Here is a 125,761-nt window from a genome sequence, read left to right on the forward strand (position 1 = left end):
CGAGGTCCACGCATTGAGCACCTGGGGCACAGACAGGGCGGCAGCTCGTCACCCGGGGACATCCTGGAGCACTTGCTGCCCCTGCCACCAGGCCGCACACCAGAGCAGAGACACAGGGCGGACCAGACAGAGGCCAACACTAAGGCAGCACGCGGCTCATGCCAGCCCACGGCAGGGGTGGGCAGGGGGCGGGGTTCTGGTCAAAACCCGCAAATTACATAAAAAATACAGGCTGACACCTCCTGACATGCACCGAGCAAAGAGCTTCGCCTGCACCACTGAATTCATCCTCACAGCAAGCCAGCAGAAGACCCAGTTCACGGACGAGGAAACCAAGGCTTAAAGGGGATGGTGCCCTTGGCGTGGTTTCAGTTAGTGAAGAGCAAGAATCGAAACAGAAAGAAAGAGAAAAGAAGAAAGGCAGGGAGAGGGCTAGGGATGGGTTTTTGTCCTCCAGAGCCAAGTCTGCTAGCCCTCCCTGTTTTTCCTCCCTAAAGATGAAGCATTCAGTGCCCTATTGGTTCAATGGCTGGAAACAAACCGGAGAGCGCTTGACCCCAGGACTGCCTGTGGAGCACACGGAGAGCAAAGCAAGGTGATTCCTCTCTTGTCCACAGTCACATCCAGTGCAGAAGTGCCCAAGATGGTCTGGACTGTCGGCCCAGCTTCCCCGCCCGTGAGTTTCCGTGGGGCATCCCGCCCACTCGTGGAGACCACGCAGCCTCACCAGCCAGCTCTGCTTGGAGACTGAGCGGAGTTGGGCTGGCCCCCAAACATGCAGTGGCTGGGCCGTTGTGAGGGCGGACCCACAGACACTGGGGTCTCGAGCACCTGAGGAGCTGCAGGACCGCAAGCGAGTCCCTGCATCTCCGCCTGAGCTGGTCCTGCAGGGAAGGGACACCCCTGCCTGCCTTTCTAGCTCCCTGGGTGTTTCCAGACTCAAGGGTAAGACTTCTGTGCAGTTTCTCATTGTTCAGACAAAAGGGCTTCTGAGACTCAAGGCAGCTCACAGTGATGAACTCAGCTTGAAACTAAAGCCACACACTTCTCATTAATGTGGACCCCGGACAAAGTCTCAGGTGGCTCAGGTGGCCCTCTTACCATTGGAACAAGGCGAGGAACTGCAGGAATCCATCTTCTTCTCACAGTTAAAGCCGGAGAAGCCCCCAGGGCAGCGGCAGGTGTACCCGCCCTCGGGGTTGTCGGAGCACCGGCCCCCGTTGAAGCAGGGGCCGTCGGCACACACCATGGCACTCAGCTCGCAGATCCTGCCGTAGAAGCCGGGTGGGCAGGTGCAGGAGTAGCTGTTCTCAAGGTCCTGAGTAACGGAGAAGACGAAGAAAGCTTTCCTAGTCGCTCCCGTGACCCACACAGTCTGCCTCAGACCAGGGCTCCCGGCCCCGGTGGGAGAGCCTGCGGCAGCTGGACTCACCGTGCAGCTCCCTCCGTTCCTGCAGGGCCCCGCGCTGCACTCGTCCACCTCCGTCTCACAGTTGGCCCCCGTGTACCCAGGCCGGCACGAGCATGTGTAGCTCCCTTGGCCCGTGTTGGTGCAGGTGGCCCCGTTCCTGCAGGGCTTATGGTGCGTGCAGTAGTTGAGGTCTGCGAGGGTGGAGACAGGAGAGGAGGAGAGATGCGGGAGACGTCCTCGCCTGTGACCGAGCCCAGGGAGGCCGCGGGGGCGGAAGCTTACCCTGGTTGCAGAAAAGGCCCCCCCAGCCCTCCTGGCAGTTGCATTGCCAGGGCTGCCGGCAGGTGCCGTGGAGACAGCCTGGGTACCGAATGCACTGGTCGCAGTACCGGCCCTGCCAGCCCACTCTGCACCTTAGGAGAGAGGAAGGTCAGTGGACGCTGCTGCTGGGTTCACACAACCCCTTTCCCAAGCACAAGACGTCACCTCCGACAGCATCAGCGCTGCTGGCCCTCGCGAGGCTTGGCGGCCCTCGGGATCTCTAAACCCCAAGGACAGCTAAATCCTCCTCAAAGGGTCTGGCTCTGGGCATGAGGGTCAACCAGGGCAGCATGTCTAGGTGATTCTAACCTACTAAACACTCTCCTTTTCTCTGCCAATTCTTTTAAAATCTCATCTGTAAGTTCCACAGCCACTGAGTAGCTTAGGTGAATGACTGCTGCTGCTGCTGCTAAGTCGCTTCAGTCGTGTCCGACTCTGTGCGACCCCATAGACAGCAGCCCACCAGGCTCCCCCGTCCCTGGGATTCTCCAGGCAAGAACACTGGAGTGGGTTGCCATTTCCTTCTCCAATGCACGAAAGTGAAAAGTGAAAGTGAAGTCGCTCAGTCGTGTCCGACTCTTCGCGACCCCATGGACTGCAGCCCACCAGGCTCCTCCGTCCATGGGATTTTCCAGGCAAGAGTGCTGGAGTGGGGTGCCATCGCCTTCTCCATAGGCGAATGACTACCTTGATCCAAAAACTGTCCAGGTATGCATTAAGTAGAAGCACCAGGAAAGCAGCTCCCCACACCGCCAACAGCTAGTCTTACCTGAGTTTTTCAAAGGATCATCTAGAGACACTTCGCTAATACACTGGGTGTAAAAGGACAACAAGAAAAGGAAAGAAAAATGCACCTTTTGCAAACTTACTTGCATTCCCCTGGCTTGTCACAAAATCCGTGCTGCTCATCGCACCCTGGCAAACAGATGGCTGCAAGAGGAAAAGCCACAGGGTCAAGCCCGCCAGAGTGCTTCCAGCATGAGGGGGCTACGAGCTGTGCCCAGCGAGCCAGCGAGCCCGCCGGCCCTGGCATCGGACTTGTTGGACTTTACTCAGCGAGAGGAGCATTCTTCTTAACACAGCAGCTCAAGGACAAAAGAGCTCGGAAGCCCCCACCCCCACAGGCCCCTTTTCTTCTAAGAGAGGGTCAGAAGTCCTTCCCCCTCCTCCTCCCCCACTTCCCAATTCTATGCACAAAGCTCCACCTCTTAATACCCAGAAAGTGTGTGTGTAGATAAGGGTGGACAGCTGGTATGCAGAGTACCAGGGCAAGACAGCTGCTCTATTGTCTGTTCTCTCCCAGCAGCTGCCCCAGTGCAACAATACCAGCCTCCCCCTCACACCCCATGCCCCCACCCCTCACACACACCCCTAGCATGTACACACACACACACACACACACACACACGCACGTGCACCCTTTCCGCCAATGGGAGCAGGCGTGCGTCCCAGCCGCCTATCCCCGGAGAGATCTAATCGATGGCACGCGCGAGCTGGGGGCAGGGAGAGACTCCAGTGTTTGAATAAGAAGAAAAAAGTTTAAGTTTATGGCTACCCCACGGCGAAGGAGAGGGCGGGTAGCCAGGAGGGAGGCAGCAGGCAAGCCTGAGGTCCCGGAGAGGGGGGAGCCTGGAGGCTGAGGCTCCGGGCTGGTTTCCTTCTCCTGGCGTGGAGACTCATTAACGAGCCGTCCCACAAGTTTTCAGGACAACAGAGCCAGCTCGGGCCAAGGCGAGCTCAAAGGAGCCAAAAGCTGAGCGGGCTGAGCAACCATGACACTGGAGGCCGGACCAAATCAGAACTGAGAAAGTGCACCTCCCAGGAAGAGGTTCTACCCTACAGGACTCTGGGCAGGAGGAAGACGCCCTGGGGTTTCTGGGGGTCTCCCCTCCCGGCTCTGGGGAGACCTGGAGTGGGGGGGCAGTGAGGCACCTGGGGTCCAGCTGAACTAGGCCCAGGAGTCCCGCAGCCCTCCCACAGCCTGCACCTGTGAGGATACAGAGCTGTGGGCAGGCAGGGCCGGAGTCACTCGTGTGAAGGCATTTCCTTCCCGGGCAGTGCTCTGTGAGCACCCCACAACAGGGCAAGTGGGCCCCTCCCCAGGCAGAGCTGGCAGACTCACGTCCTCCACAAGTGAAACTGTCACAAACAGTGGGATGTTTTTAAATACACTGGCTCTGCAGAGAGGCCGAGCACACTAACTCCGGAGAGAATGAAGCACTCTTCAATGAGACGCTGTCTCGCAAAGAGAACTCCTTTGGTAGAAGCATGCCCTGCACACAGCCTCCTCTCTGTTCCTCCCTTCCTTCCTCCCTCCCTTCCCTTTGGCTTACTTCCTGACCCCTGGCCCTGTGTCCAAAATCCTCCCTGATTAAGAAAGGCAGCTTCCCATTGCGGAAGTTACAACGTCTGAGTCGACCCCAACCCGCCTCTGGCTGACTGTGAAGTATCAGCTAATCTCTCTGGCTCCCTGGCCCAGTTTCCCCTTCCCAGAACGTCTCCCTGGGGCTAAAATCGCAGGATCCCAGCAGCCCAGAGAATATGCCCCCCTGCTCAGGAGTGCAGGCCTGGGGGAGCAAGCTGAGGGCGGTGGCCTCCCTGCCCCGGACTCACGTTCTGTGCAGTACTGGCCCTTCCAGCCGGGGTTGCAGACTTTCTCCCCTCTCTCCCCGCAGGTGAAGTGTCCAAAGGCGTCATCTCGGGGGCGGCAGAAGACGGAGCAGCCTTCCCCGAAGTAGTGCTCATCACACACAAAGCGGTAGGAGTACTTGAGGTCTGTGCGGCCGCTGCTGTGCAGGTCCTGGGACCACTCCTCCCCAACCGCCAGGTGCCTCTGTGTGGCCAGGCGGCTGATAAGTCTTTCTGGGTTCTCTGCAGAAAGAGGACGCCCAGTTGGTTCTGGCCGAGAACCCCGAGGCTTGGGGAACTGGGGAGAAGGAAAGGATGCCAGGCAGGGAAGCTTAACCCTTCTCCTGGACCTCCCAGGGGAACGACAGAATGAAAGGTGTAGACACTTGTTTCCAGGAAGGTTTGAAGTCAAGTACATACTGACTAGGGAAGCAGTTCACGTAGTTTAGGAGTTTGGGGGGATTGTTTTTACCTGTTGCAAGGTCATCAGGAGAATCTGTGTGGAGAGCTTCAATGATCAGAGAGAAGGTTCCCTGGAGGAAGAACGGAAAGACAGAAGACAAACCAGAACTGTTTACAAAAGAATCAAAGGATTTCAGGCAACTCAGTGGCTGCAGATGCGTGCGCAGCGTGTCCTGGGGAGGGTCTGTGTACCTCGCTTGCCTGATTTCACTTTCCTTAAGCATATGGAACAACTTTCAAGAGTGGTTTCCTGATACGTTTTTTCAGTCTGTTAATACAGGATATCGCGTTTGAAAGAAAAAAAGAAGACCGCGGAGCAGGCGGGGCTGGAGGGGCTTGTGTGCAGTCTTCTGGGGAAGGAGCCAGGGAGAGGCGCTGGGGGCTGCCAGGCTGCGAGGGCGACTGACAACCGACCGGTCCAGGAGCTGCGGAACTGGGACTCTCCCACGTGAAGGGGTCCTTTCAGCTCCGCGGCTCGGCGCGCAGACCGGACACGGAAATGTCCCGGGTCCTCGGCCTCTCCGCCTCACTCTACCCTGGCTGTCACCCCGCGCACCACCCCCTCGCCGCTGCCACCGGCTGTAAGTCACCCGGGCGTGGAGGCTGCGCCCCAGGGCCCCGCAGAGCGTGGCGCCCACCGGCCCGGGTCCCCCCGCGCCCCCCGCCCTGCGCCCCCGCCGCGCCGGGGCCTCGCGGCCCTTCCCGCCCGCCCCGCGCCCGCAGGTGCGGCGCTCACCGGCCAGGTGAAGCCAAAGGGGAAGCGGATGGGGTTGCTGAAGGCGGGGTCCGCGCCCGCGCCGTCCGGGAGGCTGAAGGAGTCGATGCCCAGCACCGGGGTGACGGCGCTGCCGTAGGTGCAGGGCGGCTCGGGGGACACGCTGGCCTGGTAGTGCTTGAGGCACACGCGGAAGAAGGTCCTGCAGGCGCACGGCGGCGGCCCCGCGCCCCCGCGGCAGCAGTTGCGATTCCCCAGCAGCCCCTTCTTGTTGACGAACTCCTGCAGCTTCAGCTCGAACACCCCGGAGCTCCAGACCTGCGGGCGAGCCGAGGGTGTGGGGCGCCTGGCGCGGGGAGCCCGCCCGGCCGCATCCTGCCCTGGGCACTGCCCCCCGCGCGGCCAGCTCCCCGGGGTCCGCCCCCCGACGCCACAGGCCGCCGGGGCGCCCGGCTGACAGCTTACTCGACTGCGCGGCCCCGGGGGCCCCGCGTGGCACCTTACCTGGCACAGCAGGGCCGAGAGTACGGCGAGGGTCAGGGCGCACCGCCCGCCCATGGTGCACCGCCCGCGGCGCTGGCTTTCCTCGCGTCCCCCCGCCTTGTCTTCCGAAGTCGTCAGGGGACGCTGGAGGAGGAAGGTGTCCCCGGGAGCTCGGGCAGGAAAGCACTGCCGCTCTGCCTCGGGCCGAGATAATCCGGACTTCTCTCCTGAAGGGTCCGGCTCCGGCTCTTTCGGAGGCCGAGGTTCCTTAGGTCCGCCTTGCGGAGGCGACAGCGACCCCGGGGATGCGCGAGAGAAAAGGGGGGGAGGGTCTCCGGAAAGCAGCTCCTGGCGCGGCAACTTTCGGTTTTCCCCTCTTTCTTCCAAAGCCCAAGTAGGTAGGGGTCGTCTGCTTCCTGGTTTTGTCTCAAGCTTGTTGGCAGGGAAAAAAAAAAAAGAAAGAAAGAAAGAGGGGAGAGAAAGCGTCCAGATATTCAGCCCGATTCCCAACGAGCTGCAGGGCTCCTCGCGAGTCCGTTTATCGAGCTGCGGTCTGGAAATCCCACGCGCGAGGCGGTAATCCTGGGCCGTGGAGCAGGAGCGGCCCGGCCGGCTCACTCGGGGGCGGCGGTCCCGGGAGCGCCCTGGACCCGAGTCTTTCCCGGGGACCCAGCCAATGCCATCCAGGTCAACGCCCGGGGTCCCGGACCGGGTCGAGGCGGAAGCTGCGCGCCGGGCTGTGAGTCCAGTGCGGCGCCGGCCGGGGTTCCGCGGGCGCGAAGGAGCTCGGGCTCTCCCGGCGCCGCCGCCTTATATCCCGCTGGCCGCCCGCATAGCTAATGAGATGCAAATGAGCAGCCCCCCAATCTGGCGAGAGCTGTCACAAAGGAGCCACTTTTCCAAACCCTCCTCTCAATGGATCGCCAAATGGTCAGTGAGCTGTAAAATGTGCAACCCTCCTCCCCGCCCCCACCCTCCCCTCCCCTGGTCCTCCCCTGCCCCCGCCCCCAGCCCCAGCCTCCCGAAACGCACTCATTTACATTCCTGCAAAACGTTCACCGCAAGAATCCCCTCTGCGCCCGAGGCGGGTGCCGCCGCCCGGGCTCCTCGGCGCTGCCCTCCGGCCGCAGGCCCGCAGAGGCCCGGGACGAGCGGGGGCGGCGCTGCGCCCCGGCCGGGCCGAGAGCCGCCCGGCGGGTGAGGCCGCGTCCGGCCTTGGGAGCCCTCCGGTCACCGCGGCGCCCGCCTCCGTCCCCTCTCCGGCCGCGGCCGGGTCCTGCGGGGGGGCGGAGGGGGGAGTGGAAGTCGGAAGCCCAGTCCCTGGCGGGCCGCCCCTCCGCCCGGGCAGTCTCTCCCTAAGGAGGAGTCTCCGGGGCGGGGGACCCGGGCGCAGGGAGGGGAGGGTGTGAGCGGTGGGCAGAGGGTGGCCAAAGGGCAGCGGCAGTTTCGGGAAGTTTGGGAAGCTCTGACACCCAGACGCCTCCCAGACAGCGACTCTGCGTCTGGAAACGCAGAGGTGAGCGCGGCGCCCTCGGGGACCCCGTTTCCTCGAGCTCGGGGTGTCCTCGCACGGGTCGGCCGCCGCTGGGGGCGGGGTCCGGGTAGCGCCGGGGATCCTGACGTCTCCAACCGCCGCCCCCCCTCCGCCCCCAACACACACACACACACACACACACACACACACCCTTCTGGGCGCGATTCGCGGCCTCCGCCACCTTTCCTGGGTCTCCGGCCCCTCTCTCCTGGGTATTCCCCCCTCGGTCTCCCTCTGCCTGGTAAAAAGTGAGTTTGGTGTGTGTCGTTCGCGTGGCTGTCATTAAGGCAGTCTGTTATTGTGCGCGGCTGAATCAGTGGCTCTTTGTGCGCTCAGCTGTATGGTAATGCAGACCGCACCTGCTCCCCGCACAATGCAGAGAGAAAGAGCTCCCCTCCGCGCGCGCGGCGGCCTCTGCAACAATGTCCGGCACATGTTCTAAAGCCTCTCCAGCCTGGCCCCCCCAGCCCGCCACCTTCGCACAACCATCACCTTATTAGGTTTTTACACGTCCATCAGACACTAGAACTTTTGTCTTCATTTTTTTAAAAGGGAAATGAGTTTATTGGGAGGGCCGAGAACGCACGTTATCTCACAATGCGCTATCTAAGTTGCTTTCAAGCTTGCGGGCACAGTGCAGAATTAAGGTGGGGCAGGGACTCCCACTCTGGCATCCAGCCTCGCGCAGGGCTCACGTTGAGGTCTCTATCGCACCCCTATCTGCTCCTCCTTCCATCTCCCCCATCCCCAACACTCGGGGCACCGTGATCCAGGGTGAAAGGTGTGAGCGTGGAGTAAAGGTCACGTTGATGAGCAGTACAGCGCAGGGCAGTCACTGCGGCCTCGCTATAGGTGAGCTGCGGCCGGCTTATTGGTAGGGACTGCACTGTCCTGGCAAAATGTGACTTTCATTGAGGCAGATGTTGAGATCACAGTGACCACATAACGCCCAGGGAGAGGGAAAATCCTTAAAGACCAAGTAATCAGCTGAAGTCCTCCATGGTCATCCCTCCAGCTATTAGGCAACAGGCTCCCAAATACCTGTCAAGTTTCAGGACAGATTTTAGGTTTTCCACTGTTGCCAGAGAAGCAAAGAATTAATCAAAAGTAATGTAATTCAAGGCTGAGGTGAGAAAGGCAGGCTTGTACCCCGCCAGAACCACCTACAGTTTGGCTCAGAACAAATGGAGACTTCAAACCTTCTTGTGGCCCCACAACGGTGGCAACCCCAGTGTGGCTGCCCGATGGGGACTTTCTGAGGACTCACTGCATCACCACCGTGCTGGGCCAGCGCGAATCCTAATTTAATCTTGCCACCTAGTGTCAGCATCCTTTTTTCACTACATCCATGTTTCCTCTGAAAGCTAATTTCTCAGAACTCTGGTCCCTACTGCATGGAAGCTGGTGTGTATACAGTGAAGGGGAGGGGGTGTGGGGAGAGAGAGAGAGAGGAGAGGGAGAGAGGTGGGTGGGGAGAGCTGAGAGGGTTCTGGGAGCAGGAGGGGGCCAAAGAAAGGAACATGAGATCTAAGTCCTCTGTGCTTCCAGACTGAGAGTAGATTTCAGTAAGAAATGAAATATCAGGAACCTTTTAATTAGAAAATGGAAGTGAGAAACAGGCTCATTTGAATGACTGTTTAGAAAACTGGAAATAAAAAGTTCCACGCGCAAGGGCTTAAACCTTGGGGTGGGGGGAAGACTTGCCCCAAATCTTTAACAAACCCCCCTCAGTATCAAGTGTTTGTTAAATTGACATGGCACAGATTTCTCGATTACAGCGGCAAAGCGGAACTGAAAGGCATCGTAAAATCCATCAGAATCCTGCCCAAAGCGTTCATTCTTTTCCAGCTTAATTTATGCCACGCGATTCTGTATTGGGGAAATCAAGCAGAAAGCCCTTTTCTTGTCCTTTCTCTTCCTCTTGCTCTTCTTTCCTCCACTTTCTTCCTCCCGTTCTCTCTCCATCTTCTTCTCCTTCTCTGCGCCACCCCCCCCCCACGTTGGTCACTCTCCCCCTCTTCCTTTCAAAGCGGAGCTAACGGGAGACTGTTTAACTTCAGTGTTTCTATAGGAGTCTGTTGTAGTTTAACTCCTGCACACCAGTAGCTGAGATGAACAAAAGAGAGACTCGAGGTCCAACTATTCACCCTTTCTTTGCTCTTTAATTTTCATTGATTGGGAAGACAAGGGGAGCCCTTAGGGATTCAGGCTGAAGGGGGATGACACGCCTTTAGACGCCATCAGCCCCCTAGCCAGCCATCTGCTCCGAACCAAATGGCGTTTTTTCACTCCCTAACTGCATGTCTGTATACTCCCGCAACTAAGCGCTCTGAACCCCCTAAATGCAGGAGGGAGCTTAAGCTTGACTATGTTAAATAGACTTGCCCCGTGTTGGCTGTAGCAGCCAGATTCCCTCCTCCCCCACACTCCATAAATCCTCACCTAGCTCATTAGGAAAAAGCAGAAAACTTTCTTTTAAATACTTTTTGATGTCTCAGCAAATTTACTGTACAAAGTGAGGCTCATTAGGGCTTAGAAGGCACCCAATATATCAGACACAGGAGTGGAGAGAGGGATTTGCCCCCTGGTGTTGGTGTTTTCTTTTTGCCAGGCAGGCATAGCTTGTAGCCTGAATGACCCCAGTGACCAGGGTAGGCTCAGTTGTATAATCAGAACCATGGCTACAACAACTGCAACTGAGATCTCTATTTGTTGGAGACCCTGATTATTTTACCCACCGCTTTACTAGGCCTCATGGGAATGAAAGCTTATGACCATCATTTTATCAAATTAAATATGCCACTGTCAGCAGTGTGTGAGCTGACACTGTGGTCACCCAATCCTGTTTCCATCCCCTTTGCCCAAAGAAAGGTTCTGTTCCTGTAGAACACGTGTGGTGGAGGTTGAGGCTGGGGGAGGAGGGTCTGGGCAGATTGCGGTGAACAATGCCCAGAATAGGCTCCAGACTCCAAGCCAGCCCCAGGTTCAGTTTTCTGTGTAAACAAGTCTGGAGACTCGAGGGGGTTTGTGTTTTCTTAGGCCAACTGAATACTGTATACCCAACAGACAAGTTCTCTTATTCCTAAGAAGAATTAGGGTCCTTGTTCAGAACAAGAAAATGAAAAACTTCCAGGCAGCAAATCTGGTGTTGACCAAACATGCCAGCTTACTTGAAAAAGAAGAAGATGATGAAGGGAACCTAAAGCAAGTTTATTAATTGGTATTAGTATCACATCTCCACCAACACGCCCTGTGCCCAGTCTCCATCAGTCACAGGTTTGGAATCGTCCAGCCCTTGGGGAACAGAGGACTGGCCTGCTTGCTGGGCGTCCAGGGAGCTCTTACAGATATCTGTGTGTAAAACCTCACTCGTGCCGGGTAGCCGTTAGGGATATTTCCATACTTCTTAAGGACTGAACCCCAGAGGCGCTAGGACATTTACAAGACACACTGACTCGAATGTAGCACGGAGTTCGCACCTGATCACTCCGTTGCGTCTGGATCACTCTACAGAAGATACACGGTAACCCGAGCCGTCCACTGGTCCACGGTGGGAAAGAGGGTCCGATCTAGTTTATACTTAGGCTTCCAGGCTTCCCTCTCGCTGAGGATAAAAATGTGCGCGGCACACCCGGGAGGCCCCGCAGCTCGGCCTCCCCTGCCCTCGCAGGAGCATTTCCCCGGAGGAGGGGCGGCCCGCAGACACCCAGGACCACGACCTGCGGTCCAGCAGGTTGGCGCGGGACAGAGGCCACGAGGACCGGAGGACAGAGCCCTGGGAAAACCCAGTGGACGTGAGGCCTCCCCTCCGCCCTCCCTTCCACCCGCGGCGAGTGTGGAAGGACGGCCTGGCCACGTGGTCCGGAGCGGGGACCCCCATGCCCAGGGGCGCAGCGCGGGCTGGGGTTGCGGAGGCATGCGCTGGTTTGCATGAGAAAGGCGGTCGCGTGGCTCAGCTGGCGGCGCGGAGGCCGCTCCTCCGACCCCGGGATCATCTGCCCGGCGGTCCGCGCTCATCTCCATGACAAAGCGCTGTTTACCTGGCGCGGCTCCGGGCGCCTTTGTCCGGATCAGATGACCGCGCAGCTGCTCCGAGCTCCCGCCCGAACGGCCCCCGACTGAACGCGCGGGGCCAGGCGCTCCGGAGGGCTGCCTGGAGGGGGAGCGGCGCCGGTGGGCGCTCCAGAGGGCGGCTTGGAGTGGGTGGCGGCGGCGGGCACCCGCCGCAGGGGCACGCGCGCGGGCTGGGAGGGCGAGGTCGACGGGCCAGCCCTGGTCGCCGGGCGCGCGGCACGGGGGCGCACGCGGTCACCTGCACCGAGGCGCGGCCCCACCTGGGAGTCGCCGGCCCGAGGCCGCGTCAGACAATGCGGGTGGGAAAGGAAGGGCGGCGAGAACGACCCGGGCCCGCCCGAGGTCTCGCTCCGGGACACACCCCGCCCGGAGGTCGCGGGCACCTGTCGCCGGTCCCGGGGCCCGTCAATCACCGGCCCGCGGGGCGGGGCGCAGGCTGGGCCGGAACCGCCCGGACTCCACCCCGCCCGCTTGTCCCCGCCGGACCCGAGCGGCTCCGCGCGGCTGCGCCGTCCTGCCCGGCCTCCCACCTCCTCTCTGCGAGCATCTGCCCGCAGAGGAACAGATGTGGGCACCTGCGGTGACAGGCCGCATATGTTCCATCCTATTCACAGGCATTCAGACGTGGCCACAATGAGCGGCCTTTGTGCGCACAGTCACTAAATATATTAATCTGCACTCCCCAGAGCACCGGGCTGTTTAATTTTTCACTAGCAATAACATCTGATCTAATCCTTAAATCGGCTCCCAAAAGCCTGCTCTCCCGCCCTCCTTTTTTTCCTCCTTCTCCCCACCCCCTCCCGAAAAACGTGTGAAGCTATTCAACCTTCCACCTGTTGCCTGCTGAACTGGGCGTGGGTTCCTGCAATGTCTGAGGTCGGTCTGGGCTGGGGGTGGCGGTGGGGGGTGGGAGCTGGCGGGAGCGACTGTGCGGGAGACGCTGCTGGGCCACATGGGCACTGCCAGGGCACGAGTATTAGAAGGAAAATAAACACAGCGTGCGAGGGTGGCTCACGAATGTTGTGCAAACAAAGACCAATGACTGTTAAACGGCCTTCAGCGTATTCATCCTCTCTGTGGAAGCAACTTAAAAATGTACAAGTTCCCGTTTACCTTTTTGTTTATTAAACTAATGGTTATTATAAACACCGGCCAGTAGGCAACATAGCCAAAAGCGAACATAAATCTCAGATGTATGACTTAGATTCCTTTTAGCAATATTGTTGTATGACTCTTTTATTTTAGCATCTCGTGTTCTGTTTTGGTTTGTTTTCGGTCACAATGATTCCCTTAGTGCCATTGTGGGTGTCACAATGCAGAGGGACATCAGGCTGTGAATGAAGACAGAGGCAGTTTAAACAAACGGAGCTCTTTCTTTCCTTTCCCGTCCATTGTGCTGTGAATGGGCCTTCTGCACTCTGCTGCTAGGAAACGGCTTTGCAAAGCCCTACTCCAGTAAATGGTCTGGAGAGAAAGGGACCCCAATAAACAGCCTAAGTATTGGAGAAAAAAGGGGGACAAATTTAGGCAAATGTTCTTTCACCTTCACACCAGCACATTTCCTAATCTCCAAATGTAAGACATACTTTCGAGCTTTTCAACAGTTTCCTTCCTTCTTGTCATTTTAATTTTTGATCCCTCCCCTCCCCCACCTCATAGGAAACGTGGAGTGGGGACAGCACTGGCTCACCATCGAGATCTGTTTTCAAAATTCTATTTTGTCGTAGGAAAATAGAATGGGGCCCAGGGCTGTTTCTCAATAATCATCACTAATGATTGTAAACTGCTCTCAAAAGGGATACATGGAGGTGTTGCCACGTACGTAGGGGCATGGTTGGTGAGTCTCAATACTTAAGGAACAATCATAAACCATCAATTGTTCTTGCGGTAGTTGGAACTGTTCTTATTAACATAGGTAGGTTAATTGAAGCAAGAAATGTAGCTGTTTTCAGGTCAAATAACAGCTTGAGTACGTTAGGGAATGATCCACCACCACCACCACCTGCATTTCTCATGGGCTTAGACAAAGTCATAGGTCACCACTGAGCCAAAGACTGTCAAGGCACACGGGAAACCACGACTGGCTTATCTCAATCAGAGTTCACAGCTGGGGCTACTCTCAGACCCAAAGCACACGGCAATGAGAAGGCCAATTCAGTCATTTATTCATTCCCCCACTCACCGCTCAAGGGGCTGGAAGTCCAGAGTGAAATCAGACCTGCTTTCTGCCAATAGATAAACGGTACAAGGAGAGAAATGTTCCCTGGTCTTTAATTTTCAGAAAGTTTGTGTAGGATTAATGTCTTCAATGTTTGAATAGAATTCACCAGTTGAGACCACCAGGGTCTGGAATTTTTTTGTTGGAATATTTTTACTTATAAATTCAACTTAATATAGGATTTAAGAGATATAAAGTTACCCAGATTTTCTATTTCTTCTTTTGTCAGATTTGGTAATTCATTTGGTTCAAGGAATTTCTTTATCTGCTGCTGCTGCTGCTAAGTCACTTCAGTCGTGTCCGACTCTGTGCAACCCCATAGATGGCAGCCCACCAGGCTCCCCCATCCCTGGGATTCTCCAGGCAAGAATACTGGAGTGGGTTGCCATTTCCTTCTCCAATGCATGAAAGTGAAAAGTGAACGTGAAGTTGCTCAGTCATGTCCGACTCTTAGCGACCCCATGGACTGCAGCCCACTAGGCTCCTCCATCCATGGGATTTTCCAGGCAAGAGTACTAGAGTGGGGTGCCATTGCCTTCTCCATCATCTCATCTAAAGGTGTTCAAATAGCCTCCTTTTAACCTCTTCAATGTTAGTAAATCTGTGATACCATTTCTTCCATCCTTAATATGGGTAACCCAAGTCTCTTCTCTATCATGATCAATTTAGCTAAAGGTTTATCAGTTTAATTGATCTTATCAAAGATCAGTCTTCAAGAATCTTCATTCTTCACTTCCTATTGCCTAATGTCCGAAAATATTAATTTCATATATTTTTATCTAGTTTTCTAGTTGTTTAGAGTGGAAGGAACAGTTCTGTAGTAATTATTCCTTCATGGACAGAAGCTGGAACAGTTACAGTACTTTGGGCTGCAGGTAACAGAAAACTCTAATATTCTTAACTGTAAGGAAAAGACTTCATCTCACAGGGTAAGGAGGTAGAGTGGTCTGAGTTAATGTTTGGCTCAACCACATCTCAAGGCAGAGTACCCCCATCTGTCTGCCCCACCTTCCCTGTCTTGTTGGCGTCCAGCCTGGATGAGCTCTCTCTAGTGGCTGCATGAAGCCTTTAGGGATCCAAGCAGTCATAAACAGACATGAGGGTAGCGTGTAGAGGAAGGGGCGCTCTTTCAGGGCTGAAGCAATTCTATATTTCACCTCAATCACCCATGTAGAGTTGTTTTCATGGTTGTGGTCTTTTTTCTTGCCAAAAATTTTGGAAACATTTTACTCTCCCTTAACTTCTCCCTACTTTCTACCTGCAGTTTTCTTCCTTTTTCCCGTTTTCTGTTTTATGTAAATCCTTCATCCTCTGTTTTTAGATTCTCCCCAAACTGAAAAATCTGATGTGTACAATAGGGCACAGGAAAGTGTTTATAGATGATATGATGCAGAGGCAGGGAAAAGGATGAGAATAGTCACATGCAAATGTTTGTGCTCCTTTTACACTTATTTCTATGTACAATTTTTCTTTTAATGTCCCAGGAAAGAGACCTGGAAATAATCTTTGGCTTCTCTCCCCTTCACTGTAATGTATTGTAGTCATAAAATTTTTTAAGAAACTTAGAATTTAGACAGAGTTGAGTTTGAGTAATAATTGTGCAACTCAGCAGTGGCCACAGGACTGGAAAAGGTCAGTTTTCATTCCAATCCCAAAGAAAGGCAATGCCAAAGAATGCTCAAACTACCGCACAATTGCACTCATCTCACACGCTAGTAAAGTAATGCTCAAAATTCTCCAAGCAAGGCTTCAGCAATATGTGAACCGTGAACTTCCTGATGTTCAAGCTGGTTTTAGAAAAGGCAGAGGAACCAGAGATCAAACTGCCAACATCTGCTGGATCATGGAAAAAGCAAGAGAGTTCCAGAAAAACATCTATTTCTGCTTTATTGAATATGCCAAAGCCTTTGACTGTGTGGATCACAACAAACTGTGGAAAATTCTGAAAGAGATGGGAATACCAGACCACCTGACCTGCCTCTTGAGAAATGTGTATGCAGGTCAGGAAGCAACAGTTAGAACAACAGACTGGTTCCAAATAGGAAAAGGAGTACGTCCAGGCTGTATATCATCACCCTGCTTATTTAACTTATATGTAGAGTACATCATGAGAAATGCTGGACTGGAAGAAACACAAGCTGGAATCAAGATTGCCGGGAGAAATATCAATAACCTCAGATATGCAGATGACACCACCCTTATGACAGAAAGTGAAGAGGAACTAAAAAGCCTCTGGATGAAAGTGAAAGTGGAGAGTGAAAAAGTTGGCTTAAAGCTCAACATTCAGAAAATGAAGATCATGGCATCCAGTCCCATCACTTCATGGGAAATAGATGGGGAAACAGTAGAAACAGTGTCAGACTTTATTTTTGGGGGCTCCGAAATCACTGCAGATGGTGACTGCAGCCATGAAATTAAAAGAGGCTTACTCCTTGGAAGGAAAGTTATGTTCAACCTAGATAGCACATTCAAAAGCAGAGACATTACTTTGCCAACAAAGGTCCATCTAGTCAAGGCTATGGTTTTTCCTGTGGTCATGTATGGATGTGAGAGTTGGACTGTGAAGAAGGCTGAGCGAAGAATTGATGCTTTTAAACTGTGGTGTTGGAGAAGACTCTTGAGAGTCCCTTGGTCTGCAAGGAGATCCAACCAGTCCATTCTGAAGGAGATCAGCCCTGGGATTTCTTTGGAAGGAATGATGCTAAAGCTGAAACTCCAGTACTTTGGCCACCTCATGCGAAGAGTTGACTCATTGGAAAAGACTCTGATGCTGGGAGGGATTGTGGGCAGGAGGAGAAGGGGACGACAGAGGATGAGATGGCTGGATGGCATCACCAACTCGATGGAGGTGAGTCTGAGTGAACTCCGGGAGTTGGTGATGGACAGGGAGGCCTGGCGTGCTGCGATTCATGGGGTTGCAAAGACTCGGACACGACTGAGTGACTGAACTGAACTGAACTATCACTGTACGTGCAACTTACTTTTTAAAATTTAATATATTTTCCTTTTATCAATGTAATATGCCTACAGATTTTAAAATTCAAATAGTACTTCTAGGTTTACAACAAAAACGTAGATATTTCCCACACCATGCGTTCCCAATTTTTTCCTTTCTGTTTACCTCATAGCTATTTTGTTTGAAACTGACTCATATTTCTTTAAAAGAAACTTTCTAATGCTATATCTTTTCCAGTTGTGCACATTGTCTATAAACTTCCAACTCTAGAAACTCAAGGTTTAACACTTCCACAGGATTTCCTAGATACACACAGGTATGAATCCATAGACGATCACCTCTCATTTTTTGAAAAAGTTACAGCACCCTTTTCATTAGGTTACCATTACTTACCTCATTAAAATTATGGAATCATTATTCACAGCTGAAGCATATGCCATGATTACATTTTCTTCTTTGTACAATTTGTCTTTACTGGATTCAACAACTGCCTAATTTGCTTATTTACTTTTCTATGTATCTATTACATGTTGTCACCAAACTCTGTAGATCTCCTCTTAAAATACTCAAACACCCCAGGCATTCTATGGACTGACTTTTCCTGGAGATGTGTGTCTAGATTTTGTCCTGAGGTTTCCCACCTCTCTTCACTTGGATTCCCTACTGTCTGGATCCTAAATATTCCTTTTTCTTGGCCTCTTAAATTTTGGAGAGTATCCTCCAGCAGGTATCTGAGATAAAGTATTTGGTAGATAATATTTTTGAACTGTATATCTGAAAAAAATCTTTACTCCCAGACTTATAACTAATATTTTGATTTTGAGTAGAATTCCATGTTTCATTTTCTTCAGAATTTTGAAACTTAGTGCTCCACTGAATTTCAGTTTCCTGGCATTCTGTTGAGACTTTCCATGCCATCCTGGTTTCCAATCCCTAAATGTATCCTGTTTTTCCTTATGGAAACTCTTTAAGGCCCTTTATCCCTGGTGTCCTGACATTTTGTGATACTGTGCCATCCTGTGAATCTTCATAGGTTTGTTGTGCTGGGCATTGCTGGGTCTCTTCCTTATGTTTTCCTCTTTATCTCTTTTTCTTCTATTATCCAAGAGTCATCATCAAATTTATCTTCTCTTGAATCAATTTTTAACATTAAAATTGCTTTTTAAAAAAATTCTCAAGAGCTCTTATTTTCTGAATGCTCTTTGATATACCTTTTTTCTTTCACTGATATATTATCTCCAAAAGCTGCAGATAATAAACTTTTTAATATTTTTTCCTCTTCTAAGTTTGTTTTTTCCTCTTCATCCTTCCCATCTTTCTCAAATGTCTGTTGACCCTTGATCATCTGTATTAGGAGGGAGGCAGAGGTGTTTATTTGAAGTTCTGTGGGGTAGAACCAAGTGCTGCTAAGTGGTAAGGACTGACACAGGGCAACGAGAGGGAGCTTTGGTCAGCTTGCTGCCTCGGCCTCCGTAATCTGGCCCTGTGTCTGCACTGTGTGTGTTTCCTGCTCCTAAAGTCTGGGGTGCCTGCTGCTCCCTCACAACACCTGAATCCCCACCTCCATCTCTTTCCTAGCTTTGCTCTTTCTGCCTATAAGTCCTTCCTCTTCTAATCCAGCCTCAGATCCTACCCTCCCTTCCAGGTTCAACTCTCACATTGTCTCCTTGCTGCCTTCTTCATCTGCATGCTTTAAGCCCACGCTTTTGCTTGTTCCCTGATATTTGAAGTGTTCCTCTCCCCAGCTACACATGCACTCATGACTAGAAACCATTGCACATACTGTTTGTCTGACCCTATGGCACCCAACCAGTATTAGGTGCTGTTTGATTTTAGAAAAAATATCAACAAGAAATGAAAGTCTTGTAGACGGAATGGAGAGAGCCCTTCCTAAATTAATACATACCTATGGTGAATTACTTCAATTTGGTAATTTTTTTTTTTTTTTTTTGGCCATGCCACAGCATTTGGGATCTTAGTTCCCCCCTGACCAAGGATCCAACCTCTGTCCCCTGCAGTAGAAGCAGAGGAAGAACCACTGGATCACGAGGGAAGTCCCATCAATTTGTTAATGTTTTTTGACTGCTTGATCTGCAAGAGACTCAGCAGGAACAATATCTGACCATCTTACTTCCCAGATGGAAAGTAAGCTCTCTGGGGCTTGCAGCAGCCCTCCTGTGCAAAGACAGGGTTTGAGATACATCTTAAGTAACTTGATATTATTAATTGAAGTTTGCCAAGTATTTAAAAATAAATTAGATTGGTTTCAAAGTTATTCTGTCATCACACTTGGCGACCAAAATGTTCTCCTGGCTTTAAATAAAAGACTGGCGTTGTGACTAGAGAAATGGGAATGGTGTATAATCGAAAGACTGCCTATCTCCCAGCCCAGGGGAGCATGTCCTTAACATGAACCTTACTGGCCTCAAAGCAGCTGCCAAAACAAGGTCGAGATGGCAGCTTCCTTCCAATGAATATTCAGGGTTGATTTCCTTTAGGACTGACTGGTTGACTTTCATGCAGTCCAAAGGGCTCTCAAGAGTCTTTTCCAGCACCGCAATTCAAAAGCATCAGTTCTTCAACACTCAGCCTTCTTTACGGACTGATGCTGAAGCTGAAGCTCTAATACTCTGGCCACTGGCTCCGGAAGAGCCATCTCATTGGAAACGACCCTGATGCTGGAAGAGACTGCGGGCAAGAGAAAGGGGAGACAGAGGGTGAAATGGTTGGATGGGATCACTGACTCAATGGCCATGAGTTTGAGCAAACTCCCAGGACACGGTGAAGAACACGGAAGCCGGGCCTGCTGCAGTTCATGGGGTCACAAAGAGGCGGACTAAACAACAACATGGCTTCCAGAGTCCAAATTCCTTAACGTGAGACGCATCCTCGCTTCCTCCCCTGCCCTGGCGGCCGCCCTGGGCTCTCGCCCCATTCCAGACCGCAGGTCTGCCTACGAAGATCCGTAGGCTCCAGAATAGTTCGGGGGGCCGTCGCCGTCACAGTCATGTTAGCGTGGCTCCTCTCTACCTAGGGCTTGCTGTGCTCCACTGTGTCCTTGCTCAGCCCCAGCTGGGAAGCGCCGGCCTCCTCCCAATCGGACAGATGGTAAGGTGGACAGAGCGCCAAGCCTGAAAGTCCACCCGTTCAGGACCCCCCGCCGCCTGCTCCTCCAGGCCCGGGGCTCAGGTCCAGCCTCCCGTCTCGCTGCAGCTCACCCCATCATCTCAGCGCTCTCATGCCAAACTGCGCCATACTACCCCGACCTAGCGTACAACCGCTGCGCCGCCCACAGCACCAACGGGTACGCATGCGGAAGCCGAGCGAGTCGTGACCCCGACCTCGGAAGCACAGCGCGGTTTCCGAGGCAACGGGCGCTGAGCCGGAGCCGGCGCCGCCACGCGCTCTCAGGCGCCTGCGCGTGGCGCTCCCGGCGCATCCCGGCCGGCCGCGCAGGCCCCGCCCTCTCCTGGGCGGGGCGGTCTCGCGACGGGAAGCGGAAGTGCGCACCGCTGCTGAGGGCCGAGGGCGGCGTGGGCGCGTCTCCGGTGTCCTGGCGCGTCTCTAGGTAGGGCTGGGCCTGCGGGGCTATCGCCTCGGTGCTGAGGATGCACTCGCGATTCGGCGCCGTCGCGGTCCCTGAGCCGCGTCTCCCTGACCGCTCGACCCCACAGCTGTGCGCCCTGCCTGTTCCCCCTGGCGCCACCCTGGCCCGACCCCTCTCTGGAAAGAGGCGTGTGGTTTCGGGTCCCCGGTGACCCTGTCTGTTGTCTCTCGGGGAGGCGTCCTCTGACCTCTGCACGTGCGTCTCCGAACTTGAGCGCCTTCCCCCAGTCACCCATCAGTCCTGAGCTGGGGCTCCAGTACCCGGCAAGCACCATGCCCTTGGGGGAAGAATGGCGGGTGGGATGATGCGTAGGTGGCTGAGAACATGGTTTGTCCTAGACGGCCAAGGAGGGGACAGAAACCTCTGTACTGGAGGGGGGATTCTAGCTGAGTTTCGAATAAGTACAAATTGAGAGGTGCTGTGGGCAAGAGGCCATTCATTATTGCAGCAGGAACGGTGCTTACCACATGTAGGTTTGAGACAGTTGGACATATTCTGGAAAATATAGGTTGATTAGAGTTGGGGTTGGCAGGAAGCTTGAGAGAATTGTGCTCACTCAGTCCTGTCTGACTGTGATTTTATGGACTATAGCCTGCCAGGTTCCTCTGTCCATGGGATATTCCCGGCAGCCAGGCTCCTCTATCCGTGGGATTTTTTCCGCAAGAAGACTGGAGTGGGTTGCTATTTTCTCCTCCAGGGGATCAAACCCATGTCTCTTGAGTCTCCTGAATTGCAGGAGGATTGTTTATCACTAAGCCACCAGGGAAGCCCCTTTGGGAGAACTAGGAACAACGAGATGTGATCAAATAAGTGATCAGATCTTAGTATTAAAAGAGTCATCTGACAGGTGTACTGGTGGTGGTCCGGGATGACTATGTGTGATAAGATGGCATTTGCAGTCATTTAGGGAAGAGAAGTTTTAGGACTGAAAATTTGGAAATGGTAGTGGGGAGAACTTGGAAGTGAGTTTGATGTGGGGAAAAGTGAGGTGGTATTTCAAGTGACTTCCACATTTTTGACTTGAGCACTTGAGACAATTCAGAGAATGGGAGGCAGGTCTGCAGCGTCAGGCTCCTCACCTCTCACCTCCCAAATGTATTATGCTCTGTGAGTCCTCGGTGTCTAGTGTGACCCTTGTGCTTTGTGCTCTGTTGCTGTTGTTTCTGAACCATGGCCTCCCAGCATCATGTGCTGTCTGACCTGCGCATGTTTGGACCTTGCTGTTGGGAGCTACCCCCTGCCCCACCACAGCTTCACACATTCTTTGTGTATTGATTTCCCCAGCATCTGCCATCTCTCAGGTCACTGGAGTGGCTTTCTCCCAACCTGGCCATTCCTCACTCTCAGAAATCTAGCAGTGCCTTCCTTAGTATGTTGTGTTCATGTAAAGCAGTGAGACCTCCTTGGTTGTGTCACACTGCTCATTGCCACACGTACTGCTTTCTGACTACCTTACCTCCCAGTTTCTTTGTGTAACTCCTAACCACTCAGCCTTCCAGACACAGAGATATCTAATCACTTCTGGCCGATGGATTTCTCACCTGAGAAATGAGAAGACCGAAGTAGGTGATGGCTGCGGTCACCTTCAGTTGTTACTATTCTGAGGTTCTGTCTACTCCCCGAGCCTGAATCAGTGGCATTCATGGGGCAGATTTTACTGTAAAGCTAATAAAGTTCAGACTTCAGAGTCCTCACTTTCATGGGCCCCTTCCAAGGCACTAGGAAGGGCCTCAGTGGTTTTTAGTTTATAATTGTGTGTGTGTTTTAAAGAAGGGCCTCAAATTATTAAGTTTCAGCCCCCCACAGTGCTTGGATCCCTTTAGTTACCTCCTATTGTCTTGGTTTTATGTTCCTTTACTTTCCCTTCCCCACCTCCCATTCCTCCTTGTGTGTGCTTCTTACTGAGGCTTGGAGAGAAGCCACTAGTCATAGCAAACACCCTTTTCCAGCAACACAAGAGACGTGGTGATGTCCACACATGGACGATTACAAAATTGGATTATATTCTTTGCACCCAAAGATGGAGAAGCTCTATACAGTCAGCAAAAACAAGGCTGGGAGCTGACTGTGGCTCAGATCATAAGTTTCTTATTGCAAAGTTCAGGCTTAAATTGAAGAAAGTAGGGAAAACTACTAGGCCATTCAGGTATGACCTAAATCAAATCCCTTACGATTATACAGTGGAAGTAACAAGTAGATTCAAGGGATTAGACCTGATGGATAAGAATGCCTGAAGAACAATGTACGGAGTTTTGTAACATTGTACACAAGGCGGTGATCACACCATCCTCAAGAAAAAGAAATGGAAAAAGGCAAATGGTTGTCTGAGGAGGCCTTACACGTAGCTGAGAAAAGAAAAGAAGTGAAAGGCAAAGGAGAAAAGGAAAGATATATTAATCCGAATGCAGAGTTCCAAAGACTAGGGAGCACAGATAAAGTGTTCCTAAGTGATCAATGCAAAGAAATAGATGAAAACAATAGAATGGAAAAGACTAGAGATCTCTTCAAGAAACCTAGAGATATCAAGGGAGCATTTCATGCAAAGATGGTCACAATAAAGGACAGAAACGGACCAAACAAAAGCAAAAGATATTAAGAAAAGGTGGCAAGAATCCACAGAAGAACTATACAAAAAAGATCTTAATGACCCAGATAACCACAATGGTGTGATCACTCATCTAGAGCCAGACATCCTGGAGTGTGAAGTCAAGTGGGCCTTAGGAAACATCACTACAAACAAATGTAATGGAGGTGATGGAATTCCAGCTGAACTATTTCACATCCTAAAAGATGATGCTGTGAAAGGGCTGCACTCAATATGCCAGCAAATTTGGAAAACTCAGCAGTGGTCACAGGACTGAAAAAGGTCAGTTTTCATTCCAGTCCCAAAGAAGTGAATGAAAGTCACTCAATCGTGTCCAACTGTTTGTGACCCCATAGACTATACAGTCCATGGAATTCTCCAGGCCAGAATACTGGAGTGGGTAACCTTTCCCTTCTCCAGTGTATCTTCCCAACCCAGGAATTGAAACCAAGTCTCCTGCATTGCAGGTGGATTCTTTACCAGCTGAGCTTAAAGGGAAGCCCCAAAGAAAGGCAGTGTGAAAGAATATTCAGACTCCTGCACAATTGCACTCATCTCTCATGCTAGCAAAGTAATGATCAAAATTCTCCAAGCTAGGCTTCATCAGTACATGAACCAAGAACTTCCAGATGTTCAAGCTGGATTTAGAAAAGGCAGAGGAACCAGAGATCTAATCGCCAACATTTGTTGGATCATAGAAAAAGCAAGAGAATTCCAGAAAAAACATCTGCTTCATTGACTATGCTAAAACATTTGATGGTGTGGATCACAAAAAAACTGTTGAAAATTCTTAGATGGGAATACCAGACCACCTTACCTGCCTCCTAGGAAACCTGTATGCAGGTCAAGAAGCAACAGTTAGAACTGGACATGGAACAGCAGACTGGTTCCAAATTGGGCAAGGAGTATGTCAAGGCTGTAATTGTCAGCCTGCTTATTTAACTTATATGCAGAGTACATTATGGAAAATGCCAGGCTGGATGAAGCACAAGCTGGAATCAAGATTGCTGGGAGAAATACTAATAACCTCAGATATGTAGGTGACACCACCCTTATGGCAGAAAGCTAGAGGAATTAAAGAGCCTCTTGATGCAAGTGAAACAGGAGAGTGAAAAAGCTGGTTTAAAACTCAACACTCAAAAAACTAAGATCATGGCATCTGGTCCCTTCATGTCCTGGCAAATAGATAGGGAAACAATGGAAACAGTGGTAGATTTTATTTTCTTGGGCTCCCAAATCACTGCAGATGGTGACTGCAACCATGAAATTAAAAAATGCTTGCTCCTTTGAAGGAAAAGTATTACAAGCCTAGACGGTGTATTAAAAAGTGAAGACATTGCCAAAGAAATCTGTATAGTCAAAGCTATGGTTTTTCCAGAAGTCATGTATGGATATGAAAGTTGGACTGTAAAGAAAGCTGAACACCACCTTTGAAGAATTGATATTTTCAAACTGTGGTGTTTGGCAAGACTCTTGAGAGGCCTTTGGATTACATGGAGATCAAACCATTCAACCCTGAAGGAAATCAGTTCTGAATATTTATTGGAAGGACTGAAGCTGAAACTCCAGTACTTTGGCTGCTGCTGCTAAGTTGCTTCAGTTGCGTCCGACTCTGCGTGATCCCATAGATGGCAGCCCACCAGCCTCCCGTCCCTGGGATTCTCCAGGCAAGAACACCAGAGTGGGTTGCCGTTTCCTTCTCCAATGTGTGAAAGTGAAAAGTGAAAGTGAAGTCACTTAGTTGTGTCTGACTCTTCGAGACCCCATGGACTGCAGCCTACCAGGCTCTCCTATGGGACCCTCCAGGCAAGAGTACTGGAGTGGGGTGCCATTGCCTTCTCCGATACTTCGGCTACCTGATGTAAAGAGCAAACTCATTTAGAAAAGATCCTGATGCTGGGAAAGATTTAAAGCAATAAAAGGGAGAGGCAGAGGGTGAGATGAATTGATAGCATCACTGACTCAATGAACATGAATTTGAGCAAACTCCCGTAAATAGTGAAGGACAGCATGCTATAGTCCATGGGGTGGCAAAGAGTCAGACATGACTTAGCAACTGAATAATGCCAAAAAGAAAATGTGAATGAGTGGGGCTGATCACATTCCTGTTGTAACATGGCTTTAGTTTGCTCTTGCACTATCTCACATGCTAGTAAAGTAATGCTCAAAATTCTCCAAGCCAGGCTTCAGCAATACATGAACTGTGAACTTCCTGATGTTCAAGCTGGTTTTAGAAAAGGCAGAGGAACCAGAGATCAAACTGCCAACATCCGCTGGATCATGGAAAAAGCAAGAGAGTTCCAGAAAAACATCTATTTCTGCTTTATTGAATATGCCAAAGCCTTTGACTGTGTGGATCACAATAAACTGTGGAAAATTCTGAAAGAGATGGGAATACCAGACCACCTGACCTGCCTCTTGAGAAATGTGTATGCAGGTCAGGAAGCAACAGTTAGAACTGGACATGGAACAACAGACTGGTTCCAAATAGGAAAAGGAGTACGCCAAGGCTGTATATTATCACCCTGCTTATTTAACTTATATGAAGAGTACATCATGAGAAACGCTGGACTGGAAGAAACACAAGCTGGAATCAAGATTGCCAGGAGAAATATCAATAACCTCAGATATGCAGATGACACCACCCTTATGACAGAAAGTGAAGAGGAACTAAAAAGCCTCTGGATGAAAGTGAAAGTGGAGAGTGAAAAAGTTGGCTTAAAGCTCAGCATTCAGAAGACGAAGATCATGGCATCCGGTCCCATCGCTTCACGGGAAATAGATGGGGAAACAGTGTCAGACTTTATTTTTTGGGGCTCCGAAATCACTGCAGATGGTGACTGCAGCCATGAAATTAAAAGACTCTTGCTCCTTGGAAGGAAAGTTATGACCAACCTAGATAGCATATTCAAAAGCAGAGACATTACTTTGCCAACAAAGGTCCATCTAGTCAAGGCTGTGGTTTTTTCCTGTGGTCATGTATGGATGTGAGAGTTGAACAGTGAAGAAGGCTGAGCACCGTAGAATTGATGCTTTTGAACTGTGGTGTTGGAGAAGACTCTTGAGAGTCCCTTGGACTGCAGGGTGATCCAGCCAGTCCATTCTGAAGGAGATCAGGTTCCTAGGATTTCTTTGGAAGGAATGATGCTAAAGCTGAAACTCCAATACTTTGGCCACCTCATGCGAAGAGTTGACTCATTGGAAAAGACTGATGCTGGGGGGGATTGGGGGCAGGAGGAGAAGGGGACGACAGAGGATGAGATGGCTGGATGGCATCACCGACTCGATGGACGTGACTCTGGGTGAACTCCGGGAGTTGGTGATGGACAGGGAGGCCTGGCGTGCTGCGATACATGGGGTTGTGAAGAGTCGGACACGACTGAGCAACTGAACTGAACTGAACTGACGAAGAACCGAGGTCAGAGATTGACAGCTGAGCTCAGGAGGCAGAACATTTGCAACAATATGTGTATTTGATTTGCTTCATTGCTGCTGCCTTGCCACCTCCTTCAAGAAAAGGTTGAAAGTAAGGGAAGTCCACTTCAATTCAGTTCAGTTCAGTCGCTCAGTCATGTCCGACTCTGCGACCCCATGAGTCACAGCACGCCAGGCCTCCCTGTCCATCACCAACTCCCGGAGTTCACCCAGACTCACGTCCAATGAGTCGGTGATGCCATCCAGCCATCTCATCCTCTGTCGTCCCCTTCTCCTCCTGCCCCCAATCTCTCCAAGCATCAGAGTCTTTTCCAATGAGTTAACTCTTCGCATGAGGTGGCCAAAGTATTGGAGTTTCAGCTTTAGCATCATTCCTTCCAAATAACATCCAGGGCTGATCTCCTTTAGAATGGACTGGCTGGATCTCCTTGCAGTCCAAGGGACTCTCAAGAGTCTTCTCCAACACCATAGTTCAAAAGCATCAATTCTTCGGCGCTCAGCTTTCTTTACAGTCCAACTCTCACATCCGTACATGACCACAGGAAAAACCATAGCCTTGACTAGATGGACCTTTGTTGGCAAAGTAATGTCTCTGCTTTTGAATATGCTATCTAGGTTGGTCATAACTTTCCTTCCAAGGAGTAAACCTCTTTTAATTTCATGGCTGCAGTCACCATCTGCAGTGAAGTCCACTTAATGAAGATCATAAAAGGAGCTCTTACCTCCACTGAAATTAGGATCACACACTGGGAATTCACTCAGAGAAATTAATTTCATCTTAATTAGTTTGAAAGTGAGGCATCCTTATACTATCAGTTACTTTTATAGAGGAACAAGTGGGAATAACTTTTACATTTTCATTTGTTTTTATAAGTAAATTTCTATTTCTTTGTAAGGTGTTCTGTTGGAAAAGTTTTCAGAGAATTAAAACATGTTACTTAAGGTTTAAATTATGTGGATCAGATCAGATCAGATCAGTCAGTCGTGTCCGACTCTTTGAGACCCCATGAATCACAGCACGCCAGGCCTCCCTGTCCATCACCAACTCCTGGAGTTCACTCAGACTCATGTCCATCGAGTCGGTGATGCCATCCAGCCATCTCATCCTCTGTCGTCCCCTTCTCCTCCTGCCCCCAATCCCTCCCAGCATCAGAGTCTTTTCCAATGAGTCAACTCTTCGCATGAGGTGGCCAAAGTACTGGAGCTTCAGCTTTAGCATCATTCCTTCCAAAGAAATCCCAGGGCTGATCTCCTTGCAGTCCAAGGGACTCTCAAGAGTCTCCTCCAGCACCACAGTTCAAAAGCATCAATTCTTCGGCGCTCAGCCTTCTTCACTGTTCAACTCTCACATCCATACATGACCACAGGAAAAACCATAACCTTGACTAGATGAACCTTTGTTGGCAAAGTGATGTCTCTGCTTTTGAATATGCTATCTAGGTTGGTCATAACTTTCCTTCCAAGGAGTAAGCGTCTTTTAATTTCATGGCTGCAGTCACCATCTACTAAAGGATTTTATAGTACTAGTTTAAAATCCGCCAAACTGAGAGGTAAACCGTCGTCTTACTTGAGCAAATGAAGTCAGTGGTGTACAAAGAGTGATTTCTTTTCAGTCAGCCAGTAAGTCAGGGCCATTACTAGCTGAAAAGCCCAGTCCTCCACACCCTTTTCCTTATAAACAAGTTTTAGCCAAGGAGTCCGTTGATGTCAGCTCTTATTGTGGAATACCTGCTCTTAAACACACACCTGCCCAGCTGCACGCCCACGTGCACACTGGGCTCTGGAAGGTACACAGCAGTGATGGATGCTCTCCATGTCAGTACTTTAGCTCGGATAATTAGCCCAGTACAGATTCATGTAAGTTACTTTAAGTCATGAGTGGTAAAGTGGTTGGCCGTCAGGACAAGGGGATACTAGCTTGAACAGCAGAGTTTTCTGGATAATTTAATTTTGGATTTTTTCTCATTAAGGAGAAAAATCTCACATTTAGAATGGAAGTCTGTCTAAAATAAAGGATTTGTCTGCTTTCTTAAAAAAATTTTTTTTTGCCACACTATGTTCTGAAGGAGATCAGTCCTGGGATTTCTTTGGAAGGAATGATGCTAAAGCTGAAACTCCAGTACTTTGGCCACCTCATGCGAAGAGTTGACTCATTGGAAAAGACTCTGATGCTGGGAGGGATTGGGGGCAGGAGGAGAAGGGGACGACAGAGGATGAGATGGCTGGATGGCATCACCGACTCGTTGGACGTGAGTCTGAGTGAACTCCGGGAGTTGGTGATGGACAGGGAGGCCTGGCGTGCTGCGATTCATGGAGTCGCAAAGAGTTGGACACGACTGAGCGACTGATCTGATCTGATCTGATGTAGCTTATGAGATTTTAGTTCCCGAAACAGTGACTGAACCTGGGTCCCCTGCATTGGAATTGCAGTCTTCACCACTGAGCCATCATTCCCTGCTTTCTTAATAGAAGGTGCTAACTGTGATAGGAATTTTCCCTAATCCCTGTGATATGACCTCAAGTAAACATTGTAAACACACCGTGTTAATGATGAGAATAGTGTTAGGGCTTGTTAAGGCGCATGCGCCGGTTTTCCCTGCTGTGTATGTGGCGTTTTTCTGTCCCCTGGGTTTCCTGGGTCCACTGTCAGAGGTTCTGACCCTTGTCAGCATGGGCACGCCTGTCTCGTGCCCTTTCCATTACTGTGGACTTTGAGCTAATTGTTAGAATTATGCAGAAGAGTGATTCACAGATGATAATTCAGAGCCCGAGAAGTCTCTTATGAATAAATTACTTCAGTTTTACTTATGAATTTTGAAACTTACATTGGAGTCTTATTCTGAATTCTGGATCAATGAGGCATAAGTTTTTATAGGTGGCAGGCATTTCCCTTTTCTGCGTTTATTGACCTGTAAGGCGCTTTGTAAAGCTGCAGTCAGGTAGCCTCTTGGTGTCCCTACAGTCCCACTGGTCCGTTAGGCCCCCTGGGGCTGGGAGCACCTCCAGAAAGGAGCGCTGTAGCTATGCGCACCCCAGGGCTGGCTCTGCCAGTGGTGGTCTTCCCTGCGGGCCCAGCCGCCACCAGATCTCTGAAGTGTGCTGTTCGGGGTGGGCAGCCCCTCGTGAGAGGAGCTGGCTGTGCTGTTACTGTCTATGACCTCAGCAGGTTACTCAGTGCACACTGCTGACTGCCCCTGGCCGCCAGCTCTTCCTGCCTTCTTTGCTGGCATGCAGGCCTCGCTGTGGAGCCTGAACAAAACCACACAGTGCACCAGTGGGGCTGGAGGGGGCGTCCACTGTGGGCACCGGTTCAGTGTACGGCCTGGTGCGTTCGGACATGTCTGCACACACCCAGGTCTGCTTCTTTCCTGACAGACCCTGAGCCTTTGCTCCTTTCAAGGTGCACGTCTTACAAGTCTGTCTTGTTCGTTGCTGTGTCCGCAGCTGCGGGACCTCATGCCTTCGGTGTACTGGGGGGAAGGGGCTACAGAGGCTCTCTTTAGCCTCTTTGTCTTGCAATACGACACAGGGCTTTGCATCCCTCCAGAGCTGGAGTTCTTCCCGGCAAGAGAGGGCTTTGGATGTCTCGCCTGCCTCCATCCCTCTTCCACAGCACAGGCAAGGCAGTGCTTCCAAAATACACTTGCTGAAGAGCTTTACACGACACCTGCTTCCCCTCAGAACCCAGTGTGCATGCGTGTGTGGGTGTGGAAGCCGCTGTCACAGCAGCCTCCTACCACATCTGTCCATACTCTTCCCTCCAGCAGAGGCTCTGCCAGGCCCAGGGGTTTGGGTTTTTTTTGTCCCCCATTTTCTGTGTTGAAGAATACATTTATAATATGCTACATAAAGTTGCAGGTTAAAGTACGTAATAGAACAGATATTTTAAGCACCTTAGAAACATGGATTTAATATAAAAAGACACCCTAGGATCTAAATAAAGGCATCCCTGTCACTCCTGCCTCGTGCCTCCCGCCCGCCTGCCCTCACGCTCCCTCTGGCTGTGCCGCCCGCCCCGTCTGCCTTTGTCAGGACCCTTGGCACGCCCTTCGTCAGGTGGACGCCCTTCCTCAGGTGCATCCCCTTTCCTCAGGTGCATCCCCTTCCTTAGTGGCATCCCTTTCCTCAGGTGGCATCCTGTTCCTCAGGTGTATCCCCTTCCTCAGGTGCATCCCCTTCCCCAGGTGCATCCCTTCCCCAGGTGCATCCCTTCCTCAGGTGGCCCTTGCGGATCCCAGGATGGGTTGTGTCTTCCTGCTGAGCATCTCACGCTGTCTGCTTTTGTCTGTCTGGAAGTGATGCCCCGTGACGACCGCTTGCTGGGGCTTTTCCTGCCAGCGTGTAAGCTGCCGAAGGCAGGGCCCTGTCTGTCTTGGTTGGCTCACGTCTGCTGGAGTGGCGATAAGGGTGCTGGCTTGGCCCATGGTTCTGCGTCCTGTGTGGGGCCTCTGCCGCGGAGACCCGCCTGGGAGCCGCCGCCCAGGGCTGCCCTGAGGCTGCGCTCGTGAATTCTGGTGAACCCTGAGCAGCTGCCGTGTCTTGTCTGGCCTGGGACACATTTTCATCTCTGAAATTTCAGTCCTTTTTCTTAAACCCTGCTGTGTAGTAAGGGTCCCTGTAAGTTCCTCTTTTTAGCTGGGGCTCTCGGGGAGAAGAGGAGAGAGTGGACCTCAGACCCTCCACTTCAAGCTCTGGGGGCCTCATGAGGGGGCGCGGGCTCAGGCGGCAGGCTCCCGCTGAGAGCAGTTACCCAAGACTCAGACATGAAGCTAGGGCAAAGGAGGACTGTGCATTCTTCCCCGAATCCTAGGCCATTTCCAAGAGTTACATCTTAGATAATTCAGTTTTCTAAGAGAATGTCCATCTCTCTTTTAATTTGCTGTCTACTCTTGATGCAGCCCAAATATGATGATACATGTTAATTTGTAGATTTTTGTCTTGTAGAGACACTATTTTTGTCTGATACAGATCTATCAAGAGGTTATGGTTTTATTTTATTTATTTTTTGGTGGTCAAAATAAATTTTAATGTAAAAACTGACATAAAATATAGAAATATGTATGTAGAGGAGAAAACAAAATCCAGTTATATTCTATTTTTAAGGGACGTGTGACAATGAAAACACTACTATACATAAAATAGGCAACTAATGAGAACCTACTGTATAGCACAGGGAACTCTACTTAATACTCAATGCTCCTTAGCTTTGTAATTGTTTGGTATATCTATTCCAATCCCTTGGGTTTGAATCCCATTGAGAGGTTATGGTTTTATATCTGTAGAATATTAATCTAATCTGTCTCCAGCTTTAAAAAGCTCAACTTAGCCAGCCGGCTCTTCAGATATGTTCGTGACCAGCTTCCTGTCTTACAGTCTCCCTCACCGATTGGCCTTTGCACAGGTGTTGTCTCTTCACCTTTGACTGTTATGCCTTGAACCTCTGGGTGTACCTCACGCAGCCACAACTGCTGGTACTGGTTGTCCTGCAAACACTGTTCTGTGGGGTGTTTGCCCTGGGCTGTCGTGGGTCTGTGGGGGGTGTGCTGTGGGCTGTCAGTGCTCCATGGGGGTGTGCCCGGGGCTGTCCATGGTCCATGGGTGTGTGCCCGGGGCTGTCATGGGTCCATGAGGAGTGTGCCGGGGCTGTCATGAATCCATGGGGAGTGTGCCGGGGCTGTCGTGGGTCCATGGAGGTGTGCCTGGGGCTGTATGTGGTCCTTGGGTATGTGCCCAGAGCTGTCATGGGTCCGTGGGAAGTGTGCCAGGGCTGTCATGGGTCGATGGGGTGTGTGCCCGGGGCTGTAGTGGATCTGTGGGGAGTGTGCCCGGGGCTGTCTGTGGTCCATGGGATGTGTGCCCGGGGCTGTCGTGGGTCCGTGGGGTGTGTGCCCGGGGCTGTCGTGGGGCCGTGGGGTGTGTGCCTGGGGCTGTCGTGGGTCCGTGGGGAGTGTGCCCGGGGCTGTTGTGGGTCTGTGGGGAGTGTGCCCGGGGCTGTCGTGGGGCCGCGGGGTGTGTGCCTGGGGCTGTTCATGGTCCATGGGGGCGTGCCCAGGGCTGTCGTGGGCCCACTGTCCTGTGTTCTGAGTGACCTCCGTGCATCACTTTTGATCGCTCAGTGGCAGGTAGGGGTGTGTGTGTTTTTTGCTGAGGCCTGCCTCTCCGTTTCTCTGTGTTGTCAGTAGAAAGATGGTAAATAAAGGAGTTTCTGGGTTTCTCGCATCTTCTCTCCAGGCCTCAGTTACTCGTCACCCCAGACTTCGGGACTGAGCTGGATGTGACCGAGGAGGCTTCCCCGTGGTCCGCCTTTGCAGCCCCTGCCCCGCCCCGCCTGTGCACCTGTGAGGCTCCTTCCTAAACTCTCCTGCCCTGACGCCTTCTCTCCAAGTCAGACTCTGGCTTGTAGTCTTGCTTTGCCTACAGCTGAGTCTGTAAACTTGTTGGTTCCTGGTTTCTCTTTATATCCCTGCCCTGTGATGCCTTCATCTGTCTACTCCCTCACAGATGCTTGCCAGGCCTCACGTACCTGACTCTGCTGGGTGTTAGGGATCTGATGGGGTGACACCTGCCCCGAGGCCCACAGTGATGGGCGGGATCCCCAGATTCTCCTTTGGGAAGTAAGACTCCTCCCTGATGAGAATAACTTTTGTTTTATTTCCAAACAGTAGTTATCTAGGTAATGGCAGTTTCCTGTATAATTTGCAGGTAGAATAAGTAAAACTTTATATATGTGTATGTGTGTGTATATATGTAATTTTACAATGTGTGTTTTATATATTTATATATATTTGCAGTCATCTCAAAAACTACCTTTAAAGAATGTAAATCCTTAGTATATGCTTTTAGAAATAAAAAAAACAGAAGAAAGTTATTGAACAGGTAATATTGACATATTCTCTTTTTAAGCATTTCTTTTCACACCACACACTGCATTGATGGCAGGTTAACCCTGCATTCATGCTTTGGGGACCTGAAATGCCAGAAGGCATCCTCTAATGTCCCAAGTTCCCAAATCTTTACCGATCCAAAATTTTCTTTGTAAATACCATGTAAATTTCTTTGTAAATTTACCATTCTTTGTAAATTCCTGAGGTAATTTGTGATTCAAACTGTGAGAAATTGGCAGTGTAAAATACAGGAAAAACCAGTACCTGTTTAAAAAAATAGTGAGCTTTTTACTACTGAAGTAAGCAAGGAAGAAAATCATTTGAATGAAATCCAAGCAGAGGCAGAACCCAACTTCTTGCAAAATAAAGAGGAGAGTGTTTCAAGAAACTCCGTGTTGTCACTTGCAGTTTTAGTAGAAAAATGCTTGAAACAAAAATGTCTTTTTACTAGTCAGGGAAAGCAGCCAAGGCAAACGAGGCAGGGCTGCCGGACAAATGGCCGAGTCTGTGGGTGGGAGAGGCGGCCGCCTGGAGCCTGCCCACCTGCGCGCCTCCTTGCGGGCTTGGCGGCCGGGTCCTCAGGCCCCACATGGCCGAGGAAGAAGCCGGTCTCCTTTCACAGCAGAGAAAGAGTCAGACTCCCGCTGGGTGAGCTCTGCCTTGGGTCCTCTCATCATCTACAAACCTTTCCTTTTTTTTAAAAAAATTCCATTTTGGTTTTGTCCAGTCTGACAGCCCTTCTTTGTGTTCTGAAACATATCGCCTTCCCGCCAGGCCCAGCGGCCTGCCTGGGAGTGACCTTGTGGTTGAGGGGGTTGCTCTGTGAAGTCCGTCTTCTGCATCAGAAACATGCATAGCTGCCCAGGCCAGTCCAGTGCCCCAGGAGGCTGCAGTGCTTGGGCGTGTGGGCCCATCATGTCTGAGCTTCTGGGACGGCCTCACTCAGTCTCAGCTCCAGTGTGCTGTTTGTGTCCACTCGGCTTTTAGGTATTCTTTATTATGGTTGTGTAGTCACTAAGTCGTGTCCGACTCTTTGTGACCCCGTGGACTATAGTCTGCCAGTCTCCTCTGTCCATGGTATTCTCCAGACAAGAATACTGGAGTGGGTTGCCATTTCCATCTCTAGGGTGTCTTCCTGATCCAGGGATCGAACCCATGTCTCCTGCATTGGCAGGCAGATTCTTTACTGCTGAGCCACCAGTGAAAAGTTCAGTCATGGCCGACTCTTTGCGACGCTGTGGACTGTAGCCCACCATGCTGCTCTGTCCATGGATTTCTCCAGGCAAGGCAAGAATACTGGAGTGGTTAGCCATTCCCCTCTCCAGAGGATCTTCCCAACCCGAGGCTTGAACCCATGTCTTCTATATTGCAGGTGGATTCTTTACTGTCTGAGGCACCAGGGAAGCCCTATGTTTATTATTAGTAGCAATTAAGTAGATAGTTTTAAATTCTGTTAGAGGCCACTGTCCGTTAACAGGTGTACATTCTTAGAAGGGAATCCACAAGGGGGCCTTTTCCCAGCCTAGTAATTTGCTTATCATTCCTTCATTTGTGAAATAGGGCTTATAATTTTTATCTACCAGGGTGGTTTTGAAGAGTGGAGACGTGTGTTTTGAGTGCCCAGTGCTGTCTGGCAGGCGGTGGGCAGGAGCTGGTTCTGCTCTGTGGGGGCAGCTGGGGTGGCTGCCCTCAGCCCCTGGCCTGAGAGAGGGCCATTTCCTCTCTGCTGTTGTTTGCATGATAAGGATTCTTTTGTTTTGTTTTATCAGAGGACATGAAGCCTTGATGAGAAGAATAGGCTGTTGAGATAAAAGATGTCTGACCACAGATGGGTGTCTTTTACGATGTGCAGGGACATCATACTCATATAAAGGACTGTGCTTAAATATTTTTTTTTCCAGATTGTGAATTCTAACTCTTCGAACTATTTTGTGTATTTTTACGTTTTAGAACAGATGGTTTTTCATCTAAAGTCAATCAGTGATCATCTCAAATGTTGAGGATACTTGGCCTAGAGAATTTTCACATAGTCTTTTTAACACCTTTATTGAGATATATTGATGTGCGGGAATCTTCGAGCCTGTGTTCACCTGTGAAATTGCCCCACAGCCAAGGTAGTGAACATGTCTGTCACTTTGCCTCTGCAGCGTCAGCACCCCCTCCTGCCCCACCACAGACGACCCCAGGGCTCTGGGCCCTGCAGCAGCTCAGGCGGCTAGGCGTTGACAGCGGCGTGCATGCCTTGGTCCAGCTTCTTTCACTCAGCAAAATTATTTTGAGAAACATCAGTGTTGAATGTATCAGTTTTACATTTTAAGTTTTCAAAATTAACTTCTATTTGCACTCCTAGATGGGAAGCATTACTTCTTTGAAACTATTAACCTGTTGTCAAACTTTGTTGAGAGATCTCTTGAATAACAGTCATAGTGAAAATCTTGAGAGAGCCCTGCCCTGCACTGTCCTGGTCAAAGCCCGACTCAGCACCTCACTCGGGCCCAGCCCCGTGGGTGTGTGCGAGAAGGGCACTCGGGCTCCTGAGGGCATGGCATGCCCTTTGTTATGATGGGGACAGAGGGAATGTGAAACTTGGACTGTTTGCTTGGAGAGGCGCCATGTGTCTGATGGTGACACCATATTTACTCATTTCTTTTCCTTTTTAGATCCTTCCCAGGAGTTCCATTATGGGTGTGAGAGGTTTGCATGGGTTTGTGGCAAGTAGCTGCCCACATGTATGTACGGTAGTAAACTTCAAGGAGCTGGCAGAGCGCCACCGGAGCCAGCACCCCGGAGGGACGCCCACCATTGTGGTCGACGCCATGTGCTGCCTCAGGTACTGGTACACACCGGAGTCCTGGGTCTGCGGCGGACAGTGGCGGGAATACTACTCTTCTTTGCGAGAATTCGTGAGGACTTTCACCGCTGTCGGCATCAAGCTGATCTTCTTCTTCGACGGCATGGTGGAGCAGTCCAAGAGAGGCGAGTGGGTGAAGCGCAGACTCAAGAATAACAGGGAGATAGCCAAGATCTTCCACTACATCAAGTCCCGCAGGGAGCAGCCGGGCAGGAACATGTTCTTCACCCCCTCGGGGCTGGCCATATTTACGCGGTTTGCTTTGAAGGCCCTGGGTCAGGAAACTCTGTGCTCGTTACAGGAGGCCGACTATGAGGTGGCCTCCTATGGCTTCCAGAACAACTGTCTTGGGATTCTTGGAGAAGACACTGACTACTTAATCTATGACACCTGTCCCTATTTTTCCATCAGCGAGCTCTCCCTGGACAGTCTGGACACCGTCATGCTCTGCCGGGAGAAGCTCTGTCAGAGCCTCGGGCTCCACCTGGCCGACCTGCCTCTGCTGGCCTGCCTGCTTGGCAATGACGTCATCCCAGAAGGCATGTTCGAGAGCTTTCGGTACAAATGCTTGACTTCCTATGCCTCTGTGAGAGAGAGCTGTGACAGAAAAGGTAACGTTATCTTAGCTGTAGCAGACCACATATCTAAAGTTCTTCGGTTGCATCAAGGTGAGAAAAAGCTGGAAGAGATGCTACCTTTGGGACCAAACAAAGCTCTTTTTTATAAAGGAGTAGCGTCGTATCTTTTGCCAGGACAGAAATCTCCATGGTTTATCCAAAAACCTGAAGATGTAGTAACTTTGGACAAGCAGGTACTATCCATGAGTTCAGATCCTGAATCTAAGCAAGAGTTTCCCATGTGTATGGACTCTGAATCCAAGCAGAAATTACCTGTGGGTACAGACCCTGAATTTAACCTAGAAGCACCCATGTGTACAAACACTGAAGTTAAACAAGAAGACCCTGTAAATGTGGGGCCTGAAGCCAAGCATCAAGTAACTGTGGTTTTGGATCCTGAAATCTTAAAGGTAGGTGGACATGCCCACCCGAATGTAATATGTCATGATTGAAAATGTACCCAGTGAATATCTATTGACTGCCTGCAGTGGTTAAGACACAGTGGGGGCCACAGAGCCGAACCCTTGAGTTTAGCTAGGAGCTTCACAATACATGTGAAAACCTGCGTTGTGAGCTCTGTCTCGTGTTGTTCCATGGCTGTTACAGAGTGCTAGGGATTTGAAAGAGAGTCATCACTGTGGGTTAAGGACAGAGAGAAGTCCCCAGAGGAGTAGTTACAACTGGAGCCAGGCCTTCCTGGGCCCGAGGTTGCTGTGAACAGGCAAAGATGGGACCTGTGCTCTCAGCAGAGCCCTGGGACAAGTAGCTGAGGCCTGGGGTGTGAAGGGCTAAGTAAGGAGAAGATAATTGGGAAGGACAGACGCAGCCAGATGGTGGATATTCCTGCATGCCACCCTAGGGATTTGAATGTAGTCCGTAAAATGATACAGAGCCTTGATAGTTTTGAAGGAGGGCCACTGTTCATGAACTGCCTGTTCCGTGTAGGTTAGTTGCAGTGTAGCTATTATCTCATTGAAACCTCTCGTTATCCTTGGGTTACAGAGGAGTTGCGTGTGGACACTAATGCCCTGAGGCATCTCAGCAAGCACAGAGCTAATTAGGACTTTACTCACAGCTTTTCATTGTTCTTGCATTGAGTCACCATCTTTCCAAGTTAAAAACCTGGGAACATCTCTCCCATATTTCATCAACAGTCTCTCTTAAGTCTTGTTACTTTGATCTGTTCAGTGGCTCTTACCACCCTGGGCTCTCACCACCCTGTGTGGATGACTGTAGATGTCTGAGAACTCTTCCTAAACAGACTTTGGCCCCTTGCAGCCCCTTTGTCATGCTGCACGCAGAAATAAAGCCCTGATTTGCATTTGCTAGCTCTTCGGAGGGAAGCGGTGACCTGCACAGAGAGGGCCGCTGTCCCGGCTGCTGCCTGCTGCTCCAGCCGTACCTGCCCCTCCTGCCTGCCCCTCTCCCGGATGGCCCTCCGGCCCCTCCGCTGGTCGGTGCCTGCTGGGTTTCCCCATCACACCCAGAGAGGCCGCCCACCCTGTGTGAGAGACCGATGTTTGCCGCAGGTGCCTCCGGAATGTCCTCTCTGGTTCAGTCTTTCCTTCCAGACCAGGTGATCCTGTGAGGGCCTGGCCGTGTTGGTTCTTGTCCTGCCCTGCCGCGGTCTCAGGGAGCGTCCTCTACCTCTTCTGTCTCTACGCTCTCTGTCAGTGACTTCTCCCCTCCGTCCTGCACAGCTGCAAGGAGTCTTCCCTCTCTCTGTCACATGCCTTGTAGCAGAGGGGGTAGCTTCTTATTGTAGGAAATTATAGTGAGAGGTAGAATATGGTACATGTTTCAAGAGAGTTATAGGTGAAAAAGTATTAAGAAATTTATTCTACCTGGAAACATTCTTAACTGCTTTTTAGAGGGAAAAGAATGTGAGTGGACATTGGAGGAGGGTTGGAGGCGGACCTGCACGTGGAGGTCCCGACGAGCAGTGGGAGGTGGGTGGAACGTGTCAGCTTGGAGACAGGCGGGCCTCAGCGCAGCCCGAGGAGAAAGGTGAGCAGAGGCAGGACAGGGAGCCCAGTCTGCGCTTGGCTTCCATGCTCAGTGTGGTTGCGTCGCTGGCTCTTCAGTGACACGCCTCTGCGTAGTTGTTCCTGGTTCTCGGCCGTTCCTCACTGTCTCCACTAACAGCTCTTGCTGGCCGCCCTGGTCTCCCGCTCACGTGAGGCCGTGGGTGTGCAAAGGCTAAAGGACATGTCTGCAGTGGTCACACAGCTAGTTCTTGTAGACCCCGAGTTTGAGCCCAAGCCTTCCATGCTTCACAAGATCGCACCCACCTTCCCTGGGTGGGGGAAGTCTGAAAGTCCATTGGCACTGGGAGAGGGACGCGCTGTGGTCAGAAGTTGGGAAGCGGGGGAACAGAAGAGTCTGAAAGGGAGCCGCCCTGCTCGGAGTCTCATTAGAGAGTTGGGCGGTATCTGCGTTTTGTCCAGCCCAGGACTCAGAGAAGTCCCCTGCCACACCTCCAGCACCATTCCAGGCCCTCTCTGCTTGCTTCTGTTTCGCTCTGGTTCCTGCTGGTCCCCAGCTCTCACTTCCGTCTGTGTGCCTCGCACCTGTCAGTCTGGGCTCCTCCTCATGCACCCTGGCTGTGTTCGCTGTGCCTGACCCATACCCACTGGGTGTGGTGGCCTGGCATCTCACCCCGTTTATTCCAAGGGGAGTCCAGGAAAGTTAGGTCCAGCCACAGAGGGCAAGCATGTGTGTGCTGAGAGAGTTAAGGACTTAGTTCTTAGCCTCTTTTAGGAGGCATGGGATAGCAAGCGGGGGTGTGGTGAGATCAGATACTTGTTTTCTGAAACACAGCAGGGAATGGACCGGTGTGTCTATGAGCTGGAATTAGGGAAATGGAACTTGAGTACAAGAAGCAACTCAGGCAATGTTTCAGAAGAGAATCCTGCTGTGCAGGTGAAGCTCCTGTGCTCAGGCTGGTGGGATGGGGTTGGCCTGAGCCAAACAGAAGGTAGGCTTCACGGGGACCATCTGATGCTTAAAATGTGTGTTCTACATGTAGTGGAGACCCTCGAGGTAGAAGCAGTGATGCCCTGAGGGTGAAGGGCATCCGAGGGGGAGGAGGGGGAGGTAAGAGTAAGCTGACAAGGGCCCGGGAGGCAGGTTCAAGGGTAAGAAGGAAGGCGGGTCTGCCCGATGCCGCAGCGGCCATGGATGGGGCTCGGAGGTTGTCAGGATTGGCATGTGGGAGGATAGGGGAGCCTACAGAGCTGTGGTCACCCATGGGCTTGGTGGGGGTCAGATGACAGAAATTTGGTGGCAGTTTGGAAGCAAAAAAGGCAGAAGCTGGGGATGGGGTTGCTTTTTGTGGAAGTCTGGTAGAAGGAGCCCAGCAGAGTCTCCTGGGCCTGTGGGGCGGTGGGGGTGGGGGGAGGACAGAGTGTGTCCTGAGTCAGTGGCACTTGGACTTCTTGAGCTTAGAGGCCGCTTTGAAAATAATTTGGAAGTTTCTTAAATTCCCCTTAAAAAGTATTTTTCAGTATCATCTTCCAGCACTGACAATAGATAACCAGAATTCAAACGTGCATTTTGGTGACATGTAGTCACCCTAGAAGTCCTTTGGTGCCAAGTAGCTGAATGTAGCAATTGCCTGGGTGCATGCACACAACCATTGCTGTTTCCTCCAGCAATTGGATAAACTGAATTCTTGCTTTAGAATTTTCAGATTAGGTGAATATGTTAAAGTTTTTCCAAGTGTGGAATACTATATCTGCAGTAAGGGCAGAGATAAAAGATGCTGAGGTGGTGAGCTAGTTAATGAATTAATATTATAATTGTAGAAAACTTCTCTGAAAACCCTGTGTACACCCAGAAAAGAATGTTACATCTCAACTCTGTACAGTTGCCAAAATTGGAGGTTTTCTGATAGAATGAATATATAATTTGTTATAACTTTATAGATAAATTTGCCAAATTCTAACTCTTGAAATAAAAAAAGAGGAAGAAACGTAAGAAGGTATAGGAAAATACATTAGAGGGTTCAGTTCAGTTCAGTTCAGTTGCTCAGTTGTGTCTGACTCTTTGCGACCCCATGAATTACAGGCCTCCCTGTCCATCACCAACTCCTGGAGTTCACTCAGACTCATGTCCATTGAGTCAGTGATGCCATCCAGCCATCTCATCCTCTGTTGTCCCCTTCTCCTTCTGTCCCCAATCCTTCCCAGCATCAGAGTCTTTTCCAATGAGTGTATTGTACCTTAAAAGAATCATAAAATATCTAACCATATTGTTTCTGATAGATTCTGTATCAAAAGGGGCATTATAGAGAAATATGTTACTTCTAATGATCTTTCATTGGTTAGAGCATCAAGTAATAACTCTTTTGGGATCCTTGCTGACTTTAAAGCTGCTAGCTTGTCTGCCATCCCGATTTAAAGAAGCATTTAGCCATGAAATAGACCCTGGAGTATGTCCAGCCAGAGAGCAGTCGTGGCCGCCTGTTGGCCATGCACTATTTGCCAGCCTCTGTATTAGCTCATTTAATCCTCATGGATAGTTCTCTGAGGACAGCACCTTTGTTAAACCTATTCTACATGTGAAGGAAGCAGGCACTGAAGGTATTAAGACTCAAGTCACTGGAGTGAATGGGCCTGAGCGAGCGCGTCACATGCGTCAGTAGCAGGACACTGATGCACAGAGGTTCTGATGCTCCAGGCTGTAGTCAGAGCGCATTTTACATGCCATCGGGGGTCAGTTCAGTTCAGTTGAGTCAGGCCTCCCTGTCTATCACCATCTCCCGGGGTTCACCCAGACTCACGTCCATTGAGTCAGTGATGCCATCCAGCCATCTCATCCTCTGTCGTCCCCTTCTCCTCCTGCCCCCAGTCCCTCCCAGCATCAGAGTCTTTTCCAATGAGTCAACTCTTTGCATGAGGTGGCCAAAGTACTGGAGTTTCAGCTTTAGCATCATTCCTTCCAAAGAAATCCCAGGGCTGATCTCCTTCAGAATGGACTGGTTGGATCTCCTTGCAGTCCAAGGGACTCTCAAGAGTCTTCTCCAACACCACAGTTCAAGAGCATCAATTCTTTGGCATTCAGCCTTCTTCACAGTCCAACTCTCACATCCATACATGACCACAGGAAAAACCATAGCCTTGACTAGATGGACCTTTGTTGGCAAAGTAATGTCTCTGCTTTTGAATATGCTGTCTAGGTTGGTCATAACTTTCCTTCCAAGGAGTAAGCATCTTTTAATTTCATGGCTGCAGTCACCATTTCATGTTTCCACAAAGAACACTCTCACCACTGCAGGATTACTCTTCACATTAAAGCCACCCTACCACTGATGGCATGTAAAATGCGCTGTAACAACCTGCAGGATTACTCTTCACAGTGCATTTTACATGCCATCAGGGGTAGGGTGGCTTTAAATTGTGAAGAGTAATCCTGCAGTGGTGAGAGTGTTCTTTGTGGAAACATGAAACCTGTATGTTGGTTATTACAGGCCATCTGATCTCAACTCCTCATTGAGTGGGAGCGTGGCATCTGTTTACATCATCCATCTCATCACTTCCCAATGGTGACACTGCACTGCATTCAGAGCAGAAGGAAGCACGTCCTCAGGCAGTTTCTGCTCAGTAAAACAGTACTGAACAGGTGAATGAGAGTGATGCAGTTTCTAATCCCAAAGAATTTATGGTTTAATAGGAGAGATGAGGCAAGGTAACAAGTGGACGGTAAATGCGAGTTGAGCCCCTCACGTCGGGGAGGTGAGTTCTTATTCACAGAGGATGGCAGGGTTCTGGAGAGATGACAGAACCCTGAGGTTCTAGGGAGGTTCGGGGGAACCTCACGGGGCAGAGACAGAAGTGGCTTTTGGGAAGGGCTGAAAGAGGTCAGTTTCTATCATGGAAGTTGGGCTCCAGAGTGTCCACAAGGGGTGCACAGGAGGAGATGGAGGTCTTCAGGGCCTCTTCAACTCAGGCTGAAGAGTCTGGTAGTCGGCCTGAGTGCAGTGATTGGGCCTCTGTTTCTAGGAAGACAGTGTCACTGGGGTGAAGAGTGGGTTGGAGAGCCTGGAGAGGGGCGGCTGGACCCCTGGGCAGCCCCTTTCCCTGTCGGGTGGACAGGATGTTGAGTGACGGCAGAGGTAAGTCCCAAGTCTGGTTGGTGGGTGGAAATTGGAGGAGGAGCTGGAAGCACAGAGGCCAGCTTGACGTCCTGAGTTTGAGTGACATTTACTCTACCTCTGAGCCCTAGAAGGCCTTGGATTTCCTGCTGAAGGTCATGGTATTGTTTTCAAGGAGAAACAAGTTGCATTTAATTGTTGGGCAGGTCGCCAGAGCACAGCATGTCCAGGCAGAGAGCTACCTGGTGTACAGCGTGATGAGCAGCGGCGAGGTGGAGTGCAGCAACAGCTTGGAGGACGCCACGGACCAGGCCCTGCCCAGCCAGGCCTTCGTCTACCGCCCCGTGCGGCAGCGCGTCTACTCCCTTCTGCTGGGGGGCGGCGGCGGTGAGTTGTGGTCTCCAGGGGCCATGCACCTGGAGCTGGTTCTGAGAACTGGCCGGATGGAATGAGTGCATGCTTTCAGGACTCAGGATTTGCTTCTCTGTAAAGTCTGGAATGGAAAATGCCACTCGCATCTGCACAGGATTAAGGGTAAATGCATGGGATGTCTGTTTATCTGATTAGCAAGCAGTTGACCAGAGTTCATTGAAAGAGAAGTGCATTGTTTCTGTTGTAAAGCAGTTGTATTTTTATTCCTTAGAAGGATTTAAGAAATTTAAAAAATTTGGAAACTCTTTCCTCCTATAGAAGTGTAGTGTAGGGTGTGTCTGTTATTAGAAGACAGTTTTGTATGATTATGGTATGTCTTCTTTCTATTCTTTTACTTTTAAACTATTCTTAATAGTTGGAGCATTTCTCTTTTAAGCAGCATGTCAGTCTTGCAGTCTCTGTCTTTTAGCTGGATTGTCTGGGCTGTTTACGTTCGCTGTGCCGCTGGCTGGCGTGGCCAGGCTCGCTGTGCCGCTGGCTGGCGTGGCCGGGCTCGCTGTGCCGCTGGCTGGCGTGGCCGGGCTCGCTATGCCGGCTGGCGTGGCCGGGCTCGCTGTGCCGGCTGGTGTGGCCGGGCTCACTGTGCCGCTGGCTGGCGTGGCTGGGCTCGCTGTGCCAGCTGGCGTGGCGGGCTCGCTGTGCCAGCTGGTGTGGCCGGGCTCGCTGTGCCGCTGGCTGGCGTGGCCGGGTTTATGTCTTCATTGTGCTCTTTGCTCTGTCCTCTTTTCCCTATTTTCCCCTTTTCTGACTTCTTTTGTAATAGTTGAATAATTATTAGTATTTTGCTTTATATTGGCTTACTGTTGGACTTGAATTATTAGATTTACTTGTTTTTATGTGTTTGTTTTTTTAGCAGTTGCTCTAGGGTTTATAATGTATGTCTTTAACTTGTCGGAATTTGACTTCAGTATTATACCATGTAAGGCATACTGTAAAAACCTTACAACAGTGTACTTCATTTCCCCCTTCATTTTTGCTATTCAGTATATTTTAAAGATTTTATTTTGAAATAATTAAATACTCAAGGGAGTTGCAAAAAATAGCATATAGGATTTCATGTACCCTTTATAAAATGACATTGTATATAATAAAGTATAATATCAAAGCCAGGAACTTGACATTAATACAATAATACTATGAAGCAGACTATAGATGTTACTCACTTCTCAGCATTTTTTACCCCCATTTGTTTGTGTATGTGTATAATTCTGTGCAGTATTGTCCATACAAGATACAGGCGTGGATATGCTGATATCCATATACAGATACGGATGTATTCTCCATACAGGATACAGGCGTGGATATGCTGATATCCATATACAGATGTGCATGTGTTATCCATACAAGATACAGGCGTGTTCCATGGCCACAGGGGCTCTCCATCTGCTGCCTCTTCATAGCCACCTTCTGTCCCTGTCCCCTGGTGAACAGCGGTCAGTCCTCCAACTCAACCCTCTGGTCATTTGAGAATGTCACGTAAGTGGAAACATGGTGGTAGTAGCCTTTTGAGATCATGCACATGTTTTAAGCGTAAACACATGATTCTTATTTTTACTTTAAGCTGTTGGCAGACATTTTTGTGAAGGACCAGGTGATAAACATTTTAGGCTTTGAGGGCTCCACAGTCAGTAACAGCTAATGAGCTTTGTTGAGGCAGGTGCCCTAGACACAAATCCAGAAGGGCATGTTGTGCCATTGAAGCTTTGTCTAGTTTTCCCATGTCACACAGTTTGAATTGTATGTCATTGGTCTGTGTCACAGAATATTCTTCTTTCAATAATTTTCTAATCATTTAAAGCAGTATGAAAAGCATTATTAGCTTTCAGACTGAATAAAGGCAAGCCAGCCAGATTTGGCCTGTGAGCTGTGCTTTTGGTTGTTTTGGAAAGGAGTTAATTGGTGAGTCGATGTCTGCCGTGTGTGCCATTTCTGGTGCTCTTTACTGCAGAAATATAATTCTTCTGGAGGTAGAAGTTTAGATACTTCTTGTCTGGCCCTTTGAGGGTGTCATTCTCTTGTCTCTAGCTTGTGTTTCTCCTGAGATGACCGTGGTCCTTCTGACTGTTGGGTCCGCAGGTTGTGAGTGTTTCTCTGGCTGTTGAGGGTTTTCTGCTGATTGCTGGTTTTCAGCCCCTGTTTAAGCTGAACTTTGGAGTCATTTCCTCCATGTGTATTCTGCTTGCAGCTCTTGAGCTCCTTGGGTCTGTGAGTTTCTGTTCCCTGCTGACTTTGAGAGCGCCGTTTCATTGAACACTGTCTTCTGTGTCTCTCTGTCACTCTAGGCCCCTATCACATGCCTGGTTCACACCTCACAGTGCCCCTCAGGCACCAAGGCTCGATTGTTAAGCCTCTTCTCTCTGTGCTTCAACTTGGATCCCTCTTGTTGCTCTGATTTCACATTTACAGAGCCTTTCTTCGGTAGTGTCTAGTCTGCTACTAGCCCATCCAGTGAAATTGTCATTCCAGATGTTGTATTTTCAGCATTTTTAAAAATCCTCCATTTCTTTCTTCCCTGTCTTCATGTTTTCCTTTAAATCCTTAAACTTGTTTGCACTACCTGTTTTCAAGTCCTTATCTACTAATTCCATCACCCCTGTCATTGCTGGGCCTGTCTGTGGTGGGTCCACATGTTTCTGCTTATTCTCGTGTTCAGTATTTTACTGTACTCTAGAAGGTTTTGGATCTGTGAAGGGTCTTGCTTTTTGTCCTGTAAGGGGTCATTTACCTGATCCTTGCAGGGTTTGCCTGAAGCCTTGTTAGGTGGTCTGGGGAACCTCAGGAGATAGAGGGGCCCTGTTTCTGAGGCCGGGGCTTCCTGGGCTGTCACCGAGTGCCGATGTCTGACGTGGCCGCTGCACACGGTGGCCCCGTGCGGCCCCAGGGTCACATGGCTCGTGGCCATCTGCCTGGCCTCGTTGAGCCTTGCCCTGGGCGTAACACGCTCTGTTCCTCGGGACCTCGGGGTGCTCCTCTGCATGGCGCCGGCTCTGATTCTGCTCATAGCCCTGCTGTCGGGACAGCCTGTCCTCTCCGAGCCCTGCTTTGCTCTGCTTTGCTCTCCTCTCTTGCTCTTCTGGGCTCTCACTGCCTCAGCTGCCATCTGCATGGTGCCCTGGGTAGACTCTCCGCTTGAGGGTGCCAGGGCTTCTCGGGTCCTCAGTACGGGAAGGATCTTGGCTGTAGCCCTGCAGTCCCTGTCTTGGCCACACCTACCCTCCTCTCCTGCTGTAGGTGCCGACGGAGGTGAGTGCTGGTATGGTGCTTGTATCTTTTTTGTGGCTTTTCTCTGCCCTTGGAGAGTTCAGTTCTGCATGCTGGTACATTTTTCTCCCACCCATATGTCTATTGTCCATTACTGGAGCTGCTCAGAGATGATGCTGGACCTCCTGGACTGATGTTTTGTTTCTTCATCCTTCCTTCCGGTTTGTTTTTCCTGCATTTGGGGAACATTTCACCACTTCGTTCTCAGCTCTTTGAGAGGTTTCCCTCTCTCCTTCCTGTCTCATTCTCTCCGTTGAGACCTCGCTTGTCTTACTGACACTTCTCCTAGAAGTGGAATTCCTGCTGGAAGCCTTGAGCCTCACTGGTGGGGGCTGGAAGAAGTGGGTTTGCCCCCTCTTTACCCAGGCGCTTTCTTTCACTTGCATTGCTTTAAGAATCAAATCCATGTCGATGGATACAAAATGCATTTCCCAACCCAAGCCATCCTTCTGATCAGTTCTCTTTATCCCTCAGGCCCTTAAACACTAACTTCCCCAGATTCCTCCCTTCTTCCCTCATCAAAAGTGATTTCCCATCACTCACTGGGACCATCTTGCATGTGGGAGAGGGATGGTTGGGTGGGGAGGTTGGGGAGGAAGGAGGTGCCCCAGAGGGCCACTGACCCAGTGTCTCCTCTCCCTCCCTGGAAAAGAAGTAATTTCCTCTCTGAGGGCACCGTGTGCTCTTCGTTCTTCAGCAGATTATGGTTTGTACTTGCCCGTGTGCATTGTCCATGGCTGCCTCCCCACCAGGCTGAGCAGGGCCTGGTCAGGGGCATTCTGTTGCACCTGGCAGATGTCTCAGCATGACTTAGTGACCGATATATGTGTTTAAAATACTACCTCTTCAGAAGTGCTTGCATTTAGCAAGGCATTCCTTGGAAAATGATTACTCTGATGGTTGAATTTCAGACACAGAGGGAGAGCGATGGTCCCTCAAATGCCACTACACGAGCAGCTGTCTCTAAGCCCTGTCTGATGGGCAGGCGGGAGCACTTGTTTGGAGTGAGGTTTAGAATCAAAGGTGCCTTTAGCTCCACAGTCATTGACTCTCCACACCAGAGCTCCTGCAGGTGTGCAGCTGTGGACACTGGAGGTCTGAGCCAAAGCATGACACCAGATTGATGACTTCATCCCTCAAAGTTCCTCATTATGGGCAAGGTTTGGATAACAGATCTGTTGGATGCTCCCGTTCATCTGGAATGTTGGAGGGTGCCTCTTTAGGGAGTGCTTGGTCACTGTCACTCCTCCCTGTATTTATATAGTTGAGCATATGGTGTTTAGACAGCTCAGTGGCGTCATGGCCAAAACAGGGGAGAAACCCTGAAGTTACTCAGTCCTCAGCCTGTCCTTGGCTTCATGCCTGTTCTTACCACTGATTTTAACACTGTCTGTTTTTTAGTCTCCCTAGTGATAACGTTAGATAAAATCATCGGGAAGCTTGATGCATTTTAAGAAATAAAAGAAACTCAAAAAGGTGCAAGAAGGCAGACTCTGTCTGCTTTCTCCCTCCCATCTCACTGGTTCGCAGCTCAGAATGGCCCACGCCTGTGGCCCTCTTTAACAGTTAATATTAACTGTCCTTTTTCCTTGTCACTTTCCCCTCATTTTCACCATGCAGACATTCCAGGAATCCAGTGGGAATTGCAGGAGGCTGATAGACTTGTGATGGACACCTTTGCAAAGCACCTGCAGGGCATCAGCTCCTCTGAGTCCTAGAGGTTGACCTAAAAAGTAATCCTTTTTTCCAAAAGATATATACAAAAAAGAAAGTTTGGGGGAATTTTCTGTTTTTTAAGGACTAAAGCCACACATAATTATAGATTAATCCAGCAATATAAAAAATGTAGGATCATAAAGACAAATATAAACTTTTTAAAGCCTGGAGAGTTGTTATCAAACTTGAAAATCCCTGTGATTGAGAGGTTATAGTTGACATTGCTTCTGTTCATTCTCTTCCCCTCCCAGTGCTCACAGACCTGCCAGATTGTGTGAGAGGAGTGGGCACTTTTGAGAGTTTGTGTGTTGGAATAATCAAGAGTTTTTAACGGGAGAAAGGTTGGACATGTAGACAGACCCACATTTTTGCTCCCAGGGGAACATTTTTTAGTTATATACAGAAGCTTTTATAAATGGTATGATGTGTCTGTCCTTTGGAAATAGCAGGAGAACAACTTTGGTTGTTATTTTTTTGTTTTCCATATAAAATGTTATAGTGTGAATAGAGAGTAAAACTAGCAAAGAACTTTCACTTGAGTTTTACTTTGCTCTTTGAACTCGGAAACCAGCAAATCGAAAGTTCAAATGAGAAAATCAAGCTTTCCTTTTAGGAATTATCAAACTCAATCTCCTCTTCTCTTTTTCTTCGTATGTAGGCGTTTAAGAAGATTATTTTATTTTAATTCAGACAAACTAGATTATTGCAAACATTTCTGCTATTTCAAAATACATACCAGATTAAATCTTTGAAAATATGTGGTACCTCAGAGAAAACTCAGCAGTGGGTACAGGACTAGAAAAGCTCAATTTTCATTTCATTTCCAAAGAAGGGCATTGCCAAGGAATGTTCCAGCTACTGTACAGTTGCAGTCATTTCACATGCTAGCAAGTATCATGCTCAAAATCCTTCAAGTTAGGCTTCAGCAGTACATGAACTGAGAACTTCTAGATGTACAAGCTGGGTTTAGAAAAGGCAGAGGAACCAGAGATCAAATTGCGAATATTTGATGGGTCATGGAGAAAGCAAGGGAGGACTGGAAAAACATCTACTTCTGCCTCATTGTCTTTTCATACTGTTCATAGGATCCTCAAGGTAAGAATGCTGAAGTGGTTTGCCATTCCCTTCTCCGGTGGACTCTGGGAGATAGTGAGGACAGGGAACCCTGGCATGCTGTAGTCCATGAGGTCACAAAATTTAACGACTGAGTGACTGAAAAACAGCAACTGCTTCATTGACTACACTAAAGCCCTTGACTGTGTAGATCACTACAAACTGGAAAATCCATCGTTCAAAGAGAAGGGAGTGCCAGACCTCCTGACCTACCTCCTGAGAAACCTGTATGCAGGTCAAGAAGCCACAGTCAGAACCGGACATGGAACAACTGACTGGTCAAAATGGGGAAAGGAGTACAAAGTGACAAGGCTGTATACGTCTCCCTACTTGTTTAACTTCTCTGCAGAATACTTCATGCTAAATACCGGGCTGGATGAATCATAAGCTGGAATCAAAATTGCTGGAAGAAATAGCAACCACCTCAGATATGTAGATAATACCACTCTAATGGCAGAAAATGAAGAGGAACTAAAGAGCCTTTTGATGAGGGTGAAAGAGGAGAGTGAAAAAGCTAGCTTGAAACTCTACATTCAGAAAACTAAGATCGTGGCATCTGGTCCCATCCCTTCATGGCAAGTAGAAGGGGAATAAGTGGAAGCAGTGACAGGTTTTCTTTTTTGGGGCTCCCCCCGAAAATGACTGCAGCCATGAAATTAAAAGACACTTGCTCCTTGGAAAGAAAGGTATGACCAACCAAGACACCATATTAAAAAGCAGAGACATCACTTTGCTGGCAAAGGTCCAAGTCAAAGCTGTGGTTTCTCCAGCAGTCATGTACGGATGTGAGGGCTGGACCATAAAGAAAGACGAGTGCCAGAGAATTGATGCTTTTGAATTGTGGTGCTGGAGAGGACTCTCGAGAGTCCCTTGGACTGCAAGATCAAACCAGTCAGTCCCAAAGGAAATCAACTTTGAATATTCATTGGAAAGACTGATACAAAAGCTGAAACTCCAGTACTTTGGCCACTTGATCTGAAGAGCCGACTCACTGAACCCTGATGCTGGGAACATTTGAAGGCAGAAGGAGAAGGCGGCAGCAGAGGGTGAGATGGTTAGATAGCATCACCGACTCAATGGAAATGAACTTGAGCAAACTCCTGGAGATAGTGAAGGACAGAGGCGCTTGGTGTGCTGCAGTCCAAGGGGTTGCAAGAGTCAGACTTGACTTAGTGACTGAACAACAACAACCAGAGAATGGACTAATTTTCCAGCCAAAATGCATTTATTTTAAGAAGCTTTCAGGTAACACTTTGCATCTAGCTGTGGCTTTTGGAAGAAGCAGGGAGCTGTAACTGTGTCTGTGGTAGGGATAATCTGAATTAACAGAGAAAATGCTTCCAAATGAATGTCTCGGTTTGGACAGAGACCTCATTCAGACTAAAGACTTATTCTTTGCACGTTGATAGGCTGTTCTGGCCACTCTGCACTGCCTCTTCTGGCAGAAGGAGGAAACAGGCATACTGAGTGTCCCTGTCACATTCCTGCTCACCAGGGGAGTGGCAGGATGCAGAAGAGCCTGCAGACACCTGGCCTCCACTTCAGAGAAGACGCTCATTTGTGTCTCTTTTCCTGTATCCTTCCCCACCATTTCTGATAAAATTTTGTTTAGGGAATGAAAATTAAGGTTAGTGGTTCCAATTGAACTTTCATCTTCTGGCTAGCTAATTTTATTTGAAAGATAAGAGTTTCCTATTCAAGGCTCTGTAAGTAAATAGCTGTAAGTGCTACAGTGTATGCAGCAACTCATCAGGTGTTCAGTTAATCATTTTAAAAAGCAAAAGCTTTTCTTAGTTTGTTAATTAAGAAATACTTTGGAATTAATATGCACCTAACTGCCAGTTCAGTTCAGTCGCTCAGTTGTATTTGACTCTTTGCGACCCCATGGACTGCAGCACGCTAGGCCTCCCTGGCCATCACCAGCTCCCAGAGCTTTCTCAAACTCATGTCCATCAAGTTGGTGATGCCATCCAACCATTTCATCCTCTGTCATTCCTTTCTCTTCCTGCCTTCAGTCTTTCCCAGAATCAAGATCTTTTCTAATAAGTCAGCTCATCAGTGGCCAGAGTATTGGAGCTTCAGCTTCAGCATCAGTCCTTCCAAAGAATATTCAGGACTGATCTCCTTTAGGATGGACTGGTTGGATCTCCTTGCAGTCCAAGGGACTCTCAAGAGTCTTTTTCAACACCACGGTTCAAAGCATCAGTTCTTCCGTACTCAACTTCCTTTATGGTCCAACTCTCACACCCATGCATGACTACTGGAAAAACCATAGCTTTGACTAGACAGACCTTTGTTGGCAAAATAATGTCTCTGCTTTTTAATATGCTGTCTAGGTTGGTCATAACTTTCCTTCCAAGGAGCAAGTGTCTTTTAATTTTAATGGCTACAGTCACCATCTGCAGTGATTTTGGAGTCCAAGAAAATAAACCCTCTGTTGTCCAAGTTATGGAGAAAAGAGGGAATTTGGCATCAGTGCTGGTCTGCATAATGAGGAAAGAGGGGGTTGGGTTGATGTGCTGGTCTAAATTTTGAGAGAGGAGCTCCTGGTGTTGGTGCTGGTCTTAAGCCTGTTTTCTCTTAGGCCTGCTGCTCCTATTGGACTCATCTCCATGGGCAGTGCCATCCTCCTGGATTGTAGCTGGGCAGATAATGCTAAGGTGCCTTGCCTAACTCAGTGGAACTATGAGCCATGCCATGTAGGGCCACCCAAGATGGACAGGTCATAGTGGAGAGTTCTGACTAAATGTAGTCCACTGGAGAAGGGAATGGCAAACCACTTCAGTATTCTTGCCTTGAGAACCCCATGAAAAGGCAAAAAGATTTGACACTGAAAGATGAACTCCCCTGGTTAGTAGGTGCCCAAAATGCAACTGGGGAAGAGTGGAGAAATAGATCCAGAAAGAATGAAGAGGCTGAGCCAAAGCAAAAACAATGCCCAGTTGTAGATGTGACTGGTGATAGAAGTACCAGCTCCTAAACTGTAGAGAACAATACTTCATAGGAACCTGGAATGTTAGGTCCATAAATCAAGGTAAATTGAAAGTGGTCAAACAGGAGATGGCCAGAGTGAACATCAACATTTTAGGAATTGGTGAACTAAAATGGACCAGAATGGGTGAATTTCATTCAGATGACCATTATATCTACTACTGTGGGCAAGAATCCTTTAGAAGAAATGGAATAGCCCTCATAGTCAACAAGAGTCCCAAACACAGTACTTAGGGGCAGTCTCAAAAATGACAGAATGATCTCTGTTCGTTTCCAAGGCAAAGCATTCAGTAGCACAGTAATCCAAGTCTATGCCGCAACCACTAATGTCAAAGAAGCCAAAGTTGAATGGTTCTGTGAAGACCTACAAAACCTTCTAGCTGCTAAGTCACTTCAGTCATGTCCAATTCTGTGTGACCCCATAGATGGCAGTCCACCAGGCTCCGCCACCCCTGGGATTCTCCAGGCAAGAACACTGGAGTGAGTTGCCATTTCCTTCTCCAATGCATGAAAGTGAAAAGTGAAAGTGAAGTCGCTCAGTCGTGTCCGACCCTCAGTGACCCCATGGACTGCAGCCTTCCAGGCTCCTCCATCCATGGGATTTTCCAGGCAAGAGTCCTGGAGTGGGTTGCCATTGCTTTCTCCGACAAAACCTTCTAGAACTAACACCAAAAAAGAGATGTCCTTTTCATCATAGGGGACTGGAATGCAAAAGTAGGGAGTCAAGAGATACCTGGAGTAATAGGCAAGTTTGGCCTTGGAGTACAAAATGAAGCAGGGCAAAGGCTAACAGAGTTTTGCCAAGAGAACGCACTGGTCAGAGCAAACACCCTCTTCCAACAACACAGGATACAACTCTGCACATGGACATCACAAGATGGTCAATACAGAAATCTGATTGTTTATATTCTTTGCAACCGAAGATGGAGAAGCTCGATACAGTCAGCAAAAACAAGAACGGGAACTGACTGTGGCTCAGATTATGAGCTCCTTATAGTAAAATTCAGGCTTTAATTGAAGAAAGTAGGGAAAACCACTAGACCATTCAAGTATGACCTAAATTAAATCCCTTATGATTATACAGAGGAAGTAGCAAATAGATTTAAGGTATTAGGTTTGATAGATAGAGTGTCTGAAGAACTATGGACAGAGGTTTGTAACATTGTACAGGAGGTGGTGATCAAAACCATCCCCAAGAAGAAAAAATGAAAAAAGGCAAAATGGTTGTCTGTGGAGGCCTTACGGATAGCTAAGAAAAGAGAAGTGAAAGGCAAAGGAGAAAAAGGAAAGATACATCCATCTGAATGCTGAGTTCCAAAGAATAGCAAGGAGAGATAAGAAAGGCTTCCTAAGTGGTCAATGCAAAGAAATAGAGAAAAACAATAGAATGGGAAAGACTAGAGATCTCATCAGAAAATTAGAGATACCAAGGGAACACTTCATGCAAAGATGGGCACAATAAAGGACAAAAATGGCACGGACCTAACAGAAGCAGAAGATATTAAGAATAGGAGGCAAGAATACATAGAAGAACTATACAAAAACGGATCTTCATGACCCAGATAACCATGATGGTGTGGTCACTCACCTCGAGCCAGACATCCTGGAGTGTGAAGTCAAGTGGGCCTTAGGAAACATCACTACAAACCAAGGTAGTGGAGATGATGGAATTCCAACTGACCTATTTCAAATCCTACAAGATGATGCTGTGAAAGGGCTGCAGTCAATATGCCAGCAAATTTGGAAAACTCAGCAGTGGCCACAGGACTGGAAAAGGTCAGTTTTCATTCTTATCCCAAAGAAAGGCAATGCCAAAGAATGTTCAAACTACCACACAATTGCACTCATTTCACATGTTAGCAAAGTAATGGTCAAAATTCTCCAAACGAGGCTTCAATATTACGTTAACCAAGAACTTCCAAATGTTCAAGCTGGATTTAGAAATGGCAGAGGAACCAGGGATCAAATTGCCAGCATCCATTGGACCATAGAAAAAGCAAGAGAATTCCAGAAAAACATCTACCTCTCCTTCATTGACTATGTTAAAACCTTTAGCTGTTTTGGGTCATAGCAATCTGTGCAAAATTCTTAGAGAGATGGGAATATCATACCGCTTTACCTGCCTCCTGAGAAATCTGTATTCAGGTCAAGAAGCAACTGTTAGAACTGGGCATGGAACAAAGGACTGATTCAAAATTGGAAAAGGAGTACGTCATGGTTGTATATTGTCACCTTGCTTATGTAACTTATATGCAGAGTACATCATGAGAAATGCTGGACTGGATGAAGCACAGTTGGAATCAAATTGCTGGGAGAAATATCAATAACCACAGATATACAGATGACACCACCCTTGTCACAGAAAGCAAAGAGGAACTAAAGAGCCTCTTGATGAAAGTTAAAGAGGAGAGTGAAAAAGTTGGCTTAAAACTCAGCATTCAAAAAAACAAAGATCATGGCATCCAGTCCCATCACTTTCTCGCAAATAGATGGGGGAACAATAGAGACAGTGACAGACTTTATTTTCTTTTGCTCTAAAATCACTGCAGATGCTGACTGCAGCCATGAAATTAAAAATGCTTTCTCCTTGGAAGAAAAGCTATGACCAACCTAGACAGCATAATAAAAAGCAGAGACATTACTTAGCTGACAAAGGTCTGTCTAGTCAAAACTATGGTTTTTCTAGTAGTCATGTATTGATGTGAGAGTTGGACCATAAAGGCAGCTGAGCGCTGAAGAATTGATGCTTTTGAACTGTGGTGTTGGAAAAGATTCTTGAGGGTTCCTTGGACTGCAAGGAGATCAAACCAGTTAACCCTAAAGGAAATCAGTCCTGAATATTCATTGGGAGGACTGATGCTAAAGCTGAAGCTCCAATACTTTGGCCACCTGATGTGAAGAACTGACTCATTAGAAAAGACCCTGATGCTGGGAAAGATTGAAGGCAGGAGGAGAAGGGGACGACACAGGATGAGATGGTTGGATGGCATCACAGACTCAATGGACATGAGTTTGAGCAAGCTTCTGGAGTTGGTGATGGACAGGGAGGCCTGTGGTGCTGTAGTCCATGAGGTCTCAAGGCATCAGACACGACTGATCGACTGAACTGAGATGATGCTGTGTGTCTCTTGGAATGTTGGTCCAAAGACTGCTTCCCTTGGTCCTAACAGAGGGGAGCTAGGAGGACTGTCGGGTGTGTTTAGACAAGGGCACCAGTGCCCACCGTGAACCTCTCTCTCTGTCTTTTGTGTGTCACTTAAAGCTCTGAGACATTGGCTCTGAACCTCTGTGCTGTGAACAATCTTAGATAAAAGGTGGTCATTTCCATGCGGTGTCAAATGTGGTTTTGTGAATGTTTTAGTGATTCCCAAGGAGTCATTTGGCAGGATAGGTCCCTTAATAGCAGTGGTTGAGTGGGAGTACAGAACCTAGTAAGGTTTGTCTCTTGGCATGAGCAGGGCAGCATTCACTCAGTTGGCTATTTTTTAATGTAATGAAAACCTTGGCCAAGAGGATTACATAGAAATTGGGTTGTTTTATTTTTAACAACATTAAGAATACTCAGATCTTCTTTTTTAAAATTTTTTCTGTGTGTATGAAATTTAGACTAAGATGAACTTGCTCCTAAACCTGCAGTTAATGAGCATTTGCTCTGGGCCTTGTGTTTTATGGAGAATGGTTTTTGCTCTAGGGAGCTCAGTTTTCCGGGACTCCAGCCAGAGTGCTGCCTGAGTGGGGCGCAGTGGTTGGGGAGCGTGGGAGGCTCAGCTGAGAGGGAGGGAAGGGGGGCTCGCCAAGTGTGGGCACAGGAGGTGGCATCTGCGGTGGGCTGGGGGAGTGGTGGAGGGGAGTGGGGGCAGAGCAGAGCGTGGCCCAAACGCAGAGGTGAGAAAGGGCGAGGTGAGCTGCGGCTGAGTGGGGCACGGCAGCTGACTGGGCCACCTGAGCTTCCGTAGCAGTTAGTAATCTAGCAACAGACAGAAGTGCCTTTATTCTAGATTATTCCTACCAGCTTTCTGATTCGTCTGACATAACACTAGACTTAATAGTTGCGTAAAGTAGTGAATTTAAGAGCAGAAAGGACTGTCATATTTCTGCTCCCTGAATGTTCTCTGGGACGGTAGGAGGGTGATGGGGAAGGAAAGCAGGATGCTGCAGGAGCCGTCTCGGTGGTGACTGAGAGGTCACCTCTGCCCTCAGTGATCACCTATCCAGGTTGTCCTGCCACCCACCACCCAAGGTCATCATTCTGGTGGGACTGGATGGACGACCATCCGATCAGAGGGTAGGAGATCCACTGCTGGATGCCCGAGGCCCCTTGGTGACCTTGGATGTGAGAACTCACTGTGCTCACCGGCGTGGAATTGGTCCTGCCGAGGTGGCTCTCGTGCAGTGTGGTGATGGACTGGTACGCACGTCCACTGATGCAGCTGTCTTTACTCAGGTGGTTCCAGCACCGGCCCCGCTGTCAAGGAGTGGTTTGTGTACTCCGGGAACCCACTGAGGCAGCCAGACCTCGTCAGGCCGCTGCAGATGAACATTCCAGGTACAGACTGCTGCTAAATCGCTTCAGTCGTGTCCGACTCTGTGCGACCCCAGAGATGGCAGCCGACCAGGCTCCTCCGTCCCTGGGATTCTCCAGGCAAGAGCACTGGAGTGGGCTGCCGTTTCCTTCTCCAATACATGAAAGTGAAAAGTGAAAGTGAAGTCGCTCAGTCGTGTCCGACTCCTAGCGACCCCATGGACAGCAGCCCACCAGGCTCCTCCATCCATGGGATTTTCCAGGCAAGAGAACTAGAATGGGTTGCCATTGCCTTCTCCACCAGGTACAGACAGCCTTGATTAAATGTCAGAGTTGTTTACCACATGATGCAATAATGATCTCTGTGGAAACATACTTTTCCAGAACTGCACACACACTGATTTTCATTTCTACCGTGGGTCCAGGAGTGGTGTCCCTAATGAAGTTCTAATACAACAGAGGAAAGGGCATTATACAGACCTCTCCAGGCCCAGTCTTCTGAACCACCCTGCCTCACTCCCCTGCCTGCTGCCCAAGGTCCACGCCAGGGGGAGAAGGAAACCAGGACCCCCTTAGTAAGCAGCTGTGAGTTAGCACGGTTGCATTCTTGCTGCTCTGCTTGGGGCGATTCTTGTCTTGCTTCCACGATTGAAAGTGGGCTTGATGAATTGGGAAGAGGAGGTGAAGGAAGGTGTTCAACGAGGTGAAGGAAGGTGTTCAACTGTAAAAGTAAGTTTTTTTCAAGGGCCAGTAGGAGGGGAGGAGAAAACAGAGTTCTCCTAAAAATTAGTCGAAGTAAATTCTTCCTGTGGGTTCTTAGTATCTGGAGAAAGCCAAGCGTGTTCGACTGTAGGAGACAGGGTTCTACATACAGACCCTTGAAGAGAGGACAGAGTTTTGGGCTTATTTTAGTGGCCTTTCTTATTGTTTCACAAAACAAATACTTTCCAAAATTTTTATATTCCATTTTTATATGCTTTAAATTCTTTCAAGTCACTATTGTGTTCTGTCACTCAAGCCTATAATTTACCAAATAAGAAACATTGTGAAACATATTTCTTATAAGTGGAATTGTACAAGGAGAGAAGTTGAGGGAATATTTCCTAATTCTCTCAGTTGATAAGTGATATACTCAAACCTAAATATTAGTATTTTAGTATTTCAAACCTAAAGGTACTTATCACAAAAACAATTTAAGAATGACACATTTTACAGCAAGAAGTACTTTCAAAGAATACCCAAAATCATTTCCCAGAAATGTTTTAATATATATATATGTAATTTTCATTTTATAGTATCGTTCCAGAAATAATGTAGAATGGGAATATTTGGCCTTTCATTATTATATTACGAGTTAACTTTAGAGGCCCTCAATATAAGGTTTTAATAAACTCTAAAGTTTGCTTAGTTGTTGGAGAGACTGTTTCTGAGGCTTGTGGGCACGTGCTCCTTGGCACTGCTGAGCTGCAGGTGTGTGCGTGTTGCACACTGGGACTGCACACGGGGCCTGTGCTTCCAGAAGGAGCGGGAGCCCCGCCCACCCTCGGAGGGCGGGCGTGCGTCCGCCGTCTCTAGAACCCTGGAAGTGGGGCCTTGAACTCGTGTTGCAGGTGATTCAGATGAATGACTGTTCACATTTATGTTAATAACAATACAAAATGATAGGATTTTTATATATAAGTCTTCTGTATATCCATGAGGAAAAATGCCAGATGGTTTTTATTTTAGACTCATTTGGAAGCTGGATCATCCAGGTGCCTATCTCATGGTTTTCCAGCACCCTGACAACGTGTATGTTAAGAGCAGTGGACTCCTGCTGCTTGATCCTCACCTTCTGCAGGCCCTCAGAAGGGTGTACCTGGAAATTTGGCTTTCTTTCCCCCGACCTGCCCCTCACAGGGTCCCTGCGTCTGTGCATCATCCTCAGCCGCCTCCCTTACTGACACGCTGCATTTTGTGCAGCAAGTCTTGACCACACAGCAGGCAAGCATCTGACATAGCTTTTTATCTCCCAAACTGGATATTCTTCTTTAGGCAACATGTAGGTGATTTTTTCTGTCTTCACAGAGCCTCGTTTTGGTCATTTTAAGCATATCCTTATTTTATAAACCTCGGAAAGCTGATTGCACACATCTAATTGGTAGTTTGTCCATCTGGAATGATTTTTAAAGCATTCAAGAATCTGAGAGTAAGCTTAGTATTTCTTGGCTGTATAAAGACGTGACTCCCCAGCACCTTGCAGATCTTCTTTTATAAAATGAAACAAGTTGTCATTCACAGAAATTTCCTCCTTCCCAGTCCCTCTGGGCAGCACTCTTGGGACTTGCTCATTTCTGAGAAGCTCTTGAGACTTTCCTGTCCGTGAATTCACACAGAAGCCTTTGCCAAGTGAAGACATAATTTGACTTTTGAAGCTGATACGTTTCAGGAGCAATGCAAATAGGACCTATAGACAAAATCTCAGCTGCCCATGGAACTCTGGGTGAAGTGTGGGGGCCACCCTTGATCCTTTCTGGCAGAGTCACACAATTTTCTCATACTGTGAAATGTTTTCATTTTGCTGTTTTTGACTATTTAAAAATGTGAAAATCATTCATTCATTCATAATTTCTGCATATAAAACCAAGGAAAATGTATCTTGCACAATTTTGGCAGCTGTTTCTTTTGCACAGTGTACTTTGAAAACCACTAGTCCAGGAAAATAAGAGAGCCGACTACCAGAGTAGACCAGTGGTGTTCTTGCCAAGCACCCCGTCACAGTCTCGTCTGTCTCACTCCCTCGGACAGCATAGCTGAGCACAGGAAGAGAAAGCCCCCCCTTTCCTGCACAGTATAGCTGTTTAAAGAAAGAGGAATGTTTTCAATGAAATACATATATGCTGACCTTTTAGGATTTCTGCTTGTTTAAACCAGGAAGTTCTGTTAATGTTTACTTTCCAGTTGCTTTAAGTGTAAAAGCCCAAGGAAGTCAGCAAGGAAAGAGGTCAGTGCCCTTTACTTCTTTACTTTGTTTCTGAGAAGCGTCTTATAACTTGCTAGTACAAAGAATAATGGTAAATGGACTTTTTTTTTTTTTTTTTTTTAAACTAGGGGGAACGCCTAGTTTGAGACAGCTGTGGCTGAGCCAAGAGCCAGGAATCCAGGCCCAGCGCTTGGACACACTGCTGGCCTGCTTTGACCTGTCATCCTCACGAGAAGAACTGCAGGCAGTTGAGCGCCCCTTTCAGGCGCTGTGCTGCCTCCTGGTCTACCTGTTCGTGCAGGTAACCTCCCTCCTGGCCGTGGCTGCTGCAGTCACCCCTCGCTTCTGGCCCTTGACTTTTGTGGGGTATGGTGGTCTGGGGTGTTGCTGAGGGCTGGTCCCCTGCCCCGTCTCTGCCCAGTGTCTGTTTCATAAAAAGTGAGGTCTCTGTGTGGCCGTACATTTGAGGAGCCCTGTTGGCTGCCGGCATAGAAGTGGGCTCTGCACCTCCCTGTGATAGAAGCTTGAGGTGTCTGCCAGGTCCAGGCCGTGGTGCACTTTGCTCACGATGGCCTAGCTTTGTGGAGCGTGGGCTGTCCTGTGTCCCTGTTTGGATGGTGGTTGCCACAAACACGGGGCAGGTAAGCCACCCTCAGTGAGGTTTAATTTACTGCCTCTTCACTGGTTTCACACACACCAGGACGAACTTTCATTTTGAGTAGAACTTTCCTTTATTTGCACCAGACTCAGCAAAGTATAAATCAGTAAATGATCACAGGATTATTTAATGTTTAAATGAAAAATACATTTCTTTTGCTACTTTTACTAAATGTGCATGCATGTATTATCAGTTAATGCTTTCTTTCCCTTGTTTATGAATCTGCAGGTGGCTAAGGCGGACACAGTGGGGGTTGGGAGCTGGTCGATGACCAGTGGCTGAGTTTTCTCCTCCAGGAGAATAAGCGGTTTCTTCTCAGGACTGTGTGTGAATATATGGATAGTGATATTTGGATATGGATATATCCTTGGATAGCCTTGTGTTAGCACTCTTAGGACTACATTTTGCATTTCTTTTTCCAGCAGGAGAGAGAGGTCCTTGAGCCCATTCGTAGTCAGTTGACACAGCTCTGCTTTCTTGTCAGCTGTGCAAGTGACTGTTGGCTATGAAAATCCACTTCCAGAAGGAAAATATCCCAAATCACAGAATAGTCACTTTACATCCCACGTATTTATATACACCTGAGGCTAGACAAGTATCAGAAGGAAAATTTCCACTTTTACCTTCTTAGTACTAGTAATTACCTTTAAATGAAATCTTTTTAGTATAAGTCAGCATGAGATAGACTCATTGTTGGTTGACTTTAAAGGATACATTCAAATTAGAACTTTTAAAATAGAAAACAAATCAATGCATCAGTGTTATCCCTTAGATTAAAAGGTACTATACTGTGTTGCCGGAGAAGGCATTGGCAACCCACTCTAGTACTCTTGCCTGGAAAATCCCGTGGACGGAGGAGCCTGGTAGGCTGCAGTCCATGGGGTCTCTAAGAGTCAGATACGACTTAGCGACTTCACTTTGACTTTTCACTTTCATGCATTGGAGAAGGAAATGGCAACCCACTCCAGTGTTCTTGCCTGGAGAATCCCAGGGACAGGGGAGCCTCATGGGCTGCCGTCTATGGGGTCGCACAGAGTCGGACACGACTGAAGCACTTAGCAGCATACTGTGTTGTTATCCATAAGGATAACTATTCTCTCTTTAGATTAATAACTATAATCTCTTTAGATTAATAAGGCTAAAATGGTATACTTTTGTATGCTGCTGCTAAGTCACTTCAGTCATGTCCGACTCTGTGTGACCCCATAGACGGCAGCCCACCAGGCTCCACCGTCCCTCAGATTCTCCAGGCAAGAACACTGGAGTGGGGTGCCATTTCCTCCTAGTTAAGCTTAAATTAGGTGCCACACAGGATGAATGCATACTGTTTAGTGCACACAGCGTACAAAGAAACAAAGCCCTGGTTTGCTGACTGTTGGGCCCTAACTTGGTTAGCTCATTGTCACTTGGAGTCCAGCCTCCAAGTTAACATGTTATTAGAGGCTAATTTGAGAAACTTTTCCGGAAGGGTAATTTTGCATCATAGAAAGTTTGCATATTTTTTATAATCATGGTAGAGCAAATACTTTATCATAATAATCTCTACTATGTGAAGTTTTTAAAAAATTGGTATTACTAAGAATCTTGTCTCCTCTGATATGTTATCAGTTGAGTTCAGTTCAGTTGTTCAGTTGTGTCCGACTCTTTGTGACCCCCTGGACTGCAGCACACCAGGCCTCCCTGTCCATCACCAACTTCTGGAGTTCACCCAAACCCATGTCCATTGAGTCAGTGATGCCATCCAACCATCTTATTCCTCTGTTGCCCCCTTCTCCTCCTGCCCTCAATCTTTCCCAGCATCAGGGTCTTTTTAAATGAGCCAGCTCTTCACGTCAGGTGGCCAAAGTATTGGAGTTTCAGCTTCAACATCAGTCCTTCCAGTGAACACTCAGGACTGATCTCCTTTAGGATGGACTGGTTGGATCTCCTTGCAGTCCAAGGAACTCTCAAGAGTCTTCTCTAACACCACAGTTCCAAAGCATCAGTCCTTTGGCACTCAGCTTTCTTTATAGTCCAACTCTCACATCCATACATCACTACTGGAAAAACCATAGCTTTGACTAGATGGACCTTTGTTAGCAAAGTAATGTCTGCTTTTTAATAAGCTGTCTAGGTTGGTCATAACTCTCCTGCCAAGGAGTAAGCGTAGATTTGCTAATCACAAAGATGGTGGCAGAGTATGAAATCGATAAACTGAAAAAGTATGGTTTTTTTTTTTGCTACATTGTTGGCATGCGGGATCTTAGCTCCCCAACCAGGGATCAAAGCCATGTCCCCTGCAGGGGTAGCACAGAGTCTTAACCACTGGATCACCAGGGAAGTCCAAGAGTGATTCTTTTTTTGTAGGCTGGTTTTTTAAAATCAGCTTTCTGCAAAAGATGCTAATGGCAAGAAGTAGAACTAACTATATGCCAACAAACCTGTCTAAGATAGAGGTGAGGGCTTATGAGTTTAAAACAACATATTCTCTGCTTGGTCTTGCTTTTGTAGGTTGAGATCTTTTTTCTTGGTCATGAGTGCTATGCATTTGTAGATTTCTTGCTTTTTCTGCAACATAATTATAGCTTCATTTATACAAAGGCAACTTTGTATAAAGCTGGAGTAAAGGTAGAGATGGATGGTGACATTTGGTGGCTGAGCCGCTGACCCTGTGAGGAGGGTGTGGAGGTGCTGCTGTGGCCGGGCCCCACCCATCTGTGTGCTCCGCCCCCTCATTCCCAGGCTCTGTCTCTCCTGTCTCTGTCTCTCCTTGCTTCTCACTCACACTTTGGTTGGACTTTTTGATTTCACAAAGGATGGGAGGAGTTGCACATTTGGGGAATCCTGGTTTCTAATACGGAGAAGGCAGTGGCACCCCACTCCAGTAGTCTTGCCTGGAAAATCCCATGGACGGAGGAGCCTGGTGGGCTGCAGTCCATGGGGTCACTAAGAGTCAGACATGACTGAGCGACTTCACTTTCACTTTTCACTTTCATGCATTGGAGAAGGAAATGGCAATCCACTCCAGTGTTCTTGCCTGGAGAATCCCAGGGATGGGGGAGCCTGGTGGGCTGCCGTCTATGGGGTCGCACAGAGTCAGACATGACTGAAGCGACTTAGCAGCAGCAGCAGCAGCAGGTTTCTTATAAATGGGGATCCAAAGACACAGTTGACATCTGGGGCTCGCAAGCGTGGGTGTTTGTCCCAGCTCTGATCACCCTAGCTCAGGCTAGCTGTGGGTGCCTTCTGTCTGCAAACCCCACAGTTGTCAGCTCTGGAAATTTGTGTTAACCCTTGATGACCTACATGGCTCCAAGGCTCAGATTTGGCCATAGCTCAGGCTTCCCATCGGAGAAGGCAATGGCACCCCATTCCAGTACTCTTGCCTAGAAAATCCCGTGGACAGAGGAGCCTGGTAGGTTGCAGTCCATGGTGTCGCTAAGAGTCGGACACTACCGAACGACTTCACTTTCACTTTTCACTTTCATGCATTGGAGAGGGAAATGGCAACCCACTCCAGTGTTCTTGCCTGGAGAATCCCAGGGACGGGGGGAGCCTGGTGGGCTGCCGTCTATGGGGTCGCACAGAGTCAGACACGACTGAAGTGACTTAGCAGCAGCAGGCTTCCCACAGGCGTTCTGGAGTGTTCTGCCTTGCTCATGAGTACCAGGCTCTGCTGCCCAGCCTGGCTCTGGTTGACATGGAGATTTATACACCAGGGACTGTGGATAGGGGGAGAAAAGACCCCGCCCACCTCCAGGGATGTCTCTTCTGCCCTTGGTGTGAGTGTGTGTATATGAGAATGTGTGTGCTCTGCTGCCCCAGACGTGTGTGTGTGTGCTCTGTTGTCCTGGGTGTGTGCGTGTGTGTATATGCTCATGCGTGTGCTCTGCTTCCCTAGGCGTGTGTGTGTATGCTCTGCTGTCCTGGGTGTGTGCATGTGTGTATATGCTCATGTGTGTGCTCTGCTGTCCTGGGGGTGTGTGTGTGTGTGTGTATGAGAGTGTGTGTGCTCTGCTGCCCTAGGTGTGTGTGTGTGTATGCTCTACCATTCTGGGTGTGTACATGTGTGTGTATGGTCATGTGTATGTTCTGCTGCCCCAGGCATGTGTGTGTGCACACACATATGTGCACATGCACTCTGCTGTGCCTGTGTGTGTGTTTTGCTGCCCCGAGCGTGTTGCCTCCCGCATTGTGTGTGTGTGTGTGTGCACATGCGTGCTTGGCTATTCATGTAAGAGTGTGGGTGCCTTGCTGCCCCAGGGAGGTATGTTTGCTTTGCTGCTCTGAGCATGCACGCATGTATGTGTATGCACACATGTGCTGTCCAGAGCCTGTGTGTGTGCTTTGCATGTTTGTGTGTGTGTACTTGGGCACATGCTATCCTGTGTGTGTATATGTGTGCACTTTGCTGCCCTGAGCATGTGCACATGTGCATGTATCTGTGTATGTATATATACGTGTACATGTGCTATCCTGTGTAGGTGTGTATTTTGCTGCCATGACCGTGTGCACACGTGTGTGTGTACATGTGCATGTGCTGTCATCTGTGTGTGCACTTGCTGCCCTGAGCATGTATGCATGTGTGTGTATTGTGTGTGTGTGTACATGTGCATGCACCACACGTGTGTGTATTGTGTGTGAGTACATGTGCATGCACTGCCCTCTGTTGCCCTGAGTATGCACACGTGGTGTGGGTGCACATGCACGTGTGCGTGTTTGTATGTGTGCATGTGTGTGTGCGCAGTACATGCACACATGCTGTCCCATGTGTGCGTGCACTTTGCATGCATGCATGTATGTGTGTGTGTACATGTGTGTGTGTTTGTGTGTGTGCACATTGTCCTCTGCACATTGCTACCCTGAGTGTGCATGCATGTATGTGTTTGTGTGTATGTGCATGCACTTTTGCTGCCCTGGGCACGCATGCGTGTATGAGTGTATATGTGCACACATTGGTGTGTGTGCTTTGCTGCTCTGAGCGTGTATGCACGTGTGTGTGTGTGCATTTGTACATGCGCACATGCAGCCCTGTGTGTGTGTGCCCTTTGCTGCTGGGTGTGTGTGCACATGTGTGTATGTGCATGTGCTGTCCTGTGCCTGTGTTCTCCCAGGGCTGATGCTGGCTCTCTTTCCATGCAGGTGGACACTCTCTGTCTGGAGGATTTGCACGCCTTCATTGCGCAGGCCCTGTGCCTCCAAGGAAAGCCCACCATGGAGCTTGCGGACTTGCAGGTACTGATTGTCACCACCCTGAGGATGGCGCACCTGGCCACAGGGGTGACACACTTGCCGGCATTCTGTAAACTTGGTTGGTGTTTCACAGGAAAGGCTCCATGACTCCCTCACTCTGTGACTCTGTAACCCACCTGGCCACAGGGGTGACACTCTTGCCGGCATTCTGTAAACTTGGTTGGTGTTTCACAGGGAAGGCTCCATGGCTCCCTCTGTAGCTGGGAAGTTTGCCTTCTGGTCCCCTTGGCCCTTTCGGCCCTCCTCCTCCCTCCCTCTGGCAACTCTGTTCTTTGTGTCTGTGAGTTTGTGTTTTTTTGGTTTTGTTTCCAAATTCTACATAGAAGTGAAAGCGTGTCATTTGTCTTTCTCTGACTTATTTCCCATAGCATCATGCCCTCAATTCATGTAGTCACAAGTAACAAGGTTTTATTCTTTTTTTATGTTCCATCGTGTGTGTGTGTGTGTGTGCGTGCACAGTGTGTGCACGCACACACACTCATTGATGGACACTTAGGTTGGCCTGCTTGTCCTGGCTGTTGTAAATAGTGCTGCAGTGAACACGGGAGTGCATATCTCCTCAAGGTAGTATTTTCATTTTTTGCAGATAAATCCCAGGAGTGGAATTGCTGGATCATATAGTATTTCTGCTTTTAATTTTTAAGAGCCTCCATACTGTTTTCCACAATGACCTCACCAATTTATATTCCCACCAACAGTGCATAAGGCTCCCCTTTTCTTCATATCCTCTCCAGCATTTGTTATTTCTTATCATTTTGATAATGGCCATTCTGACAGATCTGAGGTGATAGCTCACTGTGGTTTTGATCTGCATTTCTCTGATGATTAGCAGTGTTGAACATCTTTTCATTTGCTTGTTGGCCATCTACATATTTTCTTTGGAACAAGGTCTATTCGGATCTTCTGCTGAATTTAAATCAGATTGTTCTGTTTTTTGGTTGTTGAGTTGTATGAGGTATTTATGTATTTTGAATATTTACCCCTTATCAGACAAATGTTTTGCAAATAATTTCTCCCATTCAGTGTGTTTTCTTCTCATTTTGTTGCTGGTTAACTTTGCTGTGCAGAAGCCCTTCTTTCCTTTTCTCCTTTTCATTTTTATGAGGTATAGTTGATGTACAATATTATATAAGTTACAGGTATACACCACAGTGATTCACAGTTTTAAAGGTTATACTCCATTTATAGTTTTTACAGTTACTGTAAAATATTGGCTTTATTTCCTGTGTTGTACAATATATCCTTGTCGCCTATTTATTTTTGTATGTAGTAGTTCGTTTTTTTTTTTTTTTTTTATCTTTTAATCTGCAGAAGTATTTTAGCTTGAGGTATCTTCACTTGTTTCTTTTACAAACCCCATCCGATAGGTTGTGGTGTGTGTCCTGGGTTGGGCGGCTGGGCATCCCAAGACACCATGCCCCACTCGCTCTCCTTGGGGGAGCCTGTTCCCCAGCCCCTGCCCTGTGGAATGCTCGCTCCCAGGCCGGCTGGGCAGCAAAGCCCACACAGCCCGTGCAGAGCCTCTTCCCAGCTCCAGGGCTGGAGGCAGAGCTCGCTGGCTGCCTGGTCCTGCTGCTCTGAGCTCAGAGCTCCATGTGCTCCTGCCCCTTCCTTCTGCTCAGAGTCGTCACACTTGGGGCAGATCTGAGGCATCTCAGGCTCTCCCAGGGGTGGGGCCTTTGAAACTCAGAGGCCAGAACTCAACAGGTTTGCCTTTCCCTGCCCCGTGTGCTTGTTGATGGCGCCAAGTCTTAGGTGACTAAAGAGAGGGGAGGAGCGTGGGATTACAGTTAGTGCTTCAGGTTTGATCTTCCTACGTCTCTTGTAAAGATTTGCCTTTTGCCATCCTTTGAGTCCTGGGTCCTTTCTGCAACTCTGTATTTATAAACTTAATGGTAGATCTCATGGTGGTCTTGGCCCTGGATCACCCTTCCTTCTGACTGGGGCACGAGTGGCTGGAAGAGCTGCCTGGGATGAGGTGATGGAGGAGGTGAGTTCCGCTCTGAAGCCCTAGGACGCTGTGTATGTTCAGGTGACTGAGTCAGAGCCGGGCTGAGGAGGTGGTCAGGACAGCGGGCTTCACGCCCCAGGATGTGCGTGGGCTCTGCTGCTCCCAGAGTCATTTCCTCTTTCATGTAATTTTTCATGAGGAAGATGCTCGGCTTCAGGCCAAGCTGCACGCTCTCTTTCCTGTGTTCCTGGGTTCTTTCTGTAAGCTGGCAGACACTCCAGTAGAAGTTGTTTTTTCTGTTTATTATCCGGGGTCCTCCATTCTGAACCTCAGACATGGGTCAGGACTAAGTTGGAAGTCGTGTGTGTTCAGAGGCTGCCTCCTCAGTGTCCTGGCTCCATGAGGCTGCAGATAAGACAGTTACGGTTGGGAGGCCTGTCAGTCCTAATAGAGCCAGCTCGCCTGAGACAGCCACTGACTTTGGCTGGGGGGAGATTTTGTTGCTGCGCATGGTGAGTTCAGAAAACTTGCAGTTGTTTCCGCTGGGACTGTGGTATTTTAGTGATCTTTTAGGGTGCAGCAGCCAGCCCAATCCTATGACAGGCAAACCTTGCCAGTGTGTCTCTTACTTCATTTTACCCTCTCCTCTTGTTCCTCATAAGTATCCATTTAAATTCTAGGAGTGTATTTCAACACAGTTTGCATTTCCCTGGCTTAAAGGTGAAGCATAAAAGTGACCTTGGATGGGAACAGACCGCGCAGAGGAGAGCTGCTTTTTGTTTTGCTCGCTGGGGGCAGGAGCCGCGTAACAAGTGCTTGCCCGCCCAGGCCTCGGAGTTCTCACCACAGCGTCGGCCCTTCATGGAGGCGCCGTGCTCGCCAGGCCCAGCCCTGCCCCGGCGCCTTGTGAGGAGGAAGAGACTTCTGGATGTGCTCCTGCTGGGCTCCTTGTTAAACCAAACCTCGATCTGATTTCTTTTTTCCTCTGAGACAGATCAGAAGATGGTAGATTTCCCCACACAGCCTTCACATGTCAATTATTTACATGTGAACCCAACAGCTATTTTTAAAGTACCCACTGTGGGGCACTCCTGCAGTGAGCTGGCTGGCACGTTTGCCCTGCCGTGTTCTCACAGGCTCGTGTGTCAGACAGACGTGGGCGAGTTACTCTCTACTCACAGTCACGTGGCTCGGTGCCCACCACGTCATGTCCAGGCCCTCGGCACAGACGCGGGCTCTGCTCCCCTGGCTCCCGTCTTCCTCCCCTACACGCTCGTCACGTGTCACACAGATGAGCCTGTCTCCTGCATGTTCACACACCTACCTGTTGGACCACAACTCTCCCTGTCCTGAGGACGCGTGCTAGGCCATGGCTGTGTGACTGGAGTTCAGATGCCTGCCACTGGCCCCACCGCTTCAGGCCGCCTCCTCCTGCTGTGGACGCCGCTTTCTTACCATGTCACATCCTGTTTCATGGCAGGGGGTGGCACCAGACAGGGATGGGAAGTTTGGAAGTCTAAGCTGGGGAGTTGCTGGGCTCCAGGAGAATACCAGTGTTTGATTCGAGCCAGCAGTATTTTCTAGCCCATGTGTCCCCTGTTGAGGACAGAGCATCTGAGGGTCTGAGTGTGACTCACACAGACAGGTGGGCATGTGCCAGACAGTGTCCTTCAGCAAATAAAAGCTTTCTTTGGAGAGTGAAAAGTATAAGGAGAAGGGACAGGTACAACATGAGAAACCTCTCGGGGAGGAGCTTGGAGGCTGGGTGGCCTCTGCCCTCGGAAGCTGTGGGACCCTGTCCAGTCCAGAGGGCTGGGAGCAGCCGCTGCTCCTCATGTGCCTGCCGGTGAGGTTCAGGCCTCCTTGGGCTTGTGTGGGATGGTCGTGCCCAGCCACAGCCACAGAGAACTTCGGTGTAGAGCCTCTAAAGTCTAGCTGGCCTTTCAGACCAGGGAATGCAAGAGCGTGCCCTTATTTTGTTTTCTGGTGGTGGTGACATGTCTGCAGTACTCTCCTCGCCCTGCCTGGGTTTCCACCTGCTTTTAAGACAGTTGCTCTGCTGAAGCAGTGCCTAAAGGGGCTGACTTACTTGCTTCAGCTTCAGTGTACGCGTAACTGCTAGTGAGCCCCAGGTGTGATAAACACCACACAGTGGCGTGTTTACTGCTCAGTATTTACCCTGAGGCTTTGCAGCAGTTCAGTTCAGTCGCTCAGTCGTGTCCGACTCTCTGCGACCCCATGAATCGCAGCATGCCAGGCCTCCCTTCCATCACCAACTCCCGGAGTTCACTCAGACTCACGTCCATTGAGTCAGTGATGCCATCCAACCATCTCATCCTCTGTCAGTAGAACTGGTTTTTCTGGTTTCTGTGGCCGTCACCTCAGCAGGAAGTGCTCAGGAATCAGCTCCTCCCTGTCTTCATTCCAAAGCATGAAGACATGCTAACTCCTATTTCCGAAACATGGGTCACATCCTCTTATCATTTTATTGCTGAAGCCTTTCCTTAGCCACATGAAATTAGCCCATGCTCACCAGTGACTCTGACTCTGGATTCAGGGCCAGCCTTCCACCACACTGACCGTCCCCACATCCTGGTTCTTTCGGGAAGAAGAGTTGCTGTGTGACTCTCCCAGTTGCCAGAAAAGGCCGTCAAGCCTCATATTTTCATTCTGCTCTTTTGACACAAACAAGTATTTATTTTTTGAATACACGCTTAGTTTAACATTTGAAAACCATTGTGATTGCCTTCATTAGCACCATGCATGTTGTACAGAAAGTATTGGTTGAATTCAGTTATTGTTTGTGGTGAACAGTCTCAGCAGACTAGGACTAGAAGAGAGTTTTCTTAATCTAAGAAAGAGTGTCTAAAACAGAAATCAGACTTTGTAGTTAAATAGTGCAAGTTTTTCCACTGTGCTGTGCGCGAGTCAGGGGTGCCTTCTTTCACCAACTTACCTTACACTGAAAGAATAGAATAAAACTATCATTATTGACAGGTGGTATGATTGTGTTTACCGGAATCCAAGTCTACAGAGCAACAATTAGACTCACTACACAAATTATCAGGGGCTAGTACAGAGTTGACACGCATAATTCAAGTATATTCTACAAAAACAAGCAAGTAAAGATGACCACCACATTTACTGTGTTTACCTTAACATCAAAGGAAAAAAGCCAAACATTTAGGAGAAGCAGCAGTTGGATAGAATCCCACTCTGAGAGCTGTAAAGCTGTGCTGACAGAATGCACTTCTGGGTGAGAACAGGCTGCTTGTTGAAAGGTGCCACTGTCTCCAGAGTGATTACATGCTAAGAGTGCCCCAGCCAGCGCTGCATGCAGCGGCATAGAACAGCGCCCAGGGTGAGCAGTGTAGAAACCCCAGCACTGCACACAATGGTGTATAACAGCCCGGAGGGTGAGCAGTGTAGAAACCCCAGCACTGCACACAATGGTGTATAACAGCCTGGAGGGTGAGGGTGACACTTGGTGTGTAGAAACCCGGAGGGTGAGCAGTGTAGAAACCCCAGCACTGCACACAATGGTGTATAACAGCCTGGAGGGTGAGCAGTGTAGAAACCCCAGCACTGCACACTTGGTGTGTAACAGCGCGGAGGGTGAACAGTGTAGAAACCCCAGCACTGCACACAATGGTGTATAACAGCCCGGAGGGTGAGGGTGAACAATGGTGTAGAAAGCCCCAGCACTGCAGTGTAGAAACCCCTTGGTGTGTAACAGCGCGGAGGGTGAACAGTGTAGAAACCCCAGCACTGCACACAACACAATGGGGTATAACAGCCCAGCACTGCACACTTGGGTGAACAGGGTGAACAGTAGAAACCCCAGCACTGCACACAATGGTGTATAACAGCCCGGAGGGTGAACAGTGTAGAAACCCCAGCACTGCACACTTGGTGTGTAACAGCGCGGAGGGTGAACAACCAGAGACGCCCCAGCTTCAGCCCCGAGAAGCCCGAGCCTGCTGTGTAGTTCGTCTGTCACTTGCTGGCGAGCGGGCCTGTCCACACCTGAGTCGTCGGGTAGCACCACCCTCGGGCCGCGGGGTGACTGGCAGCTTCCGTGGCGCTAATGCCACTTGCTTTGTGGTCCAGGTGCTTGTCGCCTGGTTTGTTTGAAAATTCAGATGGTCTGCAGAGGATCTCTGCTTTGGGAGGTGGTTTACTTCTATTAAATTTTACTTTAAAAGCAAAAGAGAAGTGTATAAGAAATGAAGAAATTGATTCTCTTACAGGAAAACCTACTTCATGAGAGAATTGGCCCCAGCCTGCCGGGGTCCAGCCCCGGCTGATCCAGGGTATTCGAAGGGGAGACGGCTTCAGCGACTATTTAAATATTCATCAAAGATATAAAGAGTAATAGAATGAGGATAGCTCAGTAGGAAAATTCAGTGGAGAAAAGAGGCTGAGTAGCTTGGTTTACGCAGGAGACCAATAAAACTTCAAGACAGGAAGCTTGCACCACTTACGTAGGCCGCAGGCGTCCTTCCGTTCTCCCGAAGAAGAGGAGGCACTGAGGCCTCCCGGTCGGATCTTAGAAGCCCAGGCATAATTAGTAAGCATGGCGGGTTCCGCGCTCCAGATGGAGACTCAGCCAGAGTGAGAGAGAGAGCGACATGGGGAGACCAGTATTTCGAGGAACTGATCCCAATTCTTTATTTTCCAGAGTCTGTTTTTATACACTGAGATGTTATACAAAAGTCACGTGGGGACAGCAGTCCTGACTTTTATTAAAGTCAGGTGCTTCATACAAATGTATACAGAGGTCTTAGGGGTGTTACATCATCTTCTGGCCAGGGGGGCCTGCTGACAATTTATGACCCTCTCCTTGTGACAGTGGTCAGTCAACCAGAACACTTTTTTCTCCAAGGGTGATTATTCTTAAAACAGACGCCACCCAAATAAAGTTACATTCCTATAGGGTGAGGGTGTAGTAGGTTTTAGTTAAGGAAAGAATTTACTTAGCTTAAGGTCTAACATGATTAATATCAAAAGTTAATACTTATTTCTTCTATATATTCATTAATGTGTGTAAGGGCAGGGGATGTGGAGACTTAGCAACAAACATTGGCTCAACAAATGAAAAACCCTTCACCAATACAATTTCTAATCAGCCCATTATACTAATAGTTTTCTAACTTTTCTAAGGAACCTGTTTTTAGAAGGTTTAAAGCATCTCGTGCCTCTCACGGTTGGGAGGCTGTGAGCAATCACATGTGGCTGGACAAGCCTGTCAGGCAGGCTAGAGAACCTTCAGAGGAGTTCGTAGGTTGAAACACTCTTGTCACGCCCAGGAATTATTATTAACTGGAGCTCTAAGTTAACTCCTTCTCCGAAAGAGGTTGTGGGAAACAGCCCCCCGTAAAGTCAGAGGTGTAGGGGAGAGCACAAAGTAGTAAAGTAGGCAGGCCTTGGTTATGGAGGTAGATGCTCGAGAATTTCCAGGGGGACTCCTGAGGCTCGATCCCGCCTTTGCGTATGTTAAGCCTCCTTCCTCATGACCTTTGCCGTGGGCGGAGTGCCTCACGCCGGCCCCCAACACCAGCCCTCAGTAAGTACGTAACATCTGCATTGGTTCAGCGGACCTTGAGCAGCCTTGGGTGTGCTCACCTGGGGCTGAGCTGCCCCCTTCACACGGCCCACAGTGCTGCCTCGGGGCCGGGCACTGCAGGGGGTGAAGGAGGTGGAGAGTAGGGCCCGAGATCATAGCCGTCCCACAGGGTCAGGCAGGCTTCTGAACACTTGAAGTGGCTGGGGCATCTGAGAAACAGAGCAATTAACCTTACTGCACTTAAATTCAAGTCCCACCTGGGGCCCCGCCGCTGGCCTGGGCAGTGCCTTTTGATACGGACAGTACCGTGTGTGGGCACACAGGGCAGGGCCCCATGGCTGGAAATAGGCAGTGGGGGCAAAATGCTGATGGCAGCGAGAGCTCAGTAGCCTGGTGAGACCCCGATCCACTGAGGGGTCGCGACCACGTTTCTTTCAGCAGGGAAATGAAACACGACTTAGAAAAGGGATGAAACTGCGGTCCTTTTCCTGGTTTATTTCAGTTTTGTGAACTATGTCAGGTGCGTAAGGATGTTGAAAATCGCTACTGTTAACTTTGAGCAATACAGATCCACCTGATGCTGACAGACTGAGTGGAACTTCCCTTAATAAAACCCTGTGGACACTTGCTTGTGGTCAGTTCACTGTTTATGGCCAGCACAGGCCACAAATGCCAAAAACGAGCGACTGAGGCAAACGATATCTCTGCCTGTTCCTACCATATGGAGCCCCCACAGTGTCCAAGGACAGGAAGGAGGTTTGACGACAAAATAAAAATTTTGTATGGGTGTGATGTTAATTTGTAAGAACTATCAGCCCATCTTTGCCAACAAAGGTCGGTCTAGTCAAAGCTTTGGTTTTTCCAGTAGTCATGTATGGATGTGAGAGTTGGATTGTAAAGAAAGCTGAGTGCGGAAGAATTGATGCTTTTGAACTGTGATGTTGGAGAAGACTCTTGAGAGTCCCTTGGCCTACAAGGAGATCCAACCAGTCCATCCTAAAGGACATCAGTCCTGAATATTCATTGGAAGGACTGATGCTGAAGCTGAAACTCCAATACTTTGGGCCACCTGATGCGAAAAACTGACTCACTAGAAAAGACCCTGATGCTGGGAAAGATGGAAGGCAGAAGGGGATGACACAGGATGAGATGGTTGGATGTCTTCACTGACTCAATGGACATGAGTTTGAGTAAACTCCGGGAGTTGGTGATGGACAGGGAGGCCTGGCGTGCTGCAGTCCATGGGGCTGCAAAGTTGGACACCACTGAGCAAGTGAACTGAACCAGCCCATCAACCCTGTGCAATAATAAGCCATTTTGTTCTTAAATGACAGACATTTATGTGGAATTTTATAGTAATGCTCATGGTTAGAACTCAGTGACTCATCAGTGTCCAGAATGACCCTGTCTTGGCCTCTCCGCCTTTCCTTTTTATTTTCTTTTTTCCCTTGCAAAGTTAGTTTTCTTTTTGTGTTTATTTTTGGCAGTGTTGGGTCTTCATTGCTATGCACAGGTCTCCTTCATTCGTGGTGAGGGGCTGCTCTTTGTTGCGTGTGCGGGCTCTTAACAGTGGTGGCTTTTCCTACTGCGGAACCTGGGCTATAGAGTGTGGGCTCAGTTTTCTGCAGTATGTGGACTCTCCCTGACCAGGAATCGAACCCGTGTTCCTGGCATTGGCAGGCAGACTCTGTACCACCAGGGAAGTTCCTGCCTTTGCTTTTAAAGAAATTTTCCTGGTGGGCCCAAGGCTGCGATCCATTCACCTTCCTGGCAGAACGGAGCTTTGCTGCCCCGAGGGCGTCTGTGTGGAGAGCTGGTCCTGGCCTTGTGGGCGCGGGGCCTGAGCCACCAGTCGTGTTGGGGGAGCTCTGGTTCCCCGTGTGAGCCACCAGCCATGTTGGGGAGCTCTGGTCCCCGTGTGAGCTGCCAGCCATGTTGGGGGAGCTCTGGTCCCCGTGTGAGCCACCAGCCATGTTGGGGGAGCTCTGGTCCCTGTGTGAGCCGCCAGCCATGTTGGGGGAGCTCTGGTTCCCCGTGTGAGGGCTGCCTCCTCACCTTCTCCCCACATTTGCCTCTGCAGCTCGACCACATCGACCCCAGAGCTGTGCAGCTGGCCACCCTCCTGGTGCGTGGTCTCACCACCCTGGTGCTGGTCAATGGTGCCTGCGGCTCCCCCTGGGAGATGGCTGACTTCATGCCCTGGCACCTGTTCGACGGGAAGCTGTTTCATCAGAAGTACCTGCAGTCTGAGAAAGGGTACACTGCAGAGGTGCTCGTGGAGCAGAACGTGAGTCCACAGTCCTCTTCACATTAGAGAAGGTAGTAGGTTTGAAGTCAGTCGTTCAAATGCATCGTGAAAATTTAGGGTCCTTGGCTGGAGGTCACGGGTCAGCAGCACTGTCCTCACAGTCACTCCTTCAGGGGTGACCCTGAAGGAGACCCCAGAAACCCACACTGAGGAGTTCTGAAACTCACCCAGAAATCAGCAAGGTTGCTGGCGGCTGCCCTGGACAGCCTGTGCCCCTGGCCTGAGGATCACATCGCGAGCTTCCCCGAGATTGTGTGGAGGCGGGTGAGCGGCATCCCACCGTCTTACACATTTTATATTTCCGAGCACCTTTTCTCCTTTTCCCCATTTGAAGAGTGTGCACTCCCTGCAGACCTCCCTGTGCAGGTGTCAGGGCGATTCAGTCGGCGTGGTGGTGATGTGTTCCTTTAAGGCCAGCAGTTTAGTGGGGCTGCTCGCCACCACCCTAGCTCTGTAAGTACAGTTGCTGCGTGGTTCCTGGAAGATTTCCAAGTCAAGCTATAGCCCGGCTCGTTTGAAACAAGTGTCAGTACCCACGGGACCCTGTGGTGGGTGAGAGCTACTGTGATGGGCGAGAGCTACTGTGATGGGCGAGAGCTGACCGGTCAGTGACGGGGTGGCATTCCACGCCTTATGCATCAGACAGAAAATGTTGATGTGTTGGCATCACTGTTTCACGCAGAGACAATTCAGGGTGTCACAGGACTGTAAGTGTTCAGAATTTACAAGCAGCCAAAATCAGGTACATCCAGCAAAAGCAGAGTACTGGCAAAAATGTCCCATGACTGCGGCTTTAGTACCGAATCAGTGAAAGTAACAGTAGGCCAGGCTCATGCCACTGCCCGCACATCACCCCCGCAGACCCATCTCACATCTGGAGCCAGTGCAGACAGTCAAGGGCTACACTTTCTGCTCCATGAAAGCTGCCTACAGACGGGTGAGCACGCAGCCGCCCAGAGGCGGCTGGGAAGGTTGCCCATCCCTGCACTGTCAGCGGAATCGCTCTGTCTGCCCGCTGTCTTGGACCCAGTGGGGACTGAAGTGATGACGTCGCCAGCAGGGGGGTCCTCAGTGCAGTCGGTGGTAGGGTGTAGACACCCCCGCAGGCCTGAGGCCCTTCTGCAGACACTTGTCTCACTGCAGACATAGGTGTGCTGCTGCTCCTAGCAGGTCGCGCGGGTGAGGACCAGCTTCTGGGACTCCTGCCGGCTGTAGCATGGCGGGCAGGCGCTGCCCTCCCCGTTGCTGTGTCTCCCGAGCGCCTGCTGTGTCTGACACTGCTCTGCCGACTCATCTGTTTGCAGAGGTCCCACGTCACCAGATTCCACACCCTGAAGTCGGTCGTGTGCAAGGCCTGTGGGAAGGAGAGCAGACCAATCGTCAGCAGGCGGCACTGGCGTCCACACCACGCAGGTGGGTCCTGGCCCCTTGGCCCTGCGTGCAGCTCAGGCTGGCGCAGTGGGACGAAGCTCACGTGCTGCTGAGTGGTTAGGTTCTGGCCCCGCAGGAGAGAGTCTGCAGAGGCCGCGTGTGCAGAGGGCTGAGGGCCCTGCCCTGGGGCTTCGCCTGCTCTCCAGGAGGCCCTAGAGTGCGCGCCACTGGGTTGATGGGTCTTTATTTGACAAAGGTTTGGGTTTATTTTTTCTCATGATATGAGAAGAACTCAGAATATAAAGAACATAACTAAAAAGGGTTGTTTTAATTACACTGAAACCGAAACAACCTTTATATCTGCCCCTGAAGATAACAGATGTTTGCTGTTGACAGTGTCTTTGTGTTTGTCTCACTGTGAGTGTGCTCGGTGTGTGGCCTCTCCTCCTGGGCACTCGCCTTCCAGCACAGTCACGGTGCTCAGGCTCCCCTCAACAGAATCCCCACCTCTGCATGTGTGGCGTTTGCCTGATAGCTTCCCTGCCTCAGGCTTCCGGTTTTCTTTTTACGCATGATGGTTTTGTGTGTGTGTGTGTTTCCTTAGGGTAGAGTTCCTTGTTCACAGAATTACAGATCCAGACATCATCAGATTTTAGATTAACGTTGCCAACTTGTTTTCTAAAAGCACATGGTCCCTGCACACCTTCACCAGCAGGATTAAGAGTTTCCGTTGAGTGCATCCTTGACATCGCTTACGTTTGCTTTTCTCAGTAATTTGATAGGTGAAAAAGCCTATCTCCTTCACTGGGTGCTTCTTTATCAGTGAAGTTGGGCATCTTGTTCAGTACCTTGTTGTGTTAATGAGTTCAGTTTAATCATGTTCCCATGTCCTCATTTGGGTAGGATCTGTAACTGTCACTGTAGCAGTCCTGGTGCTATGGTGACAGAATAAGAGAATTACCCCAAATCCCTACCCCAAGACTGTCCTGGTTCTCACACCAGCCTTGCACGTTTCGCTCCGAGAGACGTTGTGCCCTGAGGTCAGTAAGGCCCCGGGGTGGTGTCCAGCTCCTGCCCGTCAGCGCCGTGTGCAGTGGCTTCAGCCCCTCCTGGCTCCTGTGGGACAGACCCCCCTGGCCTCACCCTCTCGCCGTCCCTGACCTTTCTCCTGCTGCCTGGAGCAAAGCAGAAGTTGATTCCTTGCAAAGTAAATAGGCAACGTTCTCTCTGCATCACCTGTTCCCTGCATCTCTTGGCCGCGTCACTCAGACCATGTGTCCCGCGAGCTCTGGCCCAGGATTCCCGTCAGTGGTGCAGTTGTCCGCAGAGCAGGGGCGGGCTGGCTACAGACATGCAGACGGCAGGATGCAGCCTGCTTCAGCCACGGTGGTTGCTGGGAGGCGAACTCCTGAACCTCTTGCTGCACGTCAGAGTTGGGTGCTCGGGCCCAGGAGGCCCACGTGTGGGACAGGTTTTGTTTAAGGCCTGTGGTCGCCCACATGTCAGGTGTGTGCTTAAAGCTGCCGTCCAGTGGCTCCTAGTAGGGACAGGAAACTGTGACTGCTCTCTGGTGAAGTGTCCGTACAGATGGCAGCCTGGGGCGGGCCTGTCGTGTTATCCCAGGTTATGGAGGAAACTGTTAACAGCCTGAGGTTCTTCGGTTCAGTCCTCTGTGCCCCAGTGACCCACCAACACCACGCAGGTTCTTGGCGGCAGAACTCGGCCCCTTGAACCCAGCCCCGCATCCTCGGTTACCTGTACCAAACGCTGCCTCCTCCTGGACAGGGCTGTGCCAGGGACACTTGTCCTGGTACCTTCCAGGCAGCACCCAGGTCAGAGTGCGTTTGGAGGGCAGTGGTCACGGTGCTGGGCCAGCGAGGAGTCGCCCGCCTGTGTCCACCGAGCACTGGTTCACCTTGAGGCCAGTACTGGGCAGGCTCAGCCTCCTTTCTTTATAGAGCAGCAGGAAGTACCAAGATACTATTTAAAATCACATTTAAATTTGTACTTAGAGTTGCTAGTGCTGTGTTCCAGTAGAGACAAGCAGAGGGCAGCAGGTTTTAGGGCTTTAGGAGAGGAATTGAGGATGGGTGGCTTACGTGCTGATGAAGCTCATGAAGAGCTGGGAGAGGGCAGCCTGCTCAGGCCTGCTGTGTCCCAGAGCCCACGGGCTGGTGGCCAGCATTGCGGGCCTGGGCTTCTAGCTCCGGGCACAGCAGCGTCTGGTCCACTGCCCAGGGCAGCTGATGGAGGAAGCCCTGCCTGGAGGCACCTAACAGAGCACCCTGCTCATCACCAGCACAGACTCTCCTGGGCACCCAGGCCGGCCCCAGAGCCTGCATCTTTCATGGGCTTTCCCTCTGACGGAAGGTACGCCAGGAGTTTGAAAGCTACCAGCCCAGGGCCACCTTGCTCACTCCTAAGAACAACTGCCACGGGGGTTAGGCGCGTGTAGCTGCTGACATGCCGTCGCGTGTCCCCACAGGGCGGTGGGGCCGACAGGGATCCAGCTCCCACGGGACAAGCTCCGGGTACAGCCGGTCTGGCCACGGACAGCACTGGAGGGACCAGGGGCCAGGTAAGAGGCCCACGGGCGTTCTAGGCCTGCCTCGTGGCTGCTTGGGAGTAGGTTGTATGTTTGCAAGCGAGTGAGCAGGAAAATACACAGGCCTGGGAGCCCCGCCTGCTCAAGTGCAGAGGCAGTCGCCATGCTGGGCGCCAGCCTGCTGCCTGATTCATCTTCTGTTAATTCGTTCAGCTGCCCAAGACCCAGTTTCGTAATTTACTCGAAAGCTCCTGTGAAGGTTACATACGCACGTGCGTGCGTGCTAAATCACTCAGTTGTGTCTGACTCTCTGTGACCCCGTGGACTGTAGTCCCCCAGGCTCCTCTGTCCATGGGGCTCTCCAGCAGGAATACTGGAATGAGCTGCCGTGTCCTCCTCCTGGGGATCTTCCCGACCCAGGGATGGAACCTGAGCCTCCTGCATCGGCAGATGGGTTCTCTACCACTAGCACTACCCGGGAAGCCCCTATATACACGTACATCCTTCTAATGAAATAACGCAGAAAGTAGCATTCTGCCAGTATCAGCATTTCCTTACATCTTGTGAGGAACCCAGGAGCCTCAGAATGTGGCCTGGGAAGCAGGGTGAGTCTTTTCCTGCATGTGTGATGCAGACGCCTGGTTTAAAACAGGAGGATAAATTTCGTATATAGTAATTTACACTTTAAATACACTGAAAAACTCATATCAGTATTTAAATTCAGATTCTCTGCAGTTTTGAGAGCCAAACTGTAATAGACTTTTGAATTACCTAAGATTTCTAGTTTTACCTTTCCAAATGCAAACACCTGTAATTTTCCTGTTACTTTTGCGACCTTTGAGATGTGTGCCGTGCACCGGCCTCTCGTTGTTGTGTGTGACTGCTGCCAGTCATCACGGCAGCACGACCCTGGTCCCACGGGTGGCCTGTGAGGGCTGCGTTCCTCCTGCTGGTTCTTGAAGGATCTGCACGCTTAGCGGATATTTGGGGTCCACAGTAGGGTTCCATGAGGCCCCACCCCTGGAGGAGAGAGAAGCCCCCACAGTTAGTCACAGGTGCTGCAGCTGTTCCTTTGACCCTGCTTCCCCTTCAGCCTCTGCTCCCCAATCATGCCTCCCAGTGCCCCCTGAGGCCTCCAGGCAGGCTGGCTGAGCAGTCAGTGGTGCCCACCCCTTAGGAGCCGCCGTCCGGGGCAAGCTCAGGTTCCCTCCCCCGGTGCCAGCCAAGTAGTCTGGACAGTTACGTAGCGCAGTGTTACCGAGAGTAGGGAAATACCAGCTTTTCCACGGTTCCAAGTGTGTCTGAGAGGATTTCCAGTTGAGAAGGGGCTAAGGTTGACGACTAGACCACAGGCAGGGCTCCCACATGTAGGCAGGTCTGTGTCAACCCTGGAGTCAGAGGGGCACCCCAGTGCTGTGGACTCACAGTTGAGGGCAAGTCCCTCTGACACGGGGGTGGGGGCGGAAGGGGGTCCCCGTCTGTCCTCACACCCGGACGGTGTGTAGGGACACGGCCCCCAGTTGGGCAGTGGTGCGTGGAGAATCTCTGCTGGTAACTTTAAGAACGACGGCCCTCCTCAGAGAAGCCAGGGCAAGGTGGTTTTGGTTTTGAATTTTATTGATCTATTTTTGGCTTCATTAGGTCACCATCACTGAGCGGGGGCTTTCTCTAGTTGCGGCTCACGGGCTCAGCTGCCCTGCAGCTCGTAGGGTCTTCCCACACTAGGGGTCGAACCCACGTCCCTGGATTGGTGGGCAGATTCTTAACTGCTGGACCAGCAGGGAAGTCCGGGGAAGGGGTTTCTGAGGGAAAGAGGGACCTGGAGACGTGTAGGCCCAGAAGGAGAAAGGCAGGGCTCACCCCGGCCTCCGGCACCTTACGCAGCTCTGAGGAGAGGGTCTGTGAGGAGGAGAGGGTCTGTGAGGAGGAGAGGGGCTCTGAGGAGGAGAGGGGCTCTGAAGAGAGGGGCTGTGAGGAGAGGAACTCTGAGGAGAGGGACTCTGAGGAGAGGGCCTGTGAGGAGGAGAGGGGCTCTGAGGAGGAGAGGGGCTCTGAAGAGAGGGGCTGTGAGGAGAGGAACTCTGAGGAGATGGGCTCTGAGGAGGAGAGGGGCTCTGAGGAGGAGAGGGGCTCTGAGGAGGAGAGGGGGTCTGATGAGGAGAGGGGGTCTGACGAGGAGAGGGACTCTGAGGAGAGGGGCTGGGGCAGGGCCACGGCCTGGAGCAGGAGCCGCAGCAGCTGCTCCCACTGTGGTGCCCAGGCAAATGCGGGAGAGGCGCCGGTCAGTCATGCCTGGAGCCCGCGGCACAGCGCGGGGAGGCGATGCGGTCCTCACTGGACCTGGCCTCTGTGCTGGCCCGGGGGCCTCGGGGTGTGCCGTGGGCTGGGAGCAGTGGCGGTGCCGAGCCCCATCCCTGTACCAGTGAGATGCTGATGCCCAGAGCCAGGCCCAGCGGAGCGTGGAGGGGCCGCAGTCGTTCCGCTGCCCGACCCGACCCGGCCAGCTTGGCCCTCCTCCAGAGCCCGCGCCCCAGCTTCGCATGCGGAGGGAAAGCCACCCAGAGCGCCTGCCTGGCCATCTCCTGGTCGAGCTCCCATCGAGTAGGTGAGAACAGCCGCCTTCCTCGCTCCTTGGCTCGGGCTTCGGGAGAGCCCCGTGGGGAGGCGGCAGGCCGAGCCGGGCACAGGTGGGCAAGGCCATGACCGCAGGGGGCACACACCCTGGGACCAGCAGTGCCTGGGGGCGCATGTGGCCGACCCCAGCAGCCCACTGACAGGCCTCCCCTCAGCCCACTCCTGCGCCTCCCTGGGCCTCCTCACGGGCGTCAGCCTGGTGCCCTGGGGCCCTTCTGCTCCAAGCCCCAAGGTCTCTGCTGCTGCTGTTTTGCGGCGGGACAGCAAGCCTGCGGGGTGAGTGCAGGGGACGGGCCATGTCCTGGGGACACGCCGTCAGGAGCAGGCCTTGCACTGCCTGCGCCGGGGGACTTGGACCTGGTGGGCCTTGAATTTGAAGTCTGTAGAACAGTACACACTACAGCCTTTCTTTTCTTACTTCACTCGGGTCCAGACAAGTAGAGGCTGCCTGGAGTTCTACAAAGGCAGCACCCCCAGGGCTCTCCCTGACCTCTGACCTGGAGGGAAGAGACTGATATCCTGGGCCTCCATGGGTCACAATGGTCTCTTCTTGATCTTGCTCTTCTCCTGCATTGAATCTACAGTTTCTCTTAATGTTTTTACATTGACCTGTCCTATTAGAGTTTTTTCCTGTTAAAAAGCAAAGTCTATCATACCTCAGTTAAAGCTTTTCGCTTTTCACTTTCATGCATTGGAGAGGGAAATGGCAACCCACTCCGGTGTTCTTGCCTGGAGAGTCCCAGGGACAGGGGAGCCTGGTGGGCTGCTGTCTATGGGGTCGCACAGAGTCAGACATGACTGAAGCAACTTAGCAGCAGCAGCAGCAAAGCTGTTTTTTAATCATAAAGTAAAGCAAGGAAACAAAGCACGCTGACTGCAGGTTTGGCCTCTGTGGTTTCAGCCATCATTGAGCGTGTGCCCAGAAGCCATCGCTTAAACACCAAGCCCTTCCCAGGCCCTTGCCCTCGGCCTGGTCAGTATTTCCTCTGGTCACCGGCCAGGGAAGCAAAGGTGTGAATATTGGCTTCCTCCTTACTTCCCTGTGATGGCAGAGCTGTCAGGGGCATGTTGACATCGAAGGAGGAACTGTTTTCCTTGGACCTACAGTAAACAGGTCTTCAGATTCTGTTGGCAGGCGGTGGTGTCTAGGAATCTCTCCTCATGCAAATTAGGGAGCAGAGACTTCCTTAGGGTGGGAGAGCAGACGCTCACTCACGGCAGCCCTGGCTCCCTGGGCGGGGCCTTCTCCAGAGCCCTCGCGACTGGACGGCAGGGGCCTTCTCCAGAGCCCTCGCGACTGGACGGCAGGGGCCTTCTCCAGGAGCCCTCGCGACTGGACGGCAGGGGCCTTCTCCAGAGCCCTCGCGACTGGACGGCAGGGGCCTTCTCCAGGAGCCCTCGCGACTGGACGGCAGGGCCTTCTCCAGGAGCCCTCGCGACTGGACGGCAGGGGCCTTCTCCAGGAGCCCTCGCGACTGGACGGCAGGGGCCTTCTCCAGGAGCCCTCGCGACTGGACGGCAGGGGCCTTCTCCAGGAGCCCTCGCGACTGGACGGCAGGGGCCTTCTCCAGGAGCCCTCGAGCAGGGGCCTTCTCCAGGAGCCCTCGCGACTGGGACGGCAGGGGCCTTCTCCAGGAGGGCAGGGGCCTTCTCCAGGAGCCCTCGCGACTGGACGGCAGGGGCCTTCTCCAGGAGCCCTCGCGACTGGAGGGGCCCTCCAGGAGCCCTCGCGACTGGACGGCAGGGGCCTTCTCCAGGAGCCCTCGCGACTGGACGGCAGGGGCCTTCTCCAGGAGCCCTCGCGACTGGACGGCAGGGGCCTTCTCCAGGAGCCCTCGCGACTGGACGGCAGGGGCCTTCTCCAGGAGCCCTCGCGACTGGACGGCAGGGGTCTTCTCCTGAGAGCCTTCGTAACTGGACGGCAGGGGTCTTCTCCTGAGAGCCCTCGTAACTGGACGGCAGGGGTCTTCTCTAAGAGCCCTCGCAACTAGACCACCCGGGTCTTCTCTTGGAGCCCTCGTAACTAGACGGTAGGGGTCTTCTCCTGAGAGCCCTCGTAACTAGGAGGCAGGGGCCTTCTCCAGGAGCCCTCGTAACTGGACGGCAGCGGTCTTCTCTAGGAGCCCTCGTAACTGGACGGCAGGGGTCTTCTCTCGGTGCCCTCGTAACTGGACCGCAGGGGTCTTCTCCAGGAGCCCTCGTAACTGGACGGCAGGGGTCTTCTCCAGGAGCCCTCGTAACTGGACGGCAGGGGTCTTCTCCAGGAGCCCTCGTAACTGGACGGCAGGGGTCTTCTCTCGGTGCCCTCGTAACTGGACCGCAGGGGTCTTCTCTCGGTGCCCTCGTTAACTGGACGGCAGGCTCCTTGGAGAGCAGCTCCAGGGGCTGCCCATGTACCATGTCCTGCTTGTATGGACGGGGCCCGTGGAGGCTGAGGTCAGACTGAGTGCTGTTGATGATGCAAGTCAGAGAGTGAGCAGATCGTGCTGAGGGCCTTGTGTCCCCCTGGGCCTGGACTAGAGGACAGGCAGGCAGCTGGTGCCTGGCGATCTCCCCATCGGTCTGGCAGGGTCTGAGGTTCTGGGAAAGGGTAGGTCTGGGAGGCCAGGGAAGGAGGTGTCACCTGCCAGAGCACAAGGCCAGGGCCGCCACCACTTCGGGCTGACGAGAGGGTTCGAGGACGCATGCCAGCAAGGCCTGTGTGTCTGGTGAGTTGTCCAGCCCGCTCGCGGGCATCAAGCACATTGGTAGAGCAGAGGCCCTGGGGGGAATGTGCTGTCTCCCCAGTCCTTCTGCTCCGCTGGTGACCTGAGCTCTGGGCCCCGCGGGTCCCACTGCCGAACCTCCTGTAGATCGCAGGATCCAGGTCGACTTGTGGACCTAAGGGACCATCAGCTCTGCAAGCAAGGCCGGAGGTCAGGTGCCAGTGGTTCCCGCGCTGGCCTGCCACCCTGGGGTGCTTTCCCTTTAGGCTCAGGGCAGACAGTTGCCAGGTGGCCTCTGAGGAAACCCCTGCTCTGTGGGGGCTGCAGGAGTCCCACCAAAGTCCAGGGGTGCCAGTGCCAGAGGGTTTGGGGCTGAAACACTCCTCTGGGGGCCTCAGGGTGGAGGCAGAGGGAGGTGGTGAGTGCTGCTTTGGTATCAGACTTGGGAATTCAGGAGTTGGGATGGGGGAGAAACTGGAAGGTCTGACAAGACACATGCAAGCAAGCAGAGCATGTGTCCTTGCGTGTTGCCCGATATGGAAGGTGCTCAGAAAATGTTTGCAGTGCACGTATGTTTCCACACACAACATGTTTTATACACACACGCTTGTGTACATTAAGTCTTTTATTAGAACAGGAACATGTTTTTTCAGGTCAGGTAATCCATTTTTTCTCCTTCTTAATGTGGTTGAATGATGTCGTCTTCACTTAGCCAGCACATTTTTTGCTGTGTTCTATCTACTTTTCAGCCCCTTTTATAGTATTTTTTGGAGATACTCAAGCAGTCCAAGCAGAAAGTTGTCACTATTTTCAGGACAGAGTTAACAAGCAGGTTTCCCATGGCTGCTCCTAGGCCCCCTGACCTGATGAGAGGTGAGCCGCTCCATTTGGGCCGGGCAGAGAGGTGAGAACTGAGGGCTGGGAGCCTTTCTGGGCTGGGAGCCAATGAGACAAGGGTGGGGACCTGGGACCAGCAGAGGTGTGAACCTCTATTCACCAAGGGGTGAACATCAAAGCTTTCGGAACTTTTAAAATGCTGGCCAGGAGCTAAAGTGAGAACGTTTAACCTCTTCATGCAGTTGGTGAGAAATGATGTGTTAAATTCCACAGCTGGTAGCTACAAATTTGCCTGTGATTTCTTCAGATTTTCACTTCTCAGTGGTGATTCCTAGGAGGCCTGAGCTGTTGTAAAGCTGCCTCTGATCATCTGTGATAACAAGGACGCTGCCTGGAAACCTCATTCTGGCCACTGCTGTGACCCCTTCTTGTCACCCTCCTGGGGGTGCAGGTGACGAGGCTGCCCATCACTTTTGCTGGAAAAGTGTTACGTTTTAAATGTGGAAAGCCATCACCTGTTTTACTTGTAGAATGGTTCTTTTCTGACCCTAGGGATGCCAGAAAGTGGGCAGCAGCCTCGAGGGCAGGGATGGGGAAGCCTTGGGCTCTGCTGCAGAGGGAGCCACCCTGGCACTTTCCTGCTCTTGGCAGAACATCCCAGGCGCCATCTGCACGGGAAGGGCCATTTGCAAACATCCCTGGCAGCAGTGGCCATGTAGACGCCGTGCAGACGGTGGCCCTGGAGTTGAGGGGAGCAATTCTGACAGTGCTTCCTTCCACCAACAGGACTGCCTCTTAATTAATTGCTTCCTACTTTAATGAATAATTATGGAACAAAGTTTTAATGACAGGTGGCCACAGCTAAAAAGAGAATAAAGTTCTGGCCCAAATACAACTCAGATGTTGTTTTTGTACATATTTAGAAATGTGTCATTTTTTTCTGTTTGATTTTTAGAGAAATTTAATTCTTATTTTTTGTTTTGTTATCTGTTTGGTACAGGAAGTAGACAGTATGAGCCTGACCAGTGGAGAAGATATTAATCATCTTCTGGGTAAGTCCACCACTTAACATCTTCAGAATAAATCAGTTCTATCAAAGATTGGAGTAAAACATCTGTCTTTATACCATAAATCTTTCATAGCAAGTACCAAACTTTTAAAAGAATTCAGATGTTAAAACCTCCCAACTTGGTTTCAAGGTAAGTTTGCTTTCTCTAGAAAAAGTGTGCACAGAAGAAGCCGCAGAGTCTGGCTATCAAACCAGAGTGAAGCCTCTGGACCTCTGGACCCTCCTTCAGAGTGAAGTCATCTGAGGAGAGGCTCGCCGGGGGTTCCAGACCCAGAGTCACTTCAAGAGGAAAAGCATCTATTTCAGCCTTCTTCCTCATTCGACTTTAAAACGCCTTTGTGGGCTTACCTGTAGACGTCGTCCTGACTCCACGTCCCCAAACAGCTATGGTTAACGTCTTCATGCCGGTCTGCATCTGTTGATTCTTTTAATGAATTGAAATCTTATTATATCCCACTTTTTTTTAACTTTAATACTAGACTGTGAGGATATTTCCCAGATGATCTTATCTTTTAAGACATGATGTCTAATAAGCTGTATCATTTTCCAGAAATTATTTACTAATCATAAATTGTAACCAGAAGTAAAGTTTCCAACTGTACCTTCACAGAAAGATGTACCAGCTTCCTTCTCACCTTTTTGGTGGGAGAGGTGACTGCATGGTCTTGACACTGCCTGTGACGCATGGGTCTGTTTCAGTTGTTGTACCCTTTCATTTAGAATTTGCTCCAGCCCAGAGCCTGTGCCTGTGAAGACACCTGGATTCAGCACACATTAGGCATCAGACAGGAAGCCTGCAAACCATGTAGAGAGAAGCAGTAGTTGAGTGTCAGGAAGCCTAATTTATGATACTGCTAATAAGTAGGACATCTGTTGCTCTTTATCTGTGAGCCCTGAGGGCTCTTGTTGTTAAAAAATATTCTAAATGAATCCAAGTTCAGAGACATTCTGTTCATGAAAGAATTTTCACATAATGTAAGAATTGAAATTTTAAGCCCCAAATTGTCCTGGCCCCTGGGTATTTTGATAATTGAAAATAATCTAGATTAGGGATTAGGTTAGCAGCTGTCTCCCTTTGGCCTGGAGCTGCTGTGACTGCCAATCCACCTTCCAGGCTGCACCCGCACCCAGGAGAGCCTCTGAGTCTGTGCTTGCCGGCACTCACAAGACATGTTCTTCAGCTGATGTCATTAAAACAAAATAAACCCTAAGCAAATCACAGTGCAGTTTGTATCTTTGCACTTGATGCTTTAGCCTGACTGACAGATCTGTGTGCAGGCTCCTTGCTTTGCTTTAGAATTTCATTTGCTATTATGTACCAAAAAGACGTATGGTCTCCCATTCACTTCCTACAGGTCCTTCCTCAGGACATCTGCATGTCTAGTCACTTCTCATGCAGTCATTTGGAACCTATAGCCTTATTTCCCAGTCTTAGAAATAGAATTTTTTTATATGTAGGTTTCCTGTCTAAATTTTTAACATTCTATTCATTTTGTTTTTGCTAATTTGATACCACTACTGCTTCTAGAAATTTCATTTCTTTGTTGCTTATTTGTATAACTTTGAAGTAAATCTCTCATTCCTTAGACTAGAAGAGTAGACTTCCATGAATATCATTTCCCCCCTTCATAAGTAAATTCTAACTTGTCAGTAAAATATTTTATGTTCATTTAGCATGCTTAAGTAAAGCCATTGAGTTGATAAAATCTTTACTACATTTGGAAAACCAGTGCAGTTATTTTTTTTTCTAATTTTGGTGGTGGTATATTATCTCTGCAGTTAAGTCTTCTGATGAAGGTTCCATATATCAGTTTTAAAATGAAAATAAAAGTATTATTATTCATAATGAAATGTAATTTCACTTTTTAAAAGTTATTTAGAAGACATTTTACAATCCAACATATTGGGATCTTTGTGAAGAAAAAGGATGTTAAATTTTGTCAGATGCCTTTTCTGCATCTATTGAGATAATCATATAATTTTTCATTTTCATTTTGTTATTGTGGTATATCACATTGATTGATTTGGGAATGTTGAACCATCCTTGCATTCCTGAGATAAGTTCCAGGTGCTCAAGGTGTACAGTCTTTTTAATATACTATTGAATTCAGTTTGCTCATATTAAGTTGATGGAAAAGTTTTGGACCGTGAATTTTAAATCATTATAACTAGGCTCAAACACATCTTTATTAATCAAAATAGGAGCCATTGCAATCAATACATTTCTACCAGTGAGAAATAAGCTTATTTCTGTAGCATAAAAATCCATGCTTTGGGATTTGACGAATTCTTGGAAAGCATTTTCTGCCTCCTCCTGGCTGTGGAAGTGTTTCCCCTGCAAGGCGTGGTTGAGATGTGTGAGGAAGTGGTTGTTGGCTGGCACTCGCCTGCTGTGACCATGGTGCACCCGTAAAGCTTCATAACCTGGTCCTTCCAACTTTGAAGCGGTGGTTGTGCAATGTGCAGCCGGGTGTTGTCGTGGAGAATTGGGCCCTTGTGTTGACCAGTGTGGGCTGCAGGCGTTGCAGTTTTTGGTGCATCTCATCTATTTGCTGAGTGTGCTTCTCAGATATAATGGTTTTAGCGGGATTCAGAAAACTGTAGTGGATCAGCCCAGCAGCAGACCACCATGGTGAATGGGGACCACAGTTACCATGACCTTGTTTTGGTGCAAGTTTGGCTTTGGGAAGCACATCACCAGTTGTATAAAATCTACTCTTCGTTGCATGTCACAATCCAACCAAGAAATAGTTCGTTGTTGTGCAGAATAAGAGAAGATGACACTTCAAAGTGGTGATTTTTTTATCTTTGGTCAGCTCACGAGGCACCCATTTATCGTGTTTTTCACCATCCCAATTTGCTTAATGCCAAATGACTGTAGAATGGTCGATGTTGAGTTCTTCAGCAACTGCTTATGTAGTTGTAAGAAGGTCGTAAGAAGGTCACCTTCAGTGGTGGCTTTCAGCTGATCATGGTCAACTCCCAATGGCCGGCCCTTGCGCTCCTCATCTTCAGGGCTCCCGTCTCCTTTGCACAACTTCTTGCACCACCACTGCACTGTCCAGTCCATAGAGTTGCAAAGAGTTGGACACGATCGTGCGACTGAGCACACACACATGCTTTGTTGAGGATTTTTGCATCAGTAGTCATTAGGGATATTGGCCTGTGATTTTCTTTTCTTCTGGTATCCTTGGCTGTTTTCAGTATCAGGGTGATGCTATCCTTGTAAAATGAGATTGGAAGTATTCCTTTCCCTTCAGTTTTTTGAAAGAGTCTAAGAAGGATTAGCATTAATTCTTTCTTAAATGTTTAATAGAATTCACCAGTGAAGCCATTTGGTCCTGAGCTTTTGTTGGAATGCTTTTAGTTCCTGGCTCATTGGTCTGTTCTGATGTCTGTCTCATTGTAATTCAGTCTTGGTAAGTTCAGGCTTCCCAGGTGGTGCTAATGTTAAAGAGCCGGCCTGCCAGTGCAGGAGACATAAGAGACGTGGGTTTGATCCCTGGGTCCGGAAGATCCCCTGGAGGAGGGCATGGCAACCCACTCTGGTATTGTCCTAGAGAACCCCATGGACAGAGGAGCCTGGCGGGCTAGTCCATGGGGTTGCACAGAGTCAGACAAGACTGAAACAATGCACACACACACTCTCTGCCGTGTTTGGACTTAGTATGTTCTTTTCCTAGTTCTTTCAAGTGCAACGTTACATGGTTTGAGATCTTTCTTTTTTAATATACGGCTTTATTGCTATAAACTTCACTCTTAGAACTGCTTTTATTGCATTAAGTTTTTTTATGTTGTGTTTCCATTTTTGCTTGCCTGAAGATACATTTTGATTTTCCTTTTGATTTCTTCCTTGACTTATTGCTTGGTCAAGAATGTGTTAATTTCCACAGATTTGTGAATTTCCCAGTTTTCCTCCTCTTATTGATTTCTAGTTTCATAGCATTGTTACCCTTGGGCAAATTCCAGGAAATGGTGAGGGATAGGGAAGCCTGGTGTGCTGCAATCCATGGAATTACAAAGAGTCGGACATGACTTAGTGACTGAGCAATAACAACAGTTGTTATTGGAAAATACACTTGATGTAACATTAGCCTTAAATTTTTAAGATTTGTTTTGTGGACTAACGTATCAGTCCTAGAGAATATTATGTTGTTTTTACCTAAGAAGACTGTATATTCTGCTATTGGTTGGAAATGTTCTACATACGTCTGTTAAGCCCACTTGATATAAACCAGTTCAAGTTCAGTGTTTATTGATTCTCTTTTAGGATGATTCTACTACCCATTGTTAAAAGCAATTATTGTCAGTACTAATATTATGATATTATTACATTGCTATCTGTCTCTCTCTTTAGTTTTATTTTAGTTTTAATATTTTCCTTATATATTTACATTTGTACGTTTACATTTATTTATATATGTCCATTTTAACATCCTTTCATGATAAAAACTTTCAACAAATTAAGTATAAAAAGAATGTACCTCAACATAATAAAGGCCGTATATGACAAATCCACAGCTGACATCATACATGATGGCGAACGGTTGAAGGCTTTTCCTCTAAGACCAGCAGTGTGACAAGGGTGCCCACTGTCACTATTTCTATGCAACATAATACTTTCTAGCCAGAGTAGTTAGGCAAGAAAAAGAAATAAAAGACATCTACATTGGAAAGGAAGAAGTAAAACCTGTTTGCAGATGTCATGATCTCATATATAGAAAACCTTAAAGACTCCACCAGAGAAGTGTTAGAATAAGTAAATGATTGTAGGATATAAAGTCAGCATACAAAAAAGCAGCTGGATTTCTGTACACTGACAACAGAGTTGGACCATAAAGAACGTTGAGTGCCAGGTAGTTGATGCTTTCAAATTGTGGTGCTGGAGAAGACTCGAAAGAGTCTTTTGGACTGCATGGAGATCAAACCAGTCAATCCTAAAGGAAACCTCAATCCTAAAGGAAATCAGCCCTGAATATTCATTGGAAGGACTAATGCTGGAGCTGAAGCTCCAATACTTTGGCCACCTGATGTGAAGAACTGACTCATTGGAAAAGACCCTCACGATTGGAAAGATTGAAGACAAAAGGAGAAGGGGGCAGCAGAGAATGAAATGGTTGATGACATCAGTGACTCAATGGGCAAATTTGCCCAAACCCTGGGAGATAGTGGAGGAGGACAGAGGAGCCTGGTGTGCTGCAGTCCATGGGGTTGCAAAGAGTTGGACACAACTTATCAACTGAACAACAACAGCAGAGTATCAAAAAAAGAAGAGAACAATTCTATTTATAAGAGCATCAAAAAGAATGAAGTACTTAGAAGTAAGTTTAACTAAGAGGTAGCAGATCTGCTTACTGAAACTTACAAAACAGTGATGAAAGAAATTGAAGAGGACACAAACAAATGGAAAGATACCCCGTGTTCATGGGTTAGAAGAATTAATATTGTTAAAACGTCCATTCTTCCCTGAGTGATTTACAGACTCAATACAGTCTGTACCAAAATTCCAATGGCATTTTACAGAAGTAGAACAAACAATCCTAAAATTTGCATGGAACCACAAAATACCCCACATAGCCAAAGCAATATTGAGAAATGAGAAAAGAGCTTGGAGGGTCACATTTCCTGATTTCAAACTATATTACACAGTAAAGTAACCAAAACTACAGTTTTGGTATAAAAGCTGACATATACATCAGTAGAACAGAATAAAAAGCCCCCAAATAAACCCTTATACATTAATCAACTAGTCTTCCACAAGGTCTCTAAGAAGTCTCATCAATAAATGATGTTGGGAAAACTGGATAGTCACATAACAATGAAGTGGAACCTTTACAGCATACACAAAAATCAATTCGAAATGTGTTAAAGACTTAAATAACCTCAATTTTTGAAATTCTTAGAAGAAAATGTAGGTAATAACCTTGACATTCATCTTGGTGGTATCTTTTTTCCTTTTGGATGTGACACCGAAAAGCACAGGCAGCAAAAGTAAAGGTAAACAAGGGGAAGCACGTCCAACAAGAGCAGGAGGAGTAATGAAGGGAATGAGCAGCCGGCCTGCAGGACGGTTAGAGTGTCTGCCAACCGTACCTAAGGAGGAGGTGATATCCAAAATATATAAGGAACTCCTATAACTCAGCAAGAAAGCATAATTGGAAAAATGGACAAAGGAATAGACTATTATCAAAAGAAGACATACAAATGGACAGCAGGTATATGAAAAGATGTTCAGTATTATTGATATCAGGAAAATGCAGATCAAATCCACAAGGAGATATCACCTTACAACTGTCAGAATGGCTCTCATCAAGACGAGACAACAATCAAATCCACAAGGAGATATCACCTTACAACTGTCAGAATAGCTCTCATCAAGACGAGACAACAAATGTCAGTGAAGATGTAGAGAGAAAGGAATCCTTGTACACTGTTGTGAATGTAAAATAGTACAGCTACTATAGAAAACAGTATAGATGTTTCCTCAAAAAATTAAAAATAGCACTACCATATGATCCAGCGATCCCAATTCTGCTGGATATATCCAAAGGAAAGCAAATCAGTATCGCAGAGACACCTGCATTCCAGTGTCATTTCCACACTGTTCACAAGAGCCAAGCTATATAAATAACCTAATCATCCTTTATTCACTCATTTGATGAATGAATAAAGAAATTACGGTGTATATATATGAAAGGAATATCCAGTTTTTTGAAAAAAAAAATTTGTTATTTGTGGCAGTGTTGATAAACTTGTAGGTCATTATGCTAAGTGAAGTAAGCCAAACACAAAAAGACAAGTACTACATGATACCACTTACATGTAGAATCTAAAAAAGTTGAACTTGTAAAGAGAATAGAATAGTGTTTGCCAGGGGCTGGAAGGTTGGAGAAATGGGAAAATATGTGTCAAAATGAACAACCTTTCAGTTATGAGATGAATGAGTTCCTGGGATTTGATGTGTAGCACGGCAGCCGTGTTGGTAATAATATAATATATACTTGAAATTTGCTAATAGAATGTTCTCACTCCCCCTACACACACACACAAATGATAACTGTGTGAAGTGATGGTTCAGCACATGCACAGACACGTGCAGCACACAGACACATGCACAGCACACATGCAGATACATAGAGCACACGCAGACACATGCACAGCACACGTGCAGACACACAGACGCATGCACAGCACACGTGCAGACACGCAGATGCATGCACAGCACACATGAAGACATGCAGACACATGCACAGCACACGTGCAGACACGCAGACGCATGCACAGCACACTTGCAGACACGCAGACGCATGCACAGCACACACGAAGACATGCAGACACATGCACAGCACACGTGCAGACACGCGACGTGCGCGGCGGCGCGTGCAGACGCAGACGCGGCATGACACGCGACGTGCGGCGGCACATGCGACATGCACAGCACACGTGCAGACACAGACACATGCACAGCACACATGAAGACATGCAGACGCATGCACAGCACACATGAAGACGTGCAGACGCATGCACAGCACACGTGCAGACACGCAGACGCATGCACAGCACACGTGAAGACACGCAGACGCATGCACAGCACACGTGCAGACACGCAGACGCATGCACAGCACACGTGCAGACACGCAGACGCATGCACAGCACACGTGCAGACACGCAGACGCATGCACAGCACACGTGAAGACACGCAGACGCATGCACAGCACACGTGCAGACACGCAGACGCATGCACGGCACACATGCAGACACGCAGACGCATGCACGGCACACATGCAGACACACAGATGCATGCACGGCACACATGAAGACATGCAGACGCATGCACAACACACATGAAGACACAGATGCATGCACAGCACACATGCAGACACGCAGACACATGCACAGCACACACGAAGACATGCAGACACATGCACAGCACACATGAAGACATGCAGATGCATGCACAGCACACATGAAGACATGCAGACGCATGCACAGCACACGTACAGACACGCAGACACATGCACAGCACACGTGCAGACATGCAGACACATGCACAGCACACGTGCAGATAAATAGAGCACACGCAGACACATGCACAAGCAGGGGCTTTTTTGGGCTTCTTCCCATCATGGCAACTGGATACCAAGGTAAGTGCCCCTCAAGCTAAAGAACCAGGCAGAAGCCATGTCACCTTTTATAACCTAGTAAGTCATGCTCTTCTGCCATATTCTGTCATAAGGTAGCCAGAAAGGCGTCTAGCTTCAGGTGGAGATGAAATAGACTTTCCTCTCAGTGGGAAAGGAGTGGGGTTCTGGAAGAGCACAGGAGACAGTATTGCTGTGACCATTTGTGGAAATGCTCTCCTGAATGGAGCATTCCGCCCCGCCCCCCGTAAAAACCATGAACTTCAGCTCTTGTGTCATCTACCCCACCACCATGCTTTCTGCTGCCCTTCAGATTCTCCAGATGTGGGCTCCTGGCTCAGTCTTCCCAGCATGACTCTTGGGATGATTTGAACAGCCTTGACTCAATAGTCCCTCCAGCAGCCTGATGTTGGTCCCTCGTGCTCCCTTTCTGTAGCCTTCGCCAGCCCTGCTGTGCACTCAGTGCTCACCGGCCTCAAGGAATTTGGCCCCAGGCCCCACCAGCCGCATGGTCTCCCAGGCCTCTCTGCTTAGCTTCCCATGCTTCCTGATCCCAGGCACAGGTGACAGCTCTGCTTGCTGTACATTCTGTACACACACTCCCTCTTCGAAGGGCAAGTACATTTTTATTGAGGAAATAAAATGACTTTTAGAAATGATGAAAGTACTACATTCCACAATTCACAGGAGGAGAGTGATGTCAGGGAAGATGTGGAGTAGGAGGGTGTGGGCATGCGTCTGTCCACCTGAACACAGACACGTGCCCAGCACATGCACAGACATGTGCAGTACACACACATGCAGCACACATGGAGACGTGCACGGCACATGCATACATGCAGCACACACACAGATACACGCACGGCACACAGTGACATGTGCAGCACATGCAGACACATGCACAACACATGCACAGACACGTGAAGCACACACGCAGCACGTGCAGACACGTGCAGCAGACATGCGGCTCGCACCTTCAGGTGTGATGCTCCCCCAGGAGGAGCTGCAGCTTACTCGCTCCTGTCCTGCCCACCCCCTGCACGCCCAGGCCCTCCCACTTAGGAAGCCATCAGGTACTGGCAGGAAGGACCAGCAGCCCCAGAAGATGCAGGTGCCAGGGAGGCTCGCTTGGGACCCAGGCGGTCCAGTCAGCGCCTGCCTCTTCTGTCCCTGTTGGCGAGAATCGTAAGTCACGTGTTCTTCCTTAAGTGGGAAAGGTGATTTCCTGTGCCAGTTGATTGCTCTAACGGCATTTGAATACTTGCAGACGCACATTAGACTCCTTAAGCTCAGCAGCTCTTCCTTCATACAGCTTTCCGTCTAAGGCGTCCTGTGTGTGGAAGGAAACTACAAAGCAGACAGTGTCACAACCTCAGCAGCTCCCTGTGGCCGTGCTCAGAGGAGGGCTTTGATGGGGTGGCGTGGTCAGCCCCATGCAGGGGCAGCACTGGGGCATCAGGGCCTTGCAGGGAGCAAGGCTTGGCCATGGTGCCCGGACGGGGGCTGGGCTGACCCTGCCCAGAGGCTGCGCACCCTGCGGCTGGGGTGCGGGGCTGTCCTCACTTCGTCCCCTCACCACCCGGGCTGCGGCCTCGCCACTGCTTCCTTGAACTGGAGCGCTTGGGGCCTGGGTTTCAGAAGGGCTCCTGCCGGAGCCGTGCAGCAAAAGCCTCTGTGGCAGGTGCATGTGGAACCTGAGGGGCGGGGAGGCTGTGTCTGTCTCAGTTCAAGTGGGTATTTCTAAAGCACTCATCGTGGTGGCGTCCCTCAGTCGTGTCTATTCTTCGTGACCCTGTGTAGCCCGCTAGGCTTCCCTGTCCATGGGATTCTCCAGGCAAGAAGACTGGAGCGGGTTGCCACTTCCTCTTCCAGGGGATCTTCCTGACCCCAGAATCCAACCACATCTCTTTACCTCCTGCATTGCAGGTGGATTCTTTCACTGCTGAGCCACCAGAGAAACCCAAAGTACTCATTATTTGGGTTTAATACATCTGATTTCAGGTTTCAGAACCCAACTTGGTTATGTTCATTTTTTTCCCCATTCTTTGAATTTCTTGTTTAAAGCTCTTCCAGGCCTCTGTTGCTACTTAAGAAGAAAAATAAGTAGGAACCAATATTTCCTGGTTCACAAAAAGAAAAAAAAAGAAAACTGCAAAAGGAAAACAAAGCACATGTGAGGTGAGTCTGTGTTTTGTCTGTGATGCCGAAGCTTCAGCAGGCAACACGCAGGTGGCCAGACATCCTCACCAGGTCTTCAGGGTCAGTGTGGCTTGGTGCCCGGTGGATTCCTCACCCGACCCATCCCGCTGGCTTGGGGATGAGCAGGCTCAAGGCCGTGCAGACTGTGATGTCAGACGAGGAACTGCATCCCTGGGAAAGCTGCAGCTCCATGTGGGCAGAGGGGACCCGGCCTGCCTGCCAGGTGTGTTCGGGGGCCCGGCAGTAACCTCCTCCTGTTTGAGGCCAGCATGACCCACAGCTGAGCTGGCTGCCTCCCTGTTACTCTGGCAAAAGCTGACTCATGTTTTTTCTTCCATGGCTTCGTCTCCCAAGCGTTCCAGGAGCCCTTTGGGAAGCATTAAGGGCTGGAGGCTGGCTCTGCAAAGTTGGTCCCATCACACGAAGGTGGCGTAGCCTGCAGTTGGCACACGTTCCCTCACATGAGCCACCTGCACAGGAGGTCCTGTTAGAAAAGTGACTCTCAATCTGGTGACACTCCAGATGGTGAGTTGTGCCTTGTCCGCAGGACCCTCACTGTCCCCAGGGCCCAGGCCAGGCCAAGCAGCCTCCCCCTAAGCCTGCCTCCTGTGGAAACAGTCCTGGTCTGCAGGACATGTATAGTTCTCAGTGAGAAAGCAGATAGCGAAGACCAGCTTGATTAGAGGTTAGATGAAAAAGTTACCTTGAGCCTTCTCTGTTGGGCAAGTCATCTATTCTAAAAAGAAAGACAAGCAGCCACCTCTGCAAACCAGATTAGGCTCCATGTCCATGGTTCCTGGAAAGCTTCTCTCCTGGAGATCTAGGTCACAGGCCCACCAGACACAGGGTGGTCACGAGGGGTCCACGTGCCGGTGCTGACTACCAACCTCCACGGACAGCAGCTCAGAGCCCACCTCTGCCTAGAGATGGGAGCTGGAGGCAAGGGGGCGTGAGGGGAAGGGGTGGGCCCCAGGCTGCAGCCTCACACGCAGGCCCTGGTCTCCACTAGATCCACTGAATTTAGTAAAACTCCCACTCCAGTGTTCTTGCCTGGAGAATCCCAGGGACAGAGAAGCCTAGTGGACTGCTGTCTGTGGGGTCGCACAGAGTTGGACACGACTGAAGCGACAGCAGCAGCAGCATAGTCCAGCAAGGTTTGATGGGCTATAGGCTTTCTCACTGGCTGTTGCTACAGTCTTGTCTTCTCAGCCTGTGTCCTTTGAGGCACATCCAGCACTGAGAGTGAAACACTGTCCAAGACCTGTTTCTTGGTTTGATTCATCCTGTCAGCCCTCTGTGTTCGCAGCTGACTCAAGTGTGTAAGATGGCATGAGATACACTCTCCTACTCTGACCTGTGTAGTTGTTAAAATACAGGACGAGCAGATAATTCGATTAATTTAGGCCGCCAATCTGTCCATTGAGTCAAGCCACAGCCCTTAGCTTCAGACCCGAATGAAGATAAAAGCCTTTCCATTGTGAAGAGACACTGAGACAGTCTGAGCCACTGACCTGCGTCTGGTGTGACCCCAACCTTCCTGTCCCCAGAGCAGCGTGGTGACAGGTCACGTGTGCTCAGGCGAGGGGAGTGCACATTTGCCTCCCAAGAAGGGAATTCTTTAGAAGCTTTGGCGTTAGCCCCGAAACAAGCTGCCTCTGAGAAGACAGTGCTGAGGTGCTGAAGGGGCTGTGACTCGGCAGTATTTTTTACGTCCTAGAGGACAATCGCCAACTTAAGGTTACAGAATTTTATTTCATTCTGAAAAGTCTTCCCCAAAGAGTCATACCCTTTTTTCCCCCTCAGAAATCCTTTTCTTCTTTGCTCTTTTCTGATATTCTAGGTTTCAGCATACTTCCTTCTGAAAATTGGACCTTTCCAAATCTTAAGGCTGATTTAGAGTTGTTTTTATCCAGGCTGGTGTGTAGTGAGGTTCAGTCTTTGACTCTCATGAACGTGCTCATAGCACATTATAAAGAGCTGGCTGTCAGAATTTCTGAGCTTGTGTGGACAGGTGTCAGGAGAGTGGCCTTATGTTCGGATACTGAGAGCTTCCTCATTCACGGAGTAGCAGCTGTTGTCGTGGTGGGCTCCCAGGTTTGCTGGACTCCAGCAAGTGCATGGAGATCATGGAAAACATGCCTCTCATCCCCTTAGGGACATTTCTTCTTGCTGGTCTTAGGCCCCTTTACATCTGGGAACTGTGGAGGACTCTCAGTTACTGTATTAGAAATTTAAAATGATAAAAAGTTTAAATGCGTATTTATTAATTCATTTAAAAGTAAAAATACACCAACTACACGAGGACATTTTTTATTCCCAGTGGAACCCCTGCATTGCCCCCAGAGTTAGAAGAGCAGCAGTTGCTCTTTTGCAGACGCACTCAGTGTCCGGGTTTAGGAAAGACAGCCACCTGTCTGCAGGAGTGCGCTGCTCTCTGAGGGGTGGGCCAGCCACAGGCTTGTGGTTCAAGGGCAGGTGGCCCTCGTGGCCTCTTCAGAGATGTGTGGACAGTCTTCCTGGAAACGACCCCAAACTCTGCAGGCGGGAGTTCTCTGAAGGCAGCTGCCGTGGAACCCAAACCCCCTCAGTGACCTCGGTGAGTGCGTGTGATAGCCGCCCGTCTGCCCTGCCCTCTGGGTGCGCAGGTGTGTGACCTGCTTGGTCATGTGGGAAACACGGCTCGCTGAGGCCTGCGGCTCTGAGCACCAGCGCACTCCCTCACGAGAGACAGCGGCCACGTTGTCGGCAGCCCCATCAGAGGTCTCTTCTGTGTAGACAACCTCCGGCAGCTGTGGCTCTTACAAGGACTCTGAATTCTGATTTTTGCTTGAAGTCTCAAATTTCATCATTGGCAACAAAACTGTTTTTGTATTGCTTTCCTGAAATGACAACTTTAGCACCTCTAGAGATGAAATGTGGGAAGAGTTGTAGGGTATAAATTGTAACAAAAGGGCCAAAAGCTCACGCAGGGAAGCCTGGAGGAGGCTGGATGGAGGGGTCAGAGCCCCAGGGTGCAGGACCACGGGGTGGGGCGGGTGCCATGTGCGTGGTGCAGCCGTTCTGTGGGCAGACACGCTGACATGACACTTGTGTGGGAGACTCTGTCCCCTGGGTCCAGGTAAGACTTGACTCTCCTCCTGTCTGTGCAAAGCTGCTGCTTAGCCAGGTAGCCCAAGGGAAGGGAGTGTCCGACTTGGGGCTCAGGACATGTTCAGAGTAACTGGAACAGAGGAACGTGTGGTGTGTTCTGCTTCCAGGGCACCTTTGGGAAGGGTGGCTGCTGACACCTGCCCTTGGAGCCCTGACACTTGAGACCTGGGCTCCCCAGCTGTCTAGAGTTTCTCAGGAGAGCTGAATCTTAGAAACACTGTCTGAGAAGCAAAGGTGTCGGAGCCCCTTGAGGTGGGGCTGCTGGGGTCAGGTTTTATCTCCACTTGCCCTGCAGGTGCTGGGGCCACCAGGAGTTTCCAGGGGACTTGCCTCTGAGCCTGGCCTGGGCCGTGCATCCCCTCTGCACTCAGGGCTCGTCAGCCGCAGGGCAGACTTGTCAGGGCCTGTAGGAGTCGATGACTCTGCCAGGGGCCATGTCCCCAGAGGCCATGTGCTGTCACGGGGCCGCTGTGTGGGGTTGGCTCTTTCCCTTCGGCCCTGACATGCCCACACTGCGTGAGTCCATTCTGTGGCCTGTGGTCAGACCCCCACGGCCTGACTTCTGTGGACAGAAAGCATCAGAACTGAGGGCAAGGGAGGAGCAAGCAGTTCACTGCGGAGGAGACAGAAGGCATCCTGAAACCTTGCCAGCAGCGACCTCAACCACAGGAGCCAAGGAAGGATGTGGGACGTGAACTCTGGTCTGTTCTCAGAAGGTGACTGTCCTGTGCCTCGGTTTCCTCTGTCTCATGGTCACGTCACGTTGGAGCAAATGCAGCCCAAGCTCAGGGACCTTTGATGGGCTGTGAAATGGGTCAGGTTACATGAGAGATCCAGGGCAACTGATTCAGAACCACCTCTGACTTCAGACTTTTATGCAGGTAAGTTTGTTGCTAAAAAAGCAGATCAACCATGACTGCCAGCCCTTAGATCCGTCTGGTTTTGCTGCCCTGCATGGGCCTCGCTTCTGCTTGGAGAGCTCACCCTCGGGCAGGCATTCTGTCTGGTTGTGGAGGGCCCTGCACCCCTCCACACGGGCCCCTCCCGCCCCAGTGTGGCCACACCAAGACTGCTTCCTCCCACATGCTGCTGAGTTCAAAGCATTTTATTTGCATCATTTTTACTAGGGATGAATATTAGTAAACTTGTGTGGGTTCTTTTTATTTTTTGCAAAGCCTAATAACTATTTCGGAGCAGGCAATGGCACCCCACTCCAGTACTCTTGCCTGGAAAATCCCATGGAGGGAGGAGCCTGGTAGGCTGCAGTCCATGGGGTTGCGAAGAGTCGGACACGACTGAGCAACTTTCACTTTTCACTTTCATGCGTTGGAGAAGGAAATGGCAACCCACTCCAGTGTTCTTGCCTGGAGAATCCCAGGGACGGGGGAGCCTGGTGGGCTGCCGTCTATGGGGTTGCACAGAGTTGGACACGACTGAAGCGACTTAGCAGCAGCAGCAGCAATAACTATTTAAAACAAACCAGTAAGAAAGCAACACATGCTTTTTTTTTTTTTTTTTAATTTAAGTGTAGTTGATGTTTACAATGTTGTTAGTTTCTGGTGTACAGCAGAGTGACTTACATGTTTATATGCATTTGTTTTCACATTCTCCATTATGCTTTACCACAGGATATTGAATATAGTTCACTGTTCTATACAGTAGGGTCTTGCTGTTTATCATCCAGTATGTAGTAGCGTATAGCACGCTTCTAAAGTCAAGCTTTAGTGGATGTGGTGGAGTTTGCTGAAATCACTGACACTGGCGTACTACAAGCACGTGTTGATGGGCTCTCCCTGACTGCCTGGTGGATGTTCAGCTCCCTCCTGCCTCCTGTCTCTTGTCTCTCTGTTTGAGTCTCCCTCTCCGCGGGGACCACACAAGCCTCCTCTTTACCTGGAATAAATGTTACTGTTTATTTTTCTAGCCGGTGGCGCTCAGGCCTTCTGATGGCTGCTCTTCCCCTGCCTCTGGCCCACGCAGGGTTCCAGTCCCGGTGGGTTCACCGTGGTGGCCAGGATGCCTGAGTTATGTCTGCTTTCCAAAACTTTTACTTCAGTCACAGAATGTCTCTCAGTGATGGTCGTTTCCAATTCAGTATCATCTGCACAAATTTTACCTGAAGCTTAGCTCTAGGAACCCTGAGAGTGGTCACTTGTTCATTGACTCACAATGCCTGCCACTGTAGGAGATGTGGGTTTGATCCCTGGAGAAGGAAATGGCAGCCCGCTCCAGTGTTCTTGCTGGGAGAATCCCATGGACAAGGGACCTGACAGGCTGCAGTCCGTGGGGTCACAGGGTCAGACTTAAACAGCAACAGATGAGCAACTACTGTGTGCCCTGTGCAGGGGCTGCTGGAGACGCGACCCAGGGCAGGTGACGTGTGACGCTGCCGGGCTTGGTGACAGTGTGACTGCTACCCGGCTTGGTGGAGAGGGGCCCCCGGGGGCTGTCCGGGAGGACGTGCCCCATAACCCTAGACGCGACCCAGGCCAGGTGACAGTGTGACCGCTGCCGGGCCAGGTGACGTGTGACTGCTGCCGGGCCAGGTGACAGTGTGACCACTGCCGGGCCAGGTGACGTGTGACCGCTGCCCGGCTTGGTGACAGTGTGACCGTTGCCAGGCCAGGTGCCAGTGTGACCGCTGCCCGGCTTGGTGGAGGAGGCCCCGGGGGCTGTCCCGGAGGACGTGCCCCATAACCCTAAGCCCTGGGGCCCACATGGCCATCCCAGCTTCACCTCTGCCTCAGGTGGCCCACGGCATCTCCAGAGTCTGGGTGTGGCCAGTGCACCCTGAAGGAAGGGCAATTGCTGTAACACTGTTGGCCGTCAGCAGCCATTCTGAGGCCCCTTCTCCCCGGCACAGGGGTATTCTATAGGCCAGGGTGGAGGCTGATACTTAAACCTCCCAGAAAGGAAGTTTAATGACCAAATGCGGTGAATGTTTACAAACAGCAGGAGACACAGAATCTCAGGGTCACACACTAGCTAGTGGCCAAGTGGCTGACCACGTGCTTCCCAACCTTGAGTTTAAAACGTCCCCACAAGGACCTGTCTCTGCCCCATCACTGCCCTGGAAATGCTTCAAAAGGTGTTTAATCCATCCCCCCCACCCCATCCCGAAGGGAAGTGCGTTGCTCCTGTAAAGGTCGCAGGAACCAGCCTGGGAGGGGCAGGACTATTAACGAGGCTCTGGGCCCTGGCCGTCCTGCGGCGGGCTCTGCTAACTGAGGCCCAACTGCACACACGGCGCTAATCCCCGTGACGGGGAGCAGAGTAGGAAACGTCCGGTTACCGAGGGGCGCCCCCCCAGCCTCCATCTGTGCCGTGGCCGGGCTTGCGGAGCATATGTTGCCTGTTGCTCACTGACCATCTGCTCGAGCTGCCGAAGTGTCCCTGTTACCATGACGACAGAGGCCTTGATTGGCGGTGGCAACACAAACACTCCCGGCTCAGGTTTCACTTTTATCTGTGCTCTGGAATGGGGCTGGGAGGGGTCAGGCTGCCTCCTGGCCTTCGGCCCCCTCCCTCAGTGCTCCCCCCGCCTCTGGCCTGCCCCACCCCCCACCCCCTATCCCCTGCGGAGCAGCTACGGTTGGGAGTTAACGAACCTGAGAGCTGGATGGCGGCGAGTTTCTGTTCCCCTGGCACCTGGCAGGTGACTCCAGGGTGGACGTTCCCCAGATTTCAGGCCGTTGTCTGAGGGTGCGTCTCTGCCCGCAGGGAGAGCGCCAGCTGCCGGGACACTGCCCCTCGGCCAGGGAATGTCTGCCACCCGTGCAGTTGGGGGAGCTGGTTTAATGGAACAAATGAGTGGGCTTTGTCAGCCATTAGCAGGACCACTTCATAGACCCTGTTGTGGGGGCCACGTCCTGCCAGGGGAGGTTCCCTGGGGGCACAGCTGCGGTGCTTCCGAGAGAGTTGGTGCTTTCAGGTGGGACTGAGACCCTGCTGAAGGGAGTGCGGGGGTCCCAGCCCCCACAGGAGGCTCGGCCCTCCTCTACCCAGGTGTCAGTGCTGGGACGAGAGCCCCCAGTGGGAAGGAGGGGTCTGAGGCAAAACCAGACCTCTGTTAAGTCCCCCAAACTGGGTTCCTTTCCTGGTGAGCGTTGTGCCAGAAGAGAAGGAAGGATTTCTTACTTGCAACAACTCAGGAGAACACCAGGGACCCTTCCCAAAGCAGCAGAATCGGGGAGCTTTAAGCTAAGTGCCCATGCACCTTTGTGATGCGGCTGGAGCAGAGGAGAGTCCAGCACAGCACTGGGACGAAGGTGGACAGAGGCCGGGCTTCAGCCGACTGGAGTCGGGAGGGTCAGCATCATCCCTCAGTGCTCCAGGCTGGGGCCTCAGTCTCTGCAGAGCAGTTCAAAGCCTGCATCAGGTTGTCCCTTACATCTCGAGGGAGGAATGGACTGTTTTATCGCTGGACTGTTGCTTCTTGGCTGCTTTCCCTTCATTCCTACGTTCCCCACCGTCATGAAGATCATTAAATACTGAGACCTGTTTGAAGGCAGGCACTGTGTCCAGGCTCAGATCACAAAAGATTTGGGCCAAAAATGGCTTCTTATCTGAGAAAGCCATGCCTGGTTCTTTCTCCTGGGATCCCTGCCTTATCTGCTTGTGCGTGCATGTGTGCGTGCTAAGTCACTTCAGTCATGTCTGACTTTTAGTGACCCCATGGACTGTAGCCCACCAGGCTCCTCTGCTTCTCCAGGCAAGAATACGGAGTGGATTGCCATTTACTTCTCCAGGGAATCCTCCTGACCCATGGATTGAACCCGCATCTCCCATCTGCCTGCATTAGCAAGAGGGTTCTTTACCAGCAGTGCCACCTGGGAAGCCCCCCCGTCTGCCTACAGTTACTTTAATTTTTGAGCCCTTAGAACTGAGGAACACCGAGTCAATTGTTTTTCCCCCTGGCTGTCTTCAGGGACCAGCTCTGGCCTCCAGCTGCTCGTGTCCTCAGGGCGAGCATGTATGGCCAAGGTGTTGCCACCAGCCCTGCCCAGACCTGCACGTGGAGCCCACCCCCCAGGCTTATCAGAAAAGGGCAGAGCGTGGCAGCCCCTCCCTCATATTCTCTGTGTTGGTGGAACCACTCAGAGCCAGGACCAGGCAGAAGGGCCACACAAGGTCCACGCTGGGATTTCTGGGGCCCTTCCGTGCTTTGTGTGGCCGGATCTGGTGTGGGCAGGAGTGGATGCCCAGGCAAGACCTGGGGCGTCTCGTGAGTCACTGGGAAGTCAGGGCCCCCGAGAGAGTCCACACGGGCTAAGGAGAAGCCGCCTGTGGGATGAGTGGTCTCATGGCTGGCCTCATCCCCGAGCCCCTCCCGAGGCGCCTGCCCAGCACTGAGCCCTGGGCTGCCTTGTGTGCACCGGTAGCTGGGGGCAGGGCCCCAGAGTTGCACAGAATCTGCTGTAAAGGTTCACTTGTGGCTCTAGGACGTGGCATCCTCTGAGACCCAGGGGCTTGGTGTCACTGCGAGGTCTCAGTACCCGGTCGCTTCATCAGCCTGGCCTCCCCATCACACTGCCCAGGGCTCACTGGCCATGCTCTGACCCGGCCCCCAGCTGCCTCCCTTCAGCCTCCGGTCACCCGACTTCCCCGAAGCCTGCAGCAACTACCCAGTGTGTGACAGCAGGCAAGTCCTGCCGCTTTCTGGACACAGGAAAGCAGGTGCTTGGCTGCTTATAAATTACGTTTTCTTGGCCATTCACCATTGCAGCTTGAGAGCATAGTGTTATTTAAAAAAAATTAAAATCTGGCCTTCAGCTTCCAAATTAACTAACAAGTATTACTAGATACCAAATGGCCTTATGAGCAAGTCAAACGTGGTATTTTACCAAAAGCAAAACTGCTATTTAGACTTTATTATCTCACCTGCTTTTAAAAATAGAAGTTTCTTTGTCATAGCTTGTATACCTTCTAATGTCTAAAAGCTGCACGTAGAAGACCCACTTCCAGATCACTTGGGTACAGGGTGGGAAAGGCTAACTCCCACCGTGCCGCTTGCCCGTCGGTTCCAACTGTTTAAGCCGTCGCAGACATAGGAAGAAAGCAGACAGCATTGACACCAAGAGATCGACAAAAGGAAGGCTGTCAACTAATCTAACGTATAAGTAGCAGTGTGAAAATCCTAAATAAATAATCAGAGAACAGAATCCAGCAGTGTGTTAAGAGGATCATATACTAGTGAGTACTAAGCATTTTTTCCCAATGAAGTAGGAATGGGTCAATACTAGGCCTGTAGATATAAATCGCCATTTAGTGGAGCAAAAGATAAAAATAATGTCTCTGTAGATGCTGACAAACGAATGAAATTCACATACACTCTGCTTTTAAAATGCTCCTAATAAAATAGAGGTTGATGAGTATGCCTTTAGTGTCATCAATGCTGTCTCAGCCTGAAAGCTCGCACCCTGGGGACCCTGGAAACAGCAACCCCCCCCAATATCAGAAAGAAGATATTGTTTCTGATATCACACTGTTCTGGTGGCTCCAGCTCGTGCAGTTTAGTCAAAAGACAGAAACAAAGTACCACAATGGGAAAGGATGAGATAAAGTGATTTCTTATATATTATTTCATTGTATATTTGGAAAACCATAGAGAAGCAGCTGGGGAAAAAATGTACAAAATAAAAGAGAATTTGACAAAGTAATTAGTCAGCAGCCTTCCTGTTTGGAAACCACTAGGAGCTATGATAGGAAAAAAAAAAAAAAAGGTTGCTTTTATCACAGCATCAAAAAAAAAAAAAAAGATAAACTATCTGATGCTGTGGTTAGGAAGAGATGAGAAGCAGGGACAGAGGGAGCAGCGCCTGTGCGCGAGGGCGAGAGCACATGTCGTGGAGAGGCCAGTTGCTGCAAGTTAATCTGTACACGTCGTGCACTCCCAACTGAAGTGTTGACTCTTTTTAACTAGACAGGTTAAATATAAATTTGTATGAAAAAATAGAAGTAGGCAAGACCTAAAATAAAATAATGATGGGATTAGTCCCATCCGATGTTAAAACACATTACGAAGTTACATCTTAAACTTCTGTTACTGGCAAATGGATAATTAGGAAGTCCAGAAAACAGATCCAAATACATGTAATTTATGATAAAAGTGTTTGAATCATTGGGCAACATGATTTTCCTGTACTGATGTCATGTGGGCAAACATCATGGAAGACTAAAAAGTTAGGTCTGTACCTCATCAAAGTAAATTCCAGAAAGATCAACAGTCTAAATGCAAAAGAGAAACAGACATGTACAGAAAGAAACCACAGGAGGATTTTTTTCTGTTGACATATGGAAGGCCTCCCCTTCATGGATCACAGCCTTGTGGCAAAGGGGCTTATCTAACTCAATGAAACTCTGAGCCTGCCTTGCAGGGCCACTCAAGACAGATAGGTCCTAGTGAAGAGTTCTGACAAAACGTGATCCACTGGAGGAGGAAATGGCAGCGCACTCCAGGGTTCTTGCCTTGAGAACCCTGTGCACAATATGAAAAGGCAAAAAGGCATGAGACTGGGAGATGAGCCCCCTGGGTTGGGAAGGGTCCAGTATGCTACTGGGGAAGAGCAGAGGGCGCTTATTAACAGCTCCAGAAAGAATGAAGTGGCTGGACCAAAACGGAAGGAATGCTTAGTTCTGGATGTGTCTGGTGGTGAAAGGAAAGTCCGTTTCTGTAAAGAACAATATTGAATAGGAACCTGGAATGTTAGGTGCATGAATCAAGGTAAATTGGATGTGATGAAGCAGAAGATGGCAGAGAAGGAAATGGCAAACCACTCCAGTATTCTTGCCTAGAGAATCCCATGGACAGAGGAGCCTGGCGGACTGCTGTCCGTAGGGTCGCACAGAGTCGGACACGACTGAAGCAACTTAGCATGCATGCATGCATTGGAGAAGGAAATGGCAACCCACTCCAGTATTCTTGCCTGAAGAATCCCAGGGACAGAGGAGCCTGGTGGGCTGCTGTCTATGGGGTTGCACAGAGTTGGACACGACTGAAGTGACTTAGCAGCAGCAAGCAGAAGATGGCCAGACTGAACATTGACATTTTAGGAATCAGTGAACTAAATGGACGGGAATGGGCAGATTTAATTCAGATACCATTATATCTACTACTGTGGATAAGAATTCCTTAGAAGAAATGGAGTAGACCTCATAGTCAACAAAAGAGTCTGAAATGCAGTACTCAGGTGCAATCTCAAAAACAACAGAATGGTCCTCTCAGACAATTTCCAGGGCAAACCATTCAACATCACAGTAATCCAAGTCTATGCCCCAATTGCTGATGCTAAAGAATGTGAAGTTGAATGGTTCTATGAAGACCTATAACACCTAGAATTGACGCACACACAAAGATGCCCCTTTCATCATAAGGGATTGAAATACAAAAATAGGAAGTTAGGAGATACCCCCCAAAACAGGCAAGTTTGACCTTGGCGTGCAAAATAAAGCAAGGCAAAGGCTAACAGAGTTTTGTCAAGAGAACATGCTAGTCATAGCAAACACCCTTTTCCAAACTCAAGAGACAACTCTACACATGATGTCACTAGATGGTCAACACTGAGATCAGATTTATTATGTTCTTTGCAGCTGAAGATGGAGAAGCTCTATACAATTAGCAAAAACAAGACTGGGAGCTGACTGTGGTTCAGATCATGAGCTCCTTATTGCAAAATTCAGGCTTAAATTGAAGAACATAGGGAAAACCACTAGACCATTCAGATATGATTAAATCAAATCCCTAGTGATTATACCAGGGCTTCCCTGGTGGCTCAGATAGTAAAGCATCTGCCTGCAATGCAGGAGACCTGGATTCGATCCCTGGGTCAGGAAGATCCCCTGGAGAAGGAAATGGCAATCCACTCTAGTACTCTTGCCTGGAAAATTCCATGGATGGAGGAGCCTGGTAGGCTACAGCCCATGGGGTTGCAAAGAGTCAGACATGACTGATCAACTTTCCTTTCCTTTCTAATGATTATACAGTGGAGGTGATTAATCAATTTAAGGGATTAGATCTGGAAGACAGAGTGCCTGAAGAACTATGGGTGGAGGTTGATAACACTGTATAGGAGGTGGTGACCAAAACCATCCCAAAGAAAAGAAATGCCAGAAGACAAAGTGGTTGTCTGAGGAAGCTTTACAAATAGCTGAGAAAAGAAGAGAAGTGAAAGGCAAGGGAGAAAGGGAAAGATATGCTCAACTGAATGCAGAGTTCCAAAAACAGGAAGGAAAGATAAGAAAGCCTTCTTAAGGGTACAATGAAAAGAAATAGAGGAAAACAATAGAATGGGAAAGACTAGAGATCTGTTCAAGAAAATTGGAGATATCAAGGGAGCATTTCATGCAAAGATGGGCATGATAAAGGACAGAAATGGTATGGACCTAACAGAAACAGAAGATATTAAGAAGAGGTGGCAAGAATATACAGAACTATACAAAAAAGGTCTTACTGACATGATGACCATGATGGTGTGATCACTCACCTAGAGTCAGACATCCTGGAGTGTGAAGTCAAGTGGGCCTTAGGAAACATCACTGTGAACAAAGCTAGTGGAGGTAATAGAATTCCAGCTGAGCTACTTCAAATCCTAAAAGATGATGCTGTTAAAGTGGTGCACTCAGTATGTCATCAAATTTAGAAAACTCAGCAGTAGCCATAGGACTGGAAAAAGTCAGTTTTCATTCCAATCCCAAAGAAGGGCAATGCCAAGGAATGCTCCAGCTACTATACAATTGTACTCATTCCACATGCTAGCAAGGTTATGCTCAAAACCCTTCAAGCTAGGTTTCAGCAGTACATGAACTGAGAACTTCCAGATGTACAAACTGGACTTTGAAGAGGCAGAGGAAACCAGAGATTGAATTGCCAACATCAGTTGGATCATAGAAAAGCAAGGGAATTTCAGGAAAATGTTTATTTCTTCACTGACTACACTAAAGCCTTTGACAGTGTGAGCACAACAAACTGGAAAATTCTTAAAGAGATGGGAATACCAGACCACCTTACCTGCCTCCTGAGAAACCTGTATGCAGGTCAAGAAGCAACAGTTAGAACTGGCCATGGAACAATGGACTGGTTCATATTTGGGAAAGGAGTACGACAAGGCTGTACTTGTCACTCTGTTCATCACCCTGCTTATTTAACTTCTATGCAGAGTACATCATATGAAATCCCAGGCTGGATGAATCCCAAACTCAAGACTGCCAGGAGAAATATCAGCAACCTCTTATATGCAAATGATAACACCCTAATGTCAGAGAGTGAAGAGGAAATCAAGACCCTCTTGATGAGGGTGAAAGAGGAGAGTGAAAAAACTGACTTGAAACTCAATATTCAAAAAGCTAAGATTGTGGCATCAGGTCCCCTCACTTCACGGCAAAGAGAAGGGGGATAGTAGAAGCAGTAATATATTTTCTTTTCTTGGGCTCCGAAATCACTGCAGATGATGACTGCAACCATGAAATGAAAAAGACACTTGCTCCTTGGAAGAAAAGCTTTGACAAGCCTAGACAGAATATTAAAAAGCAGAGACGTCACTTTGCCAACAAAGATCTATATAGTCAAAGCTATGGTTTTTCCAGTAGTCAAATATGGATGTGGGATTTGGACCATAAAGAAGGCTGAGCACCAAAGAATTGATGCTTTTGAACTGTGGTGTTGGACAAGACTCTTGAGAATCCCTTGGACTGCAAGATTAAACCAGTCAGTCCTAAAGAAAATCAATCCTGAATATTCATTGGAAGGACTGAAGCTGAAGTGCCAATACTTTGGCCATGTGACGTGAAGAGCTGACTCATTGGAACAGACCCTGATGCTGGGAAAGATTGAAGGCAAATGCAACAGAGGATGAGATGGTTGGATAGCATCACCTACTCAATAGACATGAATTTGAGCAAACTCTGGGAAATAGTGGAGGACAGAGGAGCCTGGCATGCTGCAGTCCATGTAGTCGCAAAGAATTGGACACCACTTAGCAACTGAACAACAGTGGGAGGCCTAAATATAACACAAAACCCAAAAGCCATAATGTTAGGGGAAAAAATACTACGTAAGGGTAAAAAAGATGCTGCATTAATCAAAATCATCACCATAAGCCAAGCAGAAGATAATGGTAAGCTGTAAAAGTAGGTCAATAAGGAAAAGGAGGCAAAGAGGTCACCTGAGGTGGAGATGTGTGTTGCCCTTAAACACATGAGAAAATGCCCAGCTTTTCTCATAAAACTTCCTGAGTGACCATATTCCCCTTGGTCATGCTAAGGGCAGGGGGCTCGCCTGTACCTTTGGTACCAATGCAAAATCCATCCCTTCTGATGGAAGAAAATTTGGTCGTGTCCTTCAGAATCCTACTTCTGTGGGTGTGTCCACAGGTTCAGCCACACAGAGTGGCTGCTTTGGCTGTGCTGCCCATGGGGCCACCCTCACTCACAGATACGTGTGCGGTCACCTGCCCACCAAACAGTCCTGCCGAGTGGATCACGGAGCCCAGCGTCGTGGCCACCAGAGTCTGCACCTGAGACTCAGATCCGTGGATACAGGTGTGAGGGGCTGGCTTGGGGCGGCTGTGACCCCAGAATGCTCAGTGGTTCTGTGAGCCCCCGTCATGGGCCCAGAGCCTCTGGTCATAGGCCATCCGGGAGGGCCTTTCCCTCCAGAGACCCTGCGCCTCACATCGGCCCCCTCACTGTCCTGGAGACCTGACCTGGGCCCGGGGCAGTCTGGGCTCAGGGGGCCCCATCCACAGGGGCTGAGCCAGCTGGGTGGTCACTGAGAACGGTCACGGGTGTGTCCACGTCTCCTCCTCATTTATGTCGTAGGCAGCCCGGTGGCTGGCTGGCTGTGTGTGTATGCTCCCACGGCCCTGGCACAGAGCAGTACCTGCAGCAGCCCCTGAGAAATGCTGCATTATTTTCTAAGAAAAACCACACACAATATGACATGCAAAATGTCACCACCAGTAACGGAATCTCCTCTCTCTCTACTGCTATACTGTCCCCTGGCTGCCTGCAGCTGGGAGCTGTTGGAGTCGACCTTGGGGCCTGACATAGGAGGTGGGGGTATCCTGCCCATAAACAGAGGTGGTCCCCAAGCCAGTTGGCCAGGGCCTCTTAAGAGAAGGGCTGAAGAGGAAAGGTGTGGGAGAAAGAGACCAGCCCCTAGAAATGTCACTTGGGTTCACAGTGGCTTCCCTGGCCCCATGGGGACAATATTGCAGTGCCTGTGCCCACGAGTCCCCTCAATGTGCCCTGAAGAGGGGCAGACGCTGGTGTCGTAGCCGGACTCGGAGGAGGACTCAGGGATAAGGAGCTGGGGTAGTTACCTCCCCCGTGCCCCACATTCTTACAGAAATGGAGTCAGGAATCAGCCTGGGAGCTACTATCAAAACAGCAAGAGATAGCGAGTGTTGGAGAGGGTGTGGAGAGAAGGGAGCCTCCTGCACTGTTGGTGAGAATGTGAATTGGCACAACTACTGTGGAAAACAGTATGAAAGTTCCTCAGGAAACTAAGAACAGAGCTACCATATATTCTAGAAATTCTGGTCCTGGGCATTTGTCTGAAGAAAACAGAAACAGTAATTAAAAAATTTATATGTACCCCTGTGTTCATCACAGCTCTATTTTGGTAGAGCTCTATTTCTGTCTTTATAGACAAGACATGGAAGCAACCTAAGTGTCCATCAATAGATGACTGGATAAAGATGGCGTGGCATGCACATAAGGTGGAATAATATCACGCAGCCATAAACAGAAAGAAACTTGCCATTTGTGACTTGGATGGACGGTGAAATATTATGCTAAGTGAGACAAGTCGGAGGGGAAAGACCTATTGTGTAATTTCACTGCTGTGGAATCTGAAAAGTAAACAAAACAAAAACAAGCTCATAGGTTCTCATCTGTATCATGACGGTACTTGAGATGGTGAGCACGCCGTAGTGTGTACAGATGTCAAATTATATTGCTCTGTAGGCGAAACTTGTATTAAAAGCAAAACCAAGATCAGCCAGGGGGCTGCCTTTGCAGGCAACGTGCTCACAGAGGGAGCTGAGGGTAGACAGCGGTGTCCGTGCTGCAGAGGACCCTCAGCAGGCCTCTGGGGACAAGGCTGCAGGGCAGGAGGGAAGGGGCCCTCACCACTGTGCATGCTTTCTGTTTAAACCTGCGAGAGGCGAGCAGATGTTCTCTGGTGGCTTTGCTTATAGGCCCAAAGTTGTCACCAGGGCCCAAAGCCTGTGCGTGTTTGTCACCAGCACAGGTCTGCACAGAGGGGCCAGCAGGAGCCTAAAGCCGCCACCCCACCCAGCACAGCAGGGCTGGCCACCAAGCGGGGCTGGCCCTCCACAGCCTGTCCCCGATGCTCCCACGTGTGGTCCCTCCTGAAGCAGAGGGCTGGATCGAACGAGCTTTTGAGGTTCCTTCCCTCACAAGCCCCTAAAGTCTGTGCCCTGGAGCCAGAGAAAGGTTCAAAACAGGAGGCAGCTCTGGGGATGAAGGTGTCAAACGGAAGCTTCAGCCTTCTCCCCCCTCCCGCTGTGAGGGCCAACACCGGGGCTGGGCTGCTCTCGGCTTCTGGGGCTGCTCCGCCGCACCTCTGAGAACTAAGCCATCAACAGCAGGCTGAGAAGTGAGGCGGCCCCATCTCAGTGCACAAATGACCCTAAAGAGGGTCAGATCAGAGGAGCCACCTCCAGACGGGAATTCACAGCTGCCTGGGGCTGGCCCCGTGGCAGGGAGGCAGCACCGAAAAGGTGCATGAGTTCGAGCGTTCAAAAGTGGCCTCCAGGAGCCACTCCAGGACGAGATGAAAGGGGCCTTCCTGCACAGAAGGTTTTTGTGGGGTCTGCCCTGCAGCGGGCCTGCCTCACAGGTGCTCGGCTTGAGGCTTCTAATCCTTTTCACACACTGTGCCCCCTGGCCACCCTCCCCAGCCAGGCAAGAGGGCTGACTGATGAGACTGCCAGAAGGAGCCAGGACTTGAAGGATAAAGAGAGAGAGGAGGACACATTGGGAGGGAGAGCTGTGGATGCCCCGGCTGCATGGATGTGTGAAAACTTAATCTAGTAGCTGGAGTGGATGCACCTGGACTTGTTTATGTGGCCAGGCTTCCTGAATGTTTCCCATTCAGTTGGGAAACCAAGAACTGGCCAAGGAGTGTGTCGCTGCAGCCCTGGAGACATGAACATAGTCACTCAAAACCGCCTCTCAGTGCCCAGAGCGTGGGGCTGGGGGTGCCTCTTCCTGTAGGGCAACTGCCCTCTTAGGATCGCTTGCACACACTCAGTGCTCAATAAATGTTCTTTGAATGCACGATTTGATGCTTGACCTTCCTGGGGATTAGCCTCTGTCATGGAATAGTAATTTACCAGAAACTCCCCAAATGATGTGTGTTAGTTTTTTCTGCTCATTTCCATCACTCTTTTGCAGTGTCACCTGAGTAGCTGGGTTCTTTGCCCCCACAGATGTTCGAGCAGTTTTCCCAGAACCAGCAAACAGCAGGCAACTGTAGTTCACCTGAGCCTGTGGCCCAAATCCTGCAAAAATACTGTTTCAGAAAGAACTTGATTTCTGTCTATGAGAAGCGCCTCAACATGGCTGCTGCACACCACGAACTAGTGATACACACCACGAACTGGTGAGATAGCTGTCAACAAAAAACCCTCCTAGAACAGACAATTTTCTATTCAAAATTTGCCAACCTGAAAAATACCTACACAAGATTACTTGTTTCTGACACTTTTTCTAAAGCCTGACTCACAGCTACACCGTTTACACTTGATCTTTGTTTGTCAAAGGCGGTCTTAGTGATTTGAAGGCCAAGTGGACAGACTTCCAAACGAGCCCTCCTTTAGCCGTGGACAGAGCGACTGTGCATCTGTGCCGTTCCCCAGGGCCCCCGCCTGCATCCCGGGCCGGGTCCCCCTCCAGACAGGCCACAGGCCGCACGCTCTCACCTCTGCTCCGGGGAGGCAGCTTTGCTCTGGCCGGTGCTCACTAGCTGTTCCTCTGACTCAGGAATAGAACTGACGCACGTGGGCTGGCAGCCTGCACCCCAGCCCTCGGCTGCTTCTCAGCAGAGGTACCAGCCAACAGTGGGCACCAGACACTGCTGCCCCTCCACCCCAAGTGAGACCACCCCTCAGCAAGCAGCTGTCGGTGTTGGCTGGCCAGATTCCAACAGGTGTTCTGTACAGGTTCAAAGCTCCCTGTCCTGTTACTGGTTCCCAGTGCTACCTGATTCCCTCTTCCTTCTTCTGTGAGAACCTGGTTATGAGTAGAAACTTGGATCTGAAGGTGCGTCTTCTGTCCTTCCCTCCCATCCAGGAGGACCGCAGACTGCGTGAGTGGACTGGAGCCCGTGGGGCCAAGGCCCCCTCCTGCCAGTGGAGGTTAGTCCGAGCTGCCCAACTGGACACCAGGGTTCCTTGGTGATTCAGGCCAAGATTGGGCAGGGGCTCAGGGATTCCCTTCACGGCCCACCAGGCAGGAGAAAGGACTGAGACAAGGGGTCGGGTGACCCCAGAGGCCCTCGTCCCTGATGTTCTACCACCTTCTTGGGCTCGTGATCCCACTCGCACTCCGGCCCTTCCTGGGGCAGGGGCGAGGGGAGGGCAGAGGAGTGCACCAGGCTTGGCGTGAGCTGGCGCTGGCTGTGTGCTCTTGGACAAACTCCTTAGCCTTTCTGCCCCTTGGAGCCCTCTTCCAACACGGGGACATGGCTCCTCTCTCAGGGAGCCCCTGCCAGTGCCACGGCTGACACCCCAGCTCTCACCCTGGGGTTCACCTCGCACCCGCACCCCCAGCCACGTCCCCACCTCTCTTCACTGTCTGCACCGTATTTCTGTAAGGGTTCATGGGCTCCACAGATGTGCTGAAGTTCTTTAAAGAGACCCTGATAAACTATGAATCCCCTCAGTTTCCTCATTTTAAAAAGCTGAATGGTACATTCAGCAACCTTTGCTACAAACATTACCATGGAATCAAATGGAAAGGTATGTGAAAGTCCTTGAACGGATTAAACAGGACATAGACTTTAGTAATGGTAATGACACACTCACCATGGTGACTCGCTCAGTGTGGCACTTCCTGTATTAAGTAATTTGCCACAAGTGCTCATAACTCAGAGAACTCTTTGTCTTGGTTTTTCAAAACGTGGTAGGGGAATGACCTTTATTTGACAACCTGAGGGAAAGAAAAGTAGATAATTGACTCTGGTGTTTTTCTTTTACCTTTTAATTGTTTTAGGTTATTCATTTTGTCTTGTTTTGTTTTTCTTTTCTTCTCTCAAGTGACCATGGCTGAATATGCACTGTGATCTTCAGTAATGGGAGCTGCAGGCAAGTTTCAGGGATGTCAATGCCTCTCTCGTCTCCCCAGCCAGCCAGGCCCGCCCGGGGTGCAGCTGTCCTGCTGGTCAGTGACCAGTTGCTGGGGCAGCAGAAAAGGAAGAGGACCCTTTGCTCTGGCCTCTCGTCCCACTCAGAAGCGTCAGAGGAGGCTGCGCGGTGACCCGGCAAGCTGAGGCATTCCAGGCGACCCCAGAGTGAGGAAGGGAAGTCGGGACTCGCAGACTCACCCCCACCCACCCTGCTGGCAGGTGAGGCCTCACTGCTCGGCCCTGAACTTCAGCTGAAGTTTGAAACACAGTCAGTGCTGCATCGGAAGAAAGGCTGAATGAGAGCTTGCCTTGGCCACCTGGCGGGGTGTGTCCCAGGGATGCGCTTGGAAGAGATGACCCCGGCACTCAGGAAACCATGGGGAGGGAGGTCTCCCTCCCCATGAGTCTGCTTGACAGACTCAGCAAAGCGTGGGGCGTCTACACCCCCTTGGTGTGGTACTGTAGTCAGTTCCTCCCCAGTGAAAGGTCCTCCCAAGTCCCACTGGAAAAGTCAGTGAGTCCTACACAAGTCACGCCCGTTTGGCCTTTGAGTTTATTTACCATGTCCTTTGCGTTCACAGGAGCCCTGTGGCAGAGCCCTGGATCTGTGAGCCCAAGCATGGTTCTCCACAAGATGTGGTTTGTCTTTTCACAGAGGGTGGCACTGGTGTGGCTGGAGCTGTACACAGCCCATGATGGCCCAGGACCCAGGGGGGTGTTGCATCCTGGTTGAACCAGATGCAGAAGAGGGCTCCTCATCAGGGGCCTTCTGGAGACCCCAACAGCATCTCCCAGTCCCTGGGAAATTCCAAGACTCCTGTTCAGGGGGCCTGGTGCCATGGTGAACTGGCAGACACTGCTTCCCAAGTGAGTAGACTGAGATCTGAGAAGCTGGCCCTTTGACGAAAATGACACGGCTAACAAGTGGTGGGTTACAGTTCCAAGCCATCATCCAAACCCAGGTCTGTGTTCAAGTGTGCACACACCACGCATGTGCTCATGGCTGAGGGCAGCTCAAAAGGCTGCCCAGGCACGAAGACCTTCACGTAGGCACAGTGACCACAGAGCGAGTGTCCAGGGTCAGATTTGGGATTTCTGGTCCCATCGTGCAGACTCTGCTGCTATCACTTAGCAGAGGAGCCCTGAGTCCCAGAGTCACTCTTCTTTGTTTAAAGAACAGGGAGGGTGGGGCCTGGAGAGCCCTGGAGGCAGGCCTTGTCCAGAAGCCCAGAACTACCAGCGCCCTCTCCTGAGGTCTGTGTGCCCGCTGTCATGTGATGCTCCTGGATTCTAACCCTGAAGCCGGGCATGGCTGGGCCACTGCTGGAAGCAGAAGCACCAGCTGTCTCACCAGGCCCGTCCTGAAGCGGGAGGTAGGGGCTGTTCTGGAAACGCAGCTTGGAGCCTGCTCTCTGCTTGTGTCTACTATTCTGGAAGTACCATCCCCTGAGTTAAGTCTTCTTCTTAAGCTGGTTCAAATAGATCCAGGTATCTGTAGCTGAACTCCGGCACAAAAATTCCCAAACTCCCTCGGTTGGGAAAAAGAAATGCAAAAAGGCAAAGGGGTTGTCTGAGAAAAGAAGAGAATCTAAAGGCAAAGGAGAAAAGGAAATATATACCTATTTAAATGCAGAGTTCCAAAGAGTAGCAAGGAGAGATGTGAAAGCCTTCCTCAGTGATCAATGCAAAAAAATAGAGGAAAACAATATAATGGGAAAGACCAGAGATCTCATCAAGAAAATTAGAGATACCAAGGGAACATTTCATGCAAAGATGGGCACAATAAAGGACAGAAATGGTATGTATCTAACAGAAGATATTAATAAGAAGTGGCAAGAATACACAGAAGAACTATACAAAAAGATCTGTATGACCCAGATAACCACGATGATGTGATCACTCATCTACAGCCAGACATCCTGGAATGTGAAGTCAAGTGGGCCTTAGGAAGCATCACTACAAACAAAGCTAGTGGAGGTGGTGGAATTCCAGTTGAGCTATTTCAGGTCCTAAAAGATGATGCTGTTAAAGTGCTGTGCTTAAAATGCCAGCGAATTTGGAAAACTCAGCAGTGGCCACAGGACTGGAAAAGGTCAGTTTCCATTCCAATCCCAAAGAAAGGCAATGCCAAAGAGTGTTCAAACTATCGCACAAATGCACTCATCTCACATGCTAGCAAAGTAATGCTTAAAATTCCTTAAAATTCTCCAAACCAGGCTTCAATAGTACGTAAATTGTGAATATCCAGATGTTCAAGCTGGGTTTAGAAAAGGCAGAAGAACCAGAGATCAAATTGCCAATATCCATTGGATCATATAAACAGCAAGAGAGTTCCAGAAAAACATCTACTTCTGCTTTATTGAGTACACCAAAAGCCTTTGACTGTGTGGAACACAACAAACTGTGGAAAATTCTTCAAGAGATGAGAATACCAGACCACCTGACCTGACTCCTGAGAAATCTGTGTGCAGGTCAAGAAGCAACAGTTAGAACTGAATGTGGAACAACAGACTGGTTCCAAATAGGAAAAGGAGGACATCAAGGCTGTATATTGTCACCCTGCATATTTAACTTATATTCAGAGTTCTTCATGCAAAATGCTGGGCTGATGAAACACAAGCTGGAATCAAGATTGCCTGGAGAAATATCCATAACCTCAGATTTGTAGATGACACCATCTTTATGGCACAAAGTGAAGAACTAAAGAGCCTCTTGATGAAGTGAAAGAGGAGAGTGAAAAAGTTGTCTTAAAACTCAACATTCAGAAAACTAGAATCATGGCATTTGGTCCCATCACTTCATGACAAATAGATGGGGATACAATGGAAACAGTGACAGACTTTATTTTTTGGTGCTCCCAAATCACTGCAAATGGTGATTGCAGACATGAAATTAAAAGATGCCTACTCCTTGGAAGAAAAGCTATGACCAACCTAGACAGCATATTAAAAAGCAGAGACATTGCTTTGCCAAGAAAGGTCCGTCTAGTCAAAGCTATGGTCTTTCCTATGGTCATGTATGGATGTGAGAGTTGGACTATAAAGAAAGCTAAGCACCAAAGAATTGATGCTTTTGAACTGTGGTGTTGGAGAAGACTCTTGAGAGTCCCTTGGACTGCAAGGAGATCAAACCAGTCCATCCTAAAGGAAACCAGTCCTGAATATTTATTGGAAGGATTGATGCTGAAGCTGAAACTCCAATCCTTTGGCCACCTGATGTGAAGAACTGACTCATTGGAAAAGACCCTGATGCTGGAAAAGATTGAAGGCAGGAATAAAAGGGGACGACAGAGGATGAGATGGTTGGATGGCCTCACCGACTCAATGGACATGAGTTTGAGCAAGCTCTGGGAGTTGGTGAAGGACAGGGAGGCCTGGTGTGCTGCAGTCCATGGTGTCACAAGGAGTCAGACACGACTGAGCAACTGAACTGACTGACTGGGCTATTGGTCCAATCTCGCTGAAGGTGAAGGTGAACAAGTCCACCCTTGGGCCTTGTTTTGTCTTAGCTATGAAACAAGCTGGTCAACTGAGTCATTGCTCAGCAAGTCCTCACCCCCAACAGTGTGGACCTGGCACCCTGGACCTGGCCTTGAGAGCTCCCCAGGGAGACTGCAGCCTTCTTCCCGCAGCCCAGAGCAGGGCTGCCTTTGCAGCCTGCACACTCTGTGTGAAGAAGGGCACTTACTGTCCAAGCCAGCCGGTGCTGAGTGATGGTGCACAGTGTTGTCATGGCAGGAGCTGCTTACTACATCTAAGGCTGGTTTTGAGAACAGAACAAGAGATCAGACACTTTCGCTGTTGCCTGGCCGTCTCCTCCCCACCCCGCCCCCCGTCTTCTGGGCTGTTTGCTGGGAGCTCCCTCCTGTGGGTTCCTCTCTGCCCTCCACCTGTCTCAGACCTGTCTCGGTGTTGTGCTCCTTGGTCGATTCCCTAGCATTGCTCCCTGCCCTCTGGTGGGGTGGGGTACCCCCAGGATGTGGCCCCGGATTGAAGGGGATCCCAGAGCCCCAGGAAGCCTTCCTGGGCCACCGTCTGCGCCCTTCTCCGCAGCTGCACCTCGGCGGGCCCTGTGTGTCTGCTCAGCTCTGCAGCTGCGTTCCCAGCCAGGCCCCATGAAATGCGCTCGGAATCTCCCATGGTGCCCCTTGCACCAGACCCACGCTGTGGGATTTAATCACACAGACACCACTACCTCCCCGGCCCGGGCCCCCGAGGGCAACTCCCCATCGTGGCCTCATGGGCGCCTCCACTGCTGACTGACCTGGGGACACACAGCCCCTCAGACAGCGGGCGCTTCCCTTCACCTCTGCACACTGCACTCAGGCCCAACACAAACGTAGTAAGCTTGTGCTCGCAATTTCCTACTTTTGAATTTCCTCCATCACTTCCCAGAGAATAAGGAGACTCAGAGGGCTGGGGCCAGACAAGCTGAGCAAATCCAGCTGCCCCTGAATCTCCCTGCACCCCAGTTTCCTCATCATAAACTGGGGGGCATCCCTTCCAGGAGGCTGTGTGGGATCAGAGGGACACCAGCAGGTGCCAACGCCTCTCCTCCCGCCTCCCCCTCTGTGCATCTCTGCCTCTGCGCCCCTCCTGTGTCTGTCTCTCTCTCTGCCTCCCTCTGTCCCTCTGTCTCCCTCTGTGTGTCTGTCTTTCTGTCTGTCTGTCCCTCTTCTCTTTCTCTTGATCTCTGTCTCTGCTCCCCCACAACAGTCACTCTCCGGCTACCTGGCCTCACTGCTTGGTGCTGGCCATCCAGGAGACACAGACTGGAGCCCCAGCAATGCTCACCGCCCTTCCTAAGTCATCCCTAGCTCAAGGACCGTGTTTGAATCTGCCTCTGGCCCGAGGCAGAAGGCGCGTGGGGCTGGAAGGGAACCAAGGGCACGGCCACTTCTCTGCAGGAGCTGGAGATGGACAGACGGCCAGAGGTGAGCAGCTGAGACCAGAACGGAGAAATGGACTGGAGGAGGGGGGCTCGGAGGGGTGCGGGGACCAGGTGAGGGGCCGCAGGTCCCTGCCTGCCCTCCTGAGGAGCCGTGTCCTTGGGGACTGTCCCTCCTCCAAACTCCCAGGGTCTGAAAGCCACCCAGACCCTCATCCGCAGGAGCCCTGGCACCTAGGTGAGTGTCAGGTGAGCCTCTTCCAGGCCTTTGAGGTGCTCAGCTTCAGGCTACCTGCTGAGTCTCCACCCCTCAGCAGCACCCCCCGCCCTGGTCCTTGGCTTTCCTGGGGAGTCCTGGGAAAGGACCCCCTGGTCCTTTTCACTCCTTCAAAGTGGCTGCACAAATTAGCTTGATGAGTTAATCCCCAAACTTGAGAGAAACGAGGTGCTGCTGGAAGTAGTGATGGGTATGACCCTGCTGCTGCCTCGCTCTCCTCCGCCCAGAGGCTGATAAGCAGAGACCCTGGACTGGCACAGGCATCAGGCACTGACCGCTGAGCACCTTGCCCACACTGATTTTTCATCTGGAACAGAGTCTGAGGAGACCCGGGAAAAGCAAGTTTTATCCTGTTGGTATTGATAATAGCATCCGGTCCCACCACTTCATGGGAAATAGATGGGGAAACAGTGGAAACAGTGTCAGGCTTTATTTTTCTGGGCTCCAAAATCACTACAGATGGTGACTGCAGCCATGAAATTAAAAGACACTTATTCCTTGGAAGGAAAGTTATGACCAACCTAGATGGCATATTCAAAAGCAGAGACATTACTTTGCCAACAAAGGTTCGTCTAGTCAAGGCTATGGTTTTTCCTGTGGTCATGTATGGATGTGAGAGTTGGACTGTGAAGAAGGCTGAGTGCCGAAGAATTGATGCTTTTGAACTGTGGTGTTGGAGAAGACTCTTGAGAGTCCCTTGGACTGCAAGGAGATCCAACAGGTCCATTCTGAAGGAGATCAGCCCTGGGATTTCTTTGGAAGGAATGATGCTAAAGCTGAAACTCCAGTACTTTGGCCACCTCATGTGAAGAGTTGACTCGTTGGAAAAGACTCTGATGCTGGGAGGGATTGGGGGCAGGAGGAGAAGGGGACGACAGAGAATGAGATGGCTGGATGGCATCACCGACTCGATGGAGGTGAGTCTCAGTGAACTCCGGGAGTTGGTGATGGACAGGGAGGCCTGGCGTGCTGCAATTCATGGGGTTGCAAAGAGTCAGACACGACTGAGCGACTGATCTGATCTGATTGATAATAGCTCTGTGAATGTGGTAACAGTAGTGCTAGCTGATGCTTCTTGGTCCCTGGTTACATATGAGGTGGTTTTCAGTTTAATTCCCGTGGCCCCATGCACAGATGCTATCACCATCCCCATCATTTCACAGACGTGGAAACTGAGGCACAGACAGGCGTCTGCCCTGCGTCCTCACCCCAGAGTCAGAGCTCCCAAGCACCGTTGTCCTTTGTGGTTTCCAGGAAACCATCTGGCACTAAGAGATCTGTAACCTTTTAGGCTTAGAACTCAGCTCGGACCTCTTTCCATTACCAGCTGCTGTGATTCTGGAGAAGGATTTAAGTCCTCTGAGTCCCAGGCTTCTCTGTGTGACAAAGCACGGGCTGCCTTCAGGATAAATGGAGTGAATCTTCACAGAAGACAGGCCCTCCAATCAGTGCTGAGGCTCCAGGCTAAGAGGAGTTGACGAGGGACTGTGAGGACCCTAACCCTCTGGGGGCCCTTGTCCCCTTGGATGCCACCCTCCTGCCTCCACACCATCCAGGGTCTGGACCCACTCGTTCACCAAAAGTACTTGCTGAGCACCCTGAGTGCCAGGCACCCACCTAAGCAAGCAAGACAGGTGAGGTTTTACCTTTTGGCTGCAGTCAGTAAGGGGACAAGATCATAACCCACAGACACTGCAAAGGCGCTGCAGCAGGAAACAAGGGCAGAGGGCTGGTCCTCTGGAAAGAGACAGGGGACCCTCTTTTGCAAGCCAGCAGCACACATAGGGCATCACAGTTTCCAGCCTGTTTGCAGGAAGCGGGTGCCGCACTCCTTCAGCTTGCCGAGTGTGAAGCCTACCCTGTATTTCTAGCCCAGGCTCTCTGAGTGCCTGCTGTTTACAATAGAGCAGGAAACGGACCGGCCTCCCGGAAGTGGGACAGGGGCCTGGAGCCTGGCAGGTGCTCTGGACAGAACGTTCAGTGGGAAAGATGGTATCTGGAACAATCCTCTAATCTGCAGGCCATAGAGAGTAAGTGTGTCAGTTTCCAGAAGTATCTTCTGAGAGCTTCCCATTGCCCCTGGGGAGACATAGGGGCCCCCAGGAAGGGAGAGGGTAGTAATCCCCCTTATCTTCAAGTTTTTTTGTGCCTTTCGTCACTATCATTGCCACATTTGTGAATATCTCGATTCCAGAAAACATGTCACTGGCTTAGATCTCTCTTAGCTAGGTTCTTAGGCACAATTTTTTTTTTTTTTTCCATCTAAAAGAGGTAAGTCTAGGGCTTCTCTGGTGGTCCAATGGATAAGAAGCCACCTTGCAATGCAGGGGACACTGGTTTGAGACCTGGTCTGGGAATATTCCACATGCCTCGGGGAATGGGCCAAATAGGCCCATGTGTGACAACCCCCGAGCTCTGAGTGCTCCAGAGCCTGTGCACCCCAGCAAAGTGTAGTCCCCCTCACCGCAACTAGAGAAAGCCTTGAACAGCAACAAAAACCCAGCACAGCCAAAACTAAACAAATAAAAATAAGACTGTTAAAGAATATAAAAGACAAAAAATTCTGGACACATGACCTGTTGAAGCTAAAAGAAATGAAGGTTTCTTCATGTGGAAAGGCTTTGGGGCTCTCCACCATGGGAAATCTTAATGACCCACGATGGTGTGATCACTCACCTAGAGCCTGACATCTTGGAGTGCAAAGTCAGGTGGGCCTTAGGAAGCATCACTGCAAAAAAACCTAGTGGAGGTGATGGAATTCTAACTAGGCTATTTCAAACCCTAAAAGATGATGCTGTTAAAGTGCTGCACTCAACATGATAGCAAATTTGGAAAACCCAGCACTGGCCACAGGACTGGAAAAGGTGTTTTCATTCTAATCCCAAAGAAAGGCAATGCCAAAGAATGCTCAAACTACCACACAATTACTCATCTAACACGTTAGCAAAGTAGTGCTCAAAATTCTCCAACCTAGGTTTCAACCGTATGTGAACTGAGAACGTCCAGATGTTCAAGCTGGATTTAGAAAAGGCAGAGGAGCCAGAGGTCAAATTGGCAACATCCATTGGATCATAGAAACAGCAAGAGAGTTCCAGAAAAACATCTGCTTCATTGACTACATTAAAATCTCTGATTGTGTAAACCACAACAAACTGGAAAATTCTTCAGGAGATGGGAATACCAGATCACTTTACCTACCTCCTGAGAAACCTGTATGCAGGTCAAGAAGCAACAGTTAGAACTGGACATGGAACAACGGACTGATTTAAACTTGGGAAAGGAGTATGTCAAGGCTGTATATTGTCACCCTGCTTAATTATATGCAGAGTACATCATACAAAATGCTGGGCTAGATAAAGTGTAAGCTTGAATCAAGATTGCTGCGAGAAATATCAGTAAACTCAGACATGCAGATGACACCACCCTTATGGCAGAAAGCAAAAAGAAACTAAAGCGCCTCTTGATGAAAGCGAAAGATGAGAATGAAAAAGCTGGCTTAAAACTCAACATTCATAAAACGAAGATGATGGGATCTGGTCCTATCACTTCATGGCAAATAGATGGGGAAACAATGGAAACAGTGACAGTCTTCATTTTATTTGGCTTCAAAATCACTGCAGATGGTGACTGCAGCCATGAAATTAAAAGATATTTGCTCCTTGGAAGAAAAGCTATGACCAACCTAGACAGCATAGTAAAAATTAGAGACATTACTTTGCCAACAAAGACCATCTAGCCAAAGCTATGGTTTTTCCATAGTCATGTATGAATGTGAGAGTTGGACTGAGCATCAAAGAATTGATGCTATTGAACTGTGGTGTTAGAGAAGACTCTTGAGAGTCCCTTGGACTGAAAGGAGATCAAACCAGTCAATCCTAAAGGAAATCAATCCTGTATATTCATTGGAAGGACTGATCCTGAAGTTGAAGCTCCAATACTTTGGCCATCTGATGCAAAGAGCCAACTCATTAGAAAATCCCCTGATGCTGGG

General features: G+C 49.8%; 2 protein-coding genes across 5 annotated transcripts in view; one reads left to right on the forward strand and one right to left on the reverse strand.

Moving 5' to 3' along the window:
- DLL1 (delta like canonical Notch ligand 1) overlaps positions 1-7,498 on the reverse strand; it is an 11,360-nt gene extending 3,862 nt beyond the window's left edge. The window contains exons 1-10 of one of the 2 annotated variants that reach the window (XM_070377086.1): positions 7,053-7,498; positions 6,042-6,452; positions 5,559-5,855; positions 4,833-4,893; positions 4,346-4,603; positions 2,602-2,662; positions 1,694-1,824; positions 1,433-1,602; positions 1,102-1,318; positions 1-21 (exon numbers count right to left, since the gene is read on the reverse strand). The exon at positions 1-21 is cut by the window's left edge and continues 775 nt beyond it. In XM_070377086.1, the coding sequence (XP_070233187.1) occupies positions 1-21; positions 1,102-1,318; positions 1,433-1,602; positions 1,694-1,824; positions 2,602-2,662; positions 4,346-4,603; positions 4,833-4,893; positions 5,559-5,855; positions 6,042-6,095 (1,270 nt within the window). In that variant the 5' untranslated portion in view covers positions 6,096-6,452; positions 7,053-7,498. Of the gene's footprint in view, positions 22-1,101; positions 1,319-1,432; positions 1,603-1,693; positions 1,825-2,601; positions 2,663-4,345; positions 4,604-4,832; positions 4,894-5,558; positions 5,856-6,041; positions 6,993-7,052 lie in introns of those variants that run through there. The other variant, XM_070377085.1, reaches the window with a different exon arrangement.
- A 12,768-nt stretch (positions 7,499-20,266) lies between these two features.
- FAM120B (family with sequence similarity 120 member B) lies at positions 20,267-86,730 on the forward strand. 3 transcript variants are annotated; one of them, XM_070377087.1, is made up of 10 exons: positions 20,267-20,370; positions 35,973-37,190; positions 43,081-43,261; positions 56,832-56,933; positions 60,000-60,172; positions 65,651-65,743; positions 75,359-75,565; positions 76,891-76,999; positions 79,443-79,535; positions 86,679-86,730. In XM_070377087.1, the coding sequence occupies exons 2-10, from the start codon at positions 35,994-35,996 to the stop codon at positions 86,717-86,719; spliced, it is 2,196 nt and encodes a 731-aa protein (XP_070233188.1). In that variant the 5' UTR covers positions 20,267-20,370; positions 35,973-35,993; the 3' UTR covers positions 86,720-86,730. The 3 variants fall into 3 exon arrangements, with proteins under 3 accessions (XP_070233188.1, XP_070233189.1, XP_070233190.1); XM_070377088.1 differs by lacking the exon at positions 79,443-79,535; XM_070377089.1 differs by lacking the exons at positions 20,267-20,370; positions 35,973-37,190; positions 43,081-43,261 and adding an exon at positions 44,659-44,782.
- The last annotated feature ends 39,031 nt before the right edge of the window (positions 86,731-125,761 follow it).

The sequence above is a fragment of the Bos mutus genome, chromosome 9, assembly GCF_027580195.1.
Source record: "Bos mutus isolate GX-2022 chromosome 9, NWIPB_WYAK_1.1, whole genome shotgun sequence".
Lineage (NCBI taxonomy): Eukaryota > Metazoa > Chordata > Mammalia > Artiodactyla > Bovidae > Bos > Bos mutus.

Excerpts from the sequence above, each read along its gene's own strand:
- FAM120B (XM_070377087.1), top strand. The coding sequence starts at position 35,994 with ATGGGTGTGAGAGGTTTGCATGGGTTTGTGGCAAGTAGCTGCCCACAT. Across the intron at positions 43,262-56,831 it reads TCTGCTGGGGGGCGGCGGCG|GTGGTTCCAGCACCGGCCCC; the intron begins GTGAGTTGTGGT and ends GTCTTTACTCAG. Across the intron at positions 56,934-59,999 it reads GCTGCAGATGAACATTCCAG|GGGGAACGCCTAGTTTGAGA; the intron begins GTACAGACTGCT and ends TTTTTAAACTAG.